This window comes from Salmo salar, chromosome 22, assembly GCF_965601325.2.
Source record: "Salmo salar chromosome 22, fSalSal1, whole genome shotgun sequence".
Classification (NCBI taxonomy): Eukaryota; Metazoa; Chordata; class Actinopteri; order Salmoniformes; family Salmonidae; genus Salmo; species Salmo salar.
In genome coordinates this window covers 50,796,135-50,905,121 of record NC_138312.1, presented here as the reverse complement: position 1 = coordinate 50,905,121, position 108,987 = coordinate 50,796,135, and the positions used below count along the sequence as shown (strand labels likewise).

At 41.7% G+C, this 108,987-nt stretch overlaps 1 protein-coding gene across 1 annotated transcript; it reads left to right on the top strand.

Annotated features, from left to right (window-relative positions):
- The first annotated feature begins 1,266 nt into the window (after positions 1-1,266).
- On the top strand, positions 1,267-95,477 carry LOC106583648 (potassium voltage-gated channel subfamily KQT member 2-like). The gene is made up of 16 exons (XM_082967672.1): positions 1,267-1,673; positions 49,165-49,255; positions 49,968-50,094; positions 51,928-52,103; positions 58,452-58,577; positions 59,320-59,430; positions 59,656-59,751; positions 60,434-60,528; positions 73,462-73,533; positions 73,799-73,828; positions 74,967-75,241; positions 83,596-83,704; positions 84,218-84,349; positions 89,611-89,706; positions 92,025-92,148; positions 92,254-95,477. Exons 1-16 carry the CDS (start codon positions 1,369-1,371, stop codon positions 93,013-93,015), a joined length of 2,727 nt encoding a protein of 908 aa, XP_082823798.1. The 5' UTR covers positions 1,267-1,368; the 3' UTR covers positions 93,016-95,477.
- Positions 95,478-108,987: the final 13,510 nt, after the last annotated feature.

The following is a 108,987-nucleotide window of genomic DNA, read 5'->3' as shown; positions in this document are numbered from 1 at the left end:
TCAAACAGTTTTAGAAACTTTAGGGTGCTTTCTATCCAAAGCCAATAATTATATGCATATTCTAGTTACTGGGCAGGAGTAGTAACCAGATTAAATCGGGTACGTTTTTTATCCGGCCGTGTCAATATTGCCCCCTAGCCCTAACAGGTTATTAAACGGTAAAACATATATGTGTGAAAATACCCTCAAACAAAAAGTGACATTCTGAACTGTTACTTCATATGAAACATTTGATTTTAATTCCAAAATACTGGGGTATATAGCCACATTAACATTTTAGCTTCACTTTCCAAATACACACGGTTGTGCAATCCAGAATGCTGGTCCAGGATAATTATTTGCCTTTTCGATCATAAGATTACATGAACATGGGACCTGATCCTAGATCAGCACTACTCTGAGGCACTTTATGAATATGGGGCTAGGACTGTAATTTAAACACTATGATATAAAAGTTGTATTTGCTTATATCATTAGTTTGGGGATTCGGGCAAATTAGACAACATATTTTCTTGTGATGAGAGGTTTTGTCCGTGATTATAAACAGGGTGGTTCGATCTCTGAATGCCGATTGGCTGAAAGACATGGTATATCAGATAGTATACATGGGTATGTAAAAAAAAAATGTTTTACTGGTCTAATTACGTCGGTAACCAATTAGCAATTGGTAGCAATTAGGCACCTTGGGGGTTTGTGGTATATGGCCAATATACCATGGCTAAGTGCTGTATCCCGCCTCCTGTCACGCAAAGAACAGTCCTTAACCGTGGTATATTGGCCATACTGTATACAACACCTCCTGGCCCTTATTGCTTGAATATAGCCTGTTTCATTCTGTTCTGGGTTTTTTTAGATGGTGAGGGAAACATAAGGAAATAATATGTGCACATTGAAAAGCCACTAAAGATGTACAAAATGATCCCATCAAAATGATCCCATCAAAATGATCCCATCAAAATGATCTCTGCAAGTGGCAAATGAGCATAGGTTACCCACAGTCAGTGTTCATTCTTTGTTTGTAGCCCATGGCCACACTGCAAATCAAACAATGGAGTGCCAGTGTTTACATTGTTTATATATTGTGTTGTTTTCCACTAGTTTATGCCCTAATACATATGTAGGACATTTTCCTTTTTTTCTGTTGTCAGGTGGACGGAAAACGCTAAAGTAGGAAAATTGTGTTCATTGCAGATTCTTCTCTGCATTTCAATTGGCTTCTCAGCAGCAGGGTAGCCTCAGCCACGCGCACATGCAGGGGCGAGCGCTCTAAGGATCATATCCTACACGCCCAGCACTGCAATGCTGCTACCTGGTAAAGGGCGAAAAAAATCTCCAACTCCAAGCTCCCCATGACAGTATTTCGCCAGAATGGTCAAGAAATCCTGCACAGGCGGGGTTTACCCTGGTCCAGCCGTGGAGAAAAAGCTAAAAGTCGGCTTTGTCGGGCTAGAAGCTGGGGCTAGTACGGATTTAAACAGAGATGGGGCGCTGCTCATAGCAGGTGCCGACGCCGAGGCAACAAAGCGAGGCAGCATCCTTAGCAAACAGAGATCCAGCCTCTCTGGCAAACCGAAGCCTCCAAAGAGAAATGCATTCTACAGAAGAGTGCAGAATTTTCTTTATAATGTTTTGGAGAGACCAAGAGGATGGGCATTTATTTACCACGCATACGTGTAAGTTTTTGTTTTAGGCTATTTGTTTAAATGGGTTGAAAGCAAGCCTCCAACACTCATGTCTCGGGAAGCGTGAAAGCGTCTGAATCATTGTGTATTGTTTTGTTCTTTATAAATAGGCAGGGAAGACATGTCAAGACAACTGATTCATTCAGAGGTGTAGCGGTATGGTGGTGGGGCGTGCAATCAGTCAGCATTAATATATAGCTTTGGCGCCCACATAAATCATGTTGATATCGTCATCTTCTGTTAATTTACCATGTATGTAGCCTACGACATACACATACTTTATATGGGATGTGGTATAGGCTATTTTCTCATTAGATTGTGCGATAACAATCTACTCTCCACTACTTGGCATCGAGAAGTTACCGCAGACTTTATAAATTGAAAATATTTCAATAGATCATTCTAAAGAACTGCTTCATATCAGGTCAAATAAATATCTCGGAAGTTTCATATTGAAATCTGCCATTGCATATAATCTAGGGCTAGCCTACACGAAATTATAGTGTGGTTTACGAATGTTATTCAAATTATGCAAAACTCCAGATATTTCAAAACATCTTGCCTGCCTGGAGTCTGACAGCGAATATTACATCAACACGAGTTGCTTCTTTCCAAGTGAAGGTTCGTTTATGTTGTTGACATAGCTTACTTTATCAATGTAAAATGCAATCAATAGGCTACCTAGGCGATCATGCTTTTAGGAACGTGGACTGTGCATTTTTACATCAAAACATAAGCCTATGATGTGTTGGTGTGAATTCCTTAATTTACACAGATATGTCTCATGTATAATTTTCAACGCTTTACGGTCACGACAGGATTTCCCCTTTAACCATAGTTATTAGGCTACTCTCAGTCGATTTAATGTGATTCTGACTGAGCTAATTGAGCGTACTGCTGCAATCATTTCAGGGCTTTTCTCAATTCAGCACCAAAAGCAGCTGGACAGCTCCGATAGCTGCTGCATTTATCTCGAAAACTACCGCATTTGTTCTGAGGCAAACATACAATGTAGCTAGCCTACATTAGACCTATGGTACCATACGAACCAAATGATTGCATCACGGTGTTATTTTTTAAAATTATTTATGGCTGTTTTCATTTGTTTTTCAATGGAGTATTTTTGTACCAGAGGAGAATTCTGAACATTGAGCATTAATTAAAGGAAGAGAAAGCAGCGGATCCTCGCAGACCTAGATTGTATTCATGTTGGTTCGTCTAATATATAATTTATACACTCTGTCTCTCCTTCTCCCCATCACTTACAGTACGTCCTGTTTTCTCTACAAATGTCGTTGTGGACTCAGTCAGAAACATGAAATTCACATCCACAAGCAGTTTCAATCTCTCTTTCACAAAGACGAACACGGTATGCTTTTATCAAGTAGGCCTACTTGTATCCAATAATGCTGTTTCTCTCTCGCTTTCTTCTTCACATAGAGGAACACACTATACTTTCATCAATAAATGTACAGTTTCTCTTTCTCCTCCTCATAAACCAACACAGAAATAGGCTCATCAACATATTATTTTCCGCAAATGGACGACTATCTTGGGCCTAGCAAATGAATGGGCAGTACTTCCAACACATCAGAATCATTCAGAGAATGCATAAAACATTGATTAGAATTAGAAACATTGATTAGAGACAAATGAAACGTTTTGTCACTGCTATGGGCGTTTTCACACTGGCAGAGTTGGCAAACAGGCATCCTGTGGGAAACAGGCTAGTGGGTTCAGATACATTGGCATTTTTGTCCAGTGGCGAGATTTTGAACCCGGGCTGACCTGTCTAGGCGTAAAATGGTCAGTATGGAAGTTTTATTAAACAGACAAGCTCATGACAAGACACTTCAAACAACAGGCCTTTATCTAGCATACAACCGCTATCTATTCCAAAAACAATAACTGTGAATGTACAATAGTCGTAACTGTTTTTTTGTTTCCTTGAACTTTGTGTTGCAGCTTGAACTGGTGTTACACAGACTGAACACCTGTTTCTCTGACCTACCCCTTTGTGTTGCCCAAATAAACACCTATGTACTGTGTGGTTATGGGTGGGTGTGAGTGGGTGGGTGGGTGTATGCGTACTGGGTGTAACCAACCCAATGTCGAGGTGTGGTTTAGTTTACAGTGCTGGCCGGGAAACTGCTATGGTCCCAAGGGGCCTGGAAGTCTGTCCAAGGCTGTGCTAGGCTTTCCTGGGCTGTGCTAGGCTGTCCTGGGCTGTCCTGGGCTGTGCTGGACTGGGCTATGCTGGGCTGCACTAGGCTGTGCTAGGCTGTCCTGGGCTGTGCTGCGCTTTGCTGGGCTTTGTTGGACTGGGCTATGCTGGGCTGCGCTAGGCTGTCCTGGGCTGGGCTGTGCTGTATGTGAGCTAGTGGTGCCTCCGCACTCTACTGATTAACCTGAGTCATTAGGGAGGAAGATGATGACCTCACCTGAGTAGGTCTGATAAGACCCAGGCACTGCCTGCCAGGCTGACTATTACATCTGACAGCCTGGAACATTAACACCCGCCTGGGTGATAACAATGGGACAAATGGATTCCTCCTTCAACATGAGAACAGTGATAAAAAGAGAGGAGGAAGAGAGAAGGGATTGTCTGGCAGCATTATGGAAGATGGTATGGGAGGTTTCACTGCAGTCTCAGTATGCCAGACTATTGTGTCAAGCATACACCAGATTGTATTGAGAGGGAGAATGGTATCCACAATAAAAGCCTTGAGTGAAATAAAGATCTGTGCGCAGGCACTCATACATGCTATGTTTTTGTATTATTATTTTTAAAACACCCAAAAGCGATAAGGATTCTAAAATCTTTAATGGAGACTCACTCAACCCAACAATGTAATCTTTACACCGGTGCTTGGCCTAAAGATCCTGCCTTTTGTGTTTCCATGGCTGAGACCAGGGCTGATTTAGTGTCACTGGGAAACCTCATTATAATGTAACGAAAGTCTGATTCATTTCAGATCTTTTACCTCCTATTCCCTCACTGACTGTAAGCCGCTCTGGATAGGAGCATCTGCTAAAATGACCAAAATGTAAAAAATTATATATATTCTTTGGAACCTGAAGGTAACATTGAGAAGGCCTAATCGCAGGTTTAGCGGTGTGTAGACAGGATGTCAACATCATCCGTCTGGCAAAAGGCTGAGGGCCAAGTGTCTGCCTAATGAGGCTGAAAAACAGTGACTCCCATTGGCTAAGGTACTATCAGAACCAGTCAACCACCTGGACCGGAGTGCCTGATGAGCACAGCCTCCAGGCACTCCCACTGCTAACAAGGGAACAGTGGTGGAAAAAGTACCCAATTGTCATACTTGAGTAAAAGTAAAGATACCTTAATTTAGAACCAGGAACAGATATAGCCCTTGGTTCACTCCAGACCTGACTGCCCTTGACCAGCACAAAAACATCCTGTGGTGTTCTGCATTAGCATCAAATAGCCCCTGCGATATGCAACTTTTCAGGGAAGTTAAGAACCAATATACACAGGCAGTTAGGAAAACAAAGGCTTGCTTTTTCAAACAGAAATTTGCATCCTGTAGCACAAACTCCAAAAAGTTCTGGGACACTGTAAAGTCCATGGAGAATAAGAGCACCTCCTCCCAGCTGCCTGCTTCACTGAGGCTAGGAAACACTGTCACCACCGATAAATCCACGATAATTGAGAATTTCAATAAGCATTTTTCTACGGCTGGCCATGCTTTCCACCTGGCTACCCCTACCCCGGTCAACTGCCCTGCACCCCCCACAGCAACTTGCCCAAGCCTCCCCATTTCTCCTTCACCCAAATCCAGACATCTGATGTTCTGAAAGAGCTGCAAAATCTGGACCCCTACAAATCAGCTGGGCTAGACAATCTGGACCCTTTCTTTCTAAAATTATCCGCCGCAATTGTTGCAACCCCTATTACTAGCCTGTTCAACCGCTCTTTCGTGTTGTCTGAGATCCCCAAAGATTGGAAAGCTGCCGCGGTCATCCCACTCTTCAAAAGGGGAGACACCCTAGACCCAAACTGTTACAGACCTATATATTTCCTACCCTGTTTTTCTAAGGTCTTCGAAAGCCAAGTTAACAAACAGATCACCGACGACTTCGAATCCCACCATACCTTCTCCGCTATGCAATCTGGTTTCTGAGCTGGTCATGGGTGCACCTCAGCCACGCTCAAGGTCCTAAACGATATCCTAACTGCCATTGATAAAAGACAATATTGTGCAGCCATATTCATCGACCTGGCCAAGGCTTTCGACTCTGTCAATCACCGCATTCTTATCGGCAGATTCAACAGCCTTGGTTTCTCAAATGACTGCCTCGCCTGGTTCACCAACTACATCTCAGAGAGAGTTCAGTGCGTCAAATCAGAGGGCCTGTTGTCCGGACCTCTGGCAGTCTCTATGGGGGTGCCACAGGGTTCAATTCTCGGGCTGACTCTTTTTTCTGTATACATCAATGATGTTGCTCTTGCTGCTGATGATTCTCTGATCCACCTCTACCCAGACAACACCATTTTGTATACTTCTGGCCCTTCTTTGGACACTGTGTTAACTAACCTCCAGTCAAGCTTCAATGCCATACAACACTCCTTCCGTGGCCTCCAACTGCTCTTAAATGCAAGTTAAACTAAATTCATGCTCTTCAACCGATCACTGCCCGCACCTGCCCGCCCGACTAGCATCACTACTCTGAACGGTTCTGACCTAGAATATGTGGACAACTACAAATACCTAGGTGTCTGGTTAGACTGTAAACTCTCCTTCCAGACTCACATTAAGCATCTCCAATCCAAAATGAAATCTAGAATAGGCTTTCTATTTCGCAACAAAGCATCCTTCACTCATGTTGCCAAACATTCCCTTGTAAAACTGACTATCCTACCGATCCTTGACTTCGACGATGTCATTTACAAAATAGCCTCCAACTCTCTACTCAGCAAATTGGATGCAGTCTATCAAGGTGCCATCCGTTTTGTCACCAAAGCCCCATATACTACCCACCACTGTAACCTGTATGCTCTCGTTGGCTGGCCCTCACTTCTTATTCGTCACCAAACCCACTGGCTCCAGGTCATCTATAAGTCTTTGCTAGGTAAAGCCCCGCCTTATCTCAGCTCACTGGTCACCATAGCAGCACCCACCAGTAGCACGCGCTCCTGCAGGTATATTTCACTGGTCACCCCAAAGCCAATTCCTCCTTTGGCCGTCTCTCCTTACAGTTCTCTGCTGCCAATGACTGTAACGAACTGCAAAAATCACTGAAGCTGGAGACCCATATCTCCCTCACTAGCTTTAAGCATCAGCTGTCAAAGCAGCTTACAGATCATTGCAGCTGTACACAGCCCATCTGTAAATAGCCCACCCAACTACCTCATCACCATATTGTTATTATTTTTTTTGTTGCTCCTTTACACTCCAGTATCTCTACTTGCACATTCATCTTCTGCACATCTATCACTCCAGTGTTTAATTGCTAAATTGTAATTATTTCGCCACTATGGCCTATTTATTGCCTTACCTCCCTAATCTTACTTAATTTGCACACACTGTACACCTTTCTATTGTGTTATTGACTGTACGTTTGTTTATTCCATGTGTAACTCTGTGTTGTTCTTTGTGTTGCACTGCTTTGCTTTATCTTGGCCAGGTCACAGTTGTAAATGAGAACTTGTTCTCAACTAGCCTACCTGGTTAAATAAAGGTGAAATAAGAAAATATATAGAAAATGACTCAAGTAAAAGTGAGTTATCCAGTAAAATAGTACTTGAGTAAAAGTCTAAAAGTATTTGGTTTGACATATACTTAAGTATCAAAAGTAAATGTAATTGCAAAAATATACTTAAGTATCAAAATTAAAAGTATAAATCATTTCAAATTCCTTATATTAAGCAAACCAGACGGCACAATTTTCTAGTTTTTATGTATTGTTGGATAGCCAGTGGCACACTCCAACACTCGGACATCATGTATGCTTAGTGAATCCGCCAGATCAGAGGCAGTAGGGATGACCAAGAATGTTCTCTTGATAAGTGTGTGAATTTGACCATTTTCCTGTAATGCTAAGCATTCAAAATGTAACAAGTACTTTTGGGTGTCAGGGAACATTTATGTAGTAAAAAGTAATGGACACATACCCCCAAAAACTACTTAGGTAGTACTTGAAAGTGTTTTATTAAGTACTTTACACCACTGCAAGGGAGGTGGTAGTGTGGTAATCTAGTTCCCAGACAATTCCACCCAGTGCTTTGTCCAATAGCCTGTGGATGAGGGTTGTAGTGTGGTAATCTAGTTCCCAGACACTTCCACCCAGTGCTTTGTCCAATAGCCTGTGGATGAGGGTTGTAGTGTGGTAATCTAGTTCCCAGACACTTCCACCCAGTGCTTTGTCCAAAATCAAATCAAATCCAATATATTTATATAGCCCTTCGTACATCAGCTGATATCTCAAAGTGCTGTACAGAAACCCAGCCTAAAACCCCAAACAGCAAGCAATGCATGTGAAAGAAGCACGGTGGGTAGGAAAAACTCCCTATGAAAAACTCCCTAGAAAGGCCAAAACCTAGGAAGAAACCTAGAGAGGAACCAGGCTATGAGGGGTGGCCAGTCCTCTTCTGGCTGTGCCGGGTGGATATTATAACAGAACATGGTCAAGATGCTAAAATGTTCATAAATGACCAGCATGGTCAAATAATAATAATCATAGTAGTTGTCGAGGGTGCAACAAGCACGTCCGGTGAACAGGTCAGGGTTCCATAGCCGCAGGCAGAACAGTTGAAGCTGGAGCAGCAGCACGGCCAGGTGGACTGGGGACAGCAAGGAGTCATCATGCCAGGTAGTCCTGAGGCATGGTCCTAGGGCTCAGGTCCTCCGAGAGAAAGAAAGAGAGAAAGAGAGAATTAGAGAGAGCATATTTAAATTCACACAGGACACCGGATAAGACAAGAGAAATACTCCAGATGTAACAGACTGACCCTAGCCCCCCGACACATAAACTACTGCAGCATAAATACTGGAGGCTGAGACAGGAGGGATCAGAAGACACTGTGGCCCCATCCGATGATACCCCCGGACAGGGCCAAACAGGCAGGATAAAACAATAGCCTGTGGATGAGGGTTGTAGTGTGGTAATCTAGTTCCCAGACACTTCCACCCAGTGCTTTGTCCAATAGCCTGTGGATTTTTTTTTACATTTATTTTTATTTCACCTTTATTTAACCAGGTAGGCAAGTTGAGAACAAGTTCTCATTTACAATTGCGACCTGGCCAAAATAAAGCAAAGCAGTTCGAAAACATACAACAACACAGAGTTACACATGGAGGAAAACAAACATACAGTCAATAATACAGCAGAAAAATAAGTCTATATACACTGCTCAAAAATGAAAGGGAACACTTAAACAACACAATGTAACTCCAAGTCAATCACACTTCTGTGAAATCAAACTGTCCACTTAGGAAGCAACACTGATTGACAATACATTTCAAATGCTGTTGTGCAAATGGAATAGACAACAGGTGGAAATTATAGGCAATTAGCAAGACACCCCCAATAAAGGAGTGGTTCTGCAGGTGGTGACCACAGACCACTTCTCAGTTCCTATGCTTCCTAGCTGATGTTTTGGTCACTTTTGAATGCTGGCGGTGCTTTCACTCTAGTGGTAGCATGAGACGGAGTCTACAACCCACACAAGTGGCTCAGGTAGTGCAGCTCATCCAGGATGGCACATCAATGCGAGCTGTGGCAAGAAGGTTTGCTGTGTCTGTCAGCGTAGTGTCCAGAGCATGGAGGCGCTACCAGGAGACAGGCCAGTACATCAGGAGATGTGGAGGAGGCCGTAGGAGGGCAACAACCCAGCAGCAGGACCGCTACCTCCGCCTTTGTGCAAGGAGGAGCAGGAGGAACACTGCCAGAGCCCTGCAAAATGACCTCCAGCAGGCCACAAATGTGCATGTGTCTGCTCAAACGGTCAGAAACAGACTCCATGAGGGTGGTATGAGGGCCCGACGTCCACAGGTGGGGGTTGTGCTTACAACCCAACACCGTGCAGGACATTTGGCATTTGCCAGAGAACACCAAGATTGGCAAATTCGCCATTGGCGCCCTGTGCTCTTCACAGATGAAAGCAGGTTCACACTGAGCTCATGTGACAGACGTGACAGAGTCTGGAGACGCCGTGGAGAACGTTCTGCTGCCTGCAACATCCTCCAGCATGACCGGTTTGGCGGTGAGTCAGTCATGGTGTGGGGTGGCATTTCTTTGGGGGGCCGCACAGCCCTCCATGTGCTCGCCAGAGGTAGCCTGACTGCCATTAGGTACCGAGATGAGATCCACAGACCCCTTGTGAGACCATATGCTGGTGCGGTTGGCCCTGGGTTCCTCCTAATGCAAGACAATGCTAGACCTCATGTGGCTGGAGTGTGTCAGCAGTTCCTGCAAGAGGAAGGCATTGATGCTATGGACTGGCCCGCCCGCCCGCCCGTTCCCCAGACCGGAATCCAATTGAGCACATCTGGGACATCATGTCTCGCTCCATCCACCAACGCCACGTTGCACCACAGACTGTCCAGGAGTTGGCGGATGCTTTAGTCCAGGTCTGGGAGGAGATCCCTCAGGAGACCATCCGCCACCTCATCAGGAGCATGCCCAGGCGTTGTAGGGAGGTCATACAGGCACGTGGAGGCCACACACACTACTGAGCCTTATTTTGACTTGTTTTAAGGACATTACATCAAAGTTGGATCAGCCTGTAGTGTGGTTTTCCACTTTAATTCTGAGTGTGACTCCAAATCCAGACCTCCATGGGTTGATAAATTGGATTTCCATTGATTATATTTGTGTGATTTTGTTGTCAGCACATTCAACTATGTAAAGAAAAAACTATTTAATAAGATTATTTCATTCATTCAGATCTAGGATGTGTTATTTTAGTGTTCCCTTTATTTTTTTGAGCAGTATACAATGTGAGCAAATGAGGTGAGATAAGGGAGGTAAAGGCAAAAAAGGCCATGGTGGCAAAGTAAATACAATATAGCAAGTAAAACACTGGAATGGTAGATTTGTAGTAGAAGAAAGTGCAAAGTAGAAAATAAATAATGGGGTGCAAAGGAGCAAAATAAATTAAATAAATAAATACAGTAGGGGAAGAGGTAGTTGTTTGGGCTAAATTATAGATGGGCTATGTACAGGTGCAGTGATCTGTGAGCTGCTCTGACAGCTGGTGCTTAAAGCTAGTGAGGGAGATAAGTGTTTCCAGTTTCAGAGATTTTTGTAGTTCGTTCCAGGCATTGGCAGCAGAGAACTGGAAAGAGAGACGGCCAAAGGAGGAATTGGCTTTGGGGGTGACCAGAGAGATATACCTGCTGGAGCGCGTGCTACAGGTGGGTGCTGCTATGGTGACCAGTGAGCGGAGATAAGGGGGGACTTTACATAGCAGGGTCTTGTAGATGACCTGGAGCCAGTGGGTTTGGCGACGATTATGAAGCGAAGGCCAGCCAACGAGAGCGTACAGGTCGCAGTGGTGGGTAGTATATGGGGCTTTGGTGACAAAGCGGATGGCACTGTGATAGACTGCATCCAGTTTGTTGAGTAGGGTATTGGAGGCTATTTTGTTTGGCAGCATGAGTGAAGGATGCTTTGTTGCGAAATAGGAAGCCAATTCTAGATTTAATTATGGATTGGAGATGTTTGATGTGAGTCTGGAAGGAGAGTTTACAGTCTAACCAGACACCTAGGTATTTGTAGTTGTCCACATATTCTAGGTCAGAACCGTCCAGAGTAGTGATGCTGGACAGGCGGGCAGGTGCAGGCAGCGATCGGTTGAAGTGCATGCATTTAGTTTTACTTGTATTTAGGAGCAGTTGGAGGCCACGGAAGGAGAGTTGTATGGAATTGAAGCTCGTCCGGAGGGTTGTTAACACAGTGTCCAAAGAAGGGCCAGAAGTATACAGAATGGTGTCGTTTGCGTAGAGGTGGATCAGAGACTCACCAGCAGCAAGAGCGACATCATTGATGTATACAGAGAAAAGAGTTGGCCCAAGAATTGAACCCTGTGGCACCCCCATAGAGACTGCCAGAGGTCCGGACAACAGGCCCTCTGATTTGACACACTGAACTCTATCAGAGAAGTAGTTGGTGAACCAGGCGATGCAATCATTTGAGAAACCAAGGCTATTGAGTCTGCCGATGAGGATGTGGTGATTGACAGAGTCGAAAGCTTTGGCCAGGTCAATGAATACGACAGCACAGTATTGTTTCTTATCGATGGCGGTTACGATATTGTTTAGGACCTTGAGCGTGGCTGAGGTGCACCCATGACCAGCTCTGAAACCAGATTGCATAGCGGAGAAGGTGCGGTGGGATTCAAAATGGTCGGTAATCTGTTTGTTGACTTGGCAAATGAGGGTTGTAGTGTAGCAACACTTTACAGAAAGCCAACCGGTATAATGTATTTCAGACTTGTCATTTACATGATTGAAACTTTTCTAATTAAGCGACAAGTCACAAGGGGGTGTGGTATATGCCCAATATGCCATGGCTAAGGGCTGTTCTTAGGCACGAAGCAACACTGTGTGCCTGGATACAGCCCTTAGTCGTGGTATATTGGCCATATACCACAAACCCCTGAGGTGCCTTATTGCTAGTTTAAACTGGTTATCAACGTAATTAGAGCAGTGAAAATAAATGTTTTGTCATACCCATGGTATACGGTCTGATATACTACGGCTTTCAGCCAATCAGCTTTCAGGACTCAAACCACCCAGAATATAATGTCTTATTATGATCTGATAATGATCCTGACTATATATTGGCCATTTTGAGTCAGTTGAAAATGTCCTACATAGAGAGACACAACATATTATAAGGCTAATTATAATACATTATAAAGGCTCATGCAGGCTTATAACAAGTTATAAAGGATTATAGCTGAAAGGCCTTAAGTAAGTCCTACTGGTAGTTTTACAGTATATTTTATTCTATAGTTGTGTGTGTTTGAACTATGTACGAAGTTGTACATCTATGGGTGTGCACCTGTACTGACATACAGTACATGTGTCTGTGTGCCTGGCATTGCATAGGTGTGTTCGGTGGCTTGGACTGGTCAATTTGGTGGATGTTTATGGCTACGCTGTGTGTAACCAAGACACGCTGCCCTGCTCGAATGACATCGTCATGTCTGCCCCTCAGAGCCGCCGGTCACTCCTCACAGATAGGCCATCAATTGTTCCATTGAGGAACCTATACAGTGTTGTGTGATAAACGCACCGCTAACGAGTTGAGACGCTAGACGAGGCGAGACGCTAGATGAGGGCGAGACGCTAGTCGAGGGTGAGACGACACTAGACGAGGGCGAGACGACGCTAGACGAGGGCGAGACGACGCTAGACGAGGGCGAGACGACGCTAGACGAGGGCGAGACGACGCTAGACGAGGGCGAGACGACGCTAGACGAGGCGAGAAGACGCTAGACGAGGCGAGAAGACGCTAGACGATGCGAGAAGACGCGAGGCGAGACTGTGATGGAGAAAAGGTTGGCCTGCTTCTGAGTAGTTTCCCCCATTACTGTTCGGTTTCATAAGACCATTCAGAGAGTTCAGAATCCCTAAAGGTGGAATAAGCCTATGCTGACTTGGTGGGTTTTGTGTTACACTGGTTGGGAATGTGGTAGTTAGGTGCCATGGTAATCCTGACTGCATTTACATGGAGTGTTCAAATTGAAGGCTTGAAGGAAAGTCTTAAAATTGATAGCAAATGATTGAGTACGCCAATATGTGTTATTAGTTGAAAATAGGCCTACGCTACCACTCCCAGTGTCAAGCCATTATACTGATCTAGGGTCAGGTCCCCCTTCTTATTCATTCTGATTTTAAAAGGCATAACAGATCCTAGATCAGCAGTCCTACTCTGAGACACTTTATGATTACAGGCCTTGGAGTCCTCGATTTCTACCCTTGTCGTCCCTTGCTAGTCCAAGATGCCGCTGTATCCTTAAAAGTCTTCTGCGGATGTATTCTAGGCCAGATTGTGCTAAAATAGGCTGTGTAATTACAGCCAATTTGGAGACTAATACTACATGATGCATTCAGGCAAAACTTGTGGTTCTCTCATCTTGATGTAAAACAGGCTAAAAATAACTCTGATTAAGTGATGATAGTGACGATAGTGCTCAATCGTCATGACTTGTTTCCTCCGAGAATACGTCTGGCCTTGCAACTCATTCTCTAGACCAGTGGTTCCTAACCTTTTTTGAACCGTGGTACACTTTGATGGGCTAAAAAAGTCTGTGGAACACCTAAACCTTTCCTTATGTATTTAGTGGCAATGACCTTCATCTGATCTATACTGAAAATTGTTTTTAAAAGTATGTTATCTGTGAAAGAGTGTCCAGCAAATCTCTGATAGAAATAAAAATATATAGTTCTGGTAAAATAGGTCTTAGAGGACAATGTGCTAAGTTGAGACATTTTTTACATTCAGCATCACTCCATCAAGGGAATTATATATTGAACAAAAATTTAATTTCAATGATTTTGCTAAATTACAGTTCATTTAAGTAAATCAGTCAATTGAAATACATATATTAGGCTAAAATCTATGGATTTCACATGACTAGGCAGGGGCACAGCCATGGGTGGGCCTGGGAGAGCATAGGCCCACCCACTGGGGAGTCAGGCCCAGACAATCAGAATGAGTTTTTCCTCACAAAAGGGCTTTATTACAGACAGAAATACTCCTCAGTTTCATCAGCTGTCCAAATGGCTGGTCTCAGATGATCCCGCAGGTGAAGAAGCCGGATATGGAGGTCCTGGGCTGGCGTGGTTACACGTGGTCTGCGGTTGTGAGGCCGGTTGGACATACTGCCAAATTCTCTAAAATGGCTTATGGTCCATTCTCTGGCAACAGCTCTGGTGGACATTCCTGCAATCAGCATGCCAATTGCACGCTATCTCAAAACTTGAGACATCTGTGACATTATGTTGTGTGACAAACCTGCACATTTTAGAGTGGCCTTTTATTGTCCCTCAGCACAAGGTGCACCTGTGTAATGATTATGCTGTTTAATCAGCTTCTTGATATGCCACACCTGTCAGGTGGATGGATTATCTTGGCAAATGAGAAATGTTCACTAAGAGGGATGTAAACACATTTCTGCACAAAATTTGAGATAAATACGCTTTTTGTACCTATGGAACATTTCTGGAATCTTTTATTTCAGCTCATGACCAACACTTTCCGTTTTGCGTTTATATTTTTGTTCAGTATAGTATTCTTCCTTTAACAAAGATATTTACATATATTTCAGGATGTTGTGTATTCCTGGAAATAATCAGAATTCATGTAAATGTTAGTTTTAGAAACATAGCTTGTCCAAAAGAAAGTGTTCCCTTGGCACAACTGACCCTGGGTATTAAAACCATGACTATCTTTATGTCCTTAACGCAATTCAACACGATCAAAATCACTTTTTTGTCTTAATCATTTTAACAATCTTTTAACAGATGTGTAACACTTAAAAAAAACGTTAGTACTTTTTAAAACACTTTTAACATAGGCCAGGCCTTGTTGTTACCTCATATCCCAGTGATAATGCCTTGCATTACGCCTGGGAAGAAAACATTTACATTTTCTCAACTTAAAAGCGTCATGAAATCAATAATTTGCTAACATTGGATAACATTCATATACTGTCCATCTCTGAAACTTACTTAGATAATTCCTTTGATGATACAGCAGTAGCAATATAAGGATATACGATCACGGAAGAGACAGGAATGCCTATGGGGGAGGTGTTGTTACTGTATATGTGTAACGGCTGTTGCAGGGAGTAGACCAAGGCGCAGTGTGTTGAGTGCTCATCATGTATTTATTATAGAACACTTTAAACAAAACAAGAAAACGACAGCCAAACAGTTAGTCAGGTTAGCAACACTAAACAGAAATTAACCACCCACAAAACCCAAAGGAAAACAGGCTGCCTAAGTATGGCTCCCAATCAGAGACAACGATATACAGCTCTGGCGGCTCCGGACTGGCGGGCGACTCTGGCGGCTCCAGATTGGCGGGCGACTCTGGCGGCTCCGGACAGGCGTAAGGCACAGGACTCACCAGGCTGGGGAGACATGCAGGAGGCCTGGCTCTGGACGCAGGCACAGGACTCAACAGGCTGGGGAGACTTGCAGGAGGCCTGGCTCTGGGCGCAGGCACAGGACTCACCAGGCTGGGGAGACTTGCAGGAGGCCTAGCTCTGGGAGCAGGCACCGGATAGACCGGGTCCTGGAGACGCACTGGAGGTCTGGAGCGCACGGCCTGCACAACCTGTCCTGGCTGAGTTGTCACTGTAGCCCGGCACAGGCGAAGCACTGGCACAGGGCGAACTGGGCTGTGCTGGAGATTGAGGGCTGCCGTGCGTAGAGCAGGCGCAGGGTAGGCTGGACCTAGGAGACGCACTGGTGGCCAGATGTGCTGCGCCGGTGCACTTCTCCCTAGCTGGATGCCCACTCTAGCACGGCACTTGAGGGGGGTTGGTATCGACCGCACCAGACTGTGCGTGTGGATGGGCGAGACCGTGCGCACTTCCGCATAGCACGGTGCTCTCCACATCAACCGCTCCCCACGGTAAGCACGAGGAGTTGGCTCAGGTCTATTGCTTGACTCCGCCAATCTCGCCGTGTGCCCCCCAAAAAATGTTTTGGGGGGCTGCCTCTCAGGCTCCTGTAGCTGACTTGCCTGTTCCTCCCAGTATCGCCGTTCCGCCTTCGCTGCCTCGATCTCCAACTGCAGGCTGCGATACTCCCCAGGCGTTGTCCAGGGTCCCTTTCCATCCAAAATCATCTCCCAAGTCCAGGAGTCCATAACCCTCTGTTCCTCCATACCACGCTGCTTGGTCTTCTTGTGGTGGGTGGTCTGTAACGGCTGTTGCAGGGAATAGACCAAGGCGCAGTGTGTTGAGTGCTCATCATGTATTTATTATAGAACACTTTAAACAAAACAAGAAAACGACAGCCAAACTGTTCTGTCAGGTTAGCAACACTAAACAGAAATTAACCACCCACAAAACCCAAAGGAAAACAGGCTGCCTAACTATGGCTCCCAATCAGAGACAACGATATACAGCTGTCCCTGATTGAGAACCATACCCGACCAAAACAAAGAAATACAAAACATAGAAAAAAGGACATAGAATGCCCATCCTAGTCACACCCTGGCCTAACCAAAATAGAGAATAAAACCCTCTCTATGGCCAGGGCGTGACAATATGTTCAGAGCTATTATCCTGTAAATTATAGAGGATCTCATGTCAAATGTTGTTGAAGTGTTGTGGTTGCAAGTTCATCTAAAGCCTATTCTTTTGGTTGTGCTGCTATAGTCCACCAATGGCTAACAGTCAGTATTTGGATAATTTGTGTGCAATGCTCGATAATGTGTGTGATGTGAACTGAGAGGTCTATTTTCTGGGTGACCTGAACATTGACTGGTTAGCAACTAGCTGTCCTCTCAAGAGGAAGCTTCTAACTGTGACTAATGCTTGTAATATGACCCAGGTTATCACTCAGCCAACTAGAGTGCATACCAATAGTGTTAGATCTGTGACATCCACTTGTATTGATCATATCTTCACTAATGCTGCAGAGCTTTGCTCCAAAGCAATATCAGTTGCAATTGGCTGTAGTGACCATAACATTGTGGCAATAACAAGGAAAGCCAAAGTGCCAAAGGTTGGGCTTAAAGTAATTTATAAGAGATCATACAAAATGTTTTCTCAGGATTAGTTTGTTGAAGATGTAAAACATGTATGTTGGTCTGATGTGTTTGAGGAAAGTGAATCCAGATGCACCATTGGCAGTATTTGTAAAATTATTATTTCTAAGTTTTGACAAGCATGAACCTGTTGATGATGAATTGAAAAATGGTATGCTTCTAAGAAATTACGCCAAAAAACTGGCGAACAAGTCAGGTTGCTCAGCTGATTGGTTGACATAATGTAAATTGAGAAATATTATGACTAATCTTAACAAAAATAACAAGAAATTATATTACCAAACAAAGATAAATGACCTACAGTCATGTGAAAAGTACATCCCTGGAAAGTTTTTATTTGTATTTTTTTATACATTTGAACACCACATTTATTGATAAAGGTAACCCAATTTAACAAATCACACAACAAATGTTTTACTTTGAAAATGTTATGCAATTAAAATAAACCAAAATGCATTTTCCTTTTGTGAAAAAAGTTAGTACAAACCTACCTTTAACATTACATAAAATGGCTAAAATTAGAATCAGGTACACCAAAAAAAGGTGCAAATTATTAGAAAATCATTAGAGATCAACTTCCATAAAGATTATAAACTTGGTCTGGTTTGGTCTTAACTATATGGGTGTGTGGTACACATCATGCCAAGATCAAATTACCTACCCAAGGCCCTCAGAAGAAAGATTATTGATGAGTCTGGGAGGGGTTACAAATCCATTTCCAAGCAATTTGAAGTACATCATTCCACTGTCCAACAGATCATCTACAAATGGAGAAAATTACAGACCACTGGCAATCTTCCTAGGACAGGTCGTCCCACCAAATTCAGCCCAAGAGCTTACCGAAAGATGATCATAGAAGTCTCTAAGAACCCCAGGGTAACATCAAGGGATCTACCGGCCTCTCTTACCACAATCAATATCGAAGTGCATGAGTCAACTGTCAGAAAGAGACTGCACAAACGTGGCCTACATGGGAGGTCAGGAAGGAAGAAGCCTCTGCTCTAAAAAAATAATATCAAGACACCTGAGTGAAGACCAATACTACTGGAACAATGTGCTCTGGACAGATGAGTCAAAGGTGGAGTTGTTTGGCCGCAATGCCAGACCCCATGTTTGGCAAAAACTGAACACTACCTTTGAACAGAAGAACCTCATACCAACCGTAAAGCATGGAGGCGGTGGCATTATAGTTTGGGACTGCTTTGCTGCCTCAGGGTCTGGCCAACTTGCCATCATTGAGTCAACTATGACTTCTATTGTACCAGAGAATTCTTGAGAATGTGAGGCCATCTGTCAAAAAGCTAAAGATGAACCGAACATGGATCTTGCAACAGGACACTGATCCAAAACACAAAAGCAAAGCTACGACAGAATGGCTCAAAAATAAGAAATGGAGGGTTATGGAATGGCCCAGATCTCAATCCTATCGAAATGCTGTGGGGGGACTTGAAGCGGGCCGTGCATGCAACAAAGCCCTCGAACATGACACAGTTGAAGCAGTACTGTAAAATTCCTCCCAGTTGTAACGCCCTGGCCATAGAGAGGGTTTTTTTGTTCTTTATTTTGGTTAGGCCAGGGTGTTACATTGGGTGGGCGTTCTATGTTCATTTTTCTATGTTGGCTGGTTTCTTTGGTTTGGCCGTGTGTGGCTCCCAATCAGGCACAGCTGTAGTTCGTTGTTGCTGATTGGGAGTCACACATAAGTAGCCAGTTTTTCCTTTGGGTTTTGGGGGTGATTGTTTTCTGTTGAGAGTTTTTCCTAACAGGACTGTTTTGCATTTTTTGTAGTGTTCCCTTTTTTCATTAAATATCTAAGATGAACACACATCCTCCGCTGCACCTTGGTATCATTACGACGACACCGTTACAGAATCACCCACCAAAAAACGGACCAAGCAGCGGAGGAAGGAGAAGAACCAGGAGAAGAGCTATCGGGAGTCGTGGACATGGGAGGAGATATTGGACGGTAAAGGACCATGGGCTCAAGCTGGGGAGTATCGCCGCCCGCAGTGGGAGATCGAGGCTGCGAGAGCGGAGAGGTGCTGGTATGAGGCAAGGGAGCGCAACAGGCACGAGGGGAGTGTGGCAGAGTCAGGTTGGAGACCTGAGCCAACTCCCCGTGCTTACAGGAGGCAGCGCAGTACTGGTCAGGCACCGTGTTATGCGGTAAAGCGCACGGTGTCCCCAGTACGCGTTGATAGCCCGGAGCGCTACATGCCAGCCCCCCAAGTGCCATGCCAGCCCCCCAAGTGCCATGCGAGAGCGGGCATCGAGCCAGGACGGATTGTGCCAGCTCAGCGTGTCTGATCTCCAGTGTGCCGTTTCGGTCCAGGCTATTCTGCGCCGGCTCTGCGCACTGTGTCTTCAGGGCGCTGGGAGGGCTCAGTTCGCCCAATGCCTGCGCTCGGCCCGTGCCGGGCCAAAGTGGGTATTCAGCCTGGAGTATGGGTGAATAGCCTACGTACCAGAATTCCAGTGCTCCCCCACAGCCTGGTTTATCCTGTGCCTCCTCCTCGGACCAGGCCTCCAGTGGGTCTCCCCATCCTGGTCAGTCCTGTGCCTCCTCCACGGACCAGGCCTCCAGTGGGTCTCCCCAGCCTGGTGAGTCCGGTGCCTGTGCCCAGAGCCAGGCCTCCTTCATGTCTCCCCAGCCTGGTGAATCCTGGGCCAGAGCCGCCCGCCAGTCTGGAGCCGCCAGAGCCGCCCGCCAGTCTGGAGCCGCCAGAGCCGCCCGCCAGTCCGGAGCCGCCAGAGCCGCCCGCCAGTCCGGAGCCGTCAGAGCCGTCAGAGCTGCCCGCCAGTCCGGAGCAGCCAGAGCCGCCCGCCGGCCCGGAGCCGCCAGAGCCGCCCGCCGGCCAGGAGCCGCCAGAGCCGCCCGCCAACCTGGTGAGTCCTGTGCCTGCGCCCAGGGCCAGGCCTCCTTCATGTCTCCCCAGCCTGGTGAGTCCTGTGCCTGCACCCAGGGCCAGGCCTCCTTCATGTCTCCCCAGCCTGGTGAATCCTGGGCCAGAGCCGCCGGGGTCGCCCGCCAGCCCGGAGCCGCCGGGGCCGCCCACCAGCCCGGGGCCGCCGGGGCCGCCCGCCAGCCCGGAGCCGCCGGAGCTGCCAGGGTTGCCCGCTAGCCGGGCGCAACCAGGGACGCCCGCCAGCCGGGCACAGCCAGGGTCGCCCGCCAGCCGGGTACAGCCAGGGTCGCCCACCAGTCCTCCGGCGCAGCCAGGGGCGCCACCTAAGTGGGCGAAGCCGAGGGTGGAGTGGAGTCCACGTCCCGCACCTGAGCCGCCACCGTAGGATGGCCCACCCGGACCCTCCCCTTCAGAGTCAGGTTTTGCGGCCGGAGTCTGCACCTTTGGGGGGGGTACTGTAACGTCCTGGCCATAGAGAGGGGTTTTTTGTTCTTTATTTTGGTTAGGCCAGGGTGTTAAATTGGGTGGGCGTTCTATGTTCATTTTTCTATGTTGGCTGGTTTCTTTGGTTTGGCCGTGTGTGGCTCCCAATCAGGCACAGCTGTAGTTCGTTGTTGCTGATTGGGAGTCACACATAAGTAGCCTGTTTTTCCTTTGGGTTTTGGGGGTGATTGTTTTCTGTTGAGAGTTTTTCCTAACAGGACTCTTTTGTTTATTTTTTGTAGTGTTCTGTTTTTTCATGAAATATCTAAGATGAACACACATCCTCCGCTGCACCTTGGTCTCATTACGACGACACCCGTTACACCAGTCGATGTAAGAGACTGATAGACAGTTACAAGTCATTTAACCCAAAGGGGGCAACACAGCTGTTGAAGCTAGGGGTGTACCTATATTTTCTGCACTATGGAATTCCATTTCTGTTGATTTTGGATGAATACATGATTGCAAAGTATAATCTTCCAGTGTCATTTTTTAAATTGTATTACCTTTATCTGTCAATAGTGTTGAAGTGAAGATTACATATCCATCTGTCCAAATATGTTAAAAAAAGAGAAAACTTTCCAGGGGTGTACTTACTTTTTCACATGACTGTAAAATGCAATGGAAAAAGTAGCTTAAGTGATATCATGGGCAGAAAACCCAATTCATCTCCATCGTTCTTTGAAGTTGAAGGATAATGCATAACAAAACTTTTTGATATTGCCAGTCATTTCAATTACTAGTAAAGTGGAAAAACTTAGAAGTGAAATGACATTGAACAATGAACCATTATATTTTTGTATAAGAGATCAAATAATGAAAGAGAAGGATTTATATTTTATTAGTGTCGGAGAGGTGGAAAAACTATTGCTATCCATCAATAATGATAAGCCACTAGGTAAAGACAACTTTAATGGGAAACTATTGAGAATGGTAGCAGACTGTATTGCCACCCCTATTTGCTAGATCTTTAACCAAAGCTTTAAGGAGTGTGTGTCCATGGCGTGGAAGGAAGCTAAAGTAATCCCACTGCCTAAAAATTGTAAAGCACCCTTTGCCGGCTGTAACACCCGCCCAATCAGTTCGCTGCCTGTTCTTAGTAAACTGATGGAAAGGATTGTGTTTGTCCAAATACAATGTTATTTTTCAGAGAATAAGTTAACTACTGACTTTCAGCATGCATATATAGATAAGGGCACTCAATTTGTACTGCACTAACTGAGATGGCTGATGATTGGTTAAAATAAATGGATAATAAAATGATAGTTGGAGCTGTATTGTTAGATTTGATGTTATTGTTGATAAAATAAAAAAACATGAGCTGGTGCACACCCAGAATAATAGTTTGTGTGGAGGTGCTGACTAACGGCGAATAAACTATAAACTATCAAAATAAACAAAGTCGCACACTCCATGTATAATCTCCTAGCAATTTAATGGGTATTTACCAACGTTTCAGCATCACTGTGCCTTCTTCAGGGTAATGTCATGAATACTTGAACCAGGTTATGTAGACACACAATGCAATTAGTGTAACCAATGACAGCAGTGAGGGGTGTGTCATAATGATTAGGTTAATTAAAATGAATTAGTGAAACTGTTAAAAAATTGTATATGGCATATTAAATATATTACGCTATTGTCATATAGAAACATAATGGAATATTGTACATCATATTAGCATCAACATACATTATTGTTTCATTTAATTCACATAATCATTTCATATTTCATTTACATTTTGTTACATATAATCTTTTGGTTCAACCTTAATATATAATGAACGTCATCAACAGGGGGAACATATTAGGTGTACGCTAATATGCTGTAAAAATAATTTGTCAATTTATAAGACTTGTTCATAAAGGAAGAATTTGTTCATAAGAAGGGCCTGAGATCAAAGTCAATATTCAGACCACTAGGTGTCAATGTTTTCAGATAGGATATCCAGTAAGCCTCCCTTTGTAATAGTAGGATCTCAATGTTACCTCCTCTCCTTGGTAGAGCAACATGCTCAATGCCTTTGTATTTGAGGGAGGAGATTGGATGGTTAGCTTCAACAAAGTGAGCTGCTACTGGATAGTCAATGTTCTTCCACCTGATTAAGCTGCGGTGTTCAGCTATGCATTGTTTTAATTGTATTTTTGTTTGTCCTACGTAGGCTTTTCCACATGAACAGGTGATGAGATAGATTTCTCCCTTGGTCTTGCATGAGATGATACCCCTAACAGGGCTCTTTCGACCTGTATGTAGGTGTCTGAAGAAAGACGTTTTTATAGTGCTATTTCACTGTGCGCATGAGCCACATTTGTAGTTCCCATTTGGGATAGGTGTCAAGAGTGTCTGAGTGGGTTCATGGGGAATGTCAGATCTCACCAAACTATCTCCAATATTGCGACCACTCTTATAGACCACCAGTGGGGGTTTCTTGAAGAGGTGTGCGATTTTTTTCATAAATTGTTATTTAAAGAAAAATACACTTGCTATTGCTTGTTTGGAGAGGTATTTATCCAATAGAACCCAGAGAGTGTTCTTCAATGGAAGCTTCTCTAAGATCAGATATGTACAGTGTGGTATCCCACAGGGCAGTTGCCTTGGGCCGTAACTCTTCTTAATTTTTTACAAATGATTTGCCACTGGTCTTACACAAGAGAATCTAGAACGACTGTGTATGCGGATTATTCCACACTACATGTCAGCACCCAAAGCCAGTGAGCTCACTGAAATTCTAAATAAGGAGTTACAGTCAGTATCAGAATGGGTGATTAATAATGAACTGGTCTTAAATACATCTAAAACTAAAAGCATTGTATTTGTTTCAAAACATTCTCTAAGACCTAGACCTCCACTGAAGTTCTATGTAAAGAGTGTGACCAATGAGCAAGTTGAGGAAGCGAAACTCCTAGGTATAACATTTCATGGTCAATTATCATGGCAAGTTGTTGTGAAGATGGGGAGGGGTATGTCTGTTTATAAAAATATATATTTAAAAGTTTGTGTTTCTGACACAGCAATCAACTGTGCAAGTTGTTCAGGCTCTGGTCCGGTCCCATCTTGATTACTGTCTGGTAATATGGTCAAGTGCAGCAAAGAAAGACCTAGCAAAGCTGCAGCTGGCTCAAAACAGAGCAGCACGCCTTGCCCTTAACTGCACATACAGAACTAACATCAACAACATGTATGCCAGTCTTTCCTGGTTAATGGTTGATGAGAGATGAACTGCTTCTCTCCTAGTTTTTATTAAAAATATTACTTTGATGAAAATTCCAGATTGTCTGCATAATCAAGTAACATTCAGCTCAGACACCCATACATACCCCACAAGACATGCCACCAGGGGTCTCTTCACAGTCCCCAAGTCCAAAAAAATGAATTCACAGTAATGCACAGTTTTATACAGAGCCATGATCGCATGAAACTCTCTTCCGTCTCCAATTACTCAAACAGCAAAATTACCTTTAAAAACAGATTAAAAGAACAACTAATGGACAGCAGGGACTGTGAGGACACACACACACACACACACACACACACACACACACACACACACACACACACACACACACACACACACACACACACACACACACACACACACACACACACACACACACACACACACACACACACACACACACACACACACACACACACACACACACACACACACACACACACACACACACTCTCTAACACACATAGTTTTATTGTTGTATTGTTTCATTTTTTGTTGTTGTTGCATTGTTTCTATATTGTATTTAAAATTAGTGTGACTTTCCTTGTCTATCAGTGACCCAGGAAGAGTAGCTGCTGCTTCTGCAAAAGCTAATGGGGATCCAAATAAACAGATAGTCAAAAAGTTATTTATTTTTTATTATATAAGCCCACACAGCTACAAGGATGCACTTTCATGCTAGGTTTAAGACCTCATATTGAAGCTTATAGAGACCCCAACTGATGTATAGAACAATCTTAAAATGATCTACTTAAGTCTAGATACAAGCATCATGAAACCTCTAACACAATAAATTAATTTGACTTGGTGAAAATCTATTTTTTTTTTACCTAACTTGCTTCCCACTTTTTCCATGTGGTTTCTTCCTTCACAGACTCCATTAAATGATGATCTCTTCCTAAATATTTGGTCAAATGTTACATTTTGTGTATGGTTTCCTAGAAACAAGGGTGGCTAAACTTAACGCTTTGGCTCAACTTACCCCACTTTCCCTACTTTTGAACGGAAAGATCTAGAGACAGTTGTCTGCATTGTAAAGATCCAACCATTCTCCCTTCGTTTCTATGGGAGATGCTGTGGTACTGCTAAGCATCATCAGACTTGCCTGTGATATTGGTTCTCACAGGCAAAGTCCAATTATACACATTACTTTGCTTGTGATGCGCGCCCCTCAAATTATACAAATGTAACAGCTCCAGCGCACCGGACATGAAACAACAATCCAGATGTAACCATGTGTGCCACTCAATATATTATCTGATTGCTATTCTTTCTAGTGGCACTGATGTTCCCCAGTCAAAATCCCACGTTCATTCCACAGGTCACGTTTCAATTTTTTTTTATCAAGATTATTCAAAGTTTTGTGACACACCTGAGAGTTCCTCAAGGCACACCAGTGTGCAGCGCACACCGGTTGAAAACCACTGCATTAGACGTGACCAATTAACCACTTGTATGGAGACCGGTGTGTTCAAGTGTTTGACGAGTGTGTCAAAGCAGACGCCATTATGGAGTTGACAGTTATTACTTAGGTGACGGCCTTTGGCTGAAAGTGCTTGACAGGCACAATTTTTAAGTGTGTGTATTTGTACCAGTGGCTGCTTGGGTTTGCATAATTGTGTCTGTGTCTACGTTGCAATGTGCTAACACACAGTACATGGAGACAAACAGACCCAATGTTGCAAGTTGCTGCAGCAGCTGACAGGTGTCAGCCTGCCTCCTGTACATTACATCAAAGGTTAGTTCAAAGGTTAGAGACGGCTCTGTCAAAACCAGAAAACCTCCAGAAATGTCACCCTGCATGGCACACACACACACCTCAGCGTCGACCCAACACCTATCACACTCCATGGCCAGGCACATCTGAGGTGTTTGTGGATACGTGCCTAAGAAATATTGCAGCATGCTCGAAATATGCAAACAGCCGGCTTCTCTTACCTTCAGAATGAGCCACATCTTTAAGCCATCTTTAAAATCCCCACTCCACCACTTCCAGATGAAGGGAGGTGTGAAAGCTCAGGGACTGTTGAATAATTAGTATTTGCATGAGTTTTGAATATGGGCATGTTTGTCACAGAGAGGAATTAAGAAAAAAAACATTGTTAAAACAATACATTTAATCTCATGGATGGTCAGTCCTTGCATCCAAGGTTCTGTATGAATTTGAGGGTTTAGATTTCTCCAGCCCCCTCTCTCAGCTGTTTACCAAAACAGCGGTTACCGCTTTGTTGTTTGAACCGCAGATTGCCCATTTAAAGAAGGCTATATGCTTAGGAAATTAAATGGATACAGCAGGGATTTCAGATATTATTCAAACTTTTTCCCCCGATCATTTGATTTAAGTAAATGATTAATTTCACTGCTGTTATTTTTTGCATAACCATTTGGGTTTCACGAAACAGCTGTTTCTAACAGCGGGTTCCGTTTTCATGGAGGTCTTTTCAGAACTTTTCCTCTTTTTTCCTCCATTGTCTTAGTCGTATGGGCCCTGGTCAAACGTGGTGCACTATATAGAGTTAGTAGTGCACTATATAGGGAATAGGATGAGTAATGCACTATATAAGAAATATGTTGAGTAATGCACTATATAGGTAGTAGGGTGAGTAGTGCCCGACATAGGGAATAGGGTGAGTAGGGCACTATATAGGGAATAGGGCGCTATATAGGGAATAAGGTGAGTAGTGCACTGTATAGGGAATATGGTGAGTAATACACTATATAGGGAATATGGTGAGTAATGCACTATATAGGGAATAAGGTGAGTAGTGCACTATATAGGGAATATGGTGAGTAATGCACTACATAGGGAATATGGTGAGTAGGGCACTACATAGGGAATAAGGTGAGTAGGGCACTATATAGGGAATAAGGTGAGTAGTGCACTATATAGGGAATAGGGTGAGTAGGGCACTATACAGGGAATATGGTGAATAGGGCACTACATAGGGTATAAGGTGAGTAGTGCACTACATAGGGAATAAGGTGAGTAGTGCACTACATAGGGAATAAGGTGAGTAGGGCACTATATAGGGAATAAGGTGAGTAGTGCACTACATAGGGAATAGGGTGAGTAGGGCACTATACAGGGAATATGGTGAATAGGGCACTACATAGGGTATAAGGTGAGTAGTGCACTACATAGGGTATAAGGTGAGTAGTGCACTACATAGGGAATAAGGTGAGTAGTGCACTACATAGGGAATAAGGTGAGTAGGGCACTATATAGGGAATAAGGTGAGTAATGCACTACATAGGGAATAAGGTGAGTAGTGCCCGACATAGGGAATAAGGTGAGTAGTGCACTATATAGGGAATAGGGTGAGTAGGGCACTATATAGGGAATAGGGTGAGTAGGGCACTACATAGGGAATAAGGTGAGTAGTGTACTACATAGGGAATAAGGTGAGTAGTGCACTACATAGGGAATAAGGTGAGTAGTGCACTACATAGGGAATAAGGTGAGTAGTGCACTACATAGGGAATAAGGTGAGTAGGGCACTATATAGGGAATAAGGTGAGTAGTGCACTACATAGGGAATAGGGTGAGTGGTGCACTACATATGGAATAGAGGGAGTAGTGCACTGCATAGGGAATAGGGTGAGTAGTGCACTACATAAGGAATAGGGTGAGTAGTGCACTACATATGGAATAGGGTGAGTAGTGCACTACATAGGGAATAGGGTGAGTAGTGCACTGTATAGGGCATATAGTGAGTAGTCCACTACATAGGGAATAAGGTGAATAGTGCACTACATAGGGAGTAGGGTGCCATTTGGAACCTTGGCCATACTGGTTTCCCTTTACAGGCAGGTGCCTGGAAATCTATATTTGTTCTTGATTTGAATATAATATGGTCTGAGGGGTCAAGTCATCTGTTGAAGGCCTGTACAGTATATTGACCACAGCCTTGTTATGAGCCATAATCGATGCCTCTGTCCTCAGCGGTGGTCGTGTCAAGGAGAGAGCAAACACACATACTGTACACACACACCTGAAATATGCAGCACCTCATCAAGGTCATAGCTTAGGGACTGCCAGACAGCATCAACCCATGTTTCAACTTACATACCTGTATAGCACAGGTGGCTGATGGCACCTTAATTGGGAAGGACGGGCTGGCTCACAGTAATGGCTGGAACAGAATGAATGGATTGGTATCAAACACATCAAACACATGTTTTCCATGGTTTCCATGTGTTTGATATCTTTCCATTCACACCATTCCAGCCATTGTTATGACCTGTCCTCCCCTTACCAGCCTCCCGTGCCGTATACCAAAACCATCTTGATACTACTTCACTTTCTAAAACAATCCCATCGTACAAGTAGCCTTCGATTCGAAGTAGATTGTTTTTTAATTGTCATGCTTCATGAATCCTTCTCATGTTCGTCATTGACCATCAGAATACATGGTTCACTATCATATTCTCAATTTGCTCCTTCAGGCTTATGCTACTCCAACCTCAGGCCGAAAACTGACCGATCGATCGTTCCAGCGAGCATCACTCTCTGAGTTCAAAGCAGGCCTCCATTTTTAACTGGGCTGTGTTTGACATGTACAAAAACACTTCGGACAGAAAAGTTGGTGGCGGTGGCACCAATTAGCTCGGTCTCCTCAAATCCAACCGGAGGTTTCAGCGAAGTCACTGGGCCCAGATGAGAGCGCTGACCTTCAACCTCGTATTACGTGAACGCATTTGCATAGTGGAGACGTACAGGGTATGCTGAGGGGAATGTAGCTTAATGTTATCACTGTGTTTCAGCAGAACCAAAAGACCTGGAGTGCTGTTGAGATTACATTAAAAGTACATAGTAGCTGCCTCCTGAGTGGCGCGGTGGTCTAAGGCACTGCGTCGCAGTGCCAGCTGTGCCACTAGAGATTCTGGATTCGAGTCCAGGCTCTGCCGCAGCCGGCCTCGACCGGGAGACACATGGGACAGCGTACAATTGGCCCAGCATTGTCCGGGTTAGGGGAGGGTTTGGCCGCCAGCGATGTCCTTGATCCATCGCGCACTAGCGACTCCTGTGGCGGGCCGGGCGCAATGCACACTGACACAGTCGCCAGTTGTATGGTGTTTCCTCCAACACATTGGTGCAGCTGGCTTCCGGGTTAAGTGGGCATTGTGTCAAGAAGCAGTGTGGCTTGGTTGAGTTGAGTTGAGTTTCGGAGGACACACGGCTCTCGACCTTCACTTCTCCAGAATAGAGGTCGACCGATTATGATTTTTCAACGCCGATACCAATACCGATTATTTGGGGCCAAAAAAGCCGATACCGATTAATCAGCCGATTTATTATTGTGTTTTTTTTTTATATATTTACATTTACATTTTAGTCATTTAGCAGACGCCCTTATCCAGAGCGACTTACAGTAGTGAATGCATACATTTCATACATTATTTTTCTGTGCTGGCCCCCCGTGGGAATCGAACCCACAACCCTGGTGTTGCAAACACCATGCTCTACCAACTAAGCTACAGGGAAGGCTGTATATGTGTGTATATATATAACACACACACACACACACACAGCTCTGAAGTGACAACGATACTGAAGAGTCTGCTTAGGAGACAAATACTCTCAACTGTTTGAATAATAAAAATAGAGTTTAAGTTACCTGTGATGAATGCTGAAAACAAAAACTGTAATTTCTATATGCAGGAAGTCCTATTTTAATAATGGGCATGGTAAGAATTGACTACCAAAGTGCGAGTCATAATTCCCATGACACCTTCTAGCAAAATCTGAAAAGCGGTTCCTTCATTTATTCCATAGGATATTTTTAGATTAACTTAAAATAAGGTCTGTGTTTGGTTTAGGCTTACACCACCTTGCCAATTTTATAACTATGTAGATATCCATAGGATATAACTCTGATCAATATAAGCGAAGATAATTTTTTTTGTAGAGTGGATTTATGAAAATATGTTGACAAACGTTACCTAGTGAGATTTACACGGGTATGAAAACGCCGAGGCGGTTTAAGCACAAAACACAGACCTTATTTGAAGTAGATCAAGACATTCTCTATGGAAGACATGAACGGTCAAATAACAAAGGAACCCCTTTCAAGTTCAGCCGCAAGTTATTACAGGAATTATGCCGCGTCGACTATTTCTCTCTAAACCATATACCTTTGACTATTACGAGCCTGCTGCTGCCTAACACCGCTCAGTCAGACTGCTCTATCAAATATAAAATCATAGACTTAACTATAATATAATAAACCTTAGGTCATTAATATGGTCAAATCCGGAAACTATCATCTCGAAAACATTATTCTTTCAGTGACATACGGAACCGTTCCGTATTTTATCTAACGGGTGGCATCCATAAGTCTAAATATTCCTGTTACATCGCACAACCTACAATGTTATTTCATAGTTCCGTAAAATTCTGGCAAATTAGTTCGCAACGAGCCAGATTCTGTATACCCTGATTCTGCGTGCAACGAACGCAAGAGAACTGACACAATTTCACCTGGTTAATATTGCCTTCTAACCTGGATTTCTTTTAGCTAAATATGCAGGTTTAAAAATATATACTTCTGTGTATTGATTTTAAGAAAGGCATTGATGTTTATGGTTAGGTACAGTCGTGCAACGATTGTGCTTTTTTCGCAAATGCGCTTTTGTTAAATCATCCCCCGTTTGGCGAAGTCTGCTGTCTTTGTTAGGAAGAAATAGTCTTCACAGTTCACAAGAAGCCAGGCGGCCCAAACTGCTGCATATACCCTGACTCTGTTTGCAAGAGAAGTGACACATTTTCCCTAGTTAAAAGAAATTCATGTTAGCAGGCAATTTTAACTAAATATGCAGGTTTAAAAATATATACTTGTGTATTGATTTTAAGAAAGACATTGATGTTTATGGTTATGTACACGTCGGAGCAAAGACAGTCCTTTTTCGCGAATGCGCACCACATCGATTATATGCAAAGCAGGACAGGCTAGATAAACTAGTAATATCATCAACCATGTGTAGTTAACTAGTGTTTATGATTGATTGATTGTTTTTTTATAAGATAAAATTAATGCTAGCTAGCAACTTACCTTGGCAATGTAAAGCAGGTGGTTAGAGCGTTGGGCTAGTTAACGTAAGGTTGCATCCCCAAGCTGACAAGGTAAAAATCTGTCGTTCTGCCCCTGAACAAGGCAGTTAACCCACCGTTCCTAGGCCGTCATTGAAAATAAGAATGTGTTCTTTAACTGACTTGCCTAGTTAAATAAAGGTTTACATTTTTTATTTTATTTAAAATCGGCAAATCGGTGGCCAAAAATACCAATTACCGATTGTTATGAAAACTTGAAATCGGCCCTAATTAATCGGCCATTCCGATTAATCGGTCGACCTCTACTCCAGAATCTGTATGGGAGTTGCAGAGATGAGACAAGACTGTAACTACCAATTGGATACCACGAAATTGGGGAGAAAACGGGGTAACATTTTTTGTTGTTGTTGTTATAAATCAAAATAAAAGTACATAGTAGCTGCATTAGCTGATTGCTGCTTAACTCCATACAGTGTCACTGGGAGAAATAAAAAACAAACATGCCTATATACAGAGACAAACACATACACACCCAAGTGAGACATTACTGCAGGGCTTCTCGCTGAGGGTGTGATGGGTTTTCTGCTGTCTGTTATTTTATTTGTGCGTTGAGTTGAATATTTTTTTTTGATCCGCTGCCCCCGTGCTGTTTGCTGAAGCACTGTGGGGGCTTGTCTGGAATGCAGTCGTTTTCTCTTTGAATTCCCTCTCTCATTATCTCTTTCATTTTCACCTTCTCTGTCTTTCTACCGTCTCCTTTTTCTCTCTCTCCCTCTCTTGCGCTCTCCCCCTTCTCTTGCCTCTCTCCCCCCTTATCCTCCACGGCGCTGGCAGAGATGCTGTGCTGCAGGTCTGAGACAGGCCAGACTTGTCCTCTGGCTCTCTGTACTCCCTGTGCTGCTATTGCTGCTGCTGAGTGGGCTGTATTTCTTCCAGCCTGTCTGGCAGCATCTGTCTGAGCTCGAGGCGATATGGAGTGACGGCTTACTGTAGCCCACCCCACTGACACTGTGAGGGAAGAAGAGCAGCCTTCTATTGCAAAAACGGCCCGAGGAATGGGTTTATCAATGACCAGAGCCTGGTGATATCTGAGAGAGAGAGCGATGGAGAGAGGACAGAGACCATTCTCTAGGACCCTGACTAATACCTTAAGAGGTAGATAAGCAAACAAAAGGAAAAGGAATCCTTCAACCCTGCTGCTCATCCTCTACAGTGGAGCAGGCCCAGACAGAGGAGCAGGCCCAGACAGAGGAGCAGGCCCAGACATGAAACGGAGCATGGTTTGGTTTACATCCTGTATGTCTCCAGCTCAACCTATGAAGCTTTTGGCTATATTCATCTTCTGTACCCTGTCCTGAAGTGTGCACTCATACACTATCTCTCATAGATTTAAAAAAGAATGGACTGGTGTGAGGAATATGGTGGAAACTCCCTGCAGCCATGCTTGCATTATCTGTTATTACAACGTTATCTGTTTATAGTTAGGCAGGTTCCATTGACCCAAGTTTATTAGCCAAAAGCAATGTCATGACTAAAAAACATCAATTTTGAGTCAGTTTAAATGTTGGTATACAGAAACATAATACCATATAATAATACCTATTACAATCCATTGTTAAGGTTCATACATGCTTATAAAAAGTTAAAAGGTTTATAACCTAGGTTTTAAGTAGTAGGACAAACTTTTTTTCTCTCCAGTCATCCTTGATACAGCACTGTTCATCCAATGATTCATCAGTTTATATCTTCAAATGGCTCTAAGCGCACTGACGTGGGATGTTTCATCTACGTACTAGGCAACTGTTTCCACATAGTCGAAGGGAACTGTAGGGAAGTCTAATGAGTCTGCAGCGACTCTGTGCTAGAGCACTGGTTGTACTATCTGTCTACATCCACAAATGGCACCCTATCCCCTACATAGTGCACTACCTTTGACCGAGGCCCACAGTGTGAACAACGTACTTTAAACGGAAATAGCATGCCATTTGTGACTCAGCCGCTGTCCTGGTGACGAGCCGCTACCCATTTTCCCTTGTTGGAAATGTTATGCGTCACATATTGATGTGCCAGAGGAAGCATTGTCAGTCATAATAGACAGCAGATGTCTTCCTCAGTTGTCCTTGAAATGATACAACATTTTACATGTACACTACCGGTCAAAAGTTTTAGAGCACCTATTCTTTCAAGGGTTTTTCTTCATTTTGACTATTTTCTACATTGTAGAATAACAGTGAAGACATCTACATGATTAAATAACACATATGGAATCATGTAATAACCAAAAAAGTGTTAAACAAATCCAAATGTATTTTGATTTGGCAAAGCCAAAGCCAAAAGCCACCCTTTGCCTTGATAACAACTTTGCACACTCTTGGCATTCTCTCAACCAGCTTCATGAGGTAGTCACCTGGAATGCATTTCAATTAACAGGTGTGCCTTCTTAAAAGTTAATTTGTGGAATTTCTTTAATTCTTAATGCGTTTGACCCAATCAGTTGTGTTGTGACAAGGTAGGGGTGGTATACAGAAGATAGCCCTATTTGGTAAAAGACCAAGTCCATTTTATGGAAAGAACATCTCAAATAAGCAAAGAGAAACAACAAACAGTCCATCATTACTTTAACATTTTACATTTACATTTTAGTCATTTAGCAGACGCTCTTATCCAGAGCGACTTACAAATTGGTGCATTCACCTATAATATCCAGTGGAACAACCACTTTACAATAGTGCATCTAAATTTAAGACATGAAGGTCAGTCAATATGGAACATTTCAAGAACTTTGAACGTTTCTTTCAGTGCAGACGCAAAAACCATCAAGTGCTACAATGAAACAGGCTCTCATGAGGACTGCCACAAGAATGGAAGACCCAGAGTTACTTCTGCTGCAGAGGATAAGTTCATTCAAGTTACCAGCCTCAGAAATTGCAGGCCAATTGCAGGCCAAATAAAGAGTTCAAGTAACAGACACATCCCAACATCAACTGTTCAGAGGAGACTGTGTGAATCAGGTCTTCATGGTCGAATTGCTGCAAAGAAATCACTACTAAAGAACACCAATAAGAAGAAGAGACTTGCTTGGGCCAAGAAACACAAGCAATGGACATTAGACCGATGGAAATGTGTCCTTTGGTCTGGAGTCCAAATTGGAGATTTTGGATTCCAACCGCCGTGTCTTTGTGAGACGTGGTGTGGGTGAACGGATGATCTCCGCATGTGTGGTTCCCACCATGAAGCATGGAGGAGGAGGTATTATGGTGTGGGGGTGCTTTGCTGGTGACACTGTCTGTGATTTATTTAGAATTCAAGGTACACTTAACCAGCATATCTGCCACAGCATTCTACAGTGATATGCTATCCCATCTGATTTGGGCTTAGTGGGCTATCATTTGTTTTTCAACAGGACAATTACCCAACACACCTCCAGGCTGTGTAAGGGCTATTTTACCAAGAAGGAGAGTGACGGAGTGCTGCATCAGATGACCTGGCCTCCGCAATCCCCGTCCTCAACCCAATTGAGATGGTTTGGGATGAGTTGGACCGCAGAGTGAAGGAAAAGCTGGCAATAAGTGCTCAGCATATGTGGGAACTCCTTCAAGACTGTTGTAAAAGCATTCCAGGTGAAGCTGGTTGAGAGAATACCAAGAGTGTGCAAAGCTGTTATCAAGGAAAAGGGTGGCTATTTGAAGAATCTCAAATATTAAATATATTTTGATTTGTTTAACACTTTTTTGGTTACTACATGATTCCATATGTGTTATTTCATAGTTATGTCTTAACTATTATTCTACAATGTAGAAAATAGTAAACAAAAAAAACCAACATTGAATGAGTAGGTGTTATAAAACTTTTGACCGGTAGTGTATAATGGAGTCATTTAGCGGACGCTCTCTACCATGGCCACTTACAATCAGTTCATTGCCCGAAACCTGTAAGAGGATAAAACAACCGCATATCACGATCATTGCGACTGCAGTGCGAATGCACTCAAGGAAAATGGGGTGGTGGCCTCGGTTTTGGATCCATTTTGGTTTAATAAGCATGTGGTATGTTCAAAGTGAGAAACGTTTATGTTTAGACTATCACTTTAAATAAGTCCCTAGACTGTCAGACAAAATCAAGCCGTGAGACATTCTTAGGCGAGAAACAGCAAAGTGCTCTAATATTGAGATGAGTCCACATCCCACACCATCTGTTCACAGTTTCACTCCATTAATTGGATAGGCAATTTAAAATGCTTAAATTAGTTGCTGCATATCTTTGTCATTAATTTGGGATTTACTTGGATCTACACAACAGATGGTCTGAGCATGGAGGCGTCTTGACATTTTTCAAATTTTGAGGTTTGAAAACATCTGACAAACTTTGATTTTGTGAACTATCACTTTAAGTATCTTTTTTGTACCTTTGTTTAACCACGAAGTCTCATTGACTTCAGAAAACAGCAGAGGGAGCACCCCCCTATCCATATCGATGGGACCGCAGTGGAGTTCCTCGGCGTACACATCACTGACAAACTGAAATGGTCCACCCACACAGACAGTGTGGTGAAGAAGGCGCAACAGCGCCTCTTCAATGTCAGGAGGCTGAAGAAATGTGGCTTGACACCTAAAACCCTCACAAACTTTTCCAGATGCACAATTGAGAGCATCCTGTCGGGCTGTATCACCGCCTAGTAAGACAACTGTACCGCCCGCAACCGCAGGGCTCTCTAGAGGGTAGTGCGGTCTGCCCAACGCATCACCGGGGGCACACTACCTGCCTTCCAGGACACCTACAGCACCCAATGTCACAAGAAGGCCAAAAAGATCCTGAAGGGCAACAACCACCCGATCCACTGCCTGTTCACTCCACTATCATCCAGAAGGCGAGGTCAGTAAAAGGGCATCAAAGCTGGGGCCGAGAGACTGAAAAACAGCTTCTATCTCAAGGCCATCAGACTGTTAAATAGCCAAGACTGCTGCTCTATGTACATATACTTGAAATCACTGGCCACTTTAATAATGAAACACTAGTCACTTAAATAATGTTTACATATTTTGCATTACTCATCTCATATGTATATACTGTATTCTATTCTATTCTACTGTATTTTAGTCTATGCCACTCCCACATTGCTGGTCCAAATATTTATATATTCTTAATTCCATTCTTTTAATTTGTGTGTATTGTGTGTATTGTTGTGAAATTGTTAGATATTACTTGTTAGATATTACTGCACTATTGGAGCTAGAAACACAAGCATTTTGCTACACCCGCAATAACATCTGCTAAACATGTGTATGTGACCAATAAAATGTTATTTGATTTGAAGTCGGAAGACCTCGTTCCTTCGGGAGACACCACAATGCTGTGGTGTAGTACTCTGGTGTCGTGTCTTTGGCTATGCCGGATGAAGTGATATGACATGCTAACCTATAAAATTCTTTCTCTAATTAATATTACCTGATTAAGCTAATCATGTAAATGTAATTAACTAGAAAGTCGGGGCACCACGGAAGAACGTTTAAAGAGCCGTTATCTTCCGAATAAACTCTTAAAATACTTAGTAATACTTTACATCGGTAGCAGTCAATATTAACCCTTATCTTATTTTCAGTCTCATAATGAAAGTTGTAAATTCTTGGCTATCTTCACGAACCCTGGCTAACAAGTTGAATCAGCAATACCAAATTGGGTTTAATTATTTATTTACTAAATACCTAAACTAATCACACAGAATTACATATACACAGAAAACAAATGATGTCATACAGAAAACGTCCTGGTGGACGGAACCTGTATGAAAGCTGGTTACACAAAGGAAGGGGGTTGGGCTTGAATGAAAGAGCGGGAAGAAACAGCAGCTATGCTATCGTAAATACATTATCTTATGCATTCTAAATTACCGCCCATTTGGAAAAGGAAAATGCAATAAATATTTACTCTGAGCTGCGCTTCGGTAGATTGGTCGTAGATGCTGGCCGGGTTGGCCAACAGATCTTCCTGTACTCGGAAGAATGTCTCTGGTGGTAAATTGGATACGTGGTGGTATCTTCGTCCGTCTGTTAGACTGGATCCGTCGTCCGTCCTTTCCTAGCCCACGTCTACAGCGGCCGCTGCTAACTCAACGGCTAGGAAGTATCACTTCTGTAGTGAATAAGCTCAAAGTTCATACCATTCATACCATAGCTCACGCCGAGGTTGGCTTAGTTGACATGTGTGTCCTTCTAACGTAGAGGCTGCAGACCTCATGTACTGGAACAACCTGGTTATCTTTTCATCAAAGGCTTATATAGTGGAGAGGGGGAAGGAGGTGTTTCATCGTTTATAACCCCTGTCTCTTCACAGGGGTGGGCCACTGATCAAGCAGGGCACTTTCCTTATGAAAACCCAAATCTCTCATTTGGAAGCTAAAATTACATTTAATCTCCTAACAAACAATTTTAATATCAAACATTTCAATTGCATAACAATTCCATGTTACTCTGATAACTAGAGAGTGTATACTTTCTCAGGTACAGTTTATGTCGTCCTGTCATCAGTCATAATGTCTCAGATGACAAGCGAACTGACATACATACTCATTACGTTCCCAAGCATATTTCCAACTGGTTTTATTACCAAAATATGGTTCCTTTTCCCCATTTGTTTGATGTTCCCAGACTCTCTGTATTTAACACAGGCTATTCAAGTCCTTCAGTAGGGTCAGAGAGGGGAAGGGAGACAGGTATTTATGGGGGGGGGTCATAAACCTTACCCACAGGCCAACGTCATGACACTGGAAATAGCAATACTGTCTTCAATACATTTCTTCTCATTTTCTTTCACCTTTTCCTGTTATCTCACTTCCTGTTCAAGAATTTCCTCATCTCCCCCTCGCCGCAACTCCAACCTTCGCACATCTGTCTGCTATAACACTTCTGTCTACTATAACATCTGTCTAACCCACATCTGTCGAACCCACAACCCTGGCGTTGCAAAAACCATGCTCTACCAACTGAGCCACAGGGAGATGTCTGCTGTAACATCTCTGTCTACTGTAACATCTCTGTCTACTGTAACATCTCTGTCTACTATAACATCTCTGTCTACTATAACATCTCTGTCTACTATATCATCTCTGTCTACTATAACATCTCTGTCTACTATAACATCTCTGTCTACTATAACATCTCTGTCTACTATAACATCTCTGTCTACAATAACATCTCTGTCTACTATATCATCTCTGTCTACTATATCATCTCTGTCTACTATATCATCTCTGTCTACTGTAACATATCTGTCTACTGTAACATATCTGTCTACTATATCATCTCTGTCTACTATATCATCTCTGTCTAGTATATCATCTCTGTCTACTATAATATATCTGTCTACTATATCATCTCTGTCTACTATAACATCTCTGTCTACTATAACATCTCTGTCTACTATATCATCTCTGTCTACTATATCATCTCTGTCTACTGTAACATATCTGTCTACTGTAATATATCTGTCTACTATATCATCTCTGTCTACTATATCATCTCTGTCTACTATAACATCGCTGTCTACTATAACATCTCTGTCTATTATAACATATCTGTCTACTATAACATATCTGTCTATTATAACATCTCTGTCTAATATAACATATCTGTCTATTATAACATCTCTGTCTACTATATCATCTCTGTCTACTATATCATCTCTGTCTACTATAACATCTCTGTCTACTATAACATCTCTGTCTACTGTATCATCTCTGTCTACTGTATCATCTCTGTCTACTATATCATCTCTGTCTACTATAAGATCCCTGTCTACTATATCATCTCTGTCTACTATATCATCTCTGTCTACTATAACATATCTGTCTACTATATCATCTCTGTCTACTATATCATCTCTGTCTACCGTAACATCTCTGTCTACTATATCATCTCTGTCTACTATATCATCTCTGTCTACTGTAACATCTCTGTCTACTATATCATCTCTATCTACTATATCATCTCTGTCTACTATAACATCTCTGTCTACTATAACATCTCTGTCTACTGTATCATCTCTGTCTACTGTATCATCTCTGTCTACTGTAACATATCTGTCTACTGTAATATATCTGTCTACTATAATATATCTATCTACTATATCATCTCTGTCTACTATATCATCTCTGTCTACTATAACATCTCTGTCTACTATATCATCTCTGTCTACTGTATCATCTCTGTCTACTGTAACATATCTGTCTACAGTAATATATCTGTCTACTATATCATCTCTGTCTACTATATAATCTCTGTCTACTGTATCATCTCTGTCTACTGTAACATATCTGTCTACAGTAACATATCTGTCTACTATATCATCTCTGTCTACTATATCATCTCTGTCTAGTATATCATCTCTGTCTACTATAACATATCTGTCTACTATAACATATCTGTCTACTATATCATCTCTGTCTACTATAACATCTCTGTCTACTATAACATCTCTGTCTACTATATCATCTCTGTCTACTATATCATCTCTGTCTACTGTAACATATCTGTCTACTGTAATATATCTGTCTACTATATCATCTCTATCTACTATATCATCTCTGTCTACTATAACATCGCTGTCTACTATAACATCTCTGTCTATTATAACATATCTGTATACTATAACATATCTGTCTATTATAACATCTCTGTCTAATATAACATATCTGTCTACTATAACATCTCTGTCTACTCTATCATCTCTTTCTACTATAACATCTCTGTCTACTATAACATCTCTGTCTACTGTAACATATCTGTCTACTGTAACATATCTGTCTACTGTAACATATCTGTCTACTATAACATATCTGTCTACTGTAACATCTCTGTCTAGTATATCATCTCTGTCTACTATAACATCTCTGTCTACTATATCATCTCTGTCTACTGTAACATCTCTGTCTACTATATCATCTCTGTCTACTATAACATCTCTGTCTACTATAACATCTCTGTCTACTGTATCATCTCTGTCTACTGTATCATCTCTGTCTACTGTAACATATCTGTCTACTGTAATATATCTGTCTACTATATCATCTCTGTCTACTATATCATCTCTGTCTACTGTAACATATCTGTCTACTGTAATATATCTGTCTACTATATCATCTCTGTCTACTATATCATCTCTGTCTACTATAACATCTCTGTCTACTATATCATCTCTGTCTACTGTAACATCTCTGTCTACTATATCATCTCTGTCTACTATAACATCTCTGTCTACTATAACATCTCTGTCTACTGTATCATCTCTGTCTACTGTATCATCTCTGTCTACTGTAACATATCTGTCTACTGTAATATATCTGTCTACTATATCATCTCTGTCTACTATATCATCTCTGTCTACTGTAACATATCTGTCTACTGTAATATATCTGTCTACTATATCATCTCTGTCTACTATATCATCTCTGTCTATTATAACATATCTGTCTACTATAACATCTCTGTCTATTATAACATATCTGTCTACTATAACATATCTGTCTACTATAACATCTCTGTCTACTATAACATCTCTGTCTACTATAACATCTCTGTCTACTATAACATATCTGTCTACTATATCATCTCTGTCTACTATAAGATCTCTGTCTACTATATCATCTCTGTCTACTATATCATCTCTGTCTACTATAACATATCTCTCTACTATATCATCTCTGTCTACTATATCATCTCTGTCTACTGTAACATCTCTGTCTACTATATCATCTCTGTCTACTATATCATCTCTGTCTACTGTAACATCTCTGTCTACTATATCATCTCTGTGTACTATATAATCTCTGTCTACTATAACATCTCTGTCTACTATAACATCTCTGTCTACTGTATCATCTCTGTCTACTGTATCATCTCTGTCTACTGTAACATATCTGTCTACTGTAATATATCTGTCTACTATATCATCTCTGTCTACTATATCATCTCTGTCTATTATAACATATCTGTCTACTATAACATCTCTGTCTACTATATCATCTCTGTCTACTATAACATCTCTGTCTATTATAACATATCTGTCTACTATAACATCTCTGTCTACTATAACATCTCTGTCTACGCTATCATCTCTGTCTACTATAACATATCTGTCTACTGTAACATATCTGTCTACTATAACATCTCTGTCTACTATAACATCTCTGTCTACTATATCATCTCTGTCTACTATAACATCTCTGTCTACTATATCATCTCTGTCTACTATAACATCTCTGTCTACTATATCATCTCTGTCTACTGTAACATCTCTGTCTACTATAACATCTCTGTCTACTATACCCTCTCTGTCTTCTATAACATCTCTGTCTATTATAACATATCTGTCTACTATAACATCTCTGTCTACTGTAACATCTCTGTCTACTGTAACATCTCTGTCTACTATAACATCTCTGTCTACTATAACAATGCTGTCTACTATAACATATCTGTCTACTATAATATCTCTGTCTACTATAACATCTCTGTCTACTATATCATCTCTGTCTACTATATCATCTCTGTCTACTATATCATCTCTGTCTACTGTAACATCTCTGTCTACTATATCATCTCTGTCTACTATATCATCTCTGTCTACTATAACATCTCTGTCTACTATAACATCTCTGTCTACTGTATCATCTCTGTCTACTGTATCATCTCTGTCTACTGTAACATATCTGTCTACTGTAATATATCTGTCTACTATATCATCTCTGTCTACTATATCATCTCGGTCTACTGTAACATATCTGTCTACTGTAATATATCTGTCTACTATATCATCTCTGTCTACTATATCATCTCTGTCTATTATAACATATCTGTCTACTATAACATCTCTGTCTACTATATCATTTCTGTCTACTATATCATCTCTGTCTACTGTAACATCTCTGTCTACTATATCATCTCTGTCTACTATATCATCTCTGTCTACTATAACATCTCTGTCTACTGTAACATCTCTGTCTACTGTATCATCTCTGTCTACTGTATCATCTCTGTCTACTGTAACATATCTGTCTACTGTAATATATCTGTCTACTATATCATCTCTGTCTACTATATCATCTCTGTCTACTGTAACATCTCTGTCTACTATAACATCTCTGTCTACTATATCATCTCTGTCTACTGTAACATCTCTGTCTACTATATCATCTCTGTCTACTATAACATCTCTGTCTACTATAACATCTCTGTCTACTGTATCATCTCTGTCTACTGTATCATCTCTGTCTACTGTAACATATCTGTCTACTGTAATATATCTGTCTACTATATCATCTCTGTCTACTATATCATCTCTGTCTACTGTAACATATCTGTCTACTGTAATATATCTGTCTACTATATCATCTCTGTCTACTATATCATCTCTGTCAATTATAACATATCTGTCTACTATAACATCTCTGTCTACTATATCATCTCTGTCTACTATAACATCTCTGTCTATTATAACATATCTGTCTACTATAACATCTCTGTCTACTATAACATCTCTGTCTACTGTAACATCTCTGTCTATTATAACATATCTGTCTACTATAACATATCTGTCTACTATAACATCTCTGTCTACTATAACATCTCTGTCTACTATAACATCTCTGTCTACTATAACATATCTGTCTACTATATCATCTCTGTCTACTATAAGATCTCTGTCTACTATATCATCTCTGTCTACTATATCATCTCTGTCTACTATAACATATCTCTCTACTATATCATCTCTGTCTACTATATCATCTCTGTCTACTGTAACATCTCTGTCTACTATATCATCTCTGTCTACTATATCGTCTCTGTCTACTGTAACATCTCTGTCTACTATATCATCTCTGTGTACTATATAATCTCTGTCTACTATAACATCTCTGTCTACTATAACATCTCTGTCTACTGTATCATCTCTGTCTACTGTATCATCTCTGTCTACTGTAACATATCTGTCTACTGTAATATATCTGTCTACTATATCATCTCTGTCTACTATATCATCTCTGTCTATTATAACATATCTGTCTACTATAACATCTCTGTCTACTATATCATCTCTGTCTACTATAACATCTCTGTCTATTATAACATATCTGTCTACTATAACATCTCTGTCTACTATAACATCTCTGTCTACGATATCATCTCTGTCTACTATAACATATCTGTCTACTGTAACATATCTGTCTACTATAACATCTCTGTCTACTATAACATCTCTGTCTACTATATCATCTCTGTCTACTATAACATCTCTGTCTACTATATCATCTCTGTCTACTATAACATCTCTGTCTACTATATCATCTCTGTCTACTGTAACATCTCTGTCTACTATAACATCTCTGTCTACTATACCCTCTCTGTCTTCTATAACATCTCTGTCTATTATAACATATCTGTCTACTATAACATCTCTGTCTACTGTAACATCTCTGTCTACTGTAACATATCTGTCTACTATAACATCTCTGTCTACTATAACATCTCTGTCTACTATATCATCTCTGTCTACTATATCATCTCTGTCTACTGTAACATATCTGTCTACTGTAATATATCTGTCTACTATATCATCTCTGTCTACTATATCATCTCTGTCTACTATAACATCGCTGTCTACTATAACATCTCTGTCTATTATAACATATCTGTCTACTATAACATATCTGTCTATTATAACATCTCTGTCTAATATAACATATCTGTCTATTATAACATCTCTGTCTACTATATCATCTCTGTCTACTATATCATCTCTGTCTACTATAACATCTCTGTCTACTATAACATCTCTGTCTACTGTATCATCTCTGTCTACTGTATCATCTCTGTCTACTATATCATCTCTGTCTACTATAAGATCCCTGTCTACTATATCATCTCTGTCTACTATATCATCTCTGTCTACTATAACATATCTGTCTACTATATCATCTCTGTCTACTATATCATCTCTGTCTACCGTAACATCTCTGTCTACTATATCATCTCTGTCTACTATATCATCTCTGTCTACTGTAACATCTCTGTCTACTATATCATCTCTATCTACTATATCATCTCTGTCTACTATAACATCTCTGTCTACTATAACATCTCTGTCTACTGTATCATCTCTGTCTACTGTATCATGTCTGTCTACTGTAACATATCTGTCTACTGTAATATATCTGTCTACTATAATATATCTATCTACTATATCATCTCTGTCTACTATATCATCTCTGTCTACTATAACATCTCTGTCTACTATATCATCTCTGTCTACTGTATCATCTCTGTCTACTGTAACATATCTGTCTACAGTAATATATCTGTCTACTATATCATCTCTGTCTACTATATAATCTCTGTCTACTGTATCATCTCTGTCTACTGTAACATATCTGTCTACAGTAACATATCTGTCTACTATATCATCTCTGTCTACTATATCATCTCTGTCTAGTATATCATCTCTGTCTACTATAACATATCTGTCTACTATAACATATCTGTCTACTATATCATCTCTGTCTACTATAACATCTCTGTCTACTATAACATCTCTGTCTACTATATCATCTCTGTCTACTATATCATCTCTGTCTACTGTAACATATCTGTCTACTGTAATATATCTGTCTACTATATCATCTCTATCTACTATATCATCTCTGTCTACTATAACATCGCTGTCTACTATAACATCTCTGTCTATTATAACATATCTGTCTACTATAACATATCTGTCTATTATAACATCTCTGTCTAATATAACATATCTGTCTACTATAACATCTCTGTCTACTCTATCATCTCTTTCTACTATAACATCTCTGTCTACTATATCATCTCTGTCTACTATATCATCTCTGTCTACTATAACATCTCTGTCTACTATATCATCTCTGTCTACTGTAACATCTCTGTCTACTATAACATCTCTGTCCACTATAACATCTCTGTCTACTGTATCATCTCTGTCTACTGTATCATCTCTGTCTACTGTAACATATCTGTCTACTGTAATATATCTGTCTACTATATCATCTCTGTCTACTATATCATCTCTGTCTATTATAACATATCTGTCTACTATAACATCTCTGTCTACTATATCATCTCTGTCTACTATAACATCTCTGTCTATTATAACATATCTGTCTACTATAACATCTCTGTCTACTATAACATCTCTGTCTACGCTATCATCTCTGTCTACTATAACATATCTGTCTACTGTAACATATCTGTCTACTATAACATCTCTGTCTACTATAACATCTCTGTCTACTATATCATCTCTGTCTACTATAACATCTCTGTCTACTATATCATCTCTGTCTACTATAACATCTCTGTCTACTATATCATCTCTGTCTACTGTAACATCTCTGTCTACTATAACATCTCTGTCTACTATACCCTCTCTGTCTTCTATAACATCTCTGTCTATTATAACATATCTGTCTACTATAACATCTCTGTCTACTGTAACATCTCTGTCTACTGTAACATCTCTGTCTACTATAACATCTCTGTCTACTATAACATTGCTGTCTACTATAACATATCTGTCTACTATAATATCTCTGTCTACTATAACATCTCTGTCTACTATATCATCTCTGTCTACTATATCATCTCTGTCTACTATATCATCTCTGTCTACTGTAACATCTCTGTCTACTATATCATCTCTGTCTACTATATCATCTCTGTCTACTATAACATCTCTGTCTACTATAACATCTCTGTCTACTGTATCATCTCTGTCTACTGTATCATCTCTGTCTACTGTAACATATCTGTCTACTGTAATATATCTGTCTACTATATCATCTCTGTCTACTATATCATCTCGGTCTACTGTAACATATCTGTCTACTGTAATATATCTGTCTACTATATCATCTCTGTCTACTATATCATCTCTGTCTATTATAACATATCTGTCTACTATAACATCTCTGTCTACTATATCATTTCTGTCTACTATATCATCTCTGTCTACTGTAACATCTCTGTCTACTATATCATCTCTGTCTACTATATCATCTCTGTCTACTATAACATCTCTGTCTACTGTAACATCTCTGTCTACTGTATCATCTCTGTCTACTGTATCATCTCTGTCTACTGTAACATATCTGTCTACTGTAATATATCTGTCTACTATATCATCTCTGTCTACTATATCATCTCTGTCTACTGTAACATCTCTGTCTACTATAACATCTCTGTCTACTATATCATCTCTGTCTACTGTAACATCTCTGTCTACTATATCATCTCTGTCTACTATAACATCTCTGTCTACTATAACATCTCTGTCTACTGTATCATCTCTGTCTACTGTATCATCTCTGTCTACTGTAACATATCTGTCTACTGTAATATATCTGTCTACTATATCATCTCTGTCTACTATATCATCTCTGTCTACTGTAACATATCTGTCTACTGTAATATATCTGTCTACTATATCATCTCTGTCTACTATATCATCTCTGTCTATTATAACATATCTGTCTACTATAACATCTCTGTCTACTATATCATCTCTGTCTACTATAACATCTCTGTCTATTATAACATATCTGTCTACTATAACATCTCTGTCTACTATAACATCTCTGTCTACTGTAACATCTCTGTCTATTATAACATATCTGTCTACTATAACATATCTGTCTACTATAACATCTCTGTCTACTATAACATCTCTGTCTACTATAACATCTCTGTCTACTATAACATATCTGTCTACTATATCATCTCTGTCTACTATAAGATCTCTGTCTACTATATCATCTCTGTCTACTATATCATCTCTGTCTACTATAACATATCTCTCTACTATATCATCTCTGTCTACTATATCATCTCTGTCTACTGTAACATCTCTGTCTACTATATCATCTCTGTCTACTATATCATCTCTGTCTACTGTAACATCTCTGTCTACTATATCATCTCTGTGTACTATATAATCTCTGTCTACTATAACATCTCTGTCTACTATAACATCTCTGTCTACTGTATCATCTCTGTCTACTGTATCATCTCTGTCTACTGTAACATATCTGTCTACTGTAATATATCTGTCTACTATATCATCTCTGTCTACTATATCATCTCTGTCTATTATAACATATCTGTCTACTATAACATCTCTGTCTACTATATCATCTCTGTCTACTATAACATCTCTGTCTATTATAACATATCTGTCTACTATAACATCTCTGTCTACTATAACATCTCTGTCTACGATATCATCTCTGTCTACTATAACATATCTGTCTACTGTAACATATCTGTCTACTATAACATCTCTGTCTACTATAACATCTCTGTCTACTATATCATCTCTGTCTACTATAACATCTCTGTCTACTATATCATCTCTGTCTACTATAACATCTCTGTCTACTATATCATCTCTGTCTACTGTAACATCTCTGTCTACTATAACATCTCTGTCTACTATACCCTCTCTGTCTTCTATAACATCTCTGTCTATTATAACATATCTGTCTACTATAACATCTCTGTCTACTGTAACATCTCTGTCTACTGTAACATCTCTGTCTACTATAACATCTCTGTCTACTATAACATTGCTGTCTACTATAACATATCTGTCTACTATAATATCTCTGTCTACTATAACATCTCTGTCTACTATATCATCTCTGTCTACTATATCATCTCTGTCTACTATATCATCTCTGTCTACTGTAACATCTCTGTCTACTATATCATCTCTGTCTACTATATCATCTCTGTCTACTATAACATCTCTGTCTACTATAACATCTCTGTCTACTGTATCATCTCTGTCTACTGTATCATCTCTGTCTACTGTATCATCTCTGTCTACTATAACATATCTGTCTACTGTAATATATCTGTCTACTATATCATCTCTGTCTACTATATCATCTCGGTCTACTGTAACATATCTGTCTACTGTAATATATCTGTCTACTATATCATCTCTGTCTACTATATCATCTCTGTCTATTATAACATATCTGTCTACTATAACATCTCTGTCTACTATATCATTTCTGTCTACTATATCATCTCTGTCTACTGTAACATCTCTGTCTACTATATCATCTCTGTCTACTATATCATCTCTGTCTACTATAACATCTCTGTCTACTGTAACATCTCTGTCTACTGTATCATCTCTGTCTACTGTATCATCTCTGTCTACTATATCATCTCTGTCTACTATATCATCTCTGTCTACTGTAACATCTCTGTCTACTATAACATATCTGTCTACTATATCATCTCTGTCTATTATAACATCTCTGTCTACTGTAACATCTCTGTCTATTATAACATATCTGTGTACTATAACATATCTGTCTACTATAACATCTCTGTCTATTATAACATATCTGTCTACTATAACATCTCTGTCTACTGTAACATATCTGTCTACTATAACATCGCTGTCTACTATAACATCTCTGTCTACTATAACATATCTGTCTACTATAACATATCTGTCTACTATAACGTCAAGCCTAATACGCACCATTTCAACCTGTGTAACCAAGCGTTTCGCTACACTCGCATTAACATCTGCTAACCATGTGTACAGTATGTGACCAATAAAATTTGATTTGACCAAAGAGTGAAAAATCGGACAGATCTGTTAATAAATGTCCTTTTCCCCTTCTCCCCAGCTCTGATACAGTATATTGGACTGAAACCCTCTTGGGTTCCTAAGCAGCTACAGTCAGACTCATTTCCTGCATGGCCTGCAAAATCTCATGTCTCTTTATGGCTTGGGAGGGATACAGTCAGTGGACCTCAGCAATTCCAGATTAATCAATTGAATTTGTGAAGGAGCCACTGAAACCCCTGCAGACCTCTGTGTGTGAAATTGGAATTACTTGCAGATTGATTGTCTTGCCTGCGGTATATGGGGTACTTATAGTGATTATTGGTGGAGAAAGAAACTGTTTATAATTGAACATGTTATCTCTTATCCTGTTATCCACAGTTTTGTGCTGGTCTTCTCCTGTCTGGTCCTCTCTGTGTTTTCAACCATTAAGGAGTATGAGAAGAGTTCCGAAGATGCCTTGTATATACTGGTAGGCACTTTGGTTCACACTTACACGACGTGTATCAGTAGCATGCCATTTGCACATACGTAGACAATGGTTTTGTGCTGGAGATAATGAATATGAGGTTGAAAAGTGGTGGAATAACGCTTTAGGTCTGGAGAAACACGGCATGTGCTGGCTGTTCATAATATAACCAATTCATACTGGGCTTTAGCTCAGCAGGCTAACACAGTCAGTCACGTTACCATTATAATGGCACCCCAATGGTGGAACAAGCTCCCTCACGACGCCAGGACAGCGGAGTCAATCACCACTTTCCGGAGACACCTGAAACCCCACCTCTTCAAGGAATACCTGGGATAGGATAAAGTAATCCTTCTAACCCCCCCCCCCCCCCCCCCCCCCAAAAAATATAGATGTACTATTGTAAAGTGGTTGTTCCACTGGATATTATAAGGTGAATGCACCAATTTGTAAGTCGCTCTGGATAAGAGCGTCTGCTAAATGACGTAAATGTAATACTGTAAGAAAGTAGTTGCTAATTGTCTCTCTCAGTTCTGACTATATACACATACTATATTAATAATTTTCTTCTAATTTCCTTAGTATTGGGGTACCAAACTTTCACAATATAACCATATTATCTTTGCAAAACCATTATGATAATATCAGCATTATGTGCGTTATGAATGCCACTGGCAACGCTGTGATGTAACAGGAAGCCTTTGTCCCTTAACAGGAAATAGTCACCATCGTGGTGTTCGGCGTGGAGTACATAGTGAGGATATGGGCCGCCGGATGCTGCTGCAGATACAGAGGATGGAGAGGCCGTCTGAAATTCGCCCGCAAGCCCTTCTGCGTGATCGGTGAGTTCGACCGCGACTGCCCCTGTGGTCTTTTCTGTGTCACTGCGTGACACAGTTTTATCTCACTGTCATCAGTGAGATAAAACTGTCCGGCAGCAGTCACCTAAGTGGCCTGCATTTGGTCATTCGTTCCATGGACTGTTTTATCTTCTGCTCAATTTAGGCCAAATATACCCACACTTCTTCCTTCCCCTCCGCCCCCAAAACAGATTTGTAGTGATTGTGCTGGCACAAAATGGCCACCATGTATTATCGAGGTGGCTGCTGGCTGTAGTTGGTGGTGCTTCATCAAATCATTCCCTGTGGCTGAGTTGGTAGAGCATGGTGTGTGCAACACTAGGGTTGTGGGTTCGATTCCCACGGGGGGCCAGTACAAAAAAAAATGCATGAAATGTATGCATTCATTACTGTAAGTCGCTCTGGATAAGAGCGTCTGCTAAATGAGTAAAATGTAAATGTAAATCCTTCCCAACAGTACCTATGGCTAGCACCTCTCTAACAACTTTTATCCATCAGCAACCTACAGTACTTGAACTCAGGCTGCTGAGGGGAGGACGGCTCATAATAATGTCTGGAACGGAGCTCATGGAATGGTATCAAACACATGGAAATCAAACACATGGAAACCATGTGTTTGATACCATTCCACTGATTCCACTCCAGCCATTACCACAAGCCCGTTCTCCTCAATTAAGGTGCCACCAACCTCCTGTGACTTGAATCCAATAAACCAGGGATCATCAACTAGATTCAACCGTGGGCCGATTTTCTTTCTTGAGCGGATGGTCAGGAAAAGTATATTACTGGAAACTTTCCAAGTTTACTAGTAAACTACCAGAATTTTCGTATCTTTCAAGGATTTTATTGTAATCTATCACAAGACATCTAGTTGCCCTTTTGGGTACTTCAGATTATCTCTGGCCCTCTGTAAAATATAGAAAATAATGAAATATGATTAAAAAATATATAAATCGAATGACAAATCTGTAAAACATCTTAAATATAAACCATCAACTTAATGAATAGCATTTATTTAAAAAATATGTTTTACCTTTATTTATAGAGGTTTTTCTCATTGAGATAAAATCTAATTTTCAAGAGAGACCTGGTCCAACAGCAGCAGACAAAACAACTTACATGAGGGTTTCAAGCATGAAATATCGGTATTTCTTTTACTTTGTCAATATGTATTTGTTGTCAATGTTTTGGTGTCAAACTGGTGGCAGTTGTGAAAAAAGTCAATAGTTGGAAGAGTTGCAGTCTTTTTTATTTAACCTTTATTTAACTGAATTGAAAATAATACCATTGTTGATTAGATGCTTTTTCATGAATTAGACCATATGTTCTATCTACTAGAAACTCATGGACACAGATATACATTTTTTTATACTTTATATAAATAAATAAAAAAAAGTGTTACTCAAGTATAAATTACCAAAGTTACGATAGATTGCCATATATTTTCTGGTAATTACCAAAATTACTACCGAATTCCCCAGTTGGGGAACCACGCAATAAACTGTAGAGAAGTGATGTTTTCAGGAAAAAATGTGGGTCAGGTTGTGTATTGAACTGTATCTCTTGAAGATAGAGATCCTTGATTTCCTCACAACTGAATTCTGAATTCAACTCTGTTGTCCATGTATTGTCCATGTATTTTATATACTCTTAATGTTGATAATTTTTTTTGTCCTGTGATATATATATATTTTTAAACATATCGCATACAAATATACATCCAGTACATGCACAAAAATAAAATAAATGTGTGGAATTAAATATATACTTTTTGAATGATTTTGAAAATGTGTGATAAATATCCTTCTTTCCAAGACGTCATGGTGCTGATTGCGTCCATCTCTGTGCTGGCGGCGGGAACCCAGGGGAATGTCTTTGCTACGTCGGCCATCCGGAGTTTGAGATTCCTGCAGATCCTGCGCATGATCCGGATGGACCGCCGTGGAGGCACCTGGAAACTCCTGGGCTCTGTCGTCTACGCTCACAGCAAGGTAATCAAAGACCAGGGCTGGATGGACTGTGTATGATTGATTGATCTGATGCTTGTACCTCGCCACCCCAATCTGGCTCCTTGCCCGCATTGCAGCATGTTTCTATAAATCCAATATCTAGATTTGAGCTTCCACAGACAAGTTAAGTCAACTGATACCACAAGTCAAATGTATCGATCTAAGTTCATTGATCACACAGCCAGCCGTATGAAATTAACACTGTCCCCACCTTCTAACCAGATTGATTGACAGGCGACTTAAACAACCATCTGCCGAATAACAACTTCTGGGTACATTACATTACAGCTCTCAGATTGATCTAATACACCCACAGTACAGAAAACAACTCATCATCAAGCTCTCCACAGGGCATGCTGTGACCAATCTCATATCCACTTTAACTAACTAGATGTACCCTCCAATTTATCAAAGGCTCCCGAAGCTTGGCTTGCGTCCCAAATGGCACCCTATGCTCTATGTAGTGCACTACTTTTGACCAGGGCCCATAGAGCTCTGGTCAAAAGTAGTGCACTATATAGGAAATAGGGTTCCATTTGGAACACACATTTGGTCTGATAAATGGAGCACTCTCAATGGGGAAAAAGAGTGTCTCCCAGTGGTTCCCAGAGTGGCTCCTTAAGTGTCTCCCAGTGATGCATAGCAACACAGTCCCCATAGAGAGCCGGGGAGAGGAAGAGCAGAGGGCGGTGGAGTGTCTAATGAGATCTCCTGGTAGAGAAGTATGTCAGGGCAAAATGGATCAGGTCCTGAGTCTGACAGTGCAGAGGCCAAAGCGGCCATGGACTATCGACTCTTATTGGATTTGGCTCGCACACACCGTTACCTGTCTTCTGCCTGCCTGTGAGATGGAACAGCTAGATAGATGTGCAGCCTTGTCGTGTTGCAATATATTAACACTGATAAAGGCAGTGTTTTTCTCCTGCGTGTTGATATTTAACAGAGCCTTGGGATTGAACAGAATTCTTTGAGGCAAGAGGTTCTAACTCTACTTGAGTGACTTTGCTGAAAGCGACTTTATTTAGGTACATTTGACTTGCAGTCAGTGCATTCATCATAAGATATCTAGGTGGGACAACCACCATCTTCTTGTCCTATATTTATATTGTCTTTTTTTTAAATGTTATCCCAGGCCCCCGTCCCCGCAGGAGGCCTTTTGCCTTTTGGTAGGGCGTCATTGTAAATAAGAATTTGTTCTTAACTGACTTGCCTAGTTAAATAAACGTTAAATAAAAAATACAAATAAAATCTTAGTCATAGTAAGTTGCTCTAGATAAGAGTGTCTGCTAAATGACTAAAATGTCAATGTAAATGTAAAAATTTGCTAGTGCTCTGTTTACACTAAATGCATACAGTGCTTTCGGAAAGTATTCAGACCCCTTGACTTTTTCCACATTTAGTTATGTTACAGCCTTCTTCTAAAATGGATTAAATAAATCAAAATCTACACACAATACCCCATAATGACAAAGTGAAAACAGATTTTACATTTTAGCAAATGTTGAAAAAATTCAAAACAGAAATACCTTATTTACATAAGTATTCAGACCCTTTGCTATGAGACTCGAAATTGAGCTCAGGTGCATCCTGTTTCTATTGATCATCTTTGATGTTTCTACAACTTGATTGGAATCCACCTGTAGTAAATTCAATTGATTGGACATGATTTGGAAAGACACACACCTGTCTACATAGGGTCCCACAGTTGACAGTGCATGTCAGAGCAAAAACCAAGTCATGAGGTCAAAGGAATTATCCGAAGAGCTCCGAGACAGGATTGTGGCGAGGCACAGATCTGGGGAAGGGTACCAAAAAATGTCTGCAGCATTGAAGGTCCCCAAGAGCACAGTGGCCACCATCATTCTTAAATGGAAGAAGTTTGGAAACACCAAGACTTCCTAGAACTGGCTGTCCGTCCAAACTGAGCAATCGGGGGAGAAGGGCCTTGATCACGGATGTGACCAAGAACCCAATGGTCACTCTGACAGAACTCTAGAGTTCCTGTGTAGAGATTGGAAAACCTTCCAGAAGGACAACCATCTCTGCAGCACTCCACCATTCAGGCCTTTATGGTAGAGAAGCCACTCCTCAGTAAAAGGCACGCGACAGCCTGCTTGGAGTTTGCCAAAAGGCACCTCAAGACTCTCAGACCATGAGAAACAAGATTCCCTGTTACGATAAAACCAAGATTGAACCCTTTGGCTGGAATGCCAAGCGTCACATCTGGAAGAAAAATAGCACCATCCCTATGGTGAAGCATGGTGGTGGCAGCATCATGCTGTGGGGATGTTTTTCAGCGGCAGAGACTGTGAGACTAATCAGGATCGAGGCAAAGATGAACCGAGCAAAGAACTGAGAGATCCTTGATGAAAACCTGCACCAGAGCGCACAGGACCTCTGACTGGGATGAAGGTTCACCTTCCAACAGGACAACAACCCTAAGCACACAGCCAAGACAACGTGGCTTCGGGACAAGTCTCTGAATGTCCTTGAGTGGCCCAGCCAGAGCCCGGACTTCAACCCGATCTAACATCTCTGTTGAGACCTGAAAATATCTGTGCAGCAACGCTCCCCATCCAACCTGACAGAGCTTGAGATGATCTGCAGAGAAGAATGGGAGAAATTCCCAAAATACAGGTGTGCCAAGCTTGTAGCGTCATATCCAAGAAGACTCGAGGCTGTAATCGCTGCAAAAGGTGCTTCAACAAAGTACTGAGTAAAGGGTCTGAATACTTATGTAAATGTGATATTTTTTTAACATTTTTTTTATAAATTAGCAAACATTTCTAAAAACCTGTTTTCACTTAGTCATTATGTGGTATTGTGTGTAGATTGATGAAGAAGAAAAAACGATTTAATCAATTTTAGAATAAGGCTGTAACCTAACAAAATGTGGAACAAGTCAAGGGGTCTGAATACTTTCAGAAGGCACTGTATGGTAGATAATATGAATTTGGCAGTATGTCCAATCGGCCTCACAACTGCAGACCACGTGTAACCACGCCAGCCCAGGACCTTCACATTCAGCTTCTTCACCTGCGGGATCATCTGAGACCAGCCATCCAGAATATTTCTGTCTGTAATATAGCCCTTTTGTGGAGAAAAACTGTCTCCCCCATAGATGGGACTATGCCCTCCCAGGCCCACCCATGGCTGCGTCGCTGCCCAATCATGTGAAATCAATAGATTAGGGCTTCATTTATTGATTTAAATTGACTGATTTCCTTAAATGAACTGTAACTCTGTAAAATCATTGACATGTTGCTTTTATATTTTTGTTCAGTAATAGTTGAGTTACCTAAAGTTACTTTGAAAAAGTAGTTCACTTCATCCAAACTACTTGGTGAAGAATTATCATATCTAAATCTGAAATGTCAGAGACTACAAATTACAAGAACAGATCTGGAGTCAGATGTTAACAGAATGTGTAATTTAACCTATTAAACACAAAAACTACGATTCAAGTGAGAATTGGGCAGGTCTAATGCTGAAAAATAAAGGCAAGTATTGCCTAACCATATTTTATTTTTGCAAAAAAAGTACTGTGTAGTTCCAGTAGTTAGCTACACCACTTCATAGTAAAGTAATTAACTACTGAAAACACTATCAAGATTTGAATTTAGTGAAACTACCACCAACCTACTGAAAAATGTATTTAAATTACTAGTTGAATTACATGTATATCACTACTCTCTAACACTGGTAACCATACTCACCTCTAGTTTCATACTTTTTGCATCTGCCCATTAGAGAGGCCAATTTTGGGGTGGCAGGTAGCCTAGTGGTTAGAGGATTGAGCCAGTAACCGAAAGGTTGCTGGATTGAATCCTCGAGCTGACAAGGTAAAAATCTGTCGTTTTGCTCCTGAACAAGGCAATTAACCCACTGTTCCCCAGTACATTTACATTTACATTTACGTCATTTAGCAGACACTCTTATCCAGAGCGACTTACAAATTGGTGCATTCACCTTATGATATCCAGTGGAACAACCACTTTACAATAGTACATCTATATCTTTTTTGGGGGGGGGTTGGAAGGATTACTATATCCTATCCCAGGTATTCCTTAAAGAGGTGTGGTTTCAGGTGTCTACGGAAGGTGGTGATTGACTCCGCTGTCCTGGCGTCGTGAGGGAGCTTGTTCCACCATTGGGGTGCCAGAGCAGCGAACAGTTTTGACTGGGCTGAGCGGGAACTGTGCTTCCGCAGAGGTAGGGGGGCCAGCAGGCCAGAGGTGGATGAACGCAGTGCCCTTGTTTGGGTGTAGGGCCTGATCAGAGCCTGAAGGTACGGAGGTGCCGTTCCCCTCACAGCTCCGTAGGCAAGCACCATGGTCTTGTAGCAGATGCGAGCTTCAACTGGAAGCCAGTGGAGTGTGCGGAGGAGCGGGGTGACGTGATAGAACTTGGGAAGGTTGAACACCAGACGGGCTGCGGCATTCTGGATGAGTTGTAGGGGTTTAATGGCACAGGCAGGGAGCCCCGCCAACAGGGAGTTGCAGTAATCCAGACGGGAGATGACAAGTGCCTGGATTAGGACTTGCACCGCTTCCTGTGTAAGGCAGGGTCGTACTCTGCGAATGTTGTATAGCATGAACCTACAGGATCGGGTCACCGCCTTGATGTTAGTGGAGAACGACAGGGTGTTGTCCAGGGTCACGCCGAGGCTCTTAGCACTCTGGGAGGAGGACACAATGGAATTGTCCACCGTGATGGCGAGATCATGGAAAAGGCAGTCCTTCCCCGGGAGGAAGAGCAGTCTTGCCGAGGTTCAGCTTGAGGTGGTGATCCGTCATCCACACTGATATGTCTGCCAGACATGCAGAGATGCGATTCGCCACCTGGTTATCAGAAGGGGGAAAGGAGAAGATTAATTGTGTGTCGTCTGCATAGCAATGATAGGAGAGACCATGTAAGGATATGACAGAGCCAAGTGACTTGGTGTATAGCGAGAATAGGAGAGGGCCTAGAACTGAGCCCTGGGGGACACCAGTGGTGAGAGCACGTGGTGCGGAGACGGATTCTCGCCACGCCACCTGGTAGGAGCGACCTGTCAGGTAGGACGCAGTCCAAGAGTGAGCCGCGCCGGAGATACCCAACTTGGAGAGGGTGGAGAGGAGGATCTGATGGTTCACAGTATCAAAGGCAGCAGATAGGTCTAGAAGGATGAGAGCAGAGGAGAGAGAGTTAGCTTTAGCAGTGCGGAGAGCCTCCGTGACACAGAGAAGAGCAGTCTTAGTTGAATGACCAGCCTTGAAACCTGACTGATTTGGATCGAGAAGGTCATTCTGAGAGAGATAGCAAGAGAGCTGGCCAAGGACGGCACGTTCAAGAGTTTTGGAGAGAAAAGAAAGAAGGGATACTGGTCTGTAGTTGTTGACATCGGAGGGATCGAGTGTAGGTTTTTTCAGAAGGGGTGCAACTCTCACTCTCTTGAAGACGGAAGGGACGTAGCCAGCGGTCAAGGATGAGTTGATGAGCGAGGTGAGGTAAGGGAGAAGGTCTCCGGAAATGGTCTGGAGAAGAGAGGAGGGGATAGGGTCAAGCGGGCAGGTTGTTGGGCGGCCGGCCGTCACAAGATGCAAGATTTCATCTGGAGAGAGAGGGGAGAAAGAGGTCAAAGCATAGGGTAGGGCAGTGTGAGCAGGACCAGCGGTGTCGTTTGACTTAACAAACGAGGATCGGATGTTGTCGCCCTTCTTTTCAAAATGGTTGACGAAGTCATCCGCAGAGAGGGAGGAGGGGGGGGAGGGGGAGGAGGATTCAGGAGGGAGGAGAAGGTGGCAAAGAGCTTCCTAAGGTTAGAGGCAGATGCTTGGAAGTTAGAGTGGTAGAAAGTGGCTTTAGCAGCAGAAACAGAGGAGGAAAATGTAGAGAGGAGGGAGTGAAAAGATGCCAGGTCCGCAGGGAGGCTAGTTTTCCTCCATTTCCGCTCGGCTGCCCGGAGCCCTGTTCTGTGAGCTCGCAATGAGTCGTCAAGCCACAGAGCAGGAGGGGAGGACCGAGCCGGCCGGGAGGATAGGGGACATAGAGAGTCAAAGGATGCAGAAAGGGAGGAGAGGAGGGTTGAGGAGGCAGTAGGCCACCATTCTAAATAAGAATTTGTTCTTAACAGACTTGCCTAGTTAAATAAAGTAAAAAAAAAAAAAAAATTCTATACTTTTTTATTTGTACTCTGGTCATAAAATAAATAACTGGCATCTATTCATTTAATAAAGCAAGTTTTCTCTCAAAGGTAATATTGCTTCGGTACTCTGATCTTGAAATGAATATGCAGTGGCTGTATAGTTTTCATTTCTTTCTGACACTTTGATCTTTGACTTTTTGCAGGAGCTGATCACGGCGTGGTACATCGGCTTCCTCTGCCTCATCCTGGCGTCTTTCCTGGTCTACCTGGCAGAAAAAGAGGACAACGACCAGTTTGAGACCTACGCAGACGCACTGTGGTGGGGCCTGGTAAGTCACTCTCAGTCTGATTCCACATGTCCTTCCAAACCCTACCCAGCGATTGCCAATAGGAGAATGTCTGTCCCCACGAAACACTCAGCGATTACTGATAGGAGAATGTATGTCCCCACAAAACACTCAGTGGTTACTGATAGGAGAATGTATGTCCCCACAAAACACTCAGTGGTTACTGATAGGAGAATGTATGTCCCCACAAAACACTCAGTGGTTACTGATAGGAGAATGTATGTCCCCACAAAACACTTAGCGGTTACTGATAGGAGAATGTATGTCCCCACAAAACACTCAGTGGTTACTGATAGGAGAATGTATGTCCCCACAAAACACTCAGTGGTTACTGATAGGAGAATGTATGTCCCCACAAAACACTCAGCGGTTACTAATAGGAGAATGTATGTCCCCACAAAACACTCAGCGGTTACTGATAGGAGAATGTATGTCCCCACAAAACACTCAAAATTTGTTAATAGGATCATTTCTATAGGTCCCAGTACCCAGTACTTGTGTTAACTGAGAATCTAAAGAAAGAGGAGATGAATGTAATTCAACCTTGGGACTTAGCATGACCGGTGGTATCTTCTTATGTCACCCTTCATGAGAGACCATCTGAATAACAGCCTTGGAGAATGATTGTCTTGTTACATGTAACAGCTTCGTGTGAGATGGAAAAAGCACCCTGAATATTGATAACAAAAGTGTAATTCAAGATGTCTGCCAATTGCCTTCTCAGATCACCCTGACTACCATTGGGTACGGAGACAAGTTTCCCATAACGTGGAACGGACGTCTTCTTGCCGCAACCTTCACCTTGATTGGAGTATCTTTCTTTGCACTTCCAGCAGTAAGATGCTTTTATCCAAAGAAATGACTGAAGTAACTTATTAATGTGCACTTAATGCAAGGAAATGGAGGGCTACTGAAGAAACTCAGAAAATGAGTGCCCCGAAGCATCTGCAATTTGATAGTCAAGTGTTACTCTGAAGTAAGAGTTCATTATGTAACTGTGAATTGATCATATTTTCCAGAGGCTTGTTGTTGTGACTAACAGCTTGTCTGTATCTCTAAGGGTATCTTGGGCTCCGGCTTCGCCTTGAAGGTCCAGGAGCAACATCGACAAAAACACTTTGAGAAGAGGCGGAATCCTGCGGCAGGACTTATTCAGGTAAATAAAGCAGGAGCTTACCCACTCTAAAAAACAACATTTGGAGCGTTTTCACTCAAATCCTGGTGATATGGTATCCTGGTGATATGATGTCCTGGTGGGGTTCCAAAGACCATTTCTGGGAATTTCACAAAATAGTTTTTACTTTTTTGAGTACCCTGAACAGTTTCAGGGTACTCTTTCCAAGACAAATATTCTACATGACGCCACCATGCTAGCGTGTTTATATGAGGCAAAACGTTCCATGTCACAATACCTGGTACTCTAGTTCTGGATCCTCAACCCACTTCTCAGTCAACTACTAGAATGAATTTTGGCCAGTATTCATTTGGTTTCCCTGGTCAGCTTAGATGGCTTAGACGGTACACACACAGTGATAGATATTGGAGTGTGAGTTGCCTCTGCCAAGACATGAGTAATAGGGCTCACTTAGTAATCCCCTGCTTGCTGGTCATACTGTTTGAAATACATATAGTGTACACATGAAGATTTGTATGAAAACATAAAGGAAACGCTGTGTTCATTACCTTCCTTTTAAAACCATGCACCTCCCTTTCTCTCTCTATTTCTATTTTTTCACTCTATTTCTCTCTGACCATTTATTATTCATCCTGCTCTCTCCTTTATTTAATCTCACTCACTCACTCTCTCACTCTCTCTCTCTATATATATATATATTTAGGCCGCATGGCGCTTCTACGCCACTAATCTCACCCGGCCAGACCTGGAGTCGACGTGGGATTATTACGAACGCACCGTATCCTCACCGATGTACAGGTATTGATTATATAGTAAATCAGCGCCTAGATTTAAATTGGCCCCGTCTGCTCCTCTCCGGTGTCAGCTGAGACGGATCCAGCCATCGCTGCCTCCATCGATCCACCACTCTGACCTTTGCACATTCCTTTCCCCTCAATCTGAAGGTTAATGGAGATGTCCAATCAGTATCTATGTAGAGGCTACGGGCCTGATTGATTGTTATTGGTCCAAGCCAATACATGTTTAGTTATAGTAATAGCAATCTGAAGGTTAATGAAGATGTCTAATCACGATTTAACTGCCAAAATAAAATAAACTCCAACATGAATTGTCTTAATACAACGTTGGGCCACCACGAACATCTTCAATGCACCTTGGTATAAATTCTACAAGTGTACATTTCTTACTAAATTCTGGCATACATGGAGATTCTAGGATTTGCGTGTGCCACAAATTATTGGCATTTATCAAACTGTCACACGCAACATCTACGCATGTTTTCATTGATAAATCAGATACATACTATATTTGTGACTACAATCACACCTGCTACAAACCCACCTGGAAAACATCCTCCATTCACCTTTTATGGTAACAAAAACGCTATCATTTGCTGTATGATTTGGAGATGTTGGAACATTTGTAGAGGTGTAGGAGAATGTTACAGTGCCTTCTTCAAATGAAAAATGCGTGCCGCCTAGCGAGTGCCAAACACTGGCTGCGCATTCTGAAAGATTGTCTTTTCAAACAATTTAAAAGTAAATGCTACAGCCCACACTTCTATGCAATAGATGATTATGTTTCTATCTCATGCCTCGGTATAGGCTCTGAGATGAAATAGGCTAGGGCATGATGTCTCGCTTCAATCGCACAGCAATACTGTAGCCTATCCAGACTGTCACAGACTATCAAGGCTACCAGTCTATTTACTTTCAAGCATGGTTGGCTATTGAATGAGCGATGGATAAATGGTAGCATGATTGGCTATTGAATGAGCGATGGATAAATGGTAGCATGGTTGGCTATTGAATGAGCGATGGATAAATGTTAGCATAGTTGGCTATTGAATGAGTGATGGATAAATGGTAGCATGGTTGGCTATTGAATGAGCGATGGATAAATGGTAGCATGGTTGGCTATTGAATGAGTGATGGATAAATGGTAGCATGGTTGGCTATTGAATGAGCGATGGATAAATGATAGCATGCTCGGCTATTGAATGAGCGATGGATAAATGGTAGCATGCGTGGCTATTGAATGAGCGATGGATAAATGGTAGCATGTGTGGTTATTGAATGAGCGATGGATAAATGGTAGCATTCGTGGCTATTGAATGAGCGATGGATAAATGGTAGCATGCTCGGCTATTGAATGAGCGATGGATAAATGTGGCTATTGAATGAGCGATGGATAAATGGTAGCATGCATGGCTATTGAATGAGCGATGGATAAATGGTAGCATGTGTGGTTATTGAATGAGCGATGGATAAATGGTAGTATGTGTGGTTATTGAATGAGCGATGGATAAATGGTAGCATGCGTGGCTATTGAATGAGCGATGGATAAATGGTAGCATGCTCGGCTATTGAATGAGCGATGGATAAATGGTAGCATGTGTGACTATTGAATGAGCGATGGATAAATGGTAGCATGCTCAGCTATTGAATGAGCGATGGATAAATGGTAGTATGCGTGGCTATTGAATGAGCAATGGATAAATGGTAGCATGAGTGGCTATTGAATGAGCGATGGATAAATGGTAGCATGTGTGGCTATTGAATGAGCATTGGATAAATGGTAGCATGCTCAGCTATTGAATTTGATTTATTTTTGATTTATTTTTTATTTCACCTGTATTGAACCAGGTAGGCTAGTTGAGAACAAGTTCTCAATTGCAACTGCGACCTGGCCAAGATAAAGCAAAGCAGTTCGACACATACAACAACACAGAGTTACACATGGAATAAACAAACATACAATCAAAAATACAGTCGAAAAAATCTATATACAGCATGTGCAAATGAGGTAGGATAAGAGAGGTAAGGCAAAAATTAGGCCATGGTTGCGAAGTAATTACAATATAGCAATTAAACACTGGAATGGTAGGATGTGCAGAAGATGAATGTGCAAGTAGAGATACTGGGGTGCAAAGGAGCAAGATAAATAAATACAGTATGGGGATGAGGTAGATTTGATGGGCAATTTACAGATGAGCTATGTACAGGTGCAGTGATCTGTAAGCTGCTCTGACAGCTGGTGCTTAAAGCTAGTGAGGGAGGTAAGAGTCTCCAGCTTCAGAGATTTTTGCATTTCGTTGTAGTTATTGGCAGAAGAGAACTGGAAAGAGAGGCGGCCAAAGGAAGAATTGGTTTTAGGGGTGACCAGAGAGATATACCTGCTGGAACACGTGCTACAGGTGGGTGCTGCTATGGTGACCAGTGAGCTGAGATAAGGCGGGGCTTTACCTAGCAGAGACTTGTAGATGACCTGGAGCCAGTGGGTTTGGCGACGAGTATGAAGCGAGGGCCAGCCAACGAGAGCATACAGGTTGCAGTGGTGGGTAGTATATGGGGCTTTGGTGACAAAATGGATGGCACTGTGATAGACTGCATCCAATTTGCTGAGTAGAGTGTTGGAGGCTATTTTGTAAATGACATCGCCGAAGTCGAGGATCGGTAGGATGGTCAGTTTTACGAGGATATGTTTGGCAGCATAAGTGAAGGATGCTTTGTTGCGAAATAGGAAGCCGATTCTAGATTTAATTTTGGATTGGAGATGTTTAATGTGAGTCTGGAAGGAGAGTTTACAGTCTAACCAGACACCTAGGTATTTGTAGTTGTCCACATATTCTAAGTCACAACCGTCCAGAGTAGTGATGCTGGACGGGCGGGCGCGGGCAGCGATCGGTTGAAGAGCATGCATTTAGTTTTACTTGCATTTAAGAGCAGTTGGAGGCCACGGAAGGAGAGTTGTATGGCATTGAAGCTCATCTGGAGGTTAGTTAACACAGTGTCCAATGAAGGGCCAGAGGTATACAGAATGGTGTCGTCTGCGTAGAGGTGGATCAGAGAATCATCAGCAGCGAGAGCGACGTCATTGATGTATACAGACAAGAGAGTCGGCCTGAGAATTGAACCCTGTGGCACCCCCATAGAGACTGCCAGAGGTCCGGACAACAGGCCCTCCGATTTGACACACTGAACTCTATCAGAGAAGTAGTTGGTGAACCAAGCGAGGCAATCATTTGAGAAACCAAGGCACTTGAGTCTGCCAATAAGAATGTTGTGTTTGACAAATTCGAAAGCCTTAGCCAGTTCGATGAATACGGCTTCACAGTAATGTCTCTTATCGATGGCGGTTATGATATCGTTTAGGACCTTGAGCGTGGCAGAGGTGCACCCATGACCAGCTCTGAAACCAGATTGCATAGCACAGAAGGTATGGTGAGATTCGAAATGGTGGGTAATCTGTTTGTTAACTTAACTTTCAAAGACTTTAGAAAGGCAGGGTAGAATAGATATAGGTCTGTAGCAGTTTGGGTCTAGAGTGTCTCCCCCTTTGAAGAGGGGTCCAGATTTTGCAGCTCTTTCAGAACATCAGCTATCTGGATTTGGGTGAAGGAGAAGTGGGGGAAGTTTGGGCGAGTTGCTGTGGGGGGTGCAGGGCTATTGACCGGGGTAAGGGTAGCCAGGTGGAAAGCATGGCCAGCTGTAGAAAAATGCTTATTGAAATTCTCAATTATTGTGGATTTATCGGTAGTGACAGTGTTTCCTATCCTCAGTGCAGTGTGCAGCTGGGAGGAGGTGCTCTTATTCTCCATGGACTTTAGTGTCCAATAACTTTTTTGAGTTTGTACTACAGGATGAAAATTTCAGTTTCAAAAAGCTAGCCTTAGCTTTCCTAACTGCCTGTGTATATTGGTTCCTAATTTCCCTGAAAAGTTGCATATCACGGGGGCTATTTGATGCTAATGCAGAACACCACAGGATGTTTTTGTGCTGGTCATGGGCAGACAGGTCTGGAGTGAACCAAGGGCTATATCTATTCCTGGTTCTACATTTTTTGAATGGAGCATGCTTATTTAAGACGGTGAGGAAGGCACTTTTAAAGAATAACCAGGCATCCTCTACTGACGGGATGAGGTCAATGTCATTCCAGGATACCCCGGCCAGGTCGATTAGAAAGGCCTGTTCGCTGAAGTGTTTTAGGGAGCATTTGACAGTGATGAGGGGTGGTCGTTTGACCGCAGACCCTTTACGGATACAGGCAATGAGGCAGTGATCGCTGAGATCTTGGTTGAAAACAGCAGAGGTGTAATTGGAGGGCGAGTTAGTTAGGATGATATCTATGAGGGTGCCCGTGTTTACGGATTTGGGGTTGTACCTGGTAGGTTCATTGATCATTTGTGTGAGATTGAGGGCATCAAGCTTAGATTGTAGGATGGCCAGGGTGTTAAGCATGTCCCAGTTTAGGTCACCTAGCACCATTATCTCAGAGGATAGATGGGGGGCAATCAATTCACATATGGTGTCCAGGGCACAGCTGGGGGCAGAGGGTGGTCTACAGCAAGCGGCAACGGTGAGAGACTTGTTTCTGGAAAGGTGAATTTTTAGAAGTAGAAGCTTGAATTGTTTTGGTACAGACCTGGATAGTAAGATAGAACTCTGCAGGCTATCTCTGCAGTAGATTGCAACACTGCCCCCTTTTGCAGTTCTATCTTGGCGGAAAATGTTATAGTTAGGGATGGAAATTTCAGTTTTTTTGTGGTTTTCCTAAGCCAGGATTCAGACACGGCTAAGACATCCAGGTTGGCAGAATGTGCTAAAGCAGTGAATAAAGCAAACTTAGGGAGTAAGCTTCTAATGTTAACATGCATGAAAACAAGGCTTTTACGGTTACAGAAGTCAACAAATGAGAGCACCTGGGGTGTAGGAGTGGAGCTAGGCACTGCAGGTCCTGGATTAACCTCCACATCACCAGAGGAACAGAGGAGAAGTAGGATAAGGGTACGGCTAAAGGCTATAAGAACTGGCCATCGAGCACGTTCAGAACAGAGAGTAAAGGGAGCAGGTTTCTGGGCACGATAGCATAGATTCAAGGCATAATGTACAGACAAAGGTATGGTAGGAAGAGAGTACATTGGAGGCAAACCTGGGCATTGAGTAATGATGAGAGAGATATAGTCTCTAGAGACGTTTAAACCAGGTGATGTCAACGCATATGTGGGAGGTGGAACAACATGGTTGGTTAAGGCATATTGAGCAGGGCTAGAGGCTCTACATTGAAATAAAACAGCAATCACTAACCAGGACAGTAATGGACAAGGCATATTGATATTAGGGAGAGGCATGCTTAGCCAAGTGATCGTATGGGTCCAGTGAGTAGTTGGGCTGGCTGGGGACACGGCGATTCAGACAGTTAGCAGGCCGGGGCTAGCAGTTAGCAGGCCGGGGCTAGCAAGCTAGCATAAGGACCTTAGAGGGATGTCGCGATGGGGGAAAGTCTGTTTTTGCATCCTCGTGCGGTGACGTCGATAGACCAGTCGTGGAATTAGTAGGGTTCCAAGTAGCAGAGGGGTCCAAGTCCAAGTGGCAAAATGGGTATAGTGGTCCAAGAAACTGGCCGATGGATCAGCTAACAGTCCAATATGCTCTAGATAGCTAGCAGGCCATGGTTAGCAGAATGGGCCTTCAGTGGACGTCGCGCCTGAGGGGCCTGTTGTGATCCTCGGGCCGATTATGTCGGTATTCCAGTCGTGAAGGATCGGCGGGGTTCCGTGCCCCGTACCGGCAGTAGAAGGGGTCCAGATATTGTAGCCGAGGAGTGGGCTTCAGGAGTAGCCCAGGAGCCCTAGCAGGGAGATGGGTCTAGCATGGGCTAGCTCCAGGCTAGTTGGTGCTTGCTCCGGGACGGAAACGTTAGTCAGGAGTAGTCATCCCAGGTTGCGGTTAGCTAGCTGCGATGATCCAGATGAAAAGGTTCAGAGTTTGCGGTAGGAATCTGGGGATATGGAGAGAAAAATAGGTCCGGTATGCTCTGGTTTGAAACGCGTTGTACAAACTGGCGAGAGCTTTCCGAGCTAAAGGTTAGCTGATGACTGCTAGCAGTGGTTAGCTGACTAATAGCTGGTAGCTAGTTAGCTAGCTAGCTTCATTTGAGGGATTTCAGTTCGGAGGTAAATAGAAATACTTTAGAAAAAAAAACAGATCCACACAACATTGGGTGAGGCGGGTTGCAGGAGAGTATTTTGAAGTTGAGGTTTAGGAAAAATATTAAAAAGAATGCAAAGAAAAAGATATAAAAAGATATATATATGGGACGAGACAAGACAAAGACAAAGACGTCTGACTGCTACGCCATCTTGGATGAATGAGCGATGGATAAATGGTAGCATGCGTGGCTATTGAATGAGCGATGGATAAATGGTAGCATGCATGGCTATTGAATGAGCGAAGGATAAATGGTAGCATGCGTGGCTATTGAATGAGCGATGGATAAATGGTAGCATGCGTGGCTATTGAATGAGCGAAGGATAAATGGTAGCATGCGTGGCTATTGAATGAGCGATGGATAAATGGTAGCATGCGTGGCTATTGAATGAGCGAAGGATAAATGGTAGCATGCGTGGCTATTGAATGAGCGATGGATAAAATGTTGCCTAATATTCTTTGTGTGGCAGAATAAACCAGTCATATCAGAAAAGGAGAGACATGTCCTGCAATATGATTCAGATTTAGACTCTTATAATAAAAGTTATATAAATATATTATACGTCATGCTCCTAAGCAATCTCCTTTCCAATGGCAAATGCATCTGTTTTATCATTAGGCCTACGTTTGAATGTTTTTTTAATTAAATTGTAATTATTTCACCACTATGGCCTATTTATTGCCTTACCTTCCTTATCTTACTACATTTGCACACACTGTATGTATATATATATATATATATATATATATATACACTGCTCAAAAAATAAAGGGAACACTAAAATAACACATCCTAGATCTGAATGAATGAAATAATCTTATTAAATACTTTTATCTTTACATAGTTGAATGTGCTGACAACAAAATCACACAAAAATAATCAATGGAAATCCAATTTATCAACCCATGGAGGTCTGGATTTGGAGTCACACTAAAAATTTAAGTGGAAAACCACACTATAGGCTGATCCAACTTTGACGTAATGTCCATAAAACAAGTCAAAATGAGGCTCAGTAGTGTGTGTGGCCTCCACGTGCCTGTATGACCTCCCTACAATGCCTGGGCATGCTCCTGATGAGGTGGCAGATGGTCTCCTGAGGGATCTCCTCCCAGACCTGGACTAAAGCATCTGCCAACTCCTGGACAGTCTGTGGTGCAACGTGGTGTTGGTGGATGGAGCGAGACATGATGTCCCAGATGTGCTCAATTGGATTCAGGTCTGGGGAACGGGCGGGTCAGTCCATAGCATCAATGCCTTTCGCTTGCAGGAACTGCTGACACACTCCAGCCACATGAGGTCTAGCATTGTCTTGCATTAGGAGGAACCCAGGGCCAACCGCACCAGCATATGGTCTCACAAGGGGTCTGAGGATCTCATCTCTGTACCTAATGGCAGTCAGGCTACCTCTGGCGAGCACATGGAGGGCTGTGCGGCCCCCCAAAAAAATGCCACCCCACACCATGACTGACCCACCGCCAAACCGGTCATGCTGGAGGATGTTGCAGGCAGCAGAACGTTCTCCACGGCGTCTCCAGACTGTCACGTCTGTCACATGTGCTCAGTGTGAACCTGCTTTCATCTGTGAAGAGCACAGGGCGCCAGTGGCGAATTTGCCAATCTTGGTGTTCTCTGGCAAATGCCAAACGTCCTGCACGGTGTTGGGCTGTAAGCACAACCCCCACCTGTGGACGTCGGGCCCTCATACCACCCTCATGGAGTCTGTTTCTGACCGTTTGAGCAGACACATGCACATTTGTGGCTTGCTGGAGGTCATTTTGCAGGGCTCTGGCAGTGCTCCTCCTTGCACCAAGGCGGAGGTAGCGGTCCTGCTGCTGGGTTGTTGCCCTCCTACGGCCTCCTCCACGTCTCCTGATGTACTGGCCTGTCTCCTGGTAGCGCCTCCATGCTCTGGACACTACGCTGACAGACACAGCAAACCTTCTTGCCACAGCTCGCATTGATGTGCCATCCTGGATGAGCTGCACTACCTGAGCCACTGGTGTGGGTTGTAGACTCCATCTCATGCTACCACTAGAGTGAAAGCACCGCCAGCATTCAAAAGTGACCAAAACATCAGCCAGGAAGCATAGGAACTGAGAAGTGGTCTGTGGTTACCACCTGCAGAACCACTCCTTTACTGGGGGTGTCTTGCTAATTGCCTATAATTTCCACCTGTTGTCTATTCCATTTCCACAACAGCATGTGAAATGTATTGTCAATCAGTGTTGCTTCCTAAGTGGGCAGTTTGATTTCACAGAAGTGTGATTGACTTGGAGTTACATTGTGTTGTTTAAGTGTTCCCTTTATTTTTTTGAGCAGTATATATTTTGTGTTATTGACTGTACGTTTGTTATCCCATGTGTATCTCTGTGTTTTTTGTGTCACACTGCTTTGCTTTATCTTGGCCAGGTCGCAGTTGTAAATGAGAACTTGTTCTCAACTGGCCTACCTCGTTAAATAAAGGTGAAATTGTAATTTTTTTTTAAAAGTCACTGAGATCTCTTCTTCTAGCCATGGTAACCAAAATAATATTTTTTAATTGCTTAATTAACTCAGGAGCCACACCTGTGTGGAAGCACCTGGTTTCAATATACTTTCTATCCTTCATTTAATCAAGTGTTTCCTTTACTTTGGCAGTTACCTGATAGAGGCTAAAGGCCCGATGGATTCTTAGTCTAAGCAATAGACATTTACTTCATTATAATATTAAAAGCCATATACTTTTTTATCCTAGTGGCTAACAACAGCGAGTGCTGTTTGTGTCGTGGCGCTGTGCTCTAACAACGGAAGCACAGAGGACATTACATTTTACCACGTGGATTCGTTTAAAAGGATGGTACAGTTATTATAGAAATATATGATGTAGGTCTGAAGGAGATCTGTGAAGGTTTAATGTAGTCTAGTCTTTGTATTTGCTTAGGGAGGAAAAACTGTGCACAAGCTCACTTCACCCCACGAGATCATGTGTTGACAGACAGAGTTGGATTGCATAATGCTGATGTCATTAGCAAACATCAAATTTTATTAGTCATATGCGCCTAATACAACGGGTGTAGACCTTACCGTGAAATGCTTACTTACGAGCCGACAGTGCAGTTTCAAAAAATACAGATAAGAATAAGAGATAAAAGTAAGAAGTAATTAAAGAGGAGCAGTAAAACATTTATACAGGGGGGTACTGGTACAGAGTCAGTGTGCGGGGGCACCGGTTAGTTGAGGTAGTATGTACATGTAGGTAGAGTTATTAAAGTGACTATGCATAGATGACAACAGAGAGTGGCAGTGGTGTGGAGAGGGGAGGGGAGGGGCAATGTGAATAGTCTGGGTAGCCATTTGACTAGATGTTCAGGAGTCTTATGGGTTGAGAGTAGAAGCTGTTTAGAAGCCTCTTGGACCTAAAACTTGGCGCTCCGCTACCACTTGCCATGCGGTAGTAGAGAGAACAGTCTATGACTAGGGTGGCTGGAGTCTTTGACAATTTTCAGGGCCTTCCTTTGACACCGCCTCTTATAGAGGTCCTGGATGGCAGGAAGCTTGGCCCCAGTGATGTACTGGGCCTTTCGCACTACCCTCTGTAGTGCCTTGCGGTCGGAGGCTGAGCAGTTGCCATACCAGGCAGTGATGCAACCAGTCAGGATGCTCTCGATGGTGCAACTGTAAAACCTTTTGAGGATCTGAGGACCCATGACAAATCTTTACAGTTTCCTGAGAATGAATAGGTTTTGTCGTGCCCACTTCATGACTGACATGGTGTGCTTGCCCCATGTTAGTTTGTTGATGATGTGGACACCAAGGAACTTGAAGCTCTCAACCTGCTCCACTACAGCCCCATCGATGAGAATGGGGGCGTGCTCGGTCCTCTTTTTCCTGTATTCCACAATCATCTCCTTTGTCTTTATCACATTGAAGGATAGGTTGTTATTCTGGCACCACATGGCCAGGTCTCGGACCTCCTCCCTATAGGCTGTCCCGTTGTTGTCGGTCATCAGGCTGTTGTGTCATCGGCAAATTTAATGATGGTGTTGGAGTCGTGATTGGCCGTGCAGTCATGAGTGAACAGGGAGTACAGGAGGGGGCCGAGCACGCACCCTTGAGGGGCCCCTGTGTTGAGGATCAGCGTGGCGGATGTGTTGTTACCTACCCTTACCACCTGGGGGCGGCCCGTCAGGATGTCCAGGATCCAGTTGCAGAGGGAGGTGTTCAGTCCCAGGGTCCCTAGCTCATTGATTAGCTTTGAGGGCACCATGGTGCTGAACGCTGAGCTGTAGTCAATGAACAGCACTCTCACATAGGTGCTCTTTCTGTCCAGGAGGGAAAGGGCAGTGTGGAGTGCAATAGAGACTGCATCATCTGTGGATATGTTGGGGCGGCATGCAAATTGGAGTGGGTCTAGAGTTTCTGGGATGATGGTGTTGATGTGAGCCTGACCAGCCTTTCAAAGCACTTCATGGCTACAGATATGGATTTTTATGTAAGCCCCTATACGGTGTGGTTTTCCAAAGTCCTGCTTGGCTGTAATACTAGGGTACTCACTAGGAACCGAAAAGATTCATACGGTCTCTCCCAGTTTCGGTTTATCTGAACTACCTGAAACTCTTGTTTTTATTGCAAAAATACGACCCAGAAAACATCAACACCAACCATCTGAGACTAATTATAAATCTGTTTTATCCTCAATAATCAAAAACATTAATACATTTTACTGTTACATACTTGCTTTTCGTTCTAGTCTTAATGCAAATTGTGAAAATGTTTAATTTATGAGATGCAAATTTTACCTACTTTAGCAGATTTGGTCGGACATCTTTGGAATATGTGAAACCACAGCTCCAATCCCATGTCGGGGTGAAACGGGTATCAGTTCCCTCTTGGACTCCAACACATTGCTCAGTATTAGCTGGGTGCTATAGCAGGTTTTACCATCATTATTTCTCTCCTGTCGTCAGGGTCTGGCAATGCAAGCTGTTTGATGTCCACCTAAAATGTTTGATTGATGCCTGGCCTTTCCTGCTTTGATGTCGGAGAGGAAAAATGACACCTAGACCTTTACTTTATGGAGCGCACCACACCATGCCAGTGAAATGATATTCCATTTCTTCTCACCCCTACTCAATGTCCGATAACACCTACACACACACACACACACACACACACACACACACACACACACACACACACACACACACACACACACACACACATCGAGTGACAAGTTTCAAGTTCAATTTGGATGAGATATGGTTCACAATTTCTGTTGGTTTGTAACAATTTGGTGACATTGACATGCGTGCCTAAGCATACTGTTTGTGTAGAGTTATTATTTATGTAAATTTACTATGCCAGACGGGTATACTACAAAGCAGGATCAATGAGTTAGCCAGCTAACTTCTCAAATAACATAACTTTTTTTTGTTGAAAAATAAGCTTGAAATGGGCATGGTCTAATTGAGTCAACAATCAAAAACACGTTAGTTTAGCTTTCTTAATGAACCTGATAATCTGAAGCTATTTTTTGTTGTTTATCAAAGTTAGCTGGCTAGCTCATTGATCCTGATTTGTAGTATACCTCTTAGTGTCACGTCCTGACCAGTAAAAGGGGTCATTTGTCATTATAGTTGGTCAGGGCGTGGCAGGGGGTGTTGTTTTTGTGTGTTTTGGGGTTGGTTTGTTTCATGGGGATTTGTTCTAGTTTTCATTTTCTATGTTCATTTTCTATGTGTGGCCGAGTATGGTTTCCAATCAGAGGCAGGTGTCTTTCGTTGTCTCTGATTGGAAGCCATACTTAGGCAGCCTGTTTTTTCCTGTGGGTTGTGGGTGGTTGTTTTCCATATAATCCGTGTACCTTACGGAACTGTCGTATTGTTTATTTTTTGTTTAAGTGTTCACTTTACATAAATAAAAAAGAAGATGAGCACTCCACACGCTGCGCCTTGGTCCAATCCTTCCGACAGATGTGACACTTAGATGTCTAGATGTCTGACTTGAGATTGAGTATTGATTGATAGAGGAAGGGATAAATGCAAACGGGGCGGGCCATATCTGGTTGTCGCATGGTGGGCTCAGGGCCAAGAGACATTTTTTTATTTTATTTTTCATCTGCAGAAAAGGTTTCCATTGGATACAGCAAGTCTTAGATTAATTAAAGTGTGCTGTGTGATGTCTCATATGGAACAACAGGCTACTTTGAAATTTGAGGGGTCAAATTGGATGCAAAGGCTGTAGGTCAACAGTGAATTATAATTGAACAGAACATTACGGAAGACAAGCATCTATTATAAAACGTTGGAAGATTACTGAATTGGATAGTTATTGTTATTGCAGTTTTTTATATTGTGTCACATATTCTCTTATCTGCATTCGAGCTATGAAATGAAAATGCCATCTTAGTTTTGGTTACAAGGCAATTGAAAACATCCTCCCAGAATTCAAGGTTTTGGTAAGGAGAGGGAGGCACACAAAATAAAGAAGGAAATATATAGCCTACTACCCATAGATGGCACTGATTGCACCCTGAATCGTATATCCTGAGTGTATACAACATTAGGAACACCTTCCTAATATTGAATTGCACCCCTATTTTGCCCTCAGATTAGCCTAAATTCGTCAGGGCATGGGACTCTACAAGGTGTGGAAAGTGTTCCACATGGATGCTGGCCCATGTTGACTGCAATCTATGAAGTGAAGCTGTAGTACGCTTTTTTTTTCTCTTCCCTGTAACACGACAAGTCTTGTTTTTCTAAGTAGACTGATCCCTCCGCTGAATCAACTGGATCTCCTGAGAAACCTGAAGAGCAAGTCGGGACTGTCATTCAGGTCAGAAACAATATGAATTAATCACCTCTTAAGATGCAATATGTCTTTATAACAATATGAATTTGTCACCTCCTAAGATGCAGTGTGTCTTTATAATAATATGAAACATTATGGAAATTTTAGCATCAATGCTATCAGCGTTTTGCTTGAGATTGACAGACTATTGACAATTGCGTGTGTGTGTGTGTGTGTGTGTGTGTGTGTGTGTGTGTGTGTGTGGTGGTGTGTGTGTGTGTGTGTGACTTTGTGTTTCCTGACCAAACAGAAAGGAATCCCAACCGGAGCCCTCCCCAAGGTCAGTTTCAAAACATTATTTCACAACAATGTAACATAAATCTGCAACCCAAATTTCCGTTTGGTTCCAAAGTGGACACTAAACCGGAAGACTGTTCAAAACAGTCACCAACGTTGATAGTACCAGCCCATGTCTTATTACCACCAAGGACCAACTGCTTTCTATACATGGAATGCATCCCAAATAGCACCCTATTCCCTATATAGTGCACTACTTAAAAGTGAACTACAAAGGGAATAGGGTGCCATTTGGGATGCAACCAAGGTCACAGACAACAACACAGAGGCCAACCTACTGACACTCATATTTACCCGTCTAATTACTAACTAATGATCCATGATGGCGTGACATCAATGAGAACATCATTTATGTGCCCTGACCCTGTCCTCTGATGGACTCCTGGCCACGTTCATAGGTAGTGCACGTTCTCATAGGTAGTGCATGTGACCATGCTCACAGGTAGTGCATGTGCTCATAGGTAGTGATCGTGACCATGCTCATAGGTAGTGCACGTACTCATAGGTAGTGCATGTGACCATTCTCATAGGTAGTGCATGTGACCATTCTCATAGGTAGTGCACATGACCATTCTCATAGGTAGTGCACATGACCATTCTCATAGATAGTGCACATGACCATTCTCATAGATAGTGCACGTGCTCATAGGTCGTGCATGTGTTCATTCTCATAGGTAGTGCACGTGCTCATAGGTAGTGCACGTGACTGTGTTCATAGGTTGTGCACGTGCTTACTTAGGTGATTCAGTCATATGGCCACAGATATGTTAAGCTCATGTATGAGAAAAAGACAGGATTATGTGTTTGTGTTAGTGTTTTAGACAAGCTCAATAAAATGAGGAGTGTTATTGAAAAATTTTGTTTGACTGATTATTTACTGCGTAGTGATGATACTCCACTGACAATATTCACTTGGATGCAATACCAAAACATCGTAAACAAGTAGTTAACCACTTACAACTGTGACATCAATAGTATCTGTTTACCATAACTGCATATAGGTAAATTAGATAAATGAGGATTTGAATGATTACACAGAAAAACACAGACTCGTACTGCTCAAGTTGTAATCATAGGACATAACTCCTTTCAACATCTCTTGACCCTCTGACCCTTTCCAGTCAGAAGGTCAGCCTGAAGGAGCGTGTGTTCTCCAGTCCCCGGAGTTCGGGGAACAAAGGGAAAGGTTCCCCCCAGGGCCCCAGTGGACAAGGCAGCCAGGGCCAGGGTCAGGGGGGCCAAGGTCAGGGCCAACCCATCCGCCGGTCCCCTAGTGGGGACAACAGCAACGAAGACAGCCCTAGCAAAGTGCCCAAGAGCTGGAGCTTCGGAGAACGCAGCCGGGCGCGTCAGGCCTTCCGCATCAAGGGAGCCGCCTCACGCCAAAATTCAGAAGGTAGGAGTATCTTACCGTCTTTACACAATGTGTTTCTGAGGTACTTGATATGTTGAGTTCAGTCTGGCTTTTGAATGAGGTGTTATTCTTCATTGCTTTAGTGTTGCATTGTCATCCGAGCCGGCCATCCTGGAAATGGGTTTGTTGTGATGTGAGCGTTCAGATGGTACGAGTATTACTGTTGTATTATGTACTGTATCTATTGTGCCTTTTTTCCCAGGTGTGATTCTTTGCTCTCTATTGTCTGTAGAATCTATGTTTCCTTGCTGTTTGGTTCATTTGAAACCAACTTCGGACAGTACAATTAGAGAAAGGCACAGTGTGGTGATTATTGTCTGCTGATGTAGTTGATATATATAAAGTTAGGGGACATCACAGTTACAGCAATTGTGATAATGCTACTTAATGCTAACATAAGGGTTTCGTTAGCACCATGACTCTATGACAAGTTATAACAAACATCTGAACTAATAATGACAGCGCTATAACCACTTTCCTCGATATAGCTCTATAAAACAGTTTCATGTCGAACTCATGCGTTCATAACATGTCTTATAACGATCCTATTTGCAGTATATACACTGAGTGTACAAAACATTAGAAACACCTTCCTAATATTGAGTTGCACCCCTTTTTGTCCTCAGAACAGCCTCAATTCGTCGGGGCATGGAATCTACAAGGTGTCGAAAGCATCCACAGGGATGCAGGCCCATTTTGACTCCAATGCTTTCCACAGTTGTGACAAGTTGGATTGATGAAAGACCCAGCAGCGTTGCAGTTCTTGACACACTCAAACCGGTGCACCTGGCTCATACAACCCATACCCCGTTCAAAGGCACTTAAATATTTTGTCTTACCCATTCACCCTCTAAATGGCACACATACACAATCCATGTCTCAATTGTCTCAAGGCATAAAAATGGTTCTTTAACCTGTCTCCTCCCCTTCATCTACACTGATTGAAGTGGATCTAACAATAAAGGATCATAGCTTTCACCTGGATTCACCTGGTCAGTCTATGTCATGGAAAGAGCAGGTGTTCTTAATGTTTTGTACACTCAATATATAGTATTGGTATAGTGACCACCTCTAAATAGTATTTAGGTGTTGAAGTGATACTCCTAATTAATCGTAGATATTTACCATGAACTTAACAGCATGACAGCATATGTTTGAGCTACATGAGGTATTTATGTTAAACATATCGTGTCTGTGTAGTGTGTCTGTACTGATGCAGCTGTTGCTCTTGATGGTGTTTTCTCTGTACCTTGACAGAAAATATGCATTTGATGCGTGACTGGCAATACGCAATCCTCATCGATTCCTTTTCGTTTCTCTGTTTGACGCTGTGCTAAAGTGCTGATTGAGATGCAGGATGAAGAATTCAGACAGAAGAGCTCCCCAGGTCAGGCAAATGGAGAGGGTTGTTGCACCACCCATGGTCAACACACCGATAAGCAAATATAGAGGGATTCATTGCCTAATGTACAGATATGCAATCATGTTTAGTTTTTGGTTTGGTATGCTTTTTGGGCTGATTCCCCAGACAAAGAAGCCTAGTCCTGGACAAAAAAGCATGCTCAATGGAAAATATCCATTGAAAGTGTTTTTAAATCCAGAACAAGGCTTAATCTGTGTCTGAGAAACCAGCCCTTCATCTTTGTAAAAAAAATATTTTGAATTGTTCCATTTTGTAAATAGCTGTAAAGAGGTAAACATGCTGTATAGTGTTAGATAACATGGATTTATTTTTTGCTGGCAATGGCATCACCTTCATGTTTTCTGTTTGATTGACTTTTGTTTTCACCATTAAACATCATAAAAACATATACTTTGAATACTAATGAGATGCCTGCTCGAGTTTCTTGTCCAAATCATCCCAATGTGTCAAATTGATTGTGTAGCTTAAAAAAGTAACTAAGATAATTTGGAGATGAAACCGGTCCAAATCTGATTTCACACATCAGTTCTAGTGATCAACCAGATCAAAATCTGTCAAAATCAGACAATATTTAATATACATTTTATATAAATTTTGGTTAAAACCATTTACTAAAGTAATTCTATGGAGTAAAATTAGTGTGCATATCAATCTCTCATTGATTTCAGTTTCATGCCATTAGATGATAACTGTGGCCAAATTATTGGTCTCAATTGCAGCAATCAATTAATAGCATGCTTAAGAGATCATATTAAACCCAGTAACAAGCTATAACAATCTATGTCAGTTTATGATGATGACTGTTACCCACGTCTGTTGATGTGTCTGTTATGTCATGCAAATGATTAGCCTGGGAAAACAGAGCTCTTCAGTTTGGATTCCCAGGCTTCAGTTTGGATTCCCAGGCTAACAAAAAAGAATACTTGACATAATGCCTCTATAGCATGATCATGACATAAATCATAGTGATATAAAATGATGACATAAAACCTGTCATGATATGTCACTATTACAAAGCAAGAACTGTACGACATTTAAATCTGATTGTAAGTTTCACCACTTCATAATGCCCACGTGGCTTGCATGTCACGGTATACTGTAGCAGGCCTTATGCCATTCATATGGCAGCCATATGCCGTTCCTATGGCAGCCCTATGCCGTTCCTATGGCAGCCCTATGCCGTTCCTATGGCAGCCCTATGCCGTTCCTATGGCAGCCCTATGCCGTTCCTATGGCAGCCCTATGCCGTTCCTATGGCAGCCCTATGCCGTTCCTATGGCAGCCCTATGCCGTTCCTATGGCAGCCCTATGCCGTTCCTATGGCAGCCCTATGCCGTTCCAATTGCAGCCCTATGCCGTTCCTATGGCAGCCCTATGCCGTTCCAATGGCAGCCCTATGCCGTTCCTATGGCAGCCTTATGCCGTTCCTATGGCAGCCTTATGCCGTTCCTATGGCAGCCTTATGAAGGCACTATGATGCTGCATTTACTGATTTCCACTGCCCAGTTTTAAATTTTGCATCCTTTTTTTTAAACCAGAGATCCTACATTCTTACATGTTAAATAGTGCAGTTTTGAGATAAAGTATTTATTTTTGATCATATCTACCAAAATGTATCACCAAAAATATTTTTCATATGAAGGGTTGTAACACTACGCACATAAAATGTTCAAGTATGTGACATTAGAATGATCCATCCTTTGGGGGGATACATTCATCTACTTATTTGGCACAGTTCGACTATTGTACAATATCTCACATCTTGTCACATGTGAGCAATGGAAGGAGCTAAAAATCAAACAGATATATACCAATTCGTATAGTCCTGAAAAAGATAGCAGATTTCCAGAATTGCTGCTTTAGCTTCATTCTGCTACTGTATCAGTTGGGCCATGCTCATGTGTAGTCATAGCTTAAACTGATTTTCAGAGTGACATTTTGATTGAGTTTGCTAGCTAGCTTGTTGTACATACAATGCAGATTTCCACAGCAGTATCACTGTTTGCTGCTTGACAGTGTAGAGTTTTTTACTGTCAAATTACCATTTTATCATAACATGCCCTTTTACAACTTTGCAAGTGAATGCAACTAGTATGACAATCTTGGTAACACTTTCTATGAATACCCTATTCATAATGCATTTCTAAACCCTTATGACGTATAGGCACTATAGATGTGCTTATAATGCGTTATGAATAGGTTATTTGTAGGAATTGGTACCAAAATCGTTGTATTATTTTAATTTAGATATTCAGTATTCATAAAAGCATGTTTTCTATGAATCCTCTTTTTAAGTGATTGGTTGTTGGATAATGTTGAATGTTCAATGGATGCCAAATTATCATTTTCAGAGATCAGAGATAAACCCCCTCGAATAATTGATACATTTTTTGAATGGTTGATATCCCCATATTATGTAGATAAGCAGTGCTCCTCTCTATTCTAATTATGTAAATGTCTATGCCCACTGCTTAATTAAGACATCACAATATGGGAACTGTAAATTGATCATTTAATCAGGCCGATCTCATGATCCTGAAATAGTAGTTTTTTCTTGATGTTAAAGCATAAATAATGTAAATGTTGAACAGTTAAAACATATGTAAAGGTATTTGAATGCACTAACCAGAATGGTACGTTTACTTGGTGACAAGAATTTGCCTCCCTATTTAGACATTTAGCAGACACTCTTATCCAGAGCGACTTACAGTAGTAAATGCAAACATTTCATTTCATGCATTTTTTTATTTTATTTTTATGTACTGGCCCCCCGTGGGAATCGAACCCACAACCCTGGCGTTGCACACACCATGCTGGCGTTGCAAACACCATGCTCTACCAACTGAGCCACAGGGAAGCTAGATACTGGATTTGAGTGGAAATTGTATTTTCTTGTCCTGAAGGTACAATACAGCAACAATGTACAATAATTAAGACGTTACAATGAGTAAAAACTTCTTATTATCCACATGCTTGGAGGTATTTTACCAAACATATTTCTAGCATGCATTTGCAATTTCAATTATTTCCAAATGTTCTTCCCTGCCCGTTTGTAATAAATGGAGCAAATAATACAGTGTAATCTCCTAATCTCCCTGTCCTAGTGCGGAATCAAGCTTCTTGTTGCTGCAGTCCTTTCTTCTTCAGTCAATTCCACTAATTACTGTACCTAACTACATTTAAGGGATTCACATCATGTTTACTTTATCACGCCTCCTCTTCACAATGCAGATCTGGAAATACCCCCACAGTCCTGCATTGTACCTTCAGAGAGGTTGTGTAATACATGACAAGATACCCCACTGACACAACTGAATATCACCACTGCCCTCTGGTTCTTTTACATCATCAAATTCTATTTCATTTCCGAATAAGCCTGTTTTTGTTCATCCCCCCACACACACTATTTAACCAGCTTTAATGAATTGTCTTTTCCTCCTCCTCTCCACCTCCTTTGCAGCAATTGAGGGGTTAATCAGTAAGAAACCCCCCGTGTCTGCTAGGGGGGATGTCCACCTGATCAAAACCAATAGAACCTAATGTTTATATGATATAAGCAAGAGAATGCATGCCCAACTCTTAGATCCATTCCATGAGCACAGTAGTGGGCGGGTCCCGTCATTTCCATAATAGACCACTCCAACTCGAAGCAAGCAGCCCCAAAGCCATGCACTCAACTCAAAATGGCTGGCGCTGTTGCATTCCAACCTGCATGAAGGACTAAGCGCCCTTAAACACAGCACTACAGAACAGTGACACTTGTTCCCCTCCCTCCCCTTAAAATGGAAGTCATGTTGGGGAAGATGTGTTGCATTTTCATAGATCTGTTTGGTTGGCGTTAAGAGCACAATGTTTTTGGCTGTTGGAGTGAAACTGGGATAGGTCAATGCTGTGACCAAAAAATATTCACACTTTCAAAAGACAAGTTCAAGCTCACTTTTTTTTGTCAATACAGATATCTGCTTTATATTTATTGAGTTCTGAGTTCACACAGACTTATAGTACTTGATTATACTAGATACAGTGCCTTTGGAAAGTATTCAGACCCGTTGACTTTTTCCACATTTTGTTGGGTTACAGCCTTATTCAGAAATTGATTACATTTATTTTTTTCATCATCAAATTACACACAATACCCCATAATGACAAAGCGAAAACAGGTTTTTAGACAATTTTGCTAATTTATTAAAATAAAAAACTGAAATATTACATTTACATAAGTATTCAGACCCTTTACTCAGTACTTTGTTGAAGCACCTTTAGCAGCGATTACAGAATTGAGCCTTCTTGGGTATGATGCTGCAAACTGCGCACAGCTGTATTTTGGGAGTTTCTCCCATTCTTCTCTGCAGATCCTCTCAAGCTCTATCAGGTTGGATGGGGAGCGTTGCTGCACAGCTATTTTCAGGTCTCTCCAGAGATGTAAGATCGGGTTCCCGTCCGGGCTCTGGCTGGGCCACTCAAAGACATTCAGAGACTTGTCCCGAAGCCACTCCTGCGTTGTCTTGGCTGTGTGCTTAGGGTTGTTGTCCTGTTGCAAGTTGAACCTTCACCCCAGTCAGAGGTCCTGAGCAGGTTTTCATCAATGATCTCTCTGTACTTTGCCCAGTTCATCTCTCCCTTGATCCTGACTAGTCTCCCAGTCCCTGCCACTGAAAACATCCCCACAGCATGATGCTGCCACCATAATGCTTCACCATAGGGATGGTGCCAGGTTTCCTCTAGACGTGACGCTTGGCATTCAGGCCAAAGAGTTCAATCTTGGTTTCATCAGACCAGAGAATCTTGTTACTCATAGTCAGAGTCTTTAGATGCCTTTTGGCAAACCCCAAGTGGGCTGTCATGTGCCTTTTACTGATGAGTGGCTTTTGTCTAGCCACTACCATAAAGGCCTGATTGGTGGAGTGCTGCAGAGATGGTTGTCCTTCTGGAAGGTTCTCACATCTCCACAGAGGAACTCTAGAGCTTTGTCAGTGTGACCAATGGGATCTTGTTCACCTCCCTGATGAAGGCACTTCTCCCCCGATTGCTTAGTTTGGCTGGGCGGCCAGCTCTAGGATGAGTCTTGGTGGTTCAAACTTCTTACATTTAAGAATGATGGAGGCCACTGTGTTCTTGGGGACCTTCAATGCTGCATACATTTTTTTGTACCCTTCCCCAGATCTGTGCCTCGACACAATCCTGTCTCGGAGAACTATGGACAATTCCTTCGACCTCATGGCTTTGTTTTTGCTCTGACATGCACTGTCAACTGTGGGACCTTATATAGACAGATGTGTGCCATTCCAAATCATGTCCAATCAATTGCATTTACCACAAATGGACTCCAATCAAGTTGTAGAAACATCTCAAGGATGATCAATGGAAACAGGATGCACCTGAGCTGAATTTTGAGACTCATAGTAAAGGGTCTGGATGCTTATGTGGAAAAAGGTATTTCTCTTTTGAAATGTTTATACATTTGCTAAAATTTCTAAAAAACAGTTTTTGTTTTGTCATTATGGGGTATTGAAATGTAGATTGCTGAGGATTTAATCCATTTTAGAATAAAATATGTAATTTAACAAAATGTGAAAAAAGTCAAGGGGTCTGAATACTTTCCAAAGAATAACAAAGCCACTGACACACCATAAAACCATTATGGTCTTAAAAAGAGAGAAATCTACTGTATACTCTCTCAAATACAGCACCAACAATGAATTATAGAGGGAGAGATTTTCTCAGCCCTTTCACAAGTGCAGTCTGAACCTTGGCAAATTGCCAACTTGAGTCTGACCTTTTAGAGCCCCAAAATAGACAACCAATCCATTACAATAATTGAAAGTGAAATGTGTGACTGCACAAGCAAAGATCCACACTCCTCTGCCTCCGACTTCAAGTCAAAAGACCAGTAAGTGTAGTGACTCGGCCGCAGAAATACAGATACAGAAAGGAGTATCAGAAATATTCTATGCTAAATATAATGAATGATATACAGTACGGACGGTTTACAATGTTATAGTGTCACACTGTTTTCACTATTAGTTTATTTCAAGATATAGCAAGATCATTTGATCACAGAGTTAGCTGTCCTGCTACAGCTTGTATATAGCTGCTTATTGAGCATCCATGTTTTGTACTGTAGATACATAATCCCCCCCTTCTGTCATATCACATTCTGCAGATTGAAACACCTTAAATGACTTTCTCTGTATAGACCTACAGATGTAGGATCTTCATTTGAGGCAGATTGCAACGGCAGGAAAATAATCCTGCAGCAACAGGAAATGGAATTATAATTCATGGAAATTTTTTGTAGGGGTTGATACATTTTTTGTTAGAGACATTTTTAAGTGGAAATTACAAACTTTCAAAGCCTTTTTAAACCTCAAATATACTACAAGTGTGCATTTCCTGCTGTGCAGGAAAATTCTCAGCAACAAAAGTGATCAAATTGAGATCCTACATCTGTACACCTAGAACTTGACTGTCTCAAACTGCTGATTGACTAGGCTGTGGTCCACTGCAGAGGCCTGTCCTGCTGAGGATGCTAGCTGCTAGCGTAGCTTCAGACAAGAGCACACTGGCTTCGGCACGGCACGCCACACATTTATATTTTTGGGCCACAGTAGTAAGATTAACCCCTTAACCTCTAACTGGTACCATTATGTCCCCCCCTTTCCTTTACCTTATCCTGCATTGGCCAATGAGATGAACCGACACTGCCATTAACCTGCCCTCGATTCGACCCGGCTCCCAATCCCACACTGTAACCCTGGGCTGTGCAAGTTAATGGCCGTGCCTTGCCTTCGCTTGGTTCCATGCAGACTGACATCCTAAAAGATGGAATGAGAGTGCAGATGACAGCTCAGTGTTTCCATCCCACAGGAACACGCTAACACCGGAGCTGTCATGTGCTTGTTGTGTTTCATAGAAGCCAGCCTCCCTGGTGAGGAAATAGCGGACGACAATAAGAGCTGCCACTGTGAGTTTGTCCCTCAGGACTTAACTCCCGGACTCAAGGTCTCCATCAGGGCCATTTGGTAAGCCAAGACAAGTGTTGTCTTTCAGAGTGGGTCTGGCTCAGTTCTAGTGCTGCAAAATGTCTGTAACTTTTCCAAAATTCCCAGGTCCATATTTCCAGCTTATTCACTCCTGATTCTGGGAATCTTTCAACTGGGATTTCTGGGAATCTTTCAACTGGGATTTCTGGGAATCTTTCAACTGGGATTTCTGGGAATCTTTCAACTGGGATTTCTGGGAATCTTTCAACTGGGATTTCTGGGAGTTTGGGGAAAGTTACAGACATTACTGTAATTTTACAATCCTAGTCAGGTCACAATCTCAATCTCTCATTTTATCTGTATTATTATTCAGATCAGCGCTAGAATACTCAATTTGGGAAAATTGGTTTACGCTGTTATACAGACATGTATAAAGTTAATTAAGATGTCTCATGCCCCACAAAATTCCCCAACCATAGTAGAATGATCATACATCTACGAAATGTCCCCTTGAGGTTGTGTTCATATCTGAAACATCTCTCTCTTCCTCAGCATTATGAGGTTCATGGTCTCCAAGAGGAAGTTCAAAGAGAGCCTGCGGCCGTACGACGTGATGGACGTCATAGAGCAGTATTCAGCAGGCCACTTGGACATGCTGGCCCGCATCAAAAACCTCCAGTCCAGGCAAGATACCCTCCCTCTCTCCTTCTCTCTCGCTCTTAGTCTCTCTCTAAGAAACAGGCCTTTTGCCACACTTTTAGATGCCTGGGTACAGCACTCGAATAGAGCGTGAGGTTACAATTACATTGCATGCCTCGTTGTGTCCTCCTGTGTTTGATGTCCATAATGTCTGTTCTCTCTCGTGATGCCTGATCTCTCAAGTGATGTCTGTTATATGTAGTGATGTCTGTTCTCTGTAGTGATGTCTGTTCTCTGTAGTGATGTCTGTTATATGTAGTGATGTCTGTTATATGTAGTGATGTCTGTTATATGTAGTGATGTCTGTTATATGTAGTGATGTCTGTTATATGTAGTGATGTCTGTTATATGTAGTGATGTCTGTTATCTGTAGTGATGTCTGTTATCTGTAGTGATGTCTGTTCTCTCTAGTGATGTCTGTTATATGTAGTGATGTCTGTTATATGTAGTGATGTCTGTTATATGTAGTGATGTCTGTTATATGTAGTGATGTCTGTTATATGTAGTGATGTCTGTTATATGTAGTGATGTCTGTTATATGTAGTGATGTCTGTTATATGTAGTGATGTCTGTTATATGTAGTGATGTCTGTTATATGTAGTGATGTCTGTTATATGTAGTGATGTCTGTTATATGTAGTGATGTCTGTTATATGTAGTGATGTCTGTTATATGTAGTGATGTCTGTTCTCTGTAGTGATGTCTGTTATATGTAGTGATGTCTGTTATATGTAGTGATGTCTGTTATATGTAGTGATGTCTGTTATATGTAGTGATGTCTGTTATATGTAGTGATGTCTGTTATATGTAGTGATGTCTGTTATATGTAGTGATGTCTGTTATATGTAGTGATGTCTGTTATATGTAGTGATGTCTGTTATATGTAGTGATGTCTGTTATATGTAGTGATGTCTGTTCTCTGTAGTGATGTCTGTTATATGTAGTGATGTCTGTTATATGTAGTGATGTCTGTTCTCTGTAGTGATGTCTGTTATATGTAGTGATGTCTGTTATATGTAGTGATGTCTGTTATATGTAGTGATGTCTGTTATATGTGGTGATGTCTGTTCTCTAGTGATGTCTGTTATATGTAGTGATGTCTGTTATATGTAGTGATGTCTGTTATATGTAGTGATGTCTGTTATATGTAGTGATGTCTGTTATATGTAGTGATGTCTGTTATATGTAGTGATGTCTGTTATATGTAGTGATGTCTGTTATATGTAGTGATGTCTGTTATATGTAGTGATGTCTGTTCTCTGTAGTGATGTCTGTTATATGTAGTGATGTCTGTTATATGTAGTGATGTCTGTTATATGTAGTGATGTCTGTTATATGTGGTGATGTCTGTTCTCTAGTGATGTCTGTTATATGTAGTGATGTCTGTTATATGTAGTGATGTCTGTTCTCTCTAGTGATGTCTGTTATATGTGGTGATGTCTGTTATATGTGGTGATGTCTGTTATATGTAGTGATGTCTGTTATATGTAGTGATGTCTGTTATATGTAGTGATGTCTGTTATATGTAGTGATGTCTGTTATATGTAGTGATGTCTGTTATATGTAGTGATGTCTGTTATATGTAGTGATGTCTGTTATATGTAGTGATGTCTGTTATATGTGGTGATGTCTGTTATATGTAGTGATGTCTGTTATATGTAGTGATGTCTGTTTTGTAGTGATGTCTGTTCTCTTAGTGATGTCTGTTATATGTAGTGATGTCTGTTATATGTAGTGATGTCTGTTATATGTAGTGATGTCTGTTATATGTAGTGATGTCTGTTATATGTAGTGATGTCTGTTATATGTAGTGATGTCTGTTATATGTAGTGATGTCTGTTATATGTAGTGATGTCTGTTCTCTCTAGTGATGTCTGTTATATGTAGTGATGTCTGTTATATGTAGTGATGTCTGTTATATGTAGTGATGTCTGTTATATGTAGTGATGTCTGTTATATGTAGTGATGTCTGTTATATGTAGTGATGTCTGTTATAGGTAGTGATGTAGTGATGTCTGTTATATGTAGTGATGTCTGTTATATGTAGTGATGTCTGTTATATGTAGTGATGTCTGTTATATGTAGTGATGTCTGTTATATGTAGTGATGTCTGTTATATGTAGTGATGTCTGTTATATGTAGTGATGTCTGTTATATGTAGTGATGTCTGTTATAGGTAGTGATGTAGTGATGTCTGTTATATGTAGTGATGTCTGTTATATGTAGTGATGTCTGTTCTCTAGTGATGTCTGTTATATGTAGTGATGTCTGTTATATGTAGTGATGTCTGTTATATGTAGTGATGTCTGTTATATGTAGTGATGTCTGTTATATGTGGTGATGTCTGTTATATGTAGTGATGTCTGTTCTCTGTAGTGATGTCTGTTATATGTAGTGATGTCTGTTATATGTAGTGATGTCTGTTATAGGTAGTGATGTCTGTTATATGTAGTGATGTCTGTTATATGTAGTGATGTCTGTTATATGTAGTGATGTCTGTTATATGTAGTGATGTCTGTTATATGTAGTGATGTCTGTTATATGTAGTGATGTCTGTTATATGTAGTGATGTCTGTTATATGTAGTGATGTCTGTTATATGTAGTGATGTCTGTTATATGTAGTGATGTCTGTTATATGTAGTGATGTCTGTTATAGGTAGTGATGTCTGTTCTCTAGTGATGTCTGTTATATGTAGTGATGTCTGTTCTCGTAGTGATGTCTGTTATATGTAGTGATGTCTGTTATATGTAGTGATGTCTGTTATATGTAGTGATGTCTGTTATATGTAGTGATGTCTGTTATATGTAGTGATGTCTGTTCTCTCTAGTGATGTCTGTTATATGTAGTGATGTCTGTTATATGTAGTGATGTCTGTTATATGTGGTGATGTCTGTTATATGTAGTGATGTCTGTTATATGTAGTGATGTCTGTTATATGTAGTGATGTCTGTTATATGTAGTGATGTCTGTTATATGTAGTGATGTCTGTTCTCTGTAGTGATGTCTGTTATATGTAGTGATGTCTGTTATATGTAGTGATGTCTGTTATATGTGGTGATGTCTGTTATATGTGGTGATGTCTGTTCTCTGTAGTGATGTCTGTTATATGTAGTGATGTCTGTTATATGTGGTGATGTCTGTTATATGTAGTGATGTCTGTTATATGTGGTGATGTCTGTTATATGTGGTGATGTCTGTTATATGTAGTGATGTCTGTTATATGTGGTGATGTCTGTTATATGTAGTGATGTCTGTTCTCTAGTGATGTCTGTTATATGTGGTGATGTCTGTTATATGTGGTGATGTCTGTTATATGTAGTGATGTCTGTTATATGTAGTGATGTCTGTTATATGTAGTGATGTCTGTTATAGGTAGTGATGTAGTGATGTCTGTTATATGTAGTGATGTCTGTTATATGTAGTGATGTCTGTTATATGTAGTGATGTCTGTTATATGTAGTGATGTCTGTTATATGTAGTGATGTCTGTTATATGTAGTGATGTCTGTTATATGTAGTGATGTCTGTTATATGTAGTGATGTCTGTTATATGTAGTGATGTCTGTTCTCTGAGTGATGTCTGTTCTCGTAGTGATGTCTGTTATATGTAGTGATGTCTGTTCTCTAGTGATGTCTGTTATATGTGGTGATGTCTGTTATATGTGGTGATGTCTGTTATATGTAGTGATGTCTGTTATATGTGGTGATGTCTGTTATATGTAGTGATGTCTGTTATAGGTAGTGATGTAGTGATGTCTGTTATATGTAGTGATGTCTGTTATATGTAGTGATGTCTGTTATATGTAGTGATGTCTGTTATATGTAGTGATGTCTGTTATATGTAGTGATGTCTGTTATATGTAGTGATGTCTGTTATATGTAGTGATGTCTGTTATATGTGGTGATGTCTGTTATATGTAGTGATGTCTGTTCTCTAGTGATGTCTGTTCTCTAGTGATGTCTGTTATATGTAGTGATGTCTGTTCTCTAGTGATGTCTGTTCTCTAGTGATGTCTGTTATATGTGGTGATGTCTGTTATATGTAGTGATGTCTGTTATATGTGGTGATGTCTGTTATATGTAGTGATGTCTGTTATATGTAATGATGTCTGTTATATGTAGTGATGTCTGTTATATGTGGTGATGTCTGTTCTCTCAAGTGATGTGTTCACACACCATTCACCTGTGTGTCACTCCACAATGTAAGGGATTACAGTACGCTGTCAAATAATGTTGCCTTCTGTGTTAGAGGCCACCTTGTTTGGTAGTGTTTGCGAATATATATTGTTACCTTTTTTTTAACCAAGTAGGTTAAAGAGAACATTTCTTGAATCACAGGATGATTGGCAATTCATGATATTCCCAAGTCCCACCAACATCACGGTATAGGCTACTGTACCCCAATAATAACAAAAGAAGATAGCGAATTCAGTGAATCAGTGACAATCAGTGACTTTTTATGAAACATTAATGTAGTCTGCTTCTTTATAACTCTCCAGCAGTGTGAGTCTGTATGAATGTTAATACAACTCTTATCAAGCCAATCAACATTTGGCCTGACCTGCTCCTTGCAAAGGGGTTTATTCTGAAATCATGGTATGATGTTAAGAGGTTCTTCATAAAGGGCCCAACTTCTAGAGACACAACTCTGGTATCCATGAACAAGGGAATTTTCCGTGAGGTTTTTCTTACCAAGTGCAACCAGCCATTGCAAATATAGAGTTATGGTGAGGTTTGTTCCCCCTAAAGGTCAGAGTTCATTGAATCTGAATTCCGAGTCTATACGCATCACACAACATTTACATTGTTTACATTGTAGTCATTTAGCAGAGGCTCTTATCCAGAGTGACTTACAGATAGCTAGGTGAGACAACCACATATCTCAGTCATAGTGCGTACATTCTTCCTCAATTAAGTAGCAAAGGCAGTGCTAGTAGTTAGGGTTCCACATGTATGTAAATATATTCCTACTTATAACAGAAAAACATTTCATATCAAAATCTCCTCACTATTTTTTTAAATGATGGCTTCACTGTCATATCATACAGCTATCGTCTGTGATTTTTTTCCCAAATGAAAAAACATCCCTTTGGAAAATTTGTTTTGGAAAATACATATTTTTCCTTGTCTTTTGTCTCCTGGTTCTGTTGTTTTGGTTTCGTTCATTTCATGTGCGCTTGTCGGACTGGTCCGTGTTGCGTCTTCATCCTGCGTTGTGGATTTGTCTTCTCTATTCACTTTGCCAGGATAGATATGATTGTTGGTCCCCATGGACCCTCAACTCCACGCCATAAGAAGTATTCATCTGATGGACCCAAAGTGTCACCAAAATACTCTCCTAGGTTAGCCCTCACCAGACTGCCTCTCTCTCATCAAGAGATTCTCCTGAGTTCCTTATCCATTCTGTTGACAAGCAGCGGAAACCTTTTTTTGGCTCGGCCTACTGTATGTGACAGCATGTGACTAGCTGTGTCTATAAAGAGTTGTGACGCAGTGACTTTATCAAAGTGGCAATATCTTACTGCAAGCAGCAATTAATTTGTTATTCTCAGTAAATAACTACTGAAACTCATTGACTCATATCGTCTCTCTGAGTGCTAATCGGCTGAATACATAGTGTATACATTGTATACACATACAGTATAACACGTGCAATTTTGTTTCTTCTCATTTTTCTTGCACTATACTGCAATGATTTTACCAGAGAATGAATAAAAGTAGAATAAAAGTTAAAGAAGAATAACTTGGTTTATCCAATAGTTAAGAATATGGTAAATGCTCCCGTAGGACATAGGAGAAGCTCATATACTGTAGGTAAGTAGTCAAGTCAAGTAGCCGAACAAAAAAAGTGTTGAGCTGAATCGCCTGCAATACATTGACAATGAAGAGCTTATACATCAAAATAATAAGATACATCTACTGGCTATGACCTATGAGGCGACTATGAACAGGATAGTATGTTCTCTGGTTTTGGGTGCATGTTGGCATGAGGCGTATTGAAGCATGCCACACGATGCACAATGTCCATTTCAGAAGTTTGCATAGTTTTCTAGTCTTGGCTGCCTGGGATGGTTGGGAAATTGGTGAGCATGTTTTACCTGACTATGAAGAAGTTCTGTGAATAATATTTTTATACTGAGGATTTTTCTCTCTTATTCAGATGTTTAAAATGGTAGTTCATTGCTAACCCTCTTACAGATGTAGGATCTTAATTTGAGACTTTGCTACAGCAGGAACATAATTCTACAGCAACAGCAAAAGTGAATTATTATGTGGATTATAGTTGCACATTTTTGTAGGGGTTGATACATTTTTCCTAAGGGAAAATCAAGTCTGACATTTCAAGTGGAAATTACAAACCTCAGAACCTTTTTTAAACCTCAAAACAATACAAGCTTTAAATATCCTGCATTGCAGAAAAGTTATCCTGCAACAGGGTGATCAAATGAAGATCCTATATCTGTATAAGTAGGCCTCAGTCAGAGTTAAATCTAGTGTAGATGTTGTGGATGGTTTTTAGAAGGTTCATGGTGCTTTAGGGCAATAAGTGTAGCTGATCCAATATGTCCAAGCAATTTTTTCAGTGACACTTTTCTTGAATCAACCTCCCCTTTTAGTGTACACATTTGATTAACACTTTACTCAAAGCTTTCATAATGCCTACAGAACCTTTCATAATGCCTACAGAACTTTTAATAATGCCTACAGAACCTTTCATAATGCCTACAGAACCTTTCATAATGCCTACAGAACTTTTAATAATGCCTACAGAACCTTTCATAATGCCTACAGAACCTTTCATAATGCCAACAGAACCTTTCATAATGCCAACAGAACCTTTCATAATGCCTGCAGAACCTCTCATAATGCCTACAGAACCTCTCATAATGCATACAGAACCTATCATAATGCCTGCAGAACCTCTCATAATGCCTGCAGAACCTCTCATAATGCCTACAGAACCTCTCATAATGCCTACAGAACCTTTCAATATACCTACAGAACCTTTCAATATACCTACAGAACCTTTGTCATAGCAGTCATATAACCCATGTCATGACAACTTGCTTAACAATGTTATGAAGCAGACCATGTATGGCAACCTACCATCTCTAGAAGCTTCATAGAGTTTTTAAGACCTTTGTTATAACCTCTCAACTTGAAGTAACGTGTTTCTATATTGTCTTGCTGGGGTTCAAGAGCCCATGAATGGCACTGATGAGTAGTTGAAATAAAAAAACATCCTCCAAGGCCCTACCTAGGTCCTCCTCCTCCTCCATCTCTCCGTTGTCTGAACACACTGTAATAGATGTTATGCCATGCCATCCCATGCATGAGCCTGTCTGACTCCCACTGTGCTCAGCGCTAGGAAGGTGAGAGCTGTACCCGAGTGTGTGGCACTCTCCTCTCAACACCTGCACTCCTCTATCTCTTGCAGTAGGATCAGATATTGTCAGGTTATACACTTCCACTTGTTATACCATGGACCTGAGTTGAAGGTCAGCAATTATTTTAGAGTATAATATAGTACTGTAAGTGTTTTGTTTTGTTGTGGTATACATTTTAAGGTGATATAAGGTGTCAATTTCAAGTAGGTTTTCTTCAACTCTATTGGCTTGACACTAGATGGACGTCACCTGTTTGTGTTTTGAATCGGTAGAGTTGACCAGATTGTTGGTCGAGGTACTCCAATCACAGATAAAGACCGTCCCAAAGGAACCACTGACAGTGGGGTTGAAGAGGACACAAGCATGATGGGGCGCCTAGGGAAAATGGAGAAACAGGTAAGGTATACTGTTATCTGGTGATGGCAGTATTCATTGTATACCTTTGTTTCACTTGGGCTTTCCAACTGTCTATCACACCATGGTGTCTTCCCTTCTGAGCAGGTCATGTCAATGGAAAGGAAGCTGGACTTCTTGGTGAACATCTACATCCAGCGCATGGGCATCTCACAGTCGGAGACGGACGCCTACTTTGGGTCCAAGGAGCCCGAACCAGCACCGCCCTACCACAGCCCTGTGGACCACATGGAGAAGAGTGGCTCCATCACCAAGATCATCCGATCCAACAGCTCTATCGGACAGAAGAACTTTGACCCACCGCCATCCTGCTCCGGCCCGGGGGTCCACTGCCCACCCTCCACCTCCTGGCAGCAGCACAACGTCAGCGAGTTCCACCAGCCTAGCCAAGGCAACTTACCCTCTCCTGTAGGTGATCACTCCTTGGTCCGTATCCCTCCTCCGCCGGCCCACGAGCGCTCCTCTGGAGGCCACAACGGGAGCAATCGGGGATCCCACCGCAACAGCGGTGGTGGAGGAGGAGGTGGTGGAGGTGGTGGAGGAGGAGGTGGAGGCAGTGGCGAAGGGGATAGAGAGGGCAAGCCAGACAGCGACACGTCCATCTCTATCCCCTCAGTGGACCACGAGGAGCTGGAGCGCTCCTTCAGTGGCTTCAGCATCTCCCAGTCCAAGGAGAACCTGGACTTCCTGAACAACAGCTATTTCAGTGGCGTAGCCCGCTGCGCCAAGGTAAGGCCCTACATCGCAGAAGGTGAGTCCGACACTGATTCCGACCTCTGCGCCCCCTCACCCAACTCGGCCACCGGAGAAGGCGCTTACGGGGACCGAGGGTGGTCAGGATCCAAGTAGGCCAAAATTGGAACCTCATATAAATGGGGCCATGGTGACTCTGCCTTGGAGTTCAGAGCTGAGAGTCCGATATGCTGGGTGTGAGGCTGCTGCTACCACCAATGGTACATGTGAGAACAGAGTCACCCAGCTCCTCTTAAATGACTGCAACGTAGAGTGAGAAAAAGGGTTTATCAGACCACACTCCAGCAGTTTTTACTGAGAAAGCGCCTGTAGTTTTTCATACTTGGAAGGTTTGCAGCAACTTGACTTAGAGCAAACACATTTGTTCTCATGTATTCACACACTCATCAAGGTGAAGTTTGCCAGTGATTTAAAAAAATATCTGACTCTGGAATGCAGATTAATTGCCAACCTTCAAAATTATGATTGAGATGGTTAAAGAGTTATCACACAGGAGATACAGGTCCCGTGTGGCTCAGCTGGTAGAGTGCAGCACTTGCAATGCCAGGGTTGTAGGTTTGATTCCCACAGGGCATCAATACGAACGAACATGGAAGTGTATGCACTCACTGTTGTAAGTTGCTCTAGATAAGAGTGTCTCCTAAATGACAAAAATAATAATTCTATAAAATATACTAGAATTTGATCTAAACTATGACATTCATGTTCTTTTGCTGATACTCTTTGTTTTTGATACGTGGCATAAGAGATTCCCAATTGCATCTAAAATGTAATGTATTGTATTTCTATCCCAAAGGACTTATTATTTACAGTGAACAACAGAGGACATGTTTTGCATTATGGTTGATCAGCTAAATGCATATATTTCAAAGGAATGTAATATTATCAACATTATGGCTCGTGTCCATAAGCCCTATGGGATAAAGGGACGTGATAACCAGTTCTATGTGCACTATTCTGTTGTGGTTGTTGTACAAAAACACTGATGGTATTTACATCACACTACTTACTAAAGATATTGTACATATTCTATTCAATACCCACTACCCACAATATTGCATTTGTGATATCCACAAAGATGCTTTCTATGGGTAGAGGTACATTTGGTTTAGTCTTTATATGATCTGTAAAGATGTATTTTATTGATTTGTATATATCAAATCATTTAGATGTGTGTATCTATTTATTAATTTCCTGTAAGAATTACATAAGCAACTTGGGCACAAATGCCTTGCAGCTGTCTTGATTTTTTTATTTTGATTAATATTTGCTAAAAAAGTGTTTCTAAGAATCAATTATTCAAATGCACTAACACTTAACAGCTAGATCAATGAAATAACACTCAACTGGAAACATTAACATAGTTCACTAGTATACAATTACAACAGCTACAGTTAGATGGAAGGTTTGATATTTTGTTGGTATAAAATATAATTTCAAGATGATAAAAATTGTAACGAAATATTTAGGCAGGCCTACCTCACTTCCCACTGCTGAACACAGGACAGACTTCACACTGCTGAACACAGGATAGGCTTCACACAGCTGAACACAGGATAGGCTTCACACTGCTTCACACAGGACAGACGTCACACTGCTGAACACAGGATATGCTTCACACTGCTTCACACAGGACAGACTTCACACTGCTGAACACAGGATCGGCTTCACACTGCTTCACACAGGACAGACTTCACACTGCTTCACACAGGACAGACTTCACACTGCTGAACACAGGATCGGCTTCACACTGCTTCACACAGGACAGACGTCACACTGCTGAACACAGGATAGGCTTCACACTGCTTCACACAGGACAGACGTCACACTGCTTCACACAGGACAGACGTCACACTGCTGAACACAGGATAGGCTTCACACTGCTTCACACAGGACAGACGTCACACTGCTGAACACAGGATAGGCTTCACACTGCTTCACACAGGACAGACGTCACACTGCTGAACACAGGACAGACGTCACACTGCTGAACACAGGATCGGCTTCACACTGCTGAACACAGGACAGACGTCACACTGCTGAACACAGGATAGGCTTCACACTGCTTCACACAGGACAGACGTCACACTGCTGAACACAGGACAGACGTCACACTGCTGAACACAGGATAGGCTTCACACTGCTTCACACAGGACAGACGTCACACTGCTGAACACAGGATAGGCTTCACACTGCTTCACACAGGACAGGCTTCTCACTGCTGGACACAGGACAGGCTTCATTCACACTGCTGAACACAAGACAGGCTTCCCACTGCTGAAGACAGGACAGGCTTCCTTCCCAATGCTGCACAGGACAGGCTTCTCACTGCTGAACACACTTTGACATGATATTTAATGTGAGCCAACATGGGGACATTCAACAAACTGTGTTAGCCTTTGAAAAGGCCTTTGGTCCATTAATGCTGCAATAATTTGGGTAATTATGTATAAAATGGATTCATTGTGTAATGTTTCATTGTTGTATTTTCGAAGAAAAAATCATGTACGAATGTACACTAGCGGTCAAAAGTTTTAGAACACCTACTCATTCAAGGGTTTTTCTCTATTTTTACTATTTTCTACATTGTAAAATAATAGTGAAGACATAACAACTATGAAATAACACATATGGAATCATGTAGTAACCAAAAAAGTGTTAAACAAATCAAAATATATGTAATATTTGAGATTATTCAAATAGCCACCCTTTGCCTTGATGACAGCTTTGCACACTCTTGGCATTCTCTCAACCATTTTCACCTGGAATGCTTTTCCAACAGTCTTGAAGGCGTTCCCACATATGCTGAGCACTTGTTGCCAGCTTTTCCTTCACTCTGCGGTCCAACTCATCCCAAACCATCTCAATTGGTTTGAGGTCGGGTGATTGTGGAGGCCAGGTCATCTGATGCAGCACTCCATCACTCTCCTTCTTGGTAAAATAGCCCTTACACAGCCTGGAGGTGTGTTGGGTCATTGTCCTGTTGAAAAACAAATGATACTCCCTGTCAGAAGGTGAGTGTAGCTGGTGCATGAGGTCAGGCGCAGGAGAGAAAAAATTAGTGAGCAATGTACTTTACTCATAAATCAAGGCACAAGGTAAAAATACACTTGGCCAAATACAAACGGAAAAAATTACACACGGGTGAAAACAGCACCCGTCAAAAAACCAGCCATCATGAACTGTCATGAATAATAAAAACAGTCACGCACAAAAAACATGGGGTAAACAGAGGGTTAAATACATGAATATGTAATTGGGGAATGAAAACCAGGTGTGTAGAAAACAGACAAAACCAATGGAAAATGAAAGGTGGATCAGTGATGGCTAGAAGCCTGGTGACGTCGACCGCCGAACGCTGCCCGAACAAGGAGAGGGACCGACTTTGGCGGAAGTCATGACAGTCCCACTAAGCCCAAACCAGATGGGATGGCGTATCGCTGTAAAATGCTGTGGTAGCCATGCTGGTTAAGTGTGCCTTGAATTCTAAATAAATCACAGACAGTGTCACCAGCAAAGCACCCCCACACGATCACTCCTCCTCCTCCATGCTTCGCGGTGGGAACCACACATGCGGAGATCATCCGTTCACCCCCACCGCGTCTCACAAAGACACGGCGGTTGGAATCAAAAATCTACAATTTGGACTCCAGACCAAAGGACACATTTCCATCAGTCTAATGTCCATTGCTTGTGTTTCTTGGCCCAAGCAAGTCTCTTCTTCTTATTGGTGTTCTTTAGTAGTGGTTTCTTTGCAGCAATTCGACCATGAAGACCTGATTCACACAGTCTCCTCTGAACAGTTGATGTTGAGATGTGTCTGTTACTTGAACTCTTTATTTGACCTGCAATTGGCTTGCAATTTCTGAGGCTGGTAACTTGAATGAACTTATCCTCTGCAGCAGAGGTAACTCTGGGTCTTCCATTCCTGTGGCAGTCCTCATGAGAGCCTGTTTCATCATAGCGCTTGATGATTTTTGCGACTGCACTTAAAGAAACGTTCAAAGTTCTTGAAATGTTCCATATTGACTGACCTTCATGTCTTAAAGTAATGATGGACTGTTGTTTCTCTTTGCTTATTTGAGATGTTCTTCCCATAATATCAACTTGGTCTTTTACCAAATAGGGCTATCTTCTGTATACCACCCCTACCTTGTCACAACACAACTGATTGGCTCAAACGCATTAAGAATGAAAGAAATTCCACAAACTAACTTTTAAAAAGGCACACCTGTTAATTGAAATGCATTCCAGGTGACTACCTCATGAAGCTGGTTGAGAGAATGCCAAGAGTGTGCAAAGCTGACATCAAGGCAAAGGGTGGCTACTTTGAAGAATCTCAAATCAAAATATATTTTGATTTGTTTAACACTTTTTTGGTTATTACATGATTCCATATGTGTTATTTCATAGTTTTGATGTCTTCACTGTTATTCTACAATGTAGAAAATAGTCAAAATAAAGAAAAACCCTTGAATGAGTAGGTGCTCTAAAACTTTTGACCGGTAGTGTATGTGTAACGTTGTACATTCGTTCTGTCAAAAACATCCCTTCGCGCTGCCAATATTCTTGCTGGTGTTTTCCCTCCATTTTCATCTAGTGCCAAACAGGATATCTAGACAAATATTGAGGGCAAAAGTACACACATATGAACTACTAACGGAATACATTTTTTTCATTCACACTTGGTGTTGTGCATGCACAATGATTGAAAGATAGTCTGCAACTGGATTTAAATAGGTTCATCCAGAGATAAAAAATATATATATATTGTTAAATTATTCCCCCACAAAATTATTAAATTAATCCTCAAATAGATAGCAACCTTCAAACACTTTTAAATGCAGTGATGCATGAGGTCAAATTAACATTAACAAGGCGTATGAATGAGTGAAATTAGCTTTTCAGGAATTGCCTTGTTAATGTCCTAGTGACAGTATCTGTACTCCTGTCATACTGAATGAAAAGACTCAGAAGACCCAAAACAATGATATTTCTGAGGTTCAACTGGCAACGCAATTTACTGCAGGGAAGAATACGAATTTTCAACAACTATCATCTCAGCTAAAATATCATAAATGCTTGTTACATACTTCTCAAATGCCTTGGATGTCTTTTATGGGGGGAGGGTGTTCCAGCCTTTGTTACAGGCCACATTTGAACGGTGCAGATCTCACAAAATGTGCTTGTGAATGTATTTTTGAATGTCTCACTCAAGCTATGCTCATCACTGTTAGCTCACAGCATGCGTAAAGGTAAGCTATTTGGAGCAAAACAGAAATGTATTATAAAGACAACGTTTGTAAATTAGAAAGACAACGTTTGTAGAGGAGTACAGAGAACTACAGACAGAACAATATTTCATGGCACTTGCATGTTGCAATCCCTGCACTCCACTACTTTTTCCCCCCTTGTGGCACTTATCGTACTTCTTGTTTACAGCATATCAATTTCAGCCTACTCACTATACGCTTGGCTTTGTTTAGCATATTGTATTCATTTCACAGTCACATGGAGTTTGTGACATGCTGTAATGAAAATGTTGACTATGTTTACATCTCTATGGTTTCAGCCATGATTGTTTTTTGTGTGTTTTGTTTACTGAAGAACTCCATCTTTTGGAAACTGCTTGCCGGCATGTTTTGAACCGCAGTATGCCATGAATATACATTTTATTTATTATGTAGCATTACCGTGTAGTAACACTCAAATCCATGAACATACGGAAACTGTATAATAAACTTTATCATAAAATTTAGACGTGTTTCAGACTATGTTTTCATTGATTCAATCAATGTGGTTGGGAGTGTAGAATGGCTGAATACAGTGAATGGTTCAGTATATAACTAATCAGACTTCATTTTCATGTTGCAGAGAAGGAAATAAATGTTTTTTTTACAGAACACAAGTTGTTCCAAATTCATCTCATGAAGGTGAGTTTCACCACAACCCAGAATTAGGTAAGATACATGAGTAAGATGGGGTGGCAGGGTAGCCTAGTGGTTAGTGTGTTGGACTAGTAACTGAAAGGTTGCAAGATCAAATCCCTGAGCTGACAAGGTACAAATCTGTTGTTCTGCCCTTGAACAAGGCAGTTAACACACTGTTCCTAGGCTGTCATTGAAAATAAGAATTTGTTCTTAACTGACTTGCCTAGTTAAATAAAAAAGACCTGAAGATGTCCTACTGACTGGAATAGAATGTAACCATGTACTTGTGGAGCTGAACCACAAGAGGGCATTTGAATTTATTAGGGATCCCCATTAGCTGCTGCCAAGCTACTCTTCCTGGGTTCCAAACACATTAAGGCACTTACATTACATATAAAACAGTACATACCAATACAAAATGTATAATACAACAATATTACTGTGTGTGTGTACCTTTGTGTGTCTTGTCACAGTCTCCGCTGTGTATTTGTACAGTTTTTTCAAATCTGATTTTACTGTTTGCATCAGTTACCTGATGTGGAATAGACTTCCATGTAGTCATGGCTCTATGTAGTCCTGATCACCTCCCATAGTCTGTTCTGGACTTGGGGATTGTGAAGAGATTTTTGGTGGCATGTCTTGTGGGGTATGTATGGGTGTCCGAGCTGTGTGCTAGTCGTTTAAACAGACAGCTCGGTACATTGAGCTTGTCAACATTTCTTACAAAAACAAGTAGTGATGAAGTCAATCTCCTCCAGTTTGAGACATGAGAGATTGACATGCATATCATTAATGTTAGCATCCTGTGTACTTTTAAGGGTCAGCTGTGCTGCCCTGTTCTGAGACAATTCAAATTTTCCTAAGTCCCTCTTTGTGGCACCTGACCACACGACTGAACAGTAGTCCAGGTGCGACAAAACTAGGGCCTGTTGGACCTGCCTTGTTGAAGGTGTTGTTAAGAAGGCAGAGCAGCACTTTGTTATGGACAGACTTCTCCCCATCTTAGCTACTGTTGTTTCAATATGTTTTGACCATGACAGTTTACAATCCATGGTTACTCCAATCAGTTTAGTCACCTCAAATTGCTGAATTTCCACATTATTCATTACAAGATTTAGTTGAGGTTTAGGGTTTAGTGAATGATTTGTCCCAAATACAATGCTTTTAGTTTTGGAACTATTTAGCACTAACTTATTCCTTGCCACCCACTCTGAAACTAACTGCAGCTCTTTGTTAAGTGTTGCAGTCATTTCAGTCGCTGTAGTAGCTGACGTGTATAGTGTTCCGTCACCCGCATACATAGACCGACTGGCTTTACTCAACGTCAGTGAGTGGCATTTCGTTAGTAAAGATTGAAAAAAGTAAGGGGCATAAACAGCTGCCCCAGGGAATTCCTGATTCTACCTGGATTATGTCGGAGAGGCTTCCATTAAAGAACACCCTCTGTGTTCTGATAGACAGGTAACTCTTTATCCACAATATAGCAGGGGTCTAAAGCCATAACACATACGTTTTTCCAGCAGCAGACTATGGTCGATAATGTCAAAAGCCGCACTGAAGTCTAACAACAGCCCCACAGTCTTTTATTATCAATTTCTCTTAGCCAATCATCAGTAATTTGTTAAAGTGCTTGTTGAATGTCCTTCCCTATAAGAGCGCTGAAAGTCTGTTGTCAATTTGTTTACTGTAAAATAGCATTGTATCTGGTCATTGAACTCACTGTACACTAATAGGGATTTCATAAAATATATAATTGAGCACATTTTCTGATGTTCAGTGTGGTGCGCTCTGATACATTATAGGATTTTACATATCAGATATCTTTTCTCACTGAAAAGCTGTGGAGAATCACATTTTATCAGCCTCTACAGTTGTGTAAAACAGCAGTTTTTGGCTCGAGGGACTGCTGTGGTGGGATGTCAGGAGTAGGATAGGTTAAATGAGAGAGAGCTACATTAAGCTGGTGCTGTGTCCTTGGGGGTTAAGCTGGTGCTGTGTCCTCGGGGGTTAAGATGGTCCTGTATCCTCGGGGGTTAAGCTGGTGCTGTGTCCTTGGGGGTTAAGCTGGTGCCGTGTCCTCGGGGGTTAAGCTGGTGCTGTATCCTCGGGGGTTAAGCTGGTGCTGTATCCTCGGGGGTTAAGCTGGTGCTGTGTCCTCGGGGGTTAAGCTGGTGCTGTGTCCTCGGGGGTTAAGCTGGTGCTGTGTCCTTGGGGGTTAAGCTGGTGCTGTGTCCTCGGGGGTTAAGCTGGTGCTGTATCCTCGGGGGTTAAGCTGGTGCTGTGTCCTTGGGGGTTAAGCTGGTGCTGTGTCCTTGGGGGTTAAGCTGGTGCTGTATCCTCGGGGGTTAAGCTGGTGCTGTGTCCTCGGGGGTTAAGCTGGTGCTGTGTCCTCGGGGGTTAAGCTGGTGCTGTGTCCTCGGGGGTTAAGCTGGTGCTGTGTCCTCGGGGGTTAAGCTGGTGCTGTGTCCTCGGGGGTTAAGCTGGTGCTGTGTCAATGGGGGTTAAGCTGGTGCTGTGTCCTCGGGGGTTAAGCTGGTGCTGTGTCAATGGGGGTTAAGCTGGTGCTGTGTCCTCTGGGGTTAAGCTGGTGCTGTGTCCTCGGGGGTAAAACTGGTGCTGTGTCCTCGGGGGTTAAGCTGGTGCTGTGTCCTCGGGGGTTAAGCTGGTGCTGTGTCAACAGGGGTATGGCTGGTGCTGTGTCCTTGGGGGTATGGCTGGTGCTGTGTCCTCGGGGGTTAAGCTGGTGCTGTGTCCTCAGGGGTTAAGCTGGTGCTGTGTCCTCGGGGGTATGGCTGGTGCTGTGTCCTTGGGGGTATGGCTGGTGCTGTGTCCTCGGGGGTTTGATATAAGAGCCTGTGTTCTCTGATCTCTCTAACAGGATCTGAAGGACACCGGGTCCTCACATATGCTAGAGGCACTGCATAAACACACACACACACATTGCTGAAAAGTGTTTGTGGTCTCACCCCCCCCCCCCCCTTTCTCCTAGAAACACAACACACACACACACACACACACACACACACACACACACACACACACACACCCAATTAGATATATAGGACATAAACTAATATTGGGACAAACTCATCTTATATTACCAGATTTACCATACCAGTGGTTTCTCTTACAACTACTTTCCATATTGTTCTCTATATCACTGCATACTTATCATGTAAAAATCATTAAGATCTAGAGCTGAAGGAAGAGATATAGTGGCAGGCTGGTAATATTTTTCACATTATTCCCTAAATAGTAATTTACACAGTCAATTATTTGACATTTGGCAAAATAAAATCTGAAAATGTTTATCAATGCATTTAAAGATTGATATATGCTGAGTGTACAAAACATTTAGGAACACATACCTAATATTGACTCTACAACTTGTCGAAAGCATTCCACAGGGATGCTGACCCATGTTGAATCCAATGCTTTGAATCCAATGTAATCCAATCTTTTGGGTGGCACCTACTGCCATACCCCGTTCAAAGGCACTTAAATATTTTGTCTTGCCCATTCACCCTCTGAATGGTACACATACACAATTAATGTCTCTATTGTCTCAAGGCTTAAAAATCCTTATTTAACCTGTCTCCTCCCCTTCATCTACACTGGATTCACTTGGTCAGTCTATGTCATAGAAAGAGCAGGTGTTCCTAATGAATAGGAAAGTTAAATATGGGAAAAGTCTTTAGGTGAGATCGGTGTTTAGGTAAGATCGGTCTTTAGGTGAGATCGGTGTTTAGGTGAGATCGGTCTTTAGGTGAGATCGGTCTTTAGGTGAGATCGGTCTTTAGGTGAGATCGGTGTTTAGGTGAGATCGGTGTTTAGGTGAGATCGGTGTTTAGGTGAGATCGGTCTTTAGGTGAGATCGGTGTTTAGGTGAGATCGGTCTTTAGGTGAGATCGGTGTTTAGGTGAGATCGGTGTTTAGGTGAGATCGGTCTTTAGGTGAGATCGGTGTTTAGGTGAGATCGGTGTTTAGGTGAGATCGGTGTTTAGGTGAGATCAGTCTTTAGGTGAGATCGGTGTTTAGGTGAGATCGGTGTTTAGGTGAGATTGGTGTTTAGGTGAGATCGGTGTTTAGGTGAGATCGGTGTTAGGTGAGATCGGTGTTTAGGTGAGATCGGTGTTTAGTTAAGATCAGTGTTTAGGTAAGATCAGGAGTAAGCCTGTTTGTTTTTGAGACGCAGAACAATGAAGGTATTCTCCTATACATGTTTTTCCTATCGGCCCAAACTCTGCAACAGAACACACCATTGTCCTCCAAGGTGAGGTTGTGAATCCACGTAACTCGCGGATTTGGGCCTGGTCTCGGAGAAGCAGTATATCCTTCGCATCGGACTCATTACAGAAAAAATCTTTGTCCAGTTTGAGGTGAGTAATCGCTGTTCTGATATCCAGAAGCTCTTTTCGGTCATAAGAGACGGTAGGAGCAACATTATGTACAAAATAAGATACAAACAATGCGAAAAAAAAACACAAAATAACACAGTTGGTTAGGAGTCCGTAAAACCGCAGCCATCCCCTCCGTTGCCATTATCCTCCTCCTCCAGACCTCTCTGATACCACTGCACTCTGTAGTTATTTGTTCCGTTGGGATCACACTTCAAGAGAGCACGGTCACCTCATGAGAATGTCAGATGCATGGGGTCCAGCTGAACACAGGCAAATAGGTTATATTGTCTTATTAACGTCCATGAAATGCATTTGTTTTCCCCAGTGATTTGTTGTTAATTAGGGATTGTTATGTTCCCCAGTTTCGGTGTTGTTGTGTGTTTGTATGTATGTGTGTGTATTTCAGGAAATGGCTTCCTGGATTCCCCCAAGCAGCTGATTGGTCTGCCCCTTTGATAATTGGAGTTTACCCCGCCCTCTCGTCAGAGGATACAGCTGTCTGCCATTACAGACTCCTTCTATGGCTGTATATAAGCCAGTGTTCCTTTGCTCAGGGAGAGAGCTTCTGGGTATGCCCCAGTATTGGTTGGTGCTCAGGGAGAGTGTCTTGGATGGCCTGTGGTGGTTGTTGCTCAGAGACAGGTTTTGTCAAGTATTTTGTAGACGATACTTCTGAGGTATGTGTGTCAATAGGACGCAGTGTTTTTGATTATTGAAATTGTTTGTATTATTCTGTTTCATTTGTTCCCGGTGGGAAGGCACATTGGGAGTGCTTAGGCAAAAGGCCTGCGTGCATACATGTACCCGTAGTATGCACTCTGTCTATGCACACTAGGTAAGACCTGGATGGACCATCCCCCTGAATTTTGGTTAGTGTGCTCGTTAGGTAAGTTGTGGGTAGGAGAGGGGATTCTTTAACTTTAACTTTCTTTGCTTTGGTTCCGTCCAGCCTCTTTTCCCCATATTACTGTGTGAAGGAATAAATTCCCTATTAACGGTAAAAATTCTCTGCCTTTGTCATCCTTACCAGCACCTGCAATCCCATACCTCTTTCACTCCACAGGGAGTTGAGAGTGGCAGGGTGTTGCGTTCCCTCCTCCAAGAGGTGTGCGTAACAGGGAGTAATTCCAAGAGGAGCGGCATTGAGCAAGTACAGTATATGTGCTGTTCAGGATATCACTGCTATTCCCTCTGGACTGAGCGGAGGTTGGTGAAAGTGAAATTATTTTTGTGAATATTTGATAAACCCATAATAGCTGCCATGCAAACTGTCCATTCAGTTGTCTTGTAAGGTAAAATGAACTTCTCACCCAGACTTGAGATGTTCTGACATGTCACACAAACTCTTAGCTCTGATCTTTTAAAAGCAAGGCATTGCTTGCAATCAAATTGTGACCTCATCATCTGCTTGAATGTCTGAGATATGGATAACTGATGCATTTCTCACTCTCTGGGAGATGTTCCATGGACACATTTGTTTGCACTGAATTCCTGCATCAGACAGCCTTAGGGGATGATTCTTAAAATAGCAACAGAATTAATTTGAAATCGATCCTGCAGGTCCTCAGAGGTTCCATAAGCTTTAAAGTTCACTAGGAGGTAGTTGCCTTCTGGTTGAGACTTGTTCAAAATAAAGGAAGATTTATCACACCAAATACACAAAATGTGGAATGTATCTTGTCCTCCCTCGTAACCAAAGTGGATGTAAGGTTCAATGAAGTCCTGAGCTTGCTGAACTCCCAGGAGCCCTATAAACACCATGTACACATCCATCTCCATCGGCCAGTGCCCCTCTGTCTTTGGCTATGTTCCTGTAAGGGTTCTTATGTACTCTATCACAGCTCTTACACAACGTCTGACCCTCCCTTACTATTGCGAAAGGGAACAGAGTTGACTTAATTGGTATCAGACCATCAACCACTAGCTCTTCTCTTCCTCTCCTTCATTCTTAGCTAAGCTCTACTATTTGACGTTAGCTGTAAAGCTTTTGGGAAATGCATTTTGATTTGATTTATTAGCATCACCATTAGCCGACGCCAATGGCGACAGCTAGTCGTACTGGGGTCCGACACTTAACGGAAAATATATTAGAGACAAAATACTTTACAATTGACATACATTTAAACACATTAACATGTAGTTTGTGTGTGTGCATCTATCAGTTACACATACATGTCAGTACATACACACAACAAGTAGACCACAAAAGGGCAGAGAAGCGCATTAATAAGCAACGAGAGTATAAAAATGCTTACATTGCTGGATCTCAGCTGTTTGGATGGCACATATTTTTATTATCCTCAACCTAGGGCTCTATTTTCAGCTGGTGCTAAGAAGGCGAGTGTGTCAAACGACGTTAGTTAGAAATTTTGTCATGTAAAAACTGGCACCCTGGCATTTTCCAGCATTTACGCCAGGTTCAGCAAATAACCTGTCTAACATCACCTGACTTGTGCTGAGGAGGGAGGAGTGGATATATTTATTGTATTTATTGGGATCCCCAATTAGTCTCTGCATCAGCAATACCTACTCTTACTGGGATTCAAACAGGAAACAAAACTCCAAACAAAACACATAAAATGCATAACACACATATCATGCTGTTTAATCTTGATATGCCACATCTGTCAGGTGGATGGATTATCTTGGCAAAAGAGAAATGCTCACTTACAGGGATGTAAATAAATTTGTGCACAGAATTTGAGAGAAATAAGCAATTTATGTGGGATGTTTTATTTCAGATCATGAAACAGGGGACCAACACTTTACATGCTGTGTTTATATTTTTGTTCAGTATAATATGACCCCACTATAGAAAGGGGAGACTCTCACAACTCTCTCTCTCTGTTCTTAGCTTTGCTCTACGACCCCCAGAAGTGTCACGGGAGTCATCTGAATGTAACCCATGCAGTGCCTTGCAAAAGTATTCATCCCCCTGGTGTTTTTCCTATTTTGTTGCATTACAACCTGTCATTTAAATTGATTTTTATTTGGATTTCATGTAATGGACATACACAAAATAGTCCAAATTGGTGAAGTGAAATTTAAAAAATTACTTATTTCAAAAAATTCTAAAGAATAAAAAATGAAAAAGGGGTGCGTGCATATGTATTCACCTCCTTTGCTATGAAGCCCCTAAATAAGATCTGGTGCAACCAATTACCTTCAGAAGTCACATAATTAGTTAGATTGCGCACAGGTGGATTTTATTTAAGTGTCACATTATCTCAGATCTCATATATACACCTGTTCTGAAAGGCCCCAGAGTCTGCAACACCACTAAGCAAGGGGCACCACCAAGCCAGCGGCACCATGAAGACCAAGGAGCTCTCCAAACAGGTCAGGGACAAAGTTGTGGAGAAGTACAGATCAGGGTTGGGTTCTAAAAAAATATCAGAAACTTTGAACATCCCACGGGGCACCATTAAATCCATTATTAAAAAATGGAAAAAATATGGCACCACAACAAACCTGCCAAGAGAGGGCCGCCCACCAAAACTCAAAGACCAGGCAAGGAGGGCATTAATCAGAGAGGCAACAAAGAGACCAAAGATAACCCTGAAGGAGCTGCAAAGCTCCACAGCAGAGATTGGAGTATCTGTCCGTAAGACCACTTTAAGCCGTACACTCCACAGAGCTGGGCTTTACAGAAGAGTGTCCAGAAAAAAGCCATTGCTTAAAGAAAAAAATAAGCAAACACGTTTGGTGTTCACCAAAAGGCATGTGGGAGACTCCCAAAACATATGGAAGAAGGTACTCTGGTCATATGAGACTAAAATGTTGCTTTTTGGCCGTCAAGGAAAACGCCATGTCTGACACAAACCCAACACCTGTCATCACCCTGAGAATATCATCCCCAAAGTGAAGCATGGTGGTGGCAGCATCATGCTGTGGGGATGTTTTTCATCGGCAGGGACTGGGAAACTGGTCAGAATTGAAGGAATGATGGATGGCGCTAAATACAGGGAACTTCTTGAGGGAAACCTGAGATTTGAGACTGGGACGGAGGTTCACCTTCCCGCAGGACAATGACCCAAGGCATACTGCTAAACAACACTCAAGTGGTTGAAGGGGAAACATTTAAATGTCTTGGAATGACCTAGTCAAATCCCAGACCTCAATCCAATTGAGAATCTGTGGTATGACTTAAAAATTGCTGTACAGAACACCAGCGGAACCCATCCAATTTGAAGGAGCTGGAGCAGTTTTGCCTTGAAGAATGGGCAAAAATCCCAGTGGCTAGATGTGCCAAGCTTATAGAGACATACCCCAAGAGACTTGCAGCTGTAATTTCTACAAAAGATTGCTCTACAAAGTATTGACTTTGGGGGGTGGGTGAATAGTTAAACACACTCAAGTTTTCCGTTTTTTGTCTTATTTCTTGTTTGTTTCACAATAAAAAAGAATTTGCATCTTCAAAGTGGTTGTCGAAATGCATTCCAGGTGACTACCTCATGAAGCTGGTTGAGATAATGCCAAGAGTGTGCAAAGCTGTCATCAAGGCAAAGGGTGGCTACTTTGAAGAATCTCAGATATAAAATATATTTTGATTTGCTTAACCTCTCTGAAATCGTCCCACCTACGCAACAGCCAGTGTAATCCCGTGGCGCGATTTTCAAACACCTTAGAAATGCTATTACTTCAATTTCTCAAACATATGACTATTTTACACCATTTTTAAAGACAAGACTCTCGTTAATCTAACCACACTGTCCGATTTCAAAAAGGCTTTACAACGAAAGCAAAACATTAGATTATGTCAGCAGAGTACCCAGCCAGAAATAATCAGACACCCATTTTTCAAGCTAGCATATAATGTCACAAAAACCCAGAAGACAGCTAAATGCAGCACTAACCTTTGATGATCTTCATCAGATGACACACCTAGGACATTATGTTATACAATCCATGCATGTTTTGTTCAATCAAGTTCATATTTATATCAAAAACCAGCTTTTTACATTAGCATGTGACGTTCAGAACTAGCATACCCCCCGCAAACCTCCGGTGAATTTACTAAATTACTCACGATAAACGTTCACAAAAAACATAACAATTATTTTAAGAATTATAGATACAGAACTCCTTTGTGCAATCGAGGTGTCCGATTTTAAAATAGCTTTTCGGTGAAAGCACATTTTGCAATATTCTGAGTACATAGCCCAGCCATCACGGCTAGCTATTTAGACACCCACCAAGTTTAGCCCTGACCAAACTCCGATTTACTATTACAAAAGTTTGATTACCTTTGATGTTCTTCGTCAGAATGCACTCCCAGGACTGCTACTTCAATAACAAATGTTGGTTTGGTCCAAAATAATCCATCGTTATATCCAAATAGCGGCGTTTTGTTCGTGCGTTCAAGACACTATCCGAAGTGTAAATAAGGGTCACGAGCATGGCGCAATTCGTGACAAAAAAATTCTAAATATTCCATTACTGTACTTCGAAGCATGTCAACCGCTGTTTAAAATCCATTTTTATGCCATTTTTCTCGTAAAATAGCGATAATATTCCGACCGGGAATCTGCGTTTAGGTAAACAGACAAAAGAAAACAAAGCATGAGGTCGACTCGGGCACGAGCCTGAGTCTCACAGTACTGTAACCAGCCACTACCCAAACGCGCTACTTTTTTTCAACCAGAGCCTGCAAAGCCACGATTCAGCTTTTTGCCGCCTTCTGAGAGCCCATGGGAGCCGTAGGAAGTGTCACGTAACAGCAGAGATCCTCTGTAATG

Coding starts and splice junctions, on each gene's coding strand:
- LOC106583648 (XM_082967672.1), top strand. CDS start 1,369: ATGGTCAAGAAATCCTGCACAGGCGGGGTTTACCCTGGTCCAGCCGTG. Junction 73,829..74,966: donor CAACCGGAGCCCTCCCCAAG/GTCAGTTTCAAA, acceptor GACCCTTTCCAG/TCAGAAGGTCAGCCTGAAGG. Junction 83,705..84,217: donor GTCTCCATCAGGGCCATTTG/GTAAGCCAAGAC, acceptor TCTCTTCCTCAG/CATTATGAGGTTCATGGTCT.